At 41.8% G+C, this 131,151-nt stretch overlaps 3 protein-coding genes across 7 annotated transcripts; all 3 read right to left on the bottom strand.

Moving 5' to 3' along the window:
- Nucleotides 1–28,831: 28,831 nt before the first annotated feature.
- Nucleotides 28,832–90,939, bottom strand: septin9b (septin 9b). 5 transcript variants are annotated; one of them, XM_054604596.1, is made up of 11 exons: nucleotides 90,849–90,939; nucleotides 74,558–75,244; nucleotides 46,945–47,130; nucleotides 42,259–42,387; nucleotides 42,030–42,111; nucleotides 41,690–41,827; nucleotides 38,042–38,159; nucleotides 35,206–35,301; nucleotides 34,808–34,904; nucleotides 31,865–31,916; nucleotides 28,832–30,930 (listed from the first exon to the last, which is right to left on the bottom strand). In XM_054604596.1, the coding sequence occupies exons 1-11, from the start codon at nucleotides 90,868–90,870 to the stop codon at nucleotides 30,711–30,713; spliced, it is 1,827 nt and encodes a 608-aa protein (XP_054460571.1). In that variant the 5' UTR covers nucleotides 90,871–90,939; the 3' UTR covers nucleotides 28,832–30,710. The 5 variants fall into 5 exon arrangements, with proteins under 5 accessions (XP_054460571.1, XP_054460570.1, XP_054460574.1 ...); XM_054604595.1 differs by lacking the exon at nucleotides 90,849–90,939 and adding an exon at nucleotides 83,752–83,833; XM_054604599.1 differs by lacking the exons at nucleotides 74,558–75,244; nucleotides 90,849–90,939 and adding an exon at nucleotides 58,641–58,755.
- Nucleotides 90,940–109,919: 18,980 nt separating this feature from the next.
- Nucleotides 109,920–115,095, bottom strand: LOC129096431 (uncharacterized). The gene is made up of 4 exons (XM_054605208.1): nucleotides 115,026–115,095; nucleotides 113,145–113,519; nucleotides 111,753–111,895; nucleotides 109,920–110,226 (listed from the first exon to the last, which is right to left on the bottom strand). The coding sequence occupies exons 1-4, from the start codon at nucleotides 115,054–115,056 to the stop codon at nucleotides 110,089–110,091; spliced, it is 687 nt and encodes a 228-aa protein (XP_054461183.1). The 5' UTR covers nucleotides 115,057–115,095; the 3' UTR covers nucleotides 109,920–110,088.
- A 2,919-nt stretch (nucleotides 115,096–118,014) lies between these two features.
- zgc:174863 (uncharacterized protein LOC100136852 homolog) lies at nucleotides 118,015–129,805 on the bottom strand. Its single transcript, XM_054604469.1, has 8 exons — nucleotides 129,726–129,805; nucleotides 123,918–123,994; nucleotides 123,503–123,835; nucleotides 122,708–123,022; nucleotides 121,909–122,022; nucleotides 120,275–120,313; nucleotides 120,153–120,185; nucleotides 118,015–120,045 (listed from the first exon to the last, which is right to left on the bottom strand). Exons 2-7 carry the CDS (start codon nucleotides 123,982–123,984, stop codon nucleotides 120,154–120,156), a joined length of 900 nt encoding a protein of 299 aa, XP_054460444.1. The 5' UTR covers nucleotides 123,985–123,994; nucleotides 129,726–129,805; the 3' UTR covers nucleotides 118,015–120,045; nucleotide 120,153.
- Between the last annotated feature and the right edge of the window lie 1,346 nt (nucleotides 129,806–131,151).

Here is a 131,151-nt window from a genome sequence, read left to right on the forward strand (position 1 = left end):
TCCTGAACATAAACACGTGTCATTCAGTGGCATTTGCTGAAATGGATGATAGTGTTGTTCTTTATAAAAAAAAAAAACGCCTCTTAATAATGTTTGAGAGTGTGAAATGTAAAAAAAAGAAGCCAAAACAGAAATATAAAGGGATGATGAAATCATCAGAGTGCAGCAGAGAGGGTCAGCATCTGAGAGCCTATAGGAGGACAAGATGAAGGGACGTGGTAGGGCCATTTCTCTCCCAGCCATCCAATATCTTCGGAAGGCCGTCCTCCCCCAACACTCACTTTCACACACCCTGAACCCCCCCTCCATCACGGCTCGCGGTGTGCGTTTTTCACAGCGGCTAGCTAATTCCACTTTTATCCCCGAGTAATATTGGCCTTATCGCTCACACCGCTGCATCCAAGCCCAGACTCAGCGAGCCACAGGGTGGGGGGGGCTGTGGTGGCGGCGGAGGGAGGGAGGGGGTCGGGGGTGAGGCGAGGGGAGGCAGGTGCTGTGGGAATGTCAGCTTGGCGGAACTGATTGCGGCCACGGAGTTGTTACACACACACACACACACACACACACACACACACACACACACACACACACACACACACACACACACACACACACACACACACACACACACACACACACACACACACACACACACACACACACACACACACACACACACACACACGGGAGTGGCAGGGAAAAAACATTTCACATTTCGCCCCCACCACCCCTTCTGCCTCTATGACTTTTTTCACTTTTCCCGTCCACATTTTCTCATTCCACTCTTCAATTACAAGTGAGACCTGGGGCTCCCCTTGTGTCCCCCTACCTCCCCCTCCACCACCCACACCCAGAGGGTCTCTCTGTCTCTCTCACTCTCACTCGGTAAACAAGGTGCAGATGTCATAGAATACAGGAGCCTGGTAATGTGCTCCACTGCTATACGGCACCACACATCACCACGGTCAGCTCTCTTGCTGTCACTTAGCCATGCAATCGTTCGCAAGCACACACAGAAACACAATACTGGGTAAACTTTGCGGTATCGAAAGCTTAATGCCTCTAATAGGTTGATTCTGCACACACAATGGATTCAGATTTCCTGATGTGCAGCGAATCGAGCTTTTTGCACTACACTTGAGCATTCCCATCAAACTCGGGGCATTTCCCCCGATGCCTATCTGTGCCGTGTTAATGAAGATACATGGTTCAGGTGCAGTGATGACATTTTCACAGGCAGCAGGCAGTTCCCATCTGTCCCGAGGCATCGGTTCACACCATGCCTGTCTGCGCTGTGATTTGGCAAGTCCATCGTTTTTTTGGACACCACGAGAAACAGGTAGTGAGGAGTTTAGGGAAATGATCTGTGTGTGCTGTCAGACGGAAAACTCTGCAAATTGTGACAAGATGATTGTGACAAGATGATTTTATGTTATTGTTTTCTGGCAACCGGGGATCCCATGGTTGGGATTAACCTCTTTTAATTAGTTATTGAAAGAGAGTTCTGTTTGCTTCAACTTGGGTCTTATTTTTGAAGTTTTGGCAATCGTTTTAGAAGAACATTGTGCTTACCAAAGTTGAGAAACGTGAATGCGGTAACACACCACTGCATCAGCAAAGTCAGACCTCACTTTAAGCTCTCGGCATGGTCTGTGCGGCTAACTGGGGACCAAAGTCATCCATCAGTGTGCGTGCACTGTCAACAATTGATGTGTTCATACCAAAGACTGTATATAAGAAGTTGACAAAGTCACCGTGACATTAGCAACTGGTCTGTGGATTATGGTTGTGAGGCCTTGAGTTCCGCATTTTGGCCGCAGCCATCTTTTTTTAAGTGACAAGGGAGGGAGGCTAACTACAACTTAATGCTGAATAAGACATTTTCAAGCGACCAAAAATGTTATTATTCAATTTGAACTGAAACTACACTGTGTAAGGGTTAAAGTTGTAAGACAAAAACACGCACAACTCCCAGATCACACAACGCCATGGTAGCGACCTGTCAATCACAACCCTGCTTTATGGTCCATTTTATTCTAAACAAACAAAAATTCTAAACAAAATGAACATTATTCTGTATAGATGAAGACTTAAAACTAGCAATTGAAGTCATAAATGAATGTTTACCTGGTCATTTTCTCAAAGACTTCTATACAATCGGAATGATTTTTGCAACCAAAGGAGTCGCCTCCTGACGGCCATGAGAAAGAAAGCAACTTTAGGACACTTCAACATTGCCTTCACTTTTCAGATTCGGATGTTGTCGCCTGGTTCATACTAGCCAAAGCCGCCCTAAAATTGCCATTGCTCTCCAACACTGTAGAGGGTGCTGAAAACTAATCTACAGGAATACAAAGGACTGTAAGAAGAAAAGAGCAGGCACAGCCGTGACTTCATGTTAAAACTTTGACAATGACTTTATTTCGTCATGGTACAGCATGCGTGTTGTTTTCTACTTATACTTCCTCCTTCCCCTTGCCTTTGTAAATGCGGTAGCTGTCTGATTATCAATGTGTTTTTGAAGGAGATGAGTGAGAAGTGACCGGGTCAGTAGTCTCACGGACCAACGAGCAAGTCATCAACATGGAACAGTGCACAGATGGCACAAACACAGACCATTAGCTTTACAGTAATGGGATGAGAGTGTTGGGAATAACAGATTTTGATTTGTGATTTACCCAGGCTAAACAAAATTCAATCTTACACAATTTTCAAAGAAGCCCACTTTACCTTGTAAAGACGGCACACTTTAAAACCTGTGGATCATTTCAAGGAGTGTTGCTGGGCTGTAAAAAAAAAATTATGATATGATTGAGGACGCTGGCGTGGGTTCCATTCAATGGTCCGGACTTAAAGGTAAAAACAAAAAGAGATCCACAATGTTCGTTGATAGCAATGCACAACAAATGGTGCACGTAAGGTTGAAGTTACACCACGATATTCATGGTTACATTTTTTAGGGCCAACTTCTTAAACCCATTGTTAGGGCAAGAAGTTCACCATTCACTTTGTTTTCCGTTCCATGTCTGGCTTAACTGCGGATTCATTTAAAAACTTTTTTTGAATGCATCACCAGACTTTGTTTTAGCGTTGTAACAACAATCAAAATTTCAATAAGAATTATTTATTGGACTCGGTTCACCCTCTGCTGGTCTGATTCTTTTACTATTTGGTTTATCTTCTACCTTTTCTCCTGTTTCTTCCTTTCTCCACCCATTTACCCCCATCCCTCACTACTCCATCTCTCCCTGCATTTGTGTGTGTGTGTGTCTCTCTCTCTCTCTCTCTCTCTCTCTCTCTCTAGGTGGTTGTAGCTAGAGAGGGTTGGGTTGCTGGCTGGCTGATGGATGAGGCTGAGCACGTTGCCATGGTACTACCTGGCGGGGAATATTCTGCAATGGGAGGCTAAAGCCAGCCGCCTGCCAATGGGAGACCAGAAGGAAAGAGGAGGGTGGTGTTGGCTGTGTGTGTCTGTGTTTGTATGGAGGAGGGTTTGTCTAATTTCACAAATACATACACACACCAGCTCAAACAAAACCTTGCAGGCATGCATGCATCTAAGCAAGCGCACACAAATTCTCTCTCTCTCACACACACACACACACACTTTCCCTTCAGTAGAATTAAATCTCACCGCTTCCAGAGACGGCGCAGTTGAATTATTTATGGCTGCCCGTCTCCGGGCCACGCGGTAATAAAGTTACGGCCGAGACTAATTTGCAGTTTGATGAGGTGGGCTTTTAGCAGTGGATCCTGGGCCAACATTAAGTACATATTGTTTTTACAGATTTGATTACCTTTTTATTGTTATTGTTATTAATGCACTGGGTGTGCGCATGGGGTATGAGGGAGAACACCCCTCCTCCTTCGCTCCAGACGACACAAAAACCTGACCAGAGGAGAGAGACAAAACTGAATAAGCAGTGTGTGGGGAACCATTAGACATATACGGGATGTAATCTCCTCACTTTAAAAATCCAATAAAAGTGGCAGCTCAACACCTTTTATAGCAACCTGGAGGCAATCTGCTTCTAAATACATAAGCCTCAGCCGTGAATCAGCTGCGAATTGGACCTGAGCCATCTGCCCGCACATATACAAACACACATACAGGCACATACATACACAAACACATACACACACCTTCATAAAGGGCCTATAGAAAAAAGTATCAGGGCTGGTAAGCTGATGTCGGCACTCCCAGATAGTACATTAAGGCTAGGAGTGGGGGGCTTTACAGTAATGGGATGAGAGTGTTGGGAATAACAGATTTTGATTTGTGATTTACCCAGGCTAAACAAAATTCAATCTTACACAATTTTCAAAGAAGCCCACTTTACCTTGTAAAGACGGCACACTTTAAAACCTGTGGATCATTTCAAGGAGTGTTGCTGGGCTTTTACAAGCCATTAAAGGCTTAAAGCTCGTAAAAAAAAAGGTTATGGTGATTAAAACACACGGAGAAAGGTGGGGTTACACAACACCTCACGCTGCTAAACAAGAAGGAGACACATGTGGATTGGCCCTCCCCCGGATACACGATAATCCTTTGATTAATGACACCCAGCATATTTAATGCTTAATACGTAGAACGGGAGCTGACAAGCCAAACAATTAGGTCAATTAGCGGATGACAACCATGTTGTGTTGGGTTAATTACTGGAATCTTCTGTGGCGGGACACATCCATTTGAGGGCCAATGGCACGTAACCGAGCGCACATGCAAATTAGCACTCACCTAGCTACAGTACAGGACACAGCCATGCTGGAATATGTGATCTGTGTTATGGATGAGGTATCAGTATGCTCATGTGTATGGGTATGCGATTTGCTTTATTTGCAGAGATAGATGAAGGGACTATTTCGTTTACGGTAATTTATTACTAATTCAGAGGTTTAAAGGTTGGGGTTGAATGTACATTTCTGGCCTGTGCTGTCCACGTGTGAATATATTGCCCCAAAGTAAATATTTATGGAAAGAAAAAAAAAGGAGTCGGAGAGATAATTTATGATTGCATGCATTCTCAGTGGTAGATATATTAGTCTCTGGTGTGTAATGATGGTAGCTCCACCAGGAGGAGAGGAGAGGAGAGGGGTCCCGGCCCTGCTCTCAGTCTGTCAGGGGGGCCGCTGTCATTGGAAGAATATTAATGAATCAATACCAGGACACTTGAGCCGGTCCCAACCACTCCTCTGTCCCATCATGTCATCACACTTTCTCTCTCTCCCTCTCCCCCCTCTCACACACACACACACACACACCTCCCCCGTGTGCTACATCTTAACCAGAAACGCACAGACACACTCCTTTAAAGCTTTGACGCTGACACACGAACACAAACGTGACTCTCTCGTCCCTATACCACGCTGTCCTGTACGTTTTGAGAGGTTGGCGTGGGAGCAAAAAAGGCTGGCGGAGGTCATTTCCATATTCACTTAGCAGAGTTTTGCCTCTCTCTCTCTCTCCTTTCTGCACTGTAGCGCTTTAATCAAAGCGGGCGGCGCTGCCACGGCTCCTAAATGGCCCTGGAGCGCCTTTGAAACACACTGACACCAGTGTCACGCTGAAAAGGACATGCTTTTTATCCCCTTAAATAGCTTGTAAAAGGGCCCCATTGACTACACAAGCAGCTGACACTTCCATGCCTCCTCGCTTTTGCCTCTATTGTACTACCAAGTGAATGTGTCAACGATACCGGACGAGCACAGGCGCCCTGTTCAACAATATCCTGTGAGTTTTTTTCAATGGGCTCGGAGCGTAAGTGCGTGGCAAATATTTATATTGACATCCGTGAGCTGGTCCTTTTATGCCTCGGCTTTGATGCAAAAAATAAATATATAAATGGAAGGAGGAAACCTGATTATAAGGATGTGAAATTCAAGGACATCATTTTCACAGTTTTCTTCCGAGAGTGGGTAGCGTTGACAGTAATGGCACGCACATTCAAACCAGAGCGCACACAGCCATGCACACTCAAACTTAATCACGCACGAACATGCACATGTACACCGAACCCCCCCCCTCGGCACACACATCCTATAAGCACTGCAGTACAGTGTGAAGGCTGTCATCCATCAGGAGGTATTGCCTGTCCTCGTTAGAAAGTCCTAATCCACTTGTTTCTGCAGTGTATTCTCCTGGTAGTTGCCCTGCTCTATACACTCTAATGGGCCCACAGAGCTCACTGCATACTCTCTCTCTCTCTCTCTCTCTCTCTCTCTGTGTGTGTTTGTGTGTGTGTGTGTGACTGAAGAACTGAACATTAAATATAGCCAAACAGTTATATTGTAACTCTACGTGTGTAGCCGATTCAGTGTTTTGAACTGTTAACATGTATACATCATGTAATAGCTTGTACACAAAAAGAATCAATAGACTTTATTGTTTCTTAGCAGCAGGACATTTAATTTATTTATATAGACTTGCGGCAAGAAACAAGAATCAAACTGTGATTTTTGAATGGCGCTGCCAATTAAACATCACAAACAGGAAGCAAAAATAACCTTTGAAAGATTTAATACTTAGAACTTTATTCAATTTTGTCACTTTTCCAGTGTGAACATGCTACAAACTCACAACCTGCTCATGTTTTTTTCGTTTTTAGTATGAAAACACTGTGTGTACATTTTCATTCTCATCCATTGCATAAGCTGTCACATAACATCTTCATACTACATGATGATTTAATCTGTCCCTGTATATGAAAAAAACCCAATTCCAGATTCCCAGATTCAGACATATATATATATACATATATATACACATAGATATATGTCTGAATCTTCCCATGTTCTAGTCATTTTTCATAACAGTGTGCTCTGTCATGTTCTGATGCAATGATAATGCAACTATAATTTGCTCTTGGTGCTATCACTGGTTCTTGTAACCGTCCATGTGATGTGTGTATATAGTGAAAAGTCACATTCGAAGGACAGCTTCACACACTGTAGTATCGACTATTTGGTTTACTGTTGAGAGACCTCAAAGTGCTGCTATATGAAGTGCAGCTGCCTCTTCATCAGATGTGATTGCCGTGTGTGTGTGTGTGTGTGTGTTGAGACATATAATACGGCATGTACAGTGTGCTCTATTACCAGTTTGTAATGCTTTCTTCACGCGGCTGCATGTGTGTGTTGGTGTTTACTCGTGCATGCGCGTGTGAGTGGATGTGTGTGCAATTGAGCTGGTGTAAGCACGGCCCTATCACTCCTCTCTCTCACTCTCTTTCTCTCTGTAGTCTCTCAATTAGGCGGAGAGCGGGCCCGTGGGGAGCCATTGTTTGAGCAGCAGCAGAAGACAAACAAGACTGCCACCTCACGCAGGAGCTCCCTGGGCAACACTTGAGACTGCTGCAGTCACTCACTCACCAGCTCCTGAACACACACACACACACACACACACACACACACACACACACACACACACACACACACACACACACACACACACACACACACACACACACACACACACACACACACACATTACACACACATGCACACACCACACACACACACACATGCACACACACACACGCGTTGATGTACATGCACACAAATATACACAGAGGATTATAGCGCAGCCCTGCTCTTCTTAGTAAATGGACCAAAACCATAGATCTGGGGGGGGGGGAGGGCACACATGTTTACACACAAATGACACCCTGTGGGATAACTTAGCCCCGTTTCTACGACAAAAGGGCCACACAGTGTTAGATGAGAATGTGCACACGGATATTCCCCTTACGCCGGTTTACTCACGCCTCAACAACAGACGCTTTAGTGGGACACCAGGCCGAGAGGAGTAAGTCTACACCTTTGTGTTCATTCACAGGCGGAGAGGATTCATTTTGTTTTCCATCCATCCGTCTCCACTCATCCTATCATCCTTCAATCCAGAGAGAGAAACAGAGAGATTTTCAAGTCATAAAAGTTTTATAGGAGCCGTAAAGGGTAAGCATGTACGGTCGGCCCCTCTGAACTCTCACTCCCTGCTCTTCATAGCGATCTGAGAGGAGAGATCTGATAGCAAAGACCTTTCTTTTCAGCTCGCAGGTTCCTTTTTGTCCATTTTCTGCGTTCAAGTTTTCCCCAGCACTGTTTCAAGGCCTCTGAATTTGTGATGCTCTTCGTATTGATTTCACCTGCCAAGTGAGTGTTTAGTGACTTCAAAGCAGTCTAACGCTGACGTTAACAGCTTAGCTGAGGCGATGAAAGCTAAAAAGATGAAAACAAAACGTTTCACACAGCCTCAGGTCATAGACGGCACAGGTATTACTTCATAAAGTGCAAAGATGTACTCCCAGGCTTTCAGTGTCACATGAAAGCACAGTTATATTTATTGTTATATAGGGATACACAGCAGCATTTCTACTGTGGGTATCGCCATCTGTCTTTTTGCACAAAGTAAGGAAATGACTCCCCGCATACGACATGAGCTCGCAAATGGGAGTTGACAGTTATTCAGCCGAACGGGGTGGCAGCCGACTCCCCCTAACCTATGCGGCAAGCTGTAAAATGGCAAGCGAGCGAACAACAAGAGAAATAAATGACTTTCTGGACAAAAGGCAGCAGCAAAGCAGAAAGCATTTCTCCCGAGGCTAAGAGCGAGAACAAGAGAGAGATGGAGAGACGGGGGAGGAGAGGGATGGAGCGGGGAGGAGGGGATACATCACCTTGTGCAGCGCTCCATATCATTTGCATGGTTTATACTCTCCAAGGCCCCCGCCATGCAAATGACTCATAAAGCAGAAATAGAGAGACTTTGGAGCCGGTGTCAGGAGTGAATTTATATATGATTGCCAGGCGGGCCCGGTGTCCTAAATCATTTTCAATTAGATGACACTTTCAATATCGAGCCGCTGATTTAGAGATATTAAAACTTCTTCCCCCTCAGCCTCCACAGAGTTGAGAGCAAGCAAGCAAGCAAGCAAGCAAGCTTATCTGCCGCCCCACCTCCTCCCCTCTCCTCCCTCTTCTTCTTTTCACCTGCGTTTTCTCATCTTCCTCCTCTTAAAGGTAAATGTCGGAAAGATCTTTCACAGGAGCGAGCCATCTCTTCAAGGGAGGAGACCCCCCCTCCTCCGCATGGAAAATGAGGGCAATTTGCAATTCATTTTAAATTTACCATGTCATTGTCTGGGTGGGCATATGCAGCACTGAAACAAATGGGAAAAATTCGCCATTTGTGAGCGATTGTCTTTTGTCACAATTAGAATAAGTAAAGTTAAGGTAGCATCCATTTACAGAAGGTAGGGGATAATACATTCCAGATTTACGATGACATTCCACCGTATTGCGTTTGCATTATTAAGTACTGAAAAGTTAACCGGCGCACACTTTTCTTATGAAGCAGCTGGAACTTTCAATGCTTCACCCTTGCAAACAACCTTTTTTTATGTGCTCCGTCTCTGCACGCACATCATCAAGACAGGCATCGATCCCGAATCTCTTTAAATAGCCCTCCCTCATTCACATTCCGCTCATGCGGCCCTCTCGACCTTTCTCGAGGCTGCCTTTCAAGCGCTCATTGTGCCCACGCTTAACGACTCCGTTGCATCTGCCCCGCGCTGAATTGTAAACCTCAGTGTGAAGGGCACCTGCATTTAAAACCAAGTGCATCGACGCGCTCCCGCTTCATCCAACCTTTCTTTCGGGGGGCAATAAAGCTTGCGGGAATTGACAAGAGTGGGTTCCATGTCAAAGGAAGCCTTCGCTCGCTGGCATCGCCGCCGTCACCTTATCTCGGCGTCACTGACCCATTCTGAGGCAATAAAATCTATATCTTAATGGACGTACACACACGGAATGTCCCACGGTGATACGACCAAATGGCATCCCCGCCCCTCGTCGTTAGAGTCAACCCTCTCGCATTTTGCCTAACTTATGTCTCCCCTCCCCTCTCCTCTCCCTGCCACTTCCACCTCCACCCTTTCAGGAACAATAAAACCGAAGCTTAGATGGACATCTTCCATTTCTACACTTCCCTCAACATGCTGCCCTCCACCTCATCTTCCTTCTTCTTCCCCTCATCCCATCGCTACCTGCCACTTCTCTATCTCCCTCTTCATCCCGGCACTCTCCCTCCTCCTCCTATCTGTTGTACCCCACATCCTCGATCTCTCGCTCCGTCCTATCAGCCCCCTCCCCTTCCCCTTTCTTTCTCCTGTGCTCCCAGTGTGATTGTGTGTGCGGCAGGTCTTGCTGACAGGCCTGGGCCAGGCCGATAACGCCGGGAGCTGAACAATGGGGGGAATATTGTAAAGCGTAATGGAAAGGAGCTGGAGGTGGAGGGGTTCAGAGACATAAATCAGCGCACCTGGCACTGATGGGGCTTTTCAACAGCAATAAGGGAGGCAATACCTCTCAGAGCCCCATGGCAGCGGATGGGAGAGAGGGGGACCAACATATTCCTGCCCTTGTCTCCGACTGACAGAAGACACATATGAAATGACCTGACAGCCTTACAAAAGACACGTTTTCATGCATGCACAAACACTCATACACACACACAAAAGTCGCTCTTGAAAACATATATCCATGGGCATCCAGTGCAAAATGCTTGTATGTGTAAACATGTCCTGGACAAACAATCTAAAAGCATTTTCTGAAGGGGTATGTCAAGTAGGCACTGTGTCAATCTGTGTGGGGATGGGTGGGGGTGAGGAGGCGGGAGGGGAGAAACTCCCATAAGCCATTGAGAGTGATAACCGGTGGGGATGGATGAGTCACATTTTACCTTTATGGTGTTCTGCTATTCACTGTGTAAAGATAATGGACGGAGCCACTTAGTAATCAGAGGTAGAATTAAAGAGGTTCTCTCATCTCCATTCTGACTACAAAGCCTTTCTTATTCCATCACTTCTTATTCCGCCTTTTTTTCTTTTTAAAGCTGCCATCATTTCTAATTATCTAGAAATAAATGAATTGCTTCTGAATTTGAAAGAAAAGGTGCTGTGTGTGCTGTTTTATCCAGCCCAAATGGGAGCGAGGGCATCTACAGTACGCAGAGCTTCTTGTAGGGTAAAAGGTTTATTTTAGCTGGCTGTCTGCAGAAGGCTGCAACATTTATATACACTGTTGTTTCAACATTTGAAAAGTGGACTTTCACAGTATAATTGTTAAAGGATAAATGTGTTTTTTTTTAAGTTGTAGATTGGACCAATTTGTTGTTTTATAGAACATCTTCTTGCCCCATCTGACTTTTTAGTGATGTTCCCAGGTCTTAGTCTGTCCTGCTTAAAATAACATTATACTCAACAAGTCAATTACTGAGTGAAATAAAGGCTTAAAGAGCTATTGAGAAATGTATTTGATATGCAGATAGCGAAAGGAAAAGGTGAAGGTTTGGATGAAGGAGTGAAGGGCAGCCTAGCTGAAGGTCTTGACGGACGTGATGTGGACTTGGACAGGTGGACAGGTTGTTTTGATGAAACTAGAGGTGAATTGTGTTGTGGCGGGTCACATCAACCAGACACTGGAATAACAGCTGAAAGCAGCAGAGAAAGGATCAGGTTTAATAAAGAAATGATCGTCTCATAGAGCTTGTTTCAAAATTTGATTGGCTTAAGTGAAACGTGTCAACGAACTTCAGTCAGCTAATTCTTTTTGAAAGTGGAGGGTGGAGGATTTAAAAAAATCATTATAAACAGGTTAAGCATGAAGGTAGTCCTAACTAATCTTTGGCTAAGCTTCATAATTACAAAGAATAAATTCCAAGACAGTAAAAAAAGGACCCATGTTGTAATACATCGCAATTATCCTTTAAAATAAGCAGTGTGTAGGATTTAATGGCATCTAGTGGTGGGGTTGCAGATTGTGAACAACTGAATATTCCTCCGCTCACTTCTCCCTTTCCAAGCTGACGGAGAATTGTGCCCTTCAGGTAACATAAAACCCTTAAAGAACCTGGTTAGAAGTCTGTGTTTGGTGCGTCCCTTCTGGGCTACTGTAGAAACATGGCGATGCAACATGGGGAACTGTGTTCATTTTTTGTTTCAGGTGATGATACATTGATAAAAACATAGTTGTGAATATTATGAATGAATATTACATCCCATTTCTGCTGTAGAATCCCCATAAATACTAAACACTTTAATGCTTATCCCTGCAAAATTGTCTGTTCCAACTTTTAAAATCAAGTCTGACAAGTCATGGCTTGTTGTGAAGTACAAAACAGAAATAACACACTGACCCTGGCACTGTAGAAGAGACTGTATGGAGGAAAAGCTAATCTGCAATATAATTGATTCATTATCATTGTCTGTATCTGGGGAAGGGGGAAAGCATGAAACAAACGTTGCTCTGTGTGAGGAAACAAATCAATGAAAACAAACTTTGGTCAGAAGAAGATACACAGCCGACACAAATGTACAGGGCCGGATTCACATAGAGACACACCTCTGATCTTAGAATAAAAAAATGAATGTCATGGGCCCTGTTTGAGCATTCATCACTGTAATTGGCTTCATAACAGCAGCTGCCAGGTCTGAAACTCAGTCCACAGCAGTCAGTTTTGTTTAAAGAGAGGGAGACAGGGAGAAAGAAAGAGAGGGAGAGAGAGATAGAGAAGGGGAGAGTGATTAGACATCCTTCATAGGTCTTAAATCTTCATTAATCATTGCCCGTCTATTCACTCCCCCGACTCTGACACAGATAAGAGCTCAGTAAAATAGAGGAACCGGGAAAGACAGAAAGAGGGAGAAAAAAAAAGAGCAAAGGAAAAGCGGGAGATCACAGATTTGTTAAAAATAATAAGCCGTACAGAGCCGTGTGGAGAGGCCCTGGCGAGATGGGAATTGCTGATTAAATTAAAGGCTCATTAATCAGCCATGACCATGACTCCCCCCGTTTCTCTTGTTCAGCTCACACCACTGACTTCCCCCCCATGTTTTTTTTTTCTCTTTCTCTCGCTTTTTTTTTTTACCTCCCTCTTGCCAATAGAAGAGATCTCCTGCTGGAGGGGTCAGGGTTAAGACTCAGCGGGAGAGGGGGGAGAAGACCTGGCAACCTCGGCCCAGTGATTAGCCTGGAAAAATAGCAACCTGGCCTCCCACCTCCTCGACTGGCTACTGGTGAAGTGGATGCCAGTTTGGCAGCACCATTACTCAATCTCTTTCTCTCTCTTTGTTATCCAAACTCAGCTTTTGTTGGCGGCCCGCCACCTTTTTTCCGCTGTGATTTGGCTGCAGATCTGGCAGCGGCGACGGTGATCTGTTCGATTGACAGAGAGCGGAGCGAGGAGTGAATGAGTGATGGCTGTACTGTAGGCATGAGTAGGCAACACTGTGATGATGAAGTGGTTCGGAGAGCTGAGTGCCTGTGTCATAACAGTGCTGATTATGCTGAGGTCATTACAAAACCTACGCATTACATCACAGCTGCCAGCGAGGGGAATCCCAGCCTCCCTGGTTCACTTTAATGGAGAAAAATGTGTTTTCCCCTCATCACAAAACCAATCAATTAGTCAGCCAGCTAATCAATCAATCAGTTAATCCATCAGTTGTTGTGGTAAGAAAATGATCCCTGCTCCCCCCCATTAATATGGAACATGTATTATGGATGTTGTGCGTCCTATGATGCTCTAAGTGGAGAAAACCATCATGTCCTCATTATGACTCAATCAATTAGTCAGTCAGATAATCAATCACAGAGGGAATCCATCAATCAGTGTGTTTACAGTATGGCATGCATTCTACAGTCACAGACATGGGGATGATTTTATAGTGATTCTATCCACATATTAATAACATTCCTAATTCATTTTAAATAGAAGCAGTAATACCACAATGTAAAATCTCTTACTATAAGTAATTACAAACTACTTAACAACAAATTGATATATTTGTCCATGCTATGTACTTAAAACGCATTTTAATAGCAAAAATATGCTAATAGTATTTTAGTTAACAAAATACATTATGCAGGCATAATGGGCACTATCATTGATGTGTAAGCAGCATTTCAGCAGCTAAACTTATTCATTTTTGGGAGTTTAATTTTACATGAGCATGTTTTTGCTGACTTTGTCTGTGTGCTGTTTGGTGCTGAGCAGGTAGTGTACTGTGGGTTTATCGGGGCTTTAGTAACCCCAAAAAACTGTACCTCAAAAGTCCAGTAACTGCATAACCGTGTTGTCTGCAAAAATATGCATTTTTACGATCAAAGTCCAGCTGTGACATACAAGCTCAGAATACAAGGAGGAACAGTTCAGAAAAGAAAAGTAAGAATAAGTGGAAACACCTTTACAACAGATCTCACCACCAAATATAAATCTACTCTCCATTATTGTCAGGTTGGCTGTCACCGTCCAAAAACCTACACTTTCTGCACCTCGCCCTGTGAGGTCCCCCTCAGGATCACCGGATAAATTGAACAGGAGTCCTTGACATATCTGACAGCATCCTTTTCACTCCTCGGCATGCCCTATATCCCCCTCTCTCAACCCGCCGTCGCCTGCTACCTCCATCCTCCGCAGCGCTGAGGGGGTGAGGGGGAGGGGGGGAGTAATGGGATCCTTGGGCTACCTGACCCCCACATATGAAAAGGGCCGACGCACAAAGCAAGACGGGAGCGGCCACTTAAAAAGGAAATGAAGTGAAGGTGGAGGAATAGAATAGGAGGGAGGGAGAGCGGGAGAAAAGCAGAGGAGGATGATGAGAGAGAAAAAAAAAAAAAACAAGCACCCAGCCATGTGTGAAAGACATAATTGAAAATGTCAAAAGATGTAAGGAATGACAGCAATGAACTGGCTGAGCATGGCAATGTCAGTGAGCTACTACCTCCATCCTGAATACACTCAGCCTCTCCTCCACACAGTGCATTCTCTCTGTGTGGCAGGTTCACGCACACGTAAGCACATACTTAAATAATTTGCGATATTCCCCTTTACTCATTTGATTTCATCCATCTGCTTTTTGTCGCCGTGTGACTTAACCTCTCTCTGGCGGGTTTCCCGGCAGAGCATGTGGGCGTGCAGCGACGCACGTGCAGCTAAAGACTCTTATGTGTGCATGATGTGAGCATATGCATATAGATGGGTTGGAAAAGGGAAATGTGATGCCAGATCAGCACTTGACCCTGATGTCAGCTGTGCCGCTTATCCTCACTTCTGCACTTTATTCTTTTTCTTCAGGAGTTGTCCCCCCACCCCCACCCCTTGTCCTCATCCATTTCATCTATGAAGATGAAGACGATAATTCGTCACCCACTTGGTCGCAGATGATGAGTAGAACGACTTGTAATTCAACAAATCTTCCCGCTATCAGGTATGTTCTATCTTGTAATAGTGCAGGGTAAAATTGGCAGTGAATTTGCACCTTCAAGTATTTGCTGGCTTAATTTTTTTTACGACAGTCACATAAAGAGGTGTGACCATCTGATGGGGAATATGTATTTCCTGAAGTCATCAAGTCCAAACCAGTCCAGGATTATCACTTATCATTAATATCTGCACTGATTCTGTCTTGAACGGGCTAATTTTCCTTGGAAGGAAAAAAAAAACAACATTTTCTCAGCGTCATTAATTAAGGAGAAAGAGGGGGCTGTTTGGTTTTATGGAAATGTGAGGATGTCATTTGCATAGCTGATGACACGGGTGGAAATCACTACGATAAATAGACCGCTTTCTGCACATTCATGAATATTCATCTATTCAGTGCGCCACCAACGCAGCACATCACAAATAGATGTGCGGGGCAGAAAGTGATCTTATCAGAAAATCCACAGGCGACATGCAGCATTCAGCTTCAGTCTCCCACCATGGAGAATCTGCTCAGTGATTTAAAGTTCATTGAGTTCAGAGTGTTGGTGTAAGCTGGTTTACACAGCCATTTGATAAGAGCGCTCCACAATATCATGTAAGTCTTGTGTGAAAGATACTAGGACCCCCTGCTGTAAATGGAAACTCTTACTGCACAACAACATGTACCCCTCCCTGTAAATGAAGAGGCAAATGTCACCACGGCTCTGAGACGGTAATGGACTATATCCTGCAGAGATGTCGAAGGTGAGCAGGGGGAGTGGTGTTTCTCTTTGTTGCCTGTGGGAATCAGTTGTACTTATACTGTAATTCTGCCCTCCCAAAAGAGAGGGAATGAGAAGGAGAAAAGGGGGAGGGGGCCAGCGCGGGAGGGAGGGAGGGAGGGAGTAGAGGGTAGGGATGGAAAAAAATGGCTGCAGGGTCTGGGGAGTTTGTTTAAGACTCAAATTAAACATCAAGAGCAAAGGCGCCAACAAAAATGTAATCTTTAATGACAAGTTATTACCCCCAAGTTAGCAACTCACAAAAGACCCAGAGGCTTGGGAGACCTAATAAGTTTGTGTGTGTGTGTGTGTGTGTTTAGGGGAGATTATGCATTCTGATCAGCTTTATTGCCCGTATGCCTCACCATTAACCTGAAATAAGAAAAATATGTAGTGTAGTGATGAACCTTTTAAGTGATCTCCCATGAGCCTTTTGTGTTTTTATCATCTCTGCCGAAAGGATTATGCGCTCGATCGTGTGTGTGCGTCCTTTAGTGAATGTGCACCTCAATGTCTGTCCATAGCTAAACTACCATAATGCTGAAGCAAACTGGATAATATTTTGGGTGGCTAGTTATGGCGTGCATAGGACCTCTCGTAATTACGGTGATTCACAATTTCTCAAAACACCTTTTATTGCCTTATTTATACTGCCACTGTCACCTCACTAACTACTCTTAACCTGCCAGTTGGGCTAGTGAAAATACAGGTGAGTGCATCTCCGACCCCCAGCTGCTACTCTGCACCCACATTGGGGGGGATACCAGTTTGCTAACTTTTGTTTTGTATGGTGTGTTTGACAGACAGCTAACGTAACTACCAGTCGTTGCTACGCGGGCAGACAGCTTGGTAAGTTTAATTTTGTTTTTGGTAAGATCGTATGACCTGTATTATATGATGACTTTGAACCCGTTGCCTGCATACATCGCCGCTTGATTTTTGAGTTTTATTGAAGTGTGTTATACTGCCAACAGGAGGTCCAGACAGGAGGTTAGCCAATTGCAATTATTGTTCATTCAATCACAAAATACAGCAGTGGTCTTTGCGGACGAACCTGGTCAAGATGTAGTCAAAGTATGATGTTATTTAAACAACATGGAAGAAAAAAACGCAAAAACATTGACTTAATAAATTGTTCTAATATTGTTTTTCTTTGGTCCTCACCCATGTCTAAACTAGAATGTACTGCAGAAAAATGTAGAGTAGTGAATGGTGTGCACATACTGTGTGTTTGTCAAGAATATATGCATGTGTGCTGGCATGCTTGTCTGCACACTCGTGCCCGTTGGCAGAGTTGTGTCAACTTCTGCTGCATCCAAACAACCTGTGAGCGCCTCAACGCACAACACAGTTGGAAATGAGCTGGCCAGCCAGCAAGAAAGAGTGTCGACACAGCAAACAATGCGGCGACCGGGGACAGCCGGTAATGGGATAAGTGGCGGTTTGCAAATGTGTCAACTGGAGTGTGAACGCCATGTTAGGTATGCAAATGAGGAGGAGAACCTATTGGCTCGGCATGCATGGGCCATCTATTCCACAGCAGCCTGCCACAGTGATTCAAGGCTCATCAGAGATGGCCTGTGGTGGCCGCAGCAAGCTTATACTATAAATTAGAGTTTATGGGTTATTGATTCCAACCTAGGGAAATTAATTCTATGCGGCCCTAACCGCAAGCTCAGTGGTAACAAATATGTCCTGCTCTCTGAATGCAAGCTTCGCTGTCGCACACACGCAAATGTTTTCAGAAAAATTTGCAGCATTAATACCAGTAACAAGTAACATGCAAGACGATAATCAGTACTGTCAACTTAATTTAGAATAGACAGATCAATTACATAATATTTGAATGTTTGTCATGGAAGATGCACACTGAACATGCACTATATGTTCATGTACAATATGTGTCTCTGACTACCTATATCAGTGCATCCTCAGTGTGTTTCAGATGTATTCGCACCTCTATTTGAAACTACACCTAGAATGGAGTCCAGACCTGCAGTTGAGATTACATCTGAACATTGGATACATTATTATTTAACATCAACCTATTCATCACAAGCTGAGGACACGTTAGTCCTACCTAACTGTACGCAATGTTCCACCTGTCACTGCAGCCCCTCTGGCGCTGAATTTTACAGATTTGGGCAACGCTCAGTGTAACTTCTATCTCTGGTCTACTCCGACAATGAGACAGGATCATCACTTTATTGTAATTCAAAAGAAATCTGAGATGTGGGCAGCCATTCAGCCCAGCTAATCCCCCCCCCATTTCTGCAGTTGTTGTGTGAAGCTGCTGGTTGGTATCACAGAGCAGATTACTCCCTCCACCACCGCTCCCCCTCCCCATTACCTCTGCCCCTACAGCCAGAGAGTTTGTTTTTCCTCTTTATACATAAACAAATGAGAAAGGGCCGCAGGCGGTAATAAATGTGCAGAGGAGGGGCAGAATCTATGCTGAATGCAGAAGCAGAAACAAAAGAAAAGTGACCCAGAGCGCCAAATATACATGCTGCACGCCCAGAGCTCCTTTGAAGAAAAGTCAGGAGCCCTTAAGGTTCAGAGAGGAGAAAAACCTGATTTCTGTTCCTCTGCATTTTTCTTTGTCCTTCCAGTCCTCCCCCCTCCTCCTCCTCCTCCTCCTCCCTCTTTTTCTAATTTTCCTGAGGACGGAGGTTCCTGCCTGCCTGGCACATGACATTGATTTCCATCAGCGCTTGGAAATAACCTCGGAGCCGTTGCCAGGGCAACCCGCATCTACCTTTTTGCATTTTTTGCATATTGCCACTGAGTTTTTTTTTTTTTTTGTCTTCTTTCTTTCTCCTGTCTATCTTTTTTTCATTTGCGTTTGGCCGCGGCAGAGCGACGGGATGACAAATGCTCTCAGGTAGAGAGGCGATGGCAGGGGATGGAGAGGAGGGGAGCAGGGGGAGGGGGAGTGATGGAAGAGGAGGAGAGAGCAGCGGTCGGGTGGGTGGCGAGCTGAGGGGGAAGAGGGAGGGAGGGGGGGGGGGGACGCACAGAGAGATGGATGGCTGTGCCAGGCAGGAGCGGGCAGGGCCGTGGAAACTCAAGCACGTAGTTTGTGTTGTGTGTGTGTGTGTGTGTGTGTGTGTGTGTGTGTGTGTGTGTGTGTGTGTGTGTGTGTGTGTGTGTGTGTGTGTGTTGTGGGGGAGGGTTATTGATGTCACCCTGTTGGGGGCCAGAGGGTGGTGGTGGTGGTGGTGGGGAGGGGGCAATAAAACACCAGAGCACCGACATCGATGGACTGCTGCCTCCTAATTAACTACATAAGGACAGGCCCAAAGCTTGAAAGAGAGAGAAAGATACATGAAGATAGAACCTCTAAGAGGAGATGGAGTTACATTCAGTGGGTCAGAGGCGCAGCAAGTCACTTCTCTCTGTCCAACACCAACCATCCTCCATTCACACATCTGTCTGTGCTGCTTCAGGCCGATGCCGGCACCGCCATTCACAATGTCAGCCTGTTGGGGGGGGGGCTATTGAGTTCCATCAATGACACCGTGTGTGCATGAGTGTGTATATGTGTATTTGCAGTGTGTGTGTGTGTGTGTGTGTGGTGTGTGTGTGTGTGTGTGTGTCATAACTTGTCTTCTTGCTCTGGTCGCCTACAGCTCAGTGGCTTAGCGAAGGGAGGCGTCCTTGTTATTGTGTGGGTCTCGGCAAATTTGTATGGGCACAGGAACATGGGGCCTGTGAACGGACGCGTGGGGGGTGGCTATCGAATCGCCCCAGTGCGTCATGTGGAATTTTGATGCACACACAGAGAGAGAGAGAGAGAGAGAGAGAGAGACCAGGCTACCCACAGCGTTCCCTCACCAACATTTGCCTCGTGACTTCTCTTCCCCTTCCCTGTATCAACACCCCAGTCAAAGTGCAGCCAGGGAGAAAATTAATTTCTTATTACCTGATTATCTTATTAGGTTTCGCTTGGAGTGTCACTTGAGTATTCCACATCAGCATTTCACGGAGCAGGGCATAGCGTGGAGCACTGCAAAGCAGGGCCACGGGTTGAGCAGGGCAGGCCAGCGGCGTGAGCCTGAATCGGGGGGGGGGGGCTGTAATCGTCTGAGACGTTCCTCCCCATCCCCAGGAATAAAGACTGGCGCTGGCAATATGCTGGCAGAAAAGCAATTTGCTCGAGTGATATTCCCTCACACACACGCAGACAGACACACACACACACGCAGACAGACACACATTCACACACACACACACACACACACACACACACACACACACACACACACACACACACACACACACACACACACACACACACACACACACACACACACACACACACACACACACACACACACACAAAGCAGTGCAATGCCCGGCCATTCCACTCACAACGGGTTCAGGAGCTGCACTCGGGTAAAGCACTCACCAGCACACACACATTTATTTTGTGTCTCGCTCCCACACACACGTACAAGATGGGGATTTTATTTATTTATTTATTTTCAAATAAGCACAGGCTCACTGCATTCATCCAGTCAGCCCTTAGATTTGGCTCTCATTCCCCCCTCTGCTCCAACACACAGAGGATTTAAGACGTGACCGATGTCTGAAAGCACCCTGCAAAACCCCCTCCTCACATCTCTCAAACTGATATGAAATGAAAAAAAACAAAAACACATTCTGAGCACTGCAGCTGCATCAACCAAGGGTATATATAGAGTAAAAAGAGAAAGATAGACATCCCATGTGTAGATCAATCTCATGTTGTATATCCCGGGCTCAGAATGTCCTGATAAGTCTTAGAGGGGGTTACAGTAAACAAAATTGATCATTACAAAATTCATGAGGTCCAGACGTCCTAACTTGGTTATCTTTCCTCCTGGAGGGCAATGTTATTATTTCTCCCCCCTCCTCAATCCCTGCAACACATCTACACACTCACGGGCGAATATTGAGAAAAGGTTACATTTGCATACCTTCCATAAGGAAGAAAATCTGATCATATAAATGTAAATAAGGTGAGCTTAACTTATATTTTCCCTGAGAAAACAGTGAATTGATAACTGGAGTGAGCAGCGGAGGGTGGATGGAGTGGAGAGGGCTCCAAAGGGGCTCGTGGATCAGTATGTGCATTAATGTCAGGGCCTGACAATGGGAAATTAGCTTTTTTTTTATGCACACGCTGGCACAGGCTTGAAATGTTGCTGCTGAAGACAAACAGCAGGAGGCAGTGGTGCAGCGTCAGCAGCACAGACACAAACACATGCTTCTTCTGTTCCCATCTGCTGCCCGCCTTTTTTTTTGTTTTAATGATTTGTTGTTTTTCAGTTTTTTCTTGCATTGTTGCAGACATCGAGTGCAATCGCATTCGTACCCTTCATCATTGCTTGAATAAAACACTTTGATATCTACTGTGTCCCTATAACAGAAGCCACTGAAAAGTCCCACTGTACACCTGTTTGGTTTGTCACCGACTCACAACGCCGTACGTACCTTATACGGTATGTAACCCTGATGCAAAATAGAAAATACAATAATAAATGTGAAGAAAAAGAAATGTTGCAAACACATTGATATCAATTGTAAATGGAAAACAAAATGTGCACAACCTGCAACACCTCACTGGTCAAACATTCCTCTCTACTGTATAAGGTCACAGCAATCCATCTGACCTTTTAGCCTCATAATGCAAAGAAATGTATCTAGTGTGACGTCTTCATTGGCAGCACGTCTCTTTTGAGGGTGAACCTGTAGCTAATTAAAGTTCTTATCAATTCCTTTCATGCAACTAAAAGCCTATTGCAAACTATGAAACAAACTATATTGAAGGGTTGTATTCTATATGAGAAAATAAGCTGTGAATTTTAGAGTTGCACAAAGCGCCAAGAGAAAACTATATAGTGGTCTTCGTTATTGTTTTCCAGTGAGCTCATTATATAAACAGAAAGCTAGCGCTGCACTTTTCGGCTGAGATCAGGTCTAGTGTATGGGTGTATGAATGAACGTCCTTGTCGAGTTCAACGTAAGCGTTTGATTGCCTCGCTTTCGGCTAATACGCTGTATTTGGCTGCGAGGCAGGCAGACTTCCAGCCTGAATGTAATTGTGACAGATAAAAAGTTGTAGAAGATACAAGAAAAGCGTTCTATTAGCCTTTTCCGGGGAGACGCTGCTCTTCCTACGGAGAAAATGAAAGGACAGCCTCACTGGCTGTGTGCGCACTGCAGGATTAAATCTGATTACTTTCCCCAGCTATTGTGACTCGGAATTTGATCATTTTCCTTTCTGTCAAAACAAACACTCAATCATGTTTGTTCCCCATGTTTTGACGTACAACGAATACACCAGATACATGCCACCGAACGGGAAGAGAAACAGAAGAAACAAAACAAAAATCAGGTTAGAGGGTGCAGTTTAATTCTTTCCTCAGAGCCTTACAACTCAGAGAGGGACCAAATGTGATTCACATTATGATGACCTCGAAGGTGGTGGTGGTGTGTGTGTGTGTGTGTGTGTGTGTGTGTGTGTGGGGATGCCAACTCGGTCAATGGTGCATGAAACTGCCTCCTTTTATTGGCATGGCATTCAATCAGTTCCTCTTGGGTATATGTCCTTGGCTTTGCAGCGGGGGCCACCCATTACAGCGCTCCCCTGCACCTGCCCACATCTCGCTACGCAATCCCTTTTAATGCCCCCCCCCCTCACCCACCTCGCTTCCATCCCTGCATAAATACAATCAGCCCTGTCAAGAAAGGCAGAACCACTTGCTCTCTTCCTCTATTGTTTCTGATTGATTATGCAGAGCGACCCTCCCCACGTCTTCCATTTCCACTGGAGTTGGCTCCAAGCCAAGACATCCTCCCCTCCCACCCTTCCTGTTCCCTACTCTCTGACCCGATACATCACCCTCCTCAGCCTCTTGCAGGGCGACTGCCACCCTCAACCAGAAAAAAAGAAAAAGAAAACCTTTTGAAATTCCTACTAAAGTCCTACTAAAAAACAAAACACGTAGAAGTACATGATACGTTTGTACCATTGCTCAGCCGGTGAAAAGCCAGAAGACAAGGTGAATACTTTAAGAGAAGCAACTTATTTCTCTGCAGAGTTGGAAATGTATTGGCGAAGCAATGTTTTTTCCTCACCCGGCCCACATGGGAGCAGCCCATCTGCCAAGGAGTAAAAGATGGCCACATAAGAACCCATTTCTCATTTTATTACAAAAAAAACCCCCAGCTGTTGCTGTGTTTTCCTCAGCAGCCTGGCAGTGGTGGGTCTCAACATAACTGCCTTGGCATGCCGATGCACCTTGATGGCTGATGAGGATGGGGGGGGGGGGGGGTTGCTCCGGTTATCATGCAACGCACATTCGCTCACGCTCTGCATCAGTGTGAGCTTTAACTGATGTGCCAGTGAGTCAGCCCCATTAAACCCCAAAGCAGTCCCCGGGCAGCCCTTTTGTCTTCGCTATTTGTTCCCCTCAGCAGCACTAAACAGCAACATTCACTCCAGCTAAACAACCTCCGCCTCCCCAGAGAGGTGTGCCCTTCTCTTCTCCCACCTCTGCTGGTGACTTTAATGAAATATGCAGCTGTCTTTTAATCAAAACAAGGCTAATTTGCATACGGACAGGAAGGGGCGGTGGACCCTCCACGCCCTGGCAGCACCAGAGCTGGCCGCCATCCAGCCAGACGAGCCGCTCCTGATGTTGGGAGCAGCAGGAAGGAGACGGAAAGGTGGCGGAGGAGGAGGAGGAGGAGGAGGAGGTGGTGGTGTGGATGGGGGCAAGGGGAGGGAACGGTGGAGTAGGAGGGGCGGGAACATGGCTGGAAACAAGCAAAATCCAAATTAAGCACACGAGCAGATGGATGTTGCGCATTAGCATACATCAACAACAAATTGGCGCCTATGCTTGGCGTCCAGGAGAGCGAGTTGGCAGGGCTCAAGGGTAAATCGGGCAGAGGGTTAGAGAATACACGTGGACTGTGTGTGTCTGACTGTACACATGTTTGCATTTGTGTAAATAAGTTGGTGATTTGAAAAAAAAAACTAAAACAAAATGGTGATTATCATCCCAGAGGGAACAGGACGACACGGAACACAATCGTCAGCATGCACAGCTTTAATAAACGCATTGACGAACGGCGGTTAATTACCAAATTACCTTGCCGTTGATCACAGCGGAGGCACTGTGCAGCGAGGCGGGGTGTGTGAGCTGGGTAGCGGGTAGCAGGTCTTTTGTTTCGTGTTGTTCTTGCGGCTGAGGACTGAGGAATCGGCAGACATGACAGAGTTCTCCTGTTCTGTGTGTGTGAAGTAGCTCTGAAGCACACAGAGGCTGCCAAAAAACATGTGTGTGTGTATGTGTGTATGTGTGTGTGTGTGTGTGTGTGTGTGTGTGTGTGTGTGTGTGTGTGTGTGTGTGTGTTTAGGACTGAGAGAAGCAAGACCACTAGCCACTGGTGCCACACCAATACAGACAGGCGTTGGCCTGATCCACAATAGGCTTGCCAGCCAGATGGTGAACTGGCTGACTGGAAGTCTATCTGGTTGGCTTTGCTGGCTGCCTGGACGGCCTGGTGGCTCATTGGCTGTCTGGCTGGAGGAACTCTGCCTGGTAACGACGGAGCCAGTGAACGAACAAGTAAAGCTGTGTTTTTCAATTCTCTCTCTTTCCTTTTTCTTAAAACCTGGCTCTGATCTTTCCTTTTGCATTTGGTTGTTAATTCATGCACAGACGGATAGCATTGTAGCATGTTTTGTATTATATTGGTTTTATTCCTACAAACGCAAGGTGAATCACAGTTTCCCAGCCAGCAGACACTGGTAACGTGCCGCCATGTAGCAATATGGTGCTGGGTGAAGTGCAATGATATACGAGGATGTATGATCCAGCTGAGACACATAAAGTACCTGCTGTTAGATTTGGCATGGATTTCTACATTACTGATGCAGCTGGAGGGAAGAGGCGAGCCACCATTTACTTCCTGAGGATTAATCAGGACAGAGTAACAGCTTTTTTCATTCCATTGAAATAGCTGTAACACCTGTGAATTATTATCAAGATCAACTGGAACACAAACAAACACACACTCATACCTTGCCAATCTCCAACTTCCCCGCCAATGCTGTCGATCCAGCAGACACATCATCAGAGAGCCCGGCCGGGCCCCTGCAGACGGATGGCTCACCGTCTGAGAGAAAGTGATGAAACACATTTTTACCTCGCCGTCACGTTTGAAAGCTCGTCAGATCCACCTCGCTTGAGCTGATACAAGTTAACATCACGATCTGTTGAAGGGCTAATTGATTCAGACCCCCAGTGTTTCGCAGTGTGCTGCTACACGTTGGAAGAAGTTGCATTTCCCAAATTAAGGGGAACACTGTTAAACATGTTTAAAGCCAAGCCAGGGGAGGTTTCTTTCTTCTGTGCTTGTTGAGACTTTTATCTACATATTTGTGAGAAAGAAAAGCTTTGATGAGTCAAAAACTCCACTGATCCTGGACTGCTAAGGAGGAGGGAGGGAGGGAAGGATGGATGGAGGGAGGGAAGGATGGAGGGATGGCTGACTGAAGTGCTGACGCCAGGTTTCAAGGAGAGGGCAGAATCTATTATTGAGCCCTCTGGGGGTGTACTTGCAAATTAAACAAACAATGGTGCTCACTTGATAATACTCCTTCCTGATTATCATGACATTATAAATGTACTTTACCCACACAGAAGCCATTTTGGACATTAAATAGGGAATCTGGAACAGCAAGTAGCGGCAGCACAGCTAGTATGTCGGTAGTGAAGACATTTCATATAAATGAAACCTGAAAGAATTCTGTAAACGTGTTCATTTCATAAATCTGGAGAACGATATGAGTTTGCATAATAGTGTCTGATGGCACCTTTTATACCCACCCTTTAGGTGGCTAGCTAGTAGCTATATAAGGAAGCTAGCCAGCCTGTAGATGGCTAGCTAGTGGCTAAACATTTTTGATTACTAATTTAATGACATTAAATATGGTTTAAAACATCAGTATTTGTAACACATACATATCTCTCACCTCAAATTATCAAAATATTATTCTATGAAGCACAATTTTTTGGTTTGAATTTAACCTAAATTAACAGTTATACTGAGTAATATGTTAAGTGTGTGTGTGTCAACTCAGTTGTCTTCTATCTTGTATCAGTATCTGTAATTCCAACATTATGCACATAAAAAAAAAAGACAAAAACCCAAAGCTTCAACTGTTGCTAATTCACACTCACCTATATCTCACTAAGGCCCCGATTATCTTGTGTCTGAAATGTTTCAACTAACACCAAAATCACTTAGTTATGCAAATAATGAAATAAGTTACTTTTAAAAGACCTAGGAAAACAGGAAAAAGTACCATTAGTGCAGTACTGTTGCTACTTCACCAGTCAACCAGGCGCTCAAATGACAAGAAAAACAAATGTGTTAGAGACTCTTTTTAGATTTTACAGAAAAAGCAGAAGCACAGCCTTTTTAAACACCACATGTGACCGGTTCTTCATCAATTATCCAATGAGGACTGGACACACAGAAGGCCGGCCTCTGAGGGATGCTACACCTCCAACAGAAGATTTTCAAAATAAAAGTTTAATGCTGCAGAATGGATTGTAGTTTTCTGATATTCAAGTCAGGCGATCAAGTACAGACTCAACCAGTAGGTCAGTTAGCATTGTCAAGTTAACTGTAAGGGTAATATATAAAAGGAGAGCAAAGGTATGTTCATTGTATCTGTCGCACCACCAGGAATATTGTTAGTGCCTGTCAAACTTAAGAACACATTTCCTATTAGTCTAACATAATCTTTGCGTTTTTGATCAAATAATTTCTATTTGAGGAGATTACACATGTTGGAAAATATTTTTTTTTCAACAGTTGATTCTGTTTTTCCACAATCTGCCACTTCAAGAGGAAGCTCTGAAAGCTCAGTCTGGATCAGACAGTCTCTCTTTGTGCCATAAGGTAATCCATCTAGTTTCTTGAACAAATCTGTCCTGGTGTCTTGCACTGTACAATGCTGTGTAGACTTTCTCGATTACAATCACAATAAGTTTAAATCTTTGTAGCACATTTTACTGTCTGATAATTTACTACACTATGACATACATTTCAATTGTAGCCTAAAAGTCCTAAAATGAGTTGAAGACATGCTGTATCAGTGAGAAAGTACAGCTGTCAGTTCATATGCAACACCAACCTGGTTTAGTACCTGTGCCAGCCAGTAGACCTGTCATAGCAATGTCACAGTTGTCATTATCACTCCCCTTCATGCTTCGGGGGTGGCTGCCTGGGAAACAGTTTAGATAGAAGTGTCAACTTAAGGTGAGTGCTCAATATATACTGATTCTTCTGGAACTTTCATTGTCTCTCACCTTCACGTTTGTCATTTGTCATCCTGGCGTGGCGACGTCCTCGCCACAGAGGAGTTTCAATCCGATGAGTCCGACACAGGGACGTGAGGAAAAGCCACAGCGGGAGCCCCAACGTGTGAAAAGCTGAAAATGACCTTCGACAAACAACACTGTCAACACATTACGATCAGCATGGTAGCTGAGAAAGAGTGTGACAGGAGGTGTAAATGAGAAGCCCTATTAAGCCAGGGCTGTGTGAGCGAGGTGCGATGCCACTGCAGAGCTGCAAATGCACATTTCCTCTCAGTTTGGGTTGTATTGTGTATGTAGGCTGCATGTTTTTATATATATGAACTGAGCCCAAGTAAAGAGAGCTGCGCTCTTAGTACATGAGCAGGTGTCATCACATTGAAAATAATGTTCCCCAATAAATTCACAGCCGAGAATATTGTTGCCGCAGTTGGCCAAAGTGTCTATAATAAAGGCTTAGAGCCTATACTGCAATATTTTCATACACATATTTCTCAATCAATAAAAAATTAAAGATTGACTGTCTTCATCATGTTTAGTTAAACAACTACCCCCTCTGGCAGTTTATTTTTATGCCTTGTTTATGTTTGAAAGGATGTCCAGTTCATTTTTGTGAACGTCTTATTTCATGAACCCCTGGGAATTTCCTCAAATTTGGCACAAACGTCCACTTGGACTCAAGGATGAACTGATTAGATTTTGATGGTGAACAGGTCAGAGTCACTGTGTCTTCACGTCTGTCCCATTCTAGTGATATCTCTGAAACGCCTCAAGCTAATTTCGTCAAATTTTGCACAAACGGCCACTCAGGATGGCCTGATTAGATTTTGGAGGCCACTGGTTGGCGAAGGCATACAACCGCAAGGCGGTGAATCTAGTTTACATTTCATGAAGAAACATGTCCAACAAGTGCTCTTTATTTTTTCATACAATGACAAATGTTTTTTTTAACAAAAGTGAAAAGTAAGTCATTCATTTGAGAACGGCTAAAAGACATTAAAGGACTTCCTTAAGATGTTCTAAATTTACTGCAGTAAGCAATGTGTTCAGTGGCTTATCCCTTAATTAGAGAGTGATACTTCAATAAACATGCAAAGTGTATAAACCTGTTTCAAGTTATTAAATGTTGCTGAAAAAGATTGGGATCCGTCAATTATGTCTGAGGTGAAGTCTAAAAGATTACATTTGAAAACAGGATACACTACAAATGTTAGAACTAATTAAATAATGTTGTCATTTAAACTTAGTAACTAAACTGAATATTGACTTATTTTTAATGGGTTTGACATTTTTAGAATTGCTCTAATTAATTAAACCTTTGGGAATGGTCAGCATAGAGGAGCATCGGCTGAATTAAGTTTCCACAATCAAGACAATCAACTTTTAACAATAAAAATATCAATCTTTATTCTTTGAGATAGCATATCAAAGATAAAACCTTAATCTATGATACCATAACAAATTACACAAGAACTTTACAACAGTAAACAAAGTGTAACCCAATAACTTTCTCTGGATAAAAGACAATAGTTCTGTTCGTGTTTGAATGTATTCTATCTTCTGCATATTTGTATGAATTATTGTTGTGACTTAAAGCGAGAAAACACACTCTTGGATATTTTTGTTAGAAAATATGATCATGTTTAAAAATTAGATGTAGCCTCTAAAATATCCCTTGAGTTTAATCAATGTGCACATTTCTCCCTAGAAAACTTTATCAACAGGAACTCTTTTATGGGTGGTATTTTGACTTTTTTGGCACAAATCTTCCTCTCAGCGGTAGTAAACATCCCAATAATCTTGTTGTAGATATCACTGTTCTAACGGCAGGATCTGTTTGTAATCGTTAATAATCAATTAACAAATATAGACAACATTTGCACTTTGGTGCTAGTTATAGTGCAGCGGAGCTAATGGGCTACAACATATTGTATGAATGCAGGCCACTAAAAACAAACATCGTCTAAAGCTAAAAGATCAACACTGGTAGAGACCTGCAACAAACCTCTGGAAGCCAAAAGCTGAAATGAAAGTTGAATTAAACTGATTACACTTAACATACACATAAATACCTATTCATAAATCAACTCTATATACTGTATGTGCTTCTCTTTAGAACAGAAAAAAAGTATTTTATTTGGTCAGGAAAAAAATGGACAAAACGTAGGACAACAGTTGCACAGATTCCTCTACAACTCCCATCGTATACAATAACATTAGAACATGAACAACAGCAATAAAAATACAATAGTAAATGTAAAATGCAAGGTATGACTATTACACAACATTGGCATTATATAGAAAGAGACAGGATGGATTGGCAAAAAGGTTTTTTTAAAAACATCATAACACAATGGAAAAATTACAATGGGGACAATTTTCTTCTGAAAGCCGCTCCACACTGCCACTGCTTTAGTTTTTTATTATTATTTTGCAGTGCGAAGGTGTCAAAAATATCTTTACTTTCTCCATGATACTATGAACCTAATCTAAATATCCCTACTTAACCCTAGTTTCTATACAAAACTTTACACCACAACACAAAGCAGACCAGTTAATTCTAGTTTAGAGCTAATGTGTTATAATCTGTTATGCTGTACTTCATTTTGAATTATGCCATTTCTCCTCATCTGGACAACCCTGCATGGCTACACCTGTCAACCAAAGATCCTGCAAAGGTATTTTGTACACGAGATGCCTTTCCGTCTCTCTTATGGGAACTCTTTTTCCATCACACGCTTTGATTCTGATCAAAATTGTTTCACTCTGATTTACTTTCATTTAACTTGCTGCATTTCAGCGACTGCTGTACAAATAAAACCAGCAGCCAAAGCTTCATATTGAAACATGTATAGATTTATTTTTGTTTATCCATTACCTGACAAATTTCATGGTTTATTCTTGTAAACAACTCTGAATGTAGATTGCTATGTGCTGGCATACGGAGGGGGGGGGAAGAGTCTGGATGTGGATTTGCAGGAAAGACGTAATTTTGCTCAAAATTGTAATGACGGAAAATAATAGAGGGAAAATGTAAGGATCTACTCTGAATCATCTGTATTGGAACTTCCTGTGGTTAGGTAGTTAGTCCTTCTAGGTAACAAAAAGATAGGCTTCACAGCATGAGTGCGTGTGTGTGTGTGTGTGTGTGTGTGTGTGTGTGTGTGTGTGTGTGTGTGTGTGTGTGTGTGTGTGTGTGTGTGTGTGTGTGTGTGTGTGTTTGTGTTTGTTCGTATAAACAGAACACATGAGCGACTGTATGTTTCGTGCCTGGCTGTGTCCTGACATCATGTATGGACTCTACATCTCGTGGGACATGGCTTCGTGCTGAGCAGCCACTCCGTTGGCCTGCGTGACGCTGCTGGGCTGCTCCTCGGGCTGACCGTTGGCCTTTGGCTGAGCAGCTGGATGCTCGGACGGGTGAGGGCTGAAGTGACCGTTGGACTCGTTTAACCGGCGGACACGATATGTCTCGTAGTGGATGCTGCCTGTGATGTCCTTGATGTTCTGCATGTGTGTCCTGAAAGACAGTAAAAAACTATAAGTATAGTTTCACAAACAAATGCCTACCAATAAAATACATGCTCTTGTGTTATTTTATATATTTTAGACCAATGGTTCCCAAAGTTGGGGCCATGGCGCAGGCCAATCGTACTGCATGATTCATGTTTATACGGTACATGTTAACAAAATTGCCTACAGCTTTTTTTGTTTAAGGGAAGCTAGCTGCCACACAGGAATGCCTCATCTGCAAGGATAAGTTATCATATGCTGCACAACTGGTACCAAGTATGTTCTGCAATCATGTAAGAGAGCCAAATAAAAAACACAATCGATGCAGGATATTGGAAGTGTGATGAAAAATCCAAAATGTAACAAAAAAGTACCTTTAAATACTTTGGATTTTTCTGAGAAACAGGGAAACATTCTATATCATTTAAAGTAATATTGCTATTCTGAGTAAAGCTAAGAAACCAAACTAGGTGATGTGTTCTGCGTGTCTATCTGTCTATCTCTTCCACTCTGTTTCAGTATTACAGACACAAGTGGGTGACGGTGTCCAATACATTTTGACTCATCACTCAAGTCTTGAGAATAAAGATATAAAATTGAGGTTTTGAAACATTATGTTGGACTTCCATGGTCTATCGATGATACTCTTGTACTAACAAGCTCCAATTCTAGCCTTAAATGGAGAACCCTTTGTAGAAACCCCTGTTGCAACACTGTCTAGGGAAGCACTCAACCCATCTCAAACAATTTCATTAGTATTGATTTCAGCAGGGAAGCGTAGCTTGATAGAGTCTCGGCGCTGTTTCCAATTCATTTCAACAAATAAAGAGAGTTGCTTTCCAATCTAGCAGGAGGCTCGGTCCATAACAAGTCTTTAATATCAGTTCCTACATATCTTTAAATTCAATTCCATCAACTCTGGAGAGATAATGGATGCTCACCTGATGAGGAGGTCTCGCAGGTAAGCAAACTCACAGTGTGCAATATTCTCAACTGCAGGGAGGGAAAAGAGGAAACATTAGTTAATCACATAGCTTGAGAATTACTCACAAAAATACCCCTGACTGTTAAGTTTGTTTATGCAGCAATCACGGTGAATTAGGCTTGACTCTACACATACACACAAGGAAATAGTTTGAAGTAATGCAATACTCCACTTGCCATCCCTCAAAGCACCACAAAACGGCAGTGTTGTTCACAAGTCGACCGAGGGGCGTCCTCTACCATGACATCTCCGGCAATTCTTAAGCCAAGATAACACACTTCGAGTAATTTAATACATCTCGGCTCTCCTCTATATTGGAGAACTTTAAGTGAGACGTTTTAACAAACTCCCCGTGACAAGCTGCCGGTGCCTCTGGTAAGGCTAACACATGTTTGAATTATAGATTATGTCAAGAGTGTAAATGAAAAAAAGAGGAGAGTGCTATTTATGTAAAGCTTTGAAATCCATGGGCAGGAAATTAAATTCTCTTTGAAAGGAGGAGAGTGGAATAACTGCTGGGTCTGCGGGCGCTGATTAGTGGCGTCGAGGGAAGGTGCTACTTAGTTGTAGCGAGCTGCACTGCTGGTATCTCCACTCTCTACTCGTCCCAGGAAGACCCTATATACGGTGTATATACATTTAAAAAGGCCTGACTCTACTCCTTTCATCTCTACTTGTCCCCCCAAACCCTGTAAATTCTCCTCTCTCCTCCTTTTCCTTGTTCCCTCTCTCCCATCGCCTGGCTTTACTAGAATGGAGATTGTTCTTTCAGCCGGACAAGACAGTCGCTGTACTTCACCTTTTCTCGCCCCGCCGTTCCGTGGAGTTAATTTCATAATACCTGCTGAGAGAGTAGTGTAGCCACCACTAAAAGGGCTCATGGTACTACCTCGGAAATGTCATTACTTCAGGGAGTACAAGTGCTTTGTTTTAGCTTGAAGTAAAAGCATGAGGTTCAAGAGGGACCAATGTAATCATTCATTATAAGTAACATAATACATAAAAATAAATATAGAGCTGCAACAGCAAAGTGTTTATAATCTTTTAAATCTTGAATAGATTGCTTCCTGCCCACTCTGGAGGCTTGTGATCGTCTATGTTGTTTTAATGTGGTGAAAGAAGTAGAAAGTACCTAAGAACTTGACTGCATGTACTGTGTTACTTTCCACCACAATTTAAAGGAGACATATTAAACGTATTTTCAGATTCATACTTGTATTTTGAGTTTCTACTAGAACATGTTCACATGCTTAAATATTCAGAGAATACATTATTTTTCTCAAACTGTGTGTCTTAATAAACCTGTATTCACATTCTGTCTGAAACGTTCCGTTTTAGCGCCTGTCTCTTTAAGCCCCCCTCCCGAGAAAAGCCTAGTCTGCTCCGATTGGTCAACGTTTCCGTTCTACCGCTTCTGAGCTGTCGCCGTCTCCACAGCGTCACTGGATGCGTCAACTAAACGGAGTATAGCAACATTTCTCCCGATGACTGTTAAGTTGTGACATCACAACCTTACTGAAGTCGTAATGGCTCCTTTAACGGTACAGTTTCTGAATACGGACTGTATGCATTTCACCGTGGATTGAGCGTTATGATACTTTCACAGTGTTTATATAGCAACTAGATTGCTTTATAATCAAAAAGACATGGAAATCGCAATTTTCTACAATATTTACATGGATATGTGTCTCTGAAGGTCATATTCCCGGTGAACCAGTAGGTGGTTCCCAACAACACTGAATCACAGAAGAAACAGTCAGGCAGCTTTCTGGATTCTACAGTCTGAATAATTTACAGGATATAAAAATGGTTTATTTTTAGTGAGATACTTATGTTTTACAATGCATTCATAGCACGGCCAATAAACTAGAGCTCAGTATGCACTGCAGAAGAGTGGGCTGAAGTGCATCCTGGGAAGGAAACAGTGTTTGTTTAACAGTGATTGTCCTCCAATCATACTTTCACTTCCCGTTCGGACAGATGCTCATTCTCTCTCTCTCTCTCTCTCTCTCTCTCTCTCTCTCTCTCTCTCTCTCTCTCTCTCTCTCTCTCTCTCTCTCTCTCTCTCTCTCTCTCTCTCTCTCTCTCTCTCTCTCTCTCTCTCTCTCTCTCTCTCTCTCTCTCTCTCTCTCTCTCTCTCTCTCTCTCTCTCTCTCTCTCTCTCTCTCCACACGTACACGCGGGTGAGGTGAGGACATTGGCTTGCTAAGAACCTCCTTGGCAGTGTGAGCATGCAGCACAGGCCAACAAAAATCTAAACTGTATCACAGTTGCTGCGTGTGAGAGAGAGTGTGAGGCAGTGCGTCTGCGTTATCCCAGAGGACACAGAAAGTCCGTGTAAATCTCTTCCTCCTGTCTAGTACGTGTCCCTAGTTACAGACTCAGAGAGACGTATGCACACAAACGTCTGGCAGTCAAACAACAGATGGCTGAACCAGCTGGCCGGACTTTAAAAGCTGCAGTTCGTAAATTCTCTGGTGTTGAAAATGCACCAAAAAATGAGAGTCTGTTGTGTTGCGAAGCTGTTGCTGCTGGTACGTTGTGTGAATACCATCAGCTGACCCTGGTAGCATGAATGTGATTATATATCAGAGAGATGAAGCTAGAAAGCCTTTGTGCTGTCAACTGAACAGGTGTGAATCCAGGTGCGAGTTTGGTAAATTAGTTGTTTTTCCCGCGTGCAGATGGACATTATAATATACGATAAAGACAATCCGTAATATATAAATCTAGCATTTTTTTTTAAAAACCTTACAGGGATTTCAGCTTTAACTGATGCTGATCTGTGGCTGGTCAGTCTTCAGACCTTCAGGAGAAATCTCTGGTGAATCATTTTCTATATCCGTTTGACAGGATGAGTAACCGGCTGTGTATCTTAAGTGTGTTTGTGTGTTTTTACCCTCTATGGTGCCCCATTTTGTTTTCCTTCCCAGAATCCTCTTTCCGTTCACCTGGTACTCCTGGTCACTGCCCACAACAGCAAAAGGGATCATCTCCTGTTGAGTGCACACATGCAAACAAACACACACGAACACATGCACAGATGCACACAGTCATTGAAGTGACACCGACAACTTATTTTCAGGTCATGCATCTGGTTGTTCACCGCTGCTGGAACAAGATGCTGTTTTTGACTTGTTTTTCTTTTTTTGTGACAAGCGTGACTTTGAATATTTCCAAAGAAAACTAAGAAAAAGAATGACAAATGACAATCTATATTTAAAGCTGCAAAATACACATTTGTGTTTGCCATGATGTCAGGAGGAGTAACAGGAGGAGGCCCTCTACTGAACTTACCCTGATTTTGTCATTAATCATCCTGTCTTCTGCGTCCTCGTCGAACTCTTTCTGGGGGTAAACGTCGATTCCATTGGCTCGCAGCTCTTCCCTGATCTGCATAAGGACAGGCGAAAACACGAAATCAAATTGGCTGAATAGGCACGGAAACAGCACACAAAGTCATCTTGTGTAGCATATAATTGAGAGATTTTCAAAGAGATTTTTCACATTTGCTGAATCACGGTTTTGGCAATGAGAGCTGAAACAAACACTGAAGAGAGGTCCGACTGGCAAACAAAAAACAATCCATCAGGCCCAAACCATTCATCCATCACCTCACCATGCCGGCCAACATCGAAGTCAATCAGTCACCATAACATTCAAACACCACTTGATGCTTGGACTGAATCCTGTTCACATACAGGTATTTAAGTCTAGTCCGGAGACTTGAATAGGAGCTGCTCTGAACCCACTAGGACTTAAATAAACTCTTGGTTATTTTATACAGTCTGGTGTTGACATGAAATGACATCTAATATCCTTAACGCGGAGGAGTTAACATGGAAAAAAGACATCCAGACAGTGGTACGGCCCACTGAATGGCCTCCTTTTCTTTATATGTCTCTATAATGACTTAAACAGAAAAATAGAAGGACAAGCTTTTTGGGAGGAACGTCCCTTTAATGAATGACTCTTCGCTCCCACAATTACTACTCTGACAATTTCCACTTGGTCCTTGATCAAACACTTCATTGTGTATCCTTGGACGTTTTCTCGTGCGCACATTATAGGACGCAACCCAAGTGAAACTTGGATGAAGCCACATCAACTGTCAGTTAGAGGAATGCAAACAGACACTCACAGCTGGACACACTGAGGCTGAACATTTAATAGAAGAACCCTCTTATTCTGTTTGCAAGTTGCTGCAGGGAAAGTGAAAAAAAACAACAAAAAAACACATTTGGCACGAGAGGCTTTTAGTCAATAATCTCCAGGGTCATACAGAGCATGTGCGGCCAACCAAAACAATCCAGCCACAAGCCCTGTGGCTTCCATTCTCTGACAGGGCCTGGTCCAATCACTGCTTTGTTCTTATTGGATGGTGTCACGGGCATCGTGGTGGGGGGAGACGGTAGCCAAGACACCCATCGTGTTTCTCTAAAATGAATAAAGCTTTTAGGGAAGTATGCTGTCTTGGAAGGAGGGATGGAGATATAAAGGAAATGGTGGAAGAAGGCAGGTGGCTGTCTGCCTCCTGTGGATTGTGAATTATCCAACAGAAACACAGAGTAAGGGATGCAGCAGAGAACGTTTAAGTCTTTAGCCAGGTGGAGCGAGAAGGTGTTGTAGCAGAGAAAACCATGATAAGAAGGTGAGGTTATAGAGGTGGATTATCAGCCTGGGGAGTCTCATTGTGTTATAGTCAGACTACTGTAACATACCAAGTATGTCACAATATCCGATCTTCATTACACTATGATCGTGACCAAAGGATTTCACGATAGAGAAATGATCGTGATATCCCTAGAAAATTTGAACAAATTCATGTTCAACTTTGTAGTTGTGACTTTTTTTTTTTTGCAAATGAATTACACTCATGATAATACTGTAGGTAGATGGAGAGAGAGTCTGTAATCAGCTGTACAAAAGCCTGATTCATGGAACAGTGTGTAGCATCAAGGAGAATCTATCGCAGGAAATGAAATATAATATGTATAATTAAGTTTAATCACAAAAATATAAGCATTGTTGTGTTTTTTTGTGCTTTGTTTTTGTGTTTTGCTGCAGTGTCCACTGTATTTGGCACACTGGAGAAGATCCAGGTTGTTGCAGCAATCTGCGAGCTCACCACTAGATGACGCCAGATCGTACACACTAGACCTTTAAGAGGCATTGGATTATTAACAGGATATTATCATTTGTGTACTATGAACATTAAATCAACATATTTAGATTTTTTTTAAAACATCAGGGTTATTGTCAATAAGTAAAAGCAAAATAATCCCTGAGAGGAACAACAAGTGACTAGACTAAGCCTTCTGCTTAAAACCTTTATAGTTTTCCAACGTTTAGTCTGTATCAATTTACTGACCAGGAAGTTAAAGTAAAGAAAAGCAAACTCAAAAGAGCTTTGACTATCATCGGAGTATCACAAAGAGATGAATTAACTCGGAAAAGTTGTCGAAACAGATGGCTATTCATTGTTAACCAAAATGCTTTTTTTGCTCCTTAGAATCTGCTCATGTTTCAGAGAAGTTATGTGGGTTTTTTTTTTATGTATCACACAGTGGAGACCTCTCTGAACTGTCAGACATACAAGCACCAAGTAATTCACTGGAAATGAAGGGCCTGCCTGCTGGGTTGGCAGCTGGGCAGAGGTTCCCCATCTAAAAAAAGAGCCAGACTTAAGAGTTGAAGAGCGCTGCTCAGTAAATAAATGCTTCAAATAAAGACTTCTTAAATGTTTCCTTCTGGACCGAGCACGAGACTCAAACTGTTACAGTTATAGAGATGATACGACAGCCTGCTCCCCAGGATGGGCACTAGTGGGTTTACACAGATGGCTTTTGTTTGTGGTGCCTGGCAGCTCTTCACATGTTACCGACCTGTGGTTGTGGATGTGCATAAACATGTGTGTTTGTGAAGGGAACCCGCCGACGGTTTAACCTACTCATCACCCATTTATTTCGAACTTAAAAGACCTGCTGCAGGTTATTGCAGGTGTGATGGGGAGGATGAGATTAACCAAAGCCGGATATCAAAACCAGCCTCGTAAAAGCACCTCTCTCATCTAAACACACACACACACACACACACACACACACACACACACACACACACACACTCCTCTCACCGTCTGTTTAAAGTCGTCCCTCTCTTCCAGGGTGAGTGTGTCGGCCTTGGCGATGACGGGGACGATGTTGACCACCTTACTCAGACGCCTCATGAACTCCACATCCAGAGGCCTCAGACTGGAGAGAAGACAGAGATGACAGCACAGCTTCATTTCATGCTCAAACATGTCTGGAACTATGGGTTACACACCACTGCAGATTTGTTTCCCCCTCTGTGACACAGAGAAAATAGCTTCTACTACAAGAAGTTACTGCGTTTGAAATCTTCAGAATGAATGTAATGAAACAAATAAACCACCAGAGGGCAGTCTTGGTCTGTTCCAATACATTCAGTTGATCTGGTTTCCCATGTTGACACCCATCATGCTGCATTAACATGTGCTGCCGTTTATTTCCTTTACTCATTGAAACCATTTTCCTGTTATACTCTCTTGAAGGTGTGATTCAAGTAAAACTTCATTTTTGAAGGTTAATGGATATAACAGTCAGGTCTTGGTTTGCCATTTCCAGATTGTAATCATCTTGCTTTCACGCAAATTTGGACAAAAACTCTCATTCCTTTACTTTAACAGCCTTACTCTTTACTCTAAACTGCTGCTCTGTTCCTGTGTGTTTCCTATTTCTCTCTGCCCTCAGTGTTTTAATTCCCATGTCAACGTTGCCTCCAGTTGCGCCTCCAGACATTCTCCCCTCACGCTGCCTCCTCTGCCCTCCAATTAGCCCAGGCCAAACCAGGCCAGCCTGGTTCAAAGACCCGGGGGCAGCCAGAGGAGAGGCCTGGCTGGTTCTCCACAGTGACTGACAAGCATGCCGCAGTGAACATGGGAGGAAACACAGGGGGGGGAGACAAACAGGGCTGCACAAAAGGTAACGAGAGATGACACAGTGAGTGGTGCGTTCAACCAGACATCGCTATGTTTTTTTAATGCCTTTTTTTCATGCTGAGGGACAACTGGCATGTGCCGTATGCATGCAGAGGGGTAGGATAGCGAGACATCAAAAGGGCGGGAGAAAAAAAAAAAAAAAAAGAGGTTGATGATGTCTTTGTGTGAATGTTTATCGAGTAGAAATGACGTACCCGCATGCTTAAATTGTCTATGTGCAGATGCAAGAATGTACAGATTGGCATGCGAGCCGCGTCACACGCATGACTGAACAAACATGCACATTTGCACGTGTACACATGTATCTTTGCACATGAGCATATGGAGGATGAATACGTATGCATGCATGCATGCGTACATACGTGCACGGACGTCAACCTAAATCCTGCATGCACAAATTCAGGTCACGTTTGTGTGAATTGAGAATAATAAGCCGAGGTCAAATGAGAAGTGGAGCGAACGGCCAACCACAGCGCAGATAGGTTTTTCTTTTCTTCCTTTATCTAAAGGATAAGCAGCAGCTCTGTGTTGATGAGAGTCAAAGTGCAGATCTTCTTTTTTTAATCAGGAGGGAACGCTAAATGAGGTAACAACAAGATTGCCCAGAAGGGGAATACAGCGTGGCTTTCTCTGCCATTATCGGAAATGGCTGCCGGTGCCATGAGTGTGTTCCACTACACCGAGAGCCGTTCATCTGTCAGAAACCACAGAGGCAACTTAAAAGAAAATTGCTGACGGGCAAATTGCTTTAGAGCCTCGATAAATACAAACTGCTGCTTAGGACGCATCGACAATCGACAAAGCCATCTCAAATGATGGGGGCCAATGAGGGCGACTAGGGAAGTTCTGTCATCGTTTGCTTGCCCGTCTTTCTTGGATTGTGGTCACATGGCAGGGGCGTCCAGAGGCTTCTGGCGCTGCGTCTGTGTAATTGCTTACAGGCATAATTTAAAACTTCAACTGGCGTTACTCTGTGAAGTAAAAAAAAAAATAGGGAAAATAAGCAAAAGGGGAATACTAGAGAACTATTTTTTGGGTGGTTTGGAGGTTTTTCAGATTTGTTCCAGCACTTCTTTTCTGCATGAAACAGGCTAAAATCTAGCATAAATAAAAAGGGTTGTTATGTTGTTTATTTAGGGTTCACACTCAGTTTGGGGTGCATGGAAGATGTGAATGCAAGTATGTGCCACATGATGCTTATTCCAAGTCTCATATAACATCTGACTACGTCTTTTAACGTACATTCATCTCTATGCCAGGCCACACCAGTTGCCCCAACAGATGTCTCCTTTGTCCTGCTGCCTACAACTCTCTGGTTGGCTGCAAGGAAGACACCACTTCCTGACAGATGTTTGCATCTTTGTTTTCAGAAATGAGTGTGCGTATTGAACGCGTGAACACGTTTCAGTGTATTGCCGGGGATGTTGACACACTTGTGGGTAGTGAGATTTTGAACATAACCCGTTAAGGAACACCGTGTGAGGATATAGAAGCTGAGAGAAGGAAGCAACACACATGCACAAAGAGACAAAAGATGAGCGCTTTGCATGTTTCGTTCAACCAGCTGAACTGAGCAGCTGTAAGTTGTGACACAAACACACAAGTGTAGTTACAAGCTATAACTCTTAGTACGCCTACTGCCCACTTGACTCCGTGACACGCACTGCTTTACATGAACAAGGTCACACACGCACACACATTCCCTGAAGCTGCAGCTGTGGCAACGCGAGCAGATGATGAGGGGGTCTGTCAAACAGCGGGACACACACATGTCACAGAGGGAACGTTTAAATGGACAACTGTTGAGTTACTGGTGAACAGAAGTATGAAGCCGTCACGGAGATACTCAGATGGTTGAGGAATGTGTTTACTGTTGGTGGGCGATGGTGTTTTGTGTGCTTTTATCTGCATATGTACAATAAAAACGCTCCTTTGAAAGGTCCCTCTATTGACTGTAAATCCCCTGTGTGGGTATTGAGCATTGCTGTGCTCCCTCTCCTTGACCCGCAGTTCACACAAGGACAGACCAATCATCGCTGTCAAATGGAACAAATTACAGAGTGGACTTGGAGAAAAAAAAAGAAAAAAAAAAAGACCCTAATCACAGACAAAGCAGAAGGAGAAATGTGGTTTTGCATCATATCTGCAGCAGTAGAGTGTGTCGACACAAACGCCCCCAACCTGGTTGTTTAAAAAGAGACGTGTGCTGAGACCGGTTTTGTTTCTGCATGAACCTTTCTTATTCCCAAATTGCGGGCCATTGCAGAGTCCACCTTGGATGGATCTTTGAACAATTGTGATGTTAAAAACATTTTCCAGATGAATATTGAAAGCACTGAATCAATGATCAAATCCAGATCTCTGATGCTGCCCCTTTTTTCTCAATGAATTAAGTGATAAAAACACTATTGCCTAAACCACCACAATCTACAGTCTCCTCCTCAGGATAACCCACTTTAACATCCTGATGATTGTTTCCCATGTCTCTCTACCTCTCTCAACTATGAGAACTGTTGAGTCCAATTTCATTGTGAAATCCGACTCTTCAAGTTATATAGTGATATTCAGTGTCTCTGAGGAGTGAATGAGTTCAACATGTGGTCACTAAAGAGAGAGATGATAAAGAAAAGCTGGAGAGAGATGTGGTTAAAGAGCTGCGGACAGACAATGGGGTCAGGGGGAGATTCCCAGAAGGCCTGATTACGCACCGCAGCTGTGGGAGAAATTGCTGGAATGAGGGGGCAAAAAGTTATGTGATCTTACCAGTGGCCTGTGGGAGGTATGAAGTATATGCAGCAGTGAACCCTGGAGTCCGGGATCCTCTTCTTCCTGTTGATGTTGATTTCCTCCTGCAGGTAGGCTTCATACTGGTCATTGATGAACTTCATAATGGGCTGCCAGCTGGAAAAGAAAAATAGAAATGAGAAGCTAGGTTTAGGTCAGCTCACGGTCAAAACCTGCTTACAGTTACTAAAAAAATAAAAAGCTTCAATGTTGGCTTTGATAACCATGTCAGAATAAAGGCGTAACCATACTAGTGCACTGATGGAAATGCCAACATTAACAGCTACTGAGGCTTTTGGATAAAGTAATCTCAGCTCACCAGTTTTCATTGTTGATGTGATCCCCGAAGCCCGGAGTGTCGATTACAGTCAGCTTCATTCTCACTCCTTTCTCCTCAATGTCTAGACAAGAGAAAGACTATTTCATTTGTATTTCTTTTGGACACGCATACACAGAATATGAACCAATAAGTATAAAAATGTATGACACACCTTAACAATACTATAAATATGTTGGCTGTAGGCTACTGGACATGAACACTGGCCTACCGTGGCTGATGGACTTGATCTCGATGGTCTTGGGGATCCTCTCCCCCAGGTTCGGCTGCACCGACTTACGGCTCACCTTGGACTTGAACAGGGTGTTCATCAGAGTGGACTTCCCCAGGCCGCTTTGCCCTGATCAGGAAAACACACACACACTGTTAGAGAAACTGGGAACACATTCCCTAGCGGTTTAAACCCCGGACAGACACAAGGACAAGAGCCTCATTCAACTCTTAACACAAGAGTTTTCCTTTAGGTTTTCCCCCTTACAAAACCCTTTAGATTTAGTATGCATATGACATCATCTCTAATGCACGGATTGTGTGTGTATGTGTGTGTCACTAGACCGTGTGCATCCCAGGACAGCTGCAGGGTCAGACAGGCAAGCTGTGGAGGCCAAGAGGACAGATGTATTGTATAGACACACACATAGACACACACACACACACACACACACACACACACACACACACACACACACACACACACACACACACACACACACACACACACACACACACACACACACACACACACACACACACACACACACACACACACACACACACACACACAAAAATGTCTACCATCATGTGCAAATAGTCAAAGGCCATTTTTAACTATTTTTAGATGCATGACTACACTAAACAAATAAGACAAGTCTTCCAGAAACCCTGACTTTACCATATGACTTCATACATTCATGACATTTGTTGTTTTGTGCTTACTTTTGCTAAACGACCAGATGCAGTGGACAAAATAAATATATACATATTGGGAAAAAATATATCTATTACCCAAGAACCAAGAACAGTAGTGTTTTTGTATGCTTCGGATTAGCCCCTTATATCTATATAAGGAGAAGGTCACCCTCACGGAGTCTTCCATGTCTTACCAACCTATTTCTACAGTAGCCCAGAATGGACAAACCAACGAGTGGCTCTAGAAAAAAACTTTTGCGTTTTTAAGTTACTTGAATGCCCCCTAAGTTCTCCTACACGCTTGTGAAACTGCGCTAACGTTAGCCGCAGAATGCAAAACCATCGAACTACCAGCCGCTGTCTGACTTATGTTGCTCCTAAAGTAGTGTTATTATGGTATGGATGGCCTCTGAGCGAATGATCGGCCTTGCCATGGTTTTTTTTACTCGGCAGCCTCACATAACTGCAGTCTTGGAAAGGGAGAAGCTAGGTGTGGGGTGTTGGTTGCAATCTGCAACCACACAGCTGGACTCCTACATACTGTGTCTTTTAAGAAACGTTATTCTTTGTGACTGAATAATTCCTGCATAAAAAGCGACACACACACACACACTTTGGTTTCCCTCCATTTTTCTCCGACACTCTGTTCACGGTCCCCATGGACATCCATCGTGGCGTGTGGAGCGTTGCCAAGCTGCCAGGGCCCTAGGCGGCCTTTTCCACCAACACTCCCGCATCTTTGTCACACACACACACACACACACACACACACACACACACACACACACACACACACACACACACACACACACACACACACACACACACACACACACACACACACACACACACACACACACACACACACACACACACACACACAGAGAGAGAGAGAGAGAGAGAGAGAGAGAGAGAGACACCCTGCCTGCCCTCTCCGCGTGGTGGAAATTATGAAGGTCAGCTGGCTGAGGGGCAGGGATTAGGCAAATGCATCTCATAGAGGAGACCACATGGACCACGGCTAATGTAAGATTTCACGTCCTCGCTTGACACCAGAAAAACAACTCTGTAGGCCAGCAGAAACTTTTATTAGACTCTGAAAAATGCAATAGTTTTTATGTTTCCATCCTGTTATCCTGGCATTGATCATTCTTAGTTAACTTCTACAATCGCATGCAACGCCAGTGTCTTGGCAAACGTAAACCAATGATCTAATAAACTGAAGGGATTGAGACATTTTTCCAACCACTAAAGGCAGGTCAATACTGGCCTTACAGTGAGAAACAGGACTCCAATGAGGAGTAAGGCAACTATCTGCCAATGCATTACCAAGATAAACTTAATACGTTGCTGTAGTACTAAATATCAAAGCTCCATCCTGCAAACAAAAATCCCTTCACAATTGTTTAAAATGATCATTGTTATTTTCTATTGTAAACTTTAAATGTATTCTACTCCAGGCTGCAGAGTGTGAGAGTATCATTACACAACACAGTATTATATCATCTCACGACAAAAGTTTAATTCATCCTAGAGGTGTCGGAGCACTACAAGTGGATACATGTTGGCATTCTGTAGAAATGTGCAGAAAAACAAAGTGCGTATCTTAGCTAAAATCATTCACTTAGTCATATCGCCCTTTACTCACTAAAACTTTAGAACTTTCACTTCAATTTTCGAAACATCTATCAATATGTCACTTTTGAAGAACAGTATCAGTTCTCCTCGGTGTTGTGCTGACATGCCACCAGCCTTTGTGTACAAAACAACTGCCACGCAGGGCCTGAAATCAGATCGCATTCTATAACTGCCACCATGCCGAATAATTCAAACATAAACACTAGGGCGTATGACTCGTAGCTCATGCGTTCAACATATTCTCGTTGAGTATTCTGTATCTCAGTGTGTGATTACATTCTGACATTCTTTTCTCTGACGGCAACATGCACAAAGGTTCGGTCCCGCCTGCATGCCGTAGAGACTGCATGTACAAAAGAAGTCACCGTCACATCGACCATTGGTTTGTGGACTGCAGATTTGAAGCCTTGAGTTCCTAAATTTGGACGTCGCCATCTTGGTTTTTTGGCTGTAGCTATCTTGGACATTTTTAGGTGACCAAAAATGTTTCAATTAACTTTCATGAACTGACAACACACTGTGAAAGGGTTAAAGATGAAAAAAGACCGGACCACGCAGTGGTAGCGACCTGTCAATCACAAGGTAGCCCCGCCCTAAAGCATACCCTGCTTTATGTTCTATTTTACTCTAAATAGCAACATCATTTAGTAAATGAACATCATGCTGTATTGGAGGAGATGACTTGAACCTAGTGATTGAGACCATAAACTCATGTTTACAATGTTTACTGAGGTAATGAATCAAGAGAGAAGTAGAGTCATTACTCATACACTTCCATACTATCAGACTTCTTTTTGCAACCAGAAGAATGGCCATTAGAAAGAATGCAAGATTAAGGCCCTTCTGCGGTGGCTTCACTATTCAGACCCGGAGGTTGCCGCTGCCTGCTGCATGCACGTACACAGTTGCATTCATGGATAATTGTGTATGCACAGACTCGATGGTGGGATCTACAGTAACTTGTGACGTGGCGCTGCTCTCTGAGCTTCAGCTTGTCAGAGTAATTGCCATCATTGCGCGACTTTCTCAGCCTGACAGCACCCTTTTGTCCGCTCAGGCGAGTTTGTTTGTTACATCATTGACACAAAAATAAAAGAGCTAAATTAGAGAAGGCACCATTACTCTTAACTAAAAAGCTGCAGTAGAACCACACATGTGTTTTTAATTTCTTTCCTCTTTTTTTGACAGCTGAGGAGAAGCATCATGATAAATGCAATGAAGAAAATGAAAAGGTCCCATGTCAGAGAAACTGCAAACTAAGCATTCTGTGTATGACATGTTTATGTGCTTTGTTGTGCATTTTGTGTGGCTGCTGCTCGTGTTGAAAATGTTTGAGACTTTCTAATCTTTTTGCTGAATTCAGTACCGAGTCAATAACTGTTGCAAACATTTGGAAGCAATTACAGCCTCAAGTCTTCTCGGACACATCTGTGTCAGTTTAGACTTTAAATCGAACATGAATCAAGCTCAAGGTCAGGCTGGATGGGAGCAGTTAAGATAATCTTTACATCATACAACAGATATTTTGTTGTAGTCATACATTATGGTGACAAATCTTTTCTCATAAAAATATACTTTATATGCAATGATTTAGCATTATTCGCACATGGTTTCAAATTCAAGTTTACTCATTGCAACTAAAGCTTATATAAGTGTTTTGGTTTGAAGTAAACTGCAAATTAGCAGCATATGAATGTAATTTGAGGGAGACAAGGTTAGGGTTAACAACACAAAATAAAACTACAAAGGTAGGAAAGTCAAGGGGATTGTACACTTTCTGAAGTGACTTGACATTGAGATTTTAGTTTTTTTCAAATTGGAACATATCAAATATCCTGTCCATATGGCTCTTGTTCTGGGTGTTTTTTTTCCTATATCTTCTGCAAGTTGCAGGTTAACGTTGCAACTTTTGGACTGTTTTCGTTTAAGTCGAGATTAAATGAAAAAAATGTTTTTTAACCCTTTTAGATCACATGCATGCAACAATATGTGCAATTTTTTTTTTTAAACAAAGAAAAAAGTATTTATTTTTATATCAACATTCAATCATCTTTTTTTCCGGTAAACAAAATATGATAAGGGCTTGTGTAAGTTAGAACCAATCAATTTCAACCAATAATATCATGACATCCATCAGTCAATCTGCAACTTCTTATCTGCAACTTCTCGCTTCAAGGGAGGAGTGTGTGTGTGTGTGTGTGTGTGTGTGTGTGTGTGTGTGTGTGTGTGTGTGTGTGTGTGTGTGTGTGTGTGTGTGTGTGTGTGTGTGTGCGTGTGTGCTGAAGAAGCTCTAACTTCCGTCTCACTGGGACTCTAAACGTTGAATTAAATGTGTGAACGTCTGACTCACCCACAACCATGATGTTGAGCTCGAAGCCCTGCTTCATGGCCTTCCTCCTCATCTGTTCCAGGATGGCATCGATGCCCACGTAGCTGAAGTCGCTGCCATGGGTCTTCTCCCCTTTACCTTGGGGGATAGGTTGGTGGGGCTTGGCGGACTCCGACATGTTGCTGTGGCTCAGACTGACCTCTGACCCTGAGAGATACAGGTTTAAAATATATAAATGAATGACTTTGATTTATATGGTATCTATACAATGTACATTCATTCATCTTGATTTTAAAGCAGTGAAGGGTTAAAATTAGTAATCCAAAGTGATGAAAAAAGCAACCGCATAACTCGTAATAACTGCAGAGTACACAAAGTTCGGTGTGAGGATTCTGATCTGAGCAGTTCATTTCCTGTGTGAAACAGGATACACCAGGCTTGAAATTCACATGCATGAGGGCCCGCCTTTGTACAAGACTACACTGAAAAATTGTTAATCTGTCATTTACACTGTCTGCCAAAAACCCAACTTGTGCCAGCAGACACATGTGCAGATGTGCATGCACACATTAAAAAACAAGATAAACTTTTCCCATAACGCTCCGACTAAGAATTGTTTTCCCAGTGGTCCAGTGCAAACAGTCAACTGTAAAACTCACCAGTAAATCACATGGGTACAGACACACATCTGCTCCCCAATGTTGCATACATTTTTTCAATTAGCAACTACCTCATGTTAGTAGCACAGCCCTCTTTATTTTTAGGAATACATGATGTAGAAGTTGTGACCAAAGTCAGAAAATCTGTAAACTAGAGGTGGAGCTCTTAAAAGAATTAGGAAGACAAAATGAACAGACCTTGCTGGGAGAAAGCGCTGCCAACTAACAAATCACGGCTTATACCTCACTCTGAGGAGGATCGACTGTTGTGTAGAAGATGTAGTCTGTGTGTGCCAAGGCACCGCTGCAACACAACTCCACTCTGCCAAATGTGCTAGTATGTGCTTGTAGCAGCACACTCTTCTCAATGTAGGAGGAGACAACATTTCCTGTGCTGCATGACAGAAACTTGTGGTATTGTCTGTGTGAGGTTTGCAGTAACAGACACTAGAAACCACAGACACAGACACACACACACACACACGCACACGCACACACACACACCTGAAGCTGACAGACATCCTGACTATGTACGGGTACGTTATACTGTAGCTGTGATGGATTCATGCTCTGTTTTTGGGTCGATTATGTATTCTCATATAACAGTGAGAGTTCAAGACATCTGTAAGCTCTTTGCTGAAGAACATAGAAGCCTTTGTGCTTTTGATTTGTCTGACTTGACACAGAGACAGCCTGCCTGTATTATGTTTTTTGCAACATTGGTGATAAGAATTTGATTGCAGTACAAATGACAGTGGAACATTTTTGCCTTCCTGGTTCCTCAGATAAGATGGAAAGTGTGAGTTGGAGGTAGAGAAGCATGTTATCCTGCTAAGAGTATACATTATACAGCTTTTACTGCTTTTAAAAAAAGGCTCTCCTTGGCTTACTGCGACATTTTCCTGGGAAAGGTGTTGCTAATAATCACTGTGTGTGCGCTTTTAATTTAAGGGCGCAACTTGGACCACCTGTGTCACAGGAAGAAGAAACACACATTCACACCATGAGGGAGGTTGGAAGTTAATAGTATATCTCAAAAGATTGAGTTCAACCACCTCTTAATGATGAAACAATGTGAACGAATCCGAGTTTACACTGTGGTCACAGCCTTTTCTACCTCACATATATCATGCGTTGGAACACAAAGTAACCCTCCTAACACACCTGCACACATTAAAGGTGCTAAATACCAGATTGGGAGCACGCCTCTCAACAGCTCTCAACATGGTGACGGCTGAGCTAACGGTGATAGCTGTTAAATGGGGCTTGGCGATGATTCATTGTGATAATTTATTGTCTTTTAATGGGATCATATCGTGATGAAATCATATATCTAGACACAACTTTGTCTTCTAAAATGACAATAACAAGCACATACTGACAAAATTCTGATAATTTGCACTATGGTTTTAAAGAAATGAGACCAAACTTATTACTTTTCATTTGTCAAGTATTTAGTTCACACACAAGTATACAAGCCCATGAGGTCATTTCATTTAAACTATTTATTCATTGAAATTAACAGAAAACATGCTATATCGCTTATATAATGCTACATTAATGCTTTGAATCCTGTATTTTGCATCTTTAAAAATGCATAGTTATGGTAGCATCGATGAGTCAGCTGAACATCTCTGAACTCAATTTTACAATTTTGGACCATGAGCAGAGTACTACACCTTCAAATGTCACAGATGAACTGTTATGTGATGCCACATGTGGCTTGGCTAAAACTCAACAAATCCATTGCTAAAATCTTGGGGAAATAAGAAAAATACAGCGCCCCCCCAGCACATCATCAGTCAGTAAACGATACAAGATTTTGTTTTTGCAATATAATTTCCACAACCCAAGAGGCAATTCCCCTTTAGGCTGGGACATTTATTTTATCAGCAAAAAATAAACCGTGACATGGTTCAATCCATGCTGTAACGTGAACCTGCTGTTAATGCCTCCATCACAGTGGACTAAAGCAAATCTGCAGTAAGTCGCTGTCTTCCAGAAACCCGACACGGAAACGCAGCTTCTCGGAAAGCGTTACAATAATCCCAAGGTATTTGGATCGATTTATCTTTCGCCTGCGAGATGTTTGCAAATGTTTGCATAGTGTCATTTGGCCAACCCTTCACTGAAATCTTATTACATTGAGCCCCGATTGCATCAGTAGCCGGTTGAATGACAGAATAAAGATTAGCTCTAATGACATACTTCCAGGTCTGCAGCCAAATATGCCTCCTGGGCACCGTGACAATGCCAGGCCTGGGCCATCTGCTGTCTGACGCGGCAGCTCTCTAACAGTAGACAAAACAGTCACACTGTAGCAGAGGCAACCGCACAGGCATAGCAACAAGAACTAGCGACACACAACAGAAAACGGAAGAACAAAACAGCAATGCCAGGAGAGTCAAAGTTGGTGCCCAGCCTAAAAACCACCCTGTTGCGATAACGTTCACTTCTCTTTCTCGTATAGTCCAGCATTTTAATACAGTCTGAGCCTTTTTTTCTACTTTTATCAGCACTGCTTCCCAATGATTTCATTCTCAGGGCTTAGGGTGAGCTGGCCATTGGCAATTGCAATCGTTATTTATGCCCCTTGTGTATCAAAGTGACAGTTCTGCCATTTGCATCCACAACAAAGTGTCTCTTAATGAGTCAAATCTGCATTATGATGTTCCACGAAGACAGCGCAGATGACCTTTGCCACGGCGAACTACATTTCTGTATGAGTAACATCATACAGATGTACAGTATGACTCAGATCAGTGGCCTCGACCGTTGGATCCTAACTGTTCTCAAAACAGATTGAACGGGCGCCTGAAAATAGAACAAGACATGTGAGACTTTACTGGAATTAACTACCTTTGAAGAGCGAGCTAAAGCCTCAACGAGAGAGACTCAGTGAGGCGGTGGGGGTGCACAGTTCATTCAAATAGATGATATGGGAATCGAACCTGTCCAGAGGACCGAACAGGTGCATCAATGAATATCAACTGACCCGTCATTGAGAAAAAACACATTTGACCCAAATGAAAATAACTTTATCAAACTGCAGACAGACGCTATGTATGAAGATTGCTTTTGCCTCGTGACATGCAAAAGCGGTATTTTAGGATTAGAGAGCTTTGTTTAATGAATGGAGACAAGTTGAGGCTTTCCTTTGCATGAATGGATAGATCCCATCAAAGAGACGACTCTAGTCGTTCATCTTCAAATGAGGGCACTTACACTTGAATGAGGGCTATTTCAGGGTTCATCATTGGCATTTGTATATTCATCCTTTTTTTTGAGGATGACACTTTGCTGTTTCATTGTGGTCTAAAGAGAAGACTCCTGGTGGTTGCCATGTTGTTGAAAAGCATTTGTCTTTCACTCAAACGGTAACTAAAATGTGAGTTTCTGCTGGGTGTTTTATCTGCTTTATGGTAGTTTCCTGTTTGTCACTAAGGGCTTCACAGCAGCAAAACCACAGCATTTACATCCGCATCAGTCTGACTCACAGGATGTATACACTGTGCTTATAACCCTGCAATTGCCTATTTGAGAGCAAATAATCCTCCCCTTCCACTTATTTCATATCTATCTTGCAAAGGCAGCGTCGTTGCATCCTAGGCTTAGATGATTGTGATTGGTTTAAAGAAAACAAACAACCAAGAACTTTTGCTTTTCCTAGTCAGGAATTTTGAAGGGTTCTGACGGCCCTTTCTCACAGCTACAGTGTTGAGATAGTTCTGGCCAAGCAAGACAACATCAACATTTAGGATTTGGGGCCATCTAGCTGTGAGGTTTCGGATTGCAACCAACTGAATTTTCTCCGGTGTGCCAAGGAAAACTACGGTGGCTAATGCAGAAACCGTGAAAATGCGAATGTCCCTATCAAAAGCCAGTGAAAGCCAGAAAGCTTGCATTACAAACCTGGGGCATGGAGCTTGATTTAATTAAAATGCAATCAAGCTGCATTGAGGCAATTGTAGGATCCAACACTTTTGGATCAAAGCCCAAACTGGGAACTAAAAGTCAGGATATTCTGCCCTCAGCTGCTTTAACTTCCAACAAAATGTGCTTTAAATTCCTGTGACAATAACACTCGTGTAACAATTGCATAATTTTAGGCAGGACAAAAGTCTCTCAAAGTTAGAGGGTGTTCCCTTGGAAAACATTAGAGCCCAACATTTTTTATTTTTTTTTTAATCCTGAACGCCAGCATAGCTGAGTGGAGACCAGAAAACACAAAACTGCTCTCAGGCAGCATTCTTTTCTGGCCTCAGCCTTCACAGAAAAAGTAATACATCATGTTATTATTTCTAGAAGTATGTAACATGTAAATATTTAGCAGACTGATATCGATAACCACCATCCTGAAGCATCAAACCCACTTAAAACGGACCTGTAATGTAATCCTCCTGGAAAACCAACACAGTGTGTTCCCCTCCGATCAGATACAGTTTTGTATTTTGCTGTAACAGAGAATCCCCTTCCCACTCTCGACTCACGCATACCTCAACACTCCCCTCTCAGGCCTTTCATTAAAATCCCATCAGGCACATCACATCCAATTCTACATTTAATATTCGCCGAGTGAAACTTGAATGCGCTGATGCCTGGAACAAAGCCTTCATTGTCTTCTTGAGTGGCCTCTTAAAAGCCAAATAAATTCACTTTTCTTCATTTCGAGGAGCCACTTCACCACTTTTAAGCCCGACTCTAAATAACATGAGAAAGTGGGTTTTTGTATGTTATTGTTCTGACAATATCAGTATAATAAATACCCTGCAGAAAGGGAAAGAAAGCGGAGGGGTGAAGGAGACAAAAGTTAAAAGATTCATGGCATGCACAACATGTAATTATTGCAAATGAGTCAAACTGTTTAAATGAGTGTGGTTAATGACTGGCGCTCTACATACGGAACTGGCCGACTTTATAGTTGACCATAATTTGGTTTCAGTTCTTGATTCGAACAGTTCCTTTCACAGATTTTGATGATGTTTTGCTCGACCTCTACCATAAACAGTTTATAAATTCTCCCCGCTGTCAAGCAGGATAAGAAATGAGACCTCCAAAATAATCAACTGGTTTCTTGGATTCTCTGTAGCTGGCACATGGAATTGAACTTTGTTGCATCGATGCACTTAAGAATGCCAAATCAGGAATCAAACTGAGGGATTCAGTCTTTCAAATTGTTGAGGAAATCTTTCAAACTTCACATTATGTCCAAAGTCTTAAGGCAAACACTTCAGGCGGAAACATGCACTGATCAATTTGACATTTGGGGCTATTTTGTCTATGTCTTGACATGGAAATAAACATCCCAAAAAACACATTTATGTGATTTAGAGTAGTTTACTACTTTGTCCATGTTGTTCCATAATTTCTCCTAAATTCAGCAAAAGTTATCATTAGATAAGATAATGTCTAAATTGTATACTTAAACATAACATTTCAAAAAAATTGGAACGCTAAAATTGACAAATTTAACATAAGTAATAATCTGGGGAAGTTTCATCTACTAATGGTTTTTGTATCCTATTCACCTGTAGTGTTTATACAATACATATCTTTAAAGGCCCTTTCTCTAAATATTTTTTTCACACACACAGCCAGAAATCCCCATTCCAGTAGCACTGACATAGACCAAACTTCCTGTTTCACTCTTGTGTAAAATTCTGAAGTTTTTGACGGAGAGGCTTGTTCATATATCACTCATAGTCTGATTTATAGAACATCTAATTCCTATTAGATTAGGCTGTTGGAAGTAGTTTCTTAAACAAAGATATTAAACAATTACTCTGTAAAAACTACTATATCAATTAAATGAAACAAGAGTATTGAACCTGGCAAATTAGTACATATTTAATATGTCAATGCCTTATTTGCATATTGATAGATATAATTTAAGGAAAAAATAATTGTCTTAACGCAAGTAATCGACTTGGGTAGTTTCATGGTGATATCTATTCGTTAAATGTGAACCCTATTCACATGTAGTCTCCCCTTAATCACAAAGTAGGCCTGTACTGAAGACAACAGCCAAATGGGTCATGAGTAAGGCTGTTGACTACACATTTAACTTCTACAGAACAATACTACCCTTTGATGAAAAGTTTTGTCAGACAAACCCAGATCCCATCAAAACTTTATATTTCACTTCAAAATGTCTTGTACAAGTGCATTTTCTATCGAGGTACGAGGTACTTGGTCCCCCCCCTTCAGTCTGTCTAAGCATATGTTCAAAAGCTGTCCAGTCACTCCTTTGGGGGTTGTGCTTTGGAGAAAAGATGGTATGATTCCTGTTCTTCTACTCACACACTGTTACTGACAGCTCTTAAACACTGTCAGCTATTTGAAAGCTCTGTTATTTATTTATTTTTTTTAAAAACATGGCTCCCATGAGATGAGAGTGCCCTGGTGCAGTTATGATGCATATTTCCCTTTCCCTGCATATGTGTGTCTCTCTGTGTCACCGGAGTATGACATTTCCACTGGTCCCTTGGAGGAAGAGGTCATTAAGTTTTATTCGTTCTGAAGTCTGGCTGAGCTGGATGGAGGGTTCAGAAAGAAGACTTATGCACTAGAGTTGACTGACAGTCATAAGTGTGTTACAGGAATACAGGATTAACATAAACCCAATTTAATACCATCTATAAAAATCATATGCAGTAGTTTTATGGGTACTGTCAGGCATGAGAACTACACCGTCAAATATTTCAGCGTGAAACACATCACCACCATTTCCAGTCCTACTTTAATTGCTTATTTTCCTGATAAGCGAGTACTGACTAACACGTGGAACTTACCCGCAACTGTGACACTAAGACACACAATCGGTTTTACGGAGCGAATAGATGGCTTAAACCCAAAGTTCATCTCTAGCTGTACTGTGCTGAGACAAAAGTTCAGATGGCATAAGCAATAAGAAAATGTTTTAAAGGAAGATTCAAAAATACAACTTCAGCCATCAAAATACTTTGTTTTGCTTTAAACATTTTTATATAAAGGCTTGAAGACAGCAGTGCAGACTGGCGGTGTTTAGCTAGCCAGTGGGACACACACAGCTTCCATTCACATTACGGCTATCAAACTAAGCACTCTATTGGTATAAGTATCACTTTAAGGGTACTGGAAATGGTACTAGTATTGTCCTTTTTTATTTTTTTTTTCAAACCAACCAGCCCTTGGAAGCACTTGACAAAAAAATGTAAAAGCTTCTTAGTAACCACTTTGAAGCAATCTTTGCAAACACTGCTTCAGGCGGCCTATACTGGGTTTGATGCCTGACAGCAGCATTTGTCAGCTATTGTAGCGTGAGACGTGGCAATTGCCCTTTGGTATACAAGTCTTCGGAGAAACACAAGACATGACTCATCTGCGGCCAGATCAGGTTATCAATCAGGTGAATCAGTCAAAGAGGAGTGAAAATATTCATGTCTGGGACTGCAGTCAAAACAATGACAGCATCTGCCAAACATAGGAAGTCAAAACACAAAAAAGAGATTTACTGTTCTGGCTTAAAATATTCTTTACCCTCTCCAAGAAGTGTTAATATTATTTTGTCTAATGTTGTTATGGGCTGATATTGGGCCAACCACAGCTCAAGTATGTTTTAAAAAACACATTCTCTCTTAAATCTCTACGAAATGATTTGCCAGTTGTTGCCTAGTGTTGTGACTTTAATTTCAAGTGTATGCACATATTTGAAAAAAGGGGCAGAGGCCACTAGCTTAATGCAGCACTGCGTTCTGTTTGAGGGAGATAACACGATGTGTGTTTACAGTTGGTATAGTGACAGAGTGAGGTCAAAAGAAGGGAGCTAGGAGGTTCTCACTGGGCTATCATTCACATCCAAGAGGAAATCTCTCTCACTCAATCCCCCCCATCCATACTTTGAAACCAAAGAAACACTGCGGTTTAACAAAAAACATGGTAACAGCTCCCCGCCGTGTAAGGCGATGAGGTTTGGTGAGGTCGACGACGGCTGCAGCCGACACAAACAGACATCGGCACTTCAGAAAAAGAGGTCTGAAGAATGCTACTGGCCCACATCATCTTTCAGCCTCGGCACTTGTGTTGGCCCACTGAGAATGCGACCCCTGGCCTCAACGCGAAGCGAAGCAGATGGTGCGTGCTCGGTGTTGAAATACGTGGAAACTTCTGGTGGTGTGGATAACGACCTGTCCCAAAGAGCCTCGAACTGAAAGAGTGTGAAGCGAGGGAGAGAAAGAGCTGTTGAGGGAGGGGGGGTCATTGAGGTTCAGGGCATGACCAGAGACAGATGAGATGAGAGATAAATGCTATTCAAAAACAGTGACGTGTTAAAAAAACAACAACAACACTAGTGAGCACGGCTTGGATCAATAGCTGGTAAGCAGAGACTGAGAGAGTGAGAAACCAAAGCCCAACACAGAAGGAGCGGTCATTGAGGTGCTGAGTACAACTGTAAGAGCCTGCTGTTCTGGTCTGCTCTGAAAAGGACTGTAAGCTAACTGACCACCCGGGCAACAGTTATGAGAAACGAGGATGGGGAACTGGGAGAGTCTGGCCGCAGACCAGTCCACAGCTGCTGTAGAGGAACTGGTAAAGGGTATCAAGGACAAACCCTTGGTGCAGCAAATCACACAACCGCCAAGTATGAAGAGGAAAGGGGGGGGGGGCTGGTTCGAATACTTCAACAGCTGACTCTGCCAAATGAGAAGAAAATGAGAAGTGTCGCGCTGCTCAGAGCTGACTTCTGCTCTTGAAGTTGGTTCTTTTTTCTCACAGTCGCACCAGTAAGTTGTCCTTAAATGCACCACTAACTAGGTCTTTTTATTAGTTCACCATTTTCCTTTCTTGTCTATTAATCCAACTGTGAGGAGAAGCAGAGGATGCAAGGATGACAATTGATGAAAGTTATCTTTCTGAGGAATTTGATTGTTAAGAAAATAACTGTTTGTGCAAGCCAGAGATCAAATTCTGTAAATTCACATTATCATCCAAGAATCAAAAGACACCGCGACGGACGACCCATAATGCCTTGCTTGAGGCATAATACTGCCACAACACTGCAGGTTAGGATACCACAGACTGGCATTTACCACCCTCTCCCCCAGCACTGACAGGCCAAAAACAGGATGTGACATGTCAGATTTCCTCCCCTCTGTGACATACATGTAGAACAAAAAAAACATCCTCCCACTGAGGCCAGATAGAGTGTTACACATTGCCAGAGGTGTCCGAACAACTTTTGTATTTTACAAAATGGCTGCTTTCTAGTCATTTTATACTTCAATGTGTTGAAGAGGGAAACCAAAACGGGTAACATTACATGAATACTACATTCTTTACTCGCTGATGGAACAGGAAGAGATGACAAGACCACACGAGATTATAAACATATGGAAACAATCAGCCGGAGGACTATGAAGACATACTGGGATGTGGGGATGGATATTTTCAGACAAACAGTCTGGATGTTTACTGTCAAACATGTTCACACCTCTCCTCCTCTCAACTCTGCTGCCTTCAGGGCAAATTCTTTGGGGGGAAAACATGGGACAAAAGTGTGCTGAACAACAGCAACAGGTTAAATACATACAGGGGTGGATTTCCCTTTGAAGAACCGGGGATTGAAAACTTTGCACCTGCAGCAGTAAAATCCCATTCGTTATTCAAATTTTCATGAAAATGATATTAGAACTGGACTCATAGGATATTTAAGTATTAAATGACCGTGAAAAAAAAAACATCAGTGTGAATTTATTTCACACAGCTGTTCCCAAACAATCCTAATGAAGTGTTTATATTGCGTTGATTGAATTAACTCATAATCAACGAGCTAATCTGATAAGCGACACGCAAACAATGGCTGAGTGGCTTTAACTGGCGCCTATTGTGAAGCATATCGTAATAATGCTTCATGTTAATCAGATATGAGGCAGCGTTAGGGAATTTGCTCGTATTAAATGTATCGAGTGCTAAGCTCCAGCACAGTGACACTGCAGGGTGACTGCTGTAGGGGAAATTAACCAAAATGTATTTATTAATAATGCCCAGCTGGACGCCGCTACAGGGACTTGATGGAAGCACCCAAGTGCGTTTTGGAGATGCAATGAGGCCGGTTGGTGCAAAGCAAGGACGTCTACAACATCTCTGATAATGTTACTTCAGCCAAGACTTCACTTTGTTTTTCTGGTTGCAGCATCCAACAAAGCAACCATTCAGCCACTGTACCGCAAACTGGGTAAAAGAGGACCATGTGATGAAAACATGGAAGATTGAAGCTCACAGACTCACCACAACCTAATTTTCTTCCCAGCAGAAGCAACTGACAAGAGCTAATAGGAAGATGGGAGTTCTTACTCTTCCCCCCCCCGTGGGAGGGCAAGACTCGCACTGAAAACATGACTCAACTCTCCTTGAACTTGGCAACAAACTGCGCACGGAGAGCAGACACAGGGGGATTGTCAAAACTAAATCACGTCAAAACAGCTCGGCTCCATCAGTGCCTGGCTAATCCACTGCACCGGATCAAAGTCAGGCTTGGAAAAACTCTGTCTGATGTGACACTGAAGGAGAAAACAGGACTAGAGAGAGAGAGAGAGAGCCCCGGAGACCTGAGACCTTAAAGAGTGATGTCGGCCTAACCCGATTGGTCAACACGGCGCCCTTTTCTTATGGCAGATTGATTATCCATGCATGATCCGGAGTGGAAGGCACAATGGGTAGGGAGGAAGAAAAGGAGAGGAGGAGGGAGGAGGAGGAGGAGGAGGAGAGTGAAGAGTGGTAGTGCTGACCCCCTCCAAATTCTTCCCAACGGCTGAACAATGGGAAAGGGAAAGAAATGAGAAAGTGCAAGGCCTGCATGCTGAATTTAAGGTTTTCGACAGATCTCCTGCCAAAAACACACTCAACCTCTCAGCCTCAAAACTTCACACAGAGACACCTGGCAAACTAACTTTGACACCAACAGCCTCAGATCACGAATCACCTCTTATTTATCTCCTTCCTGCCCAAATCATTCACAGCTCTGCTTGCAAGACACAGAAAAGCACACGGCAAACACGAAAAAAAGCCTCAGCAACTCACCCAACCCTTTCCTCTCCTTCTCTTCTCTCTCTTCTCTCTCCTGCACTCCCTTACTCTCTCAATCACAGCTCCAGCTGGTGAGGCTGCATTGCTGCTGCTGCTGCTGCTGCTGCTCCCCCCACCCGGCCGCGCCCCCACAGCTCAGTCACATGACCGCCATCCCCAAGAGGCTGGTGAGCCACACCCCTCATTCAGAGAAAGTGAATGGGAAACATTGTGGATACAGCAGGCTATCTTCAGACCACGTGCAATTAAGTAAACCCACTGGAGATACAAGCTGTGTGTGTGTGTGTGTGTGTGTGTGTGTGTGTGTGTGTGTGTGTGTGTGTGTGTGTGTGTGTGTGTGTGTGTGTGTGTGTGTGTGTGTGTGTGTGTGTGTGTGTGTGTGTGTGTGTGTGTGTGTGTGCGCAGTTAAATCAAAATGAAAGACAGCGTGAGAGGGTGTTTGTGTTAAAATACAGGAACATTTATTTTCATTATTTTCTCTCAGTGTGTGTGTGTGTGTGTGTGTGTTTGCACAAGACAAGAGGCAATATCCTTCTCACTTCCCCAGTTCTTTGTATGTGTCCATCTGCCCCCCCCACTGCTTTTTTTCACAAAGGAGAGTATTGGCTCATGTGTCTGTGCGTGTGTGTGCACTGTAATTTATCCTCTCTGACTAAAACACACAGAAGTCTCCAACCCTTAAAACTGTGGTTGACCCATGACTAAAGCCATGAATAAAACAGATCTTCTCCAAGTTTAGGAAAGAAAAAAATATATTTAGAAAGGTATATCTTGACATTTTTGGGAAAATATGTTTATTCATTTTTCTTGCTTGGAGTTGGATCGGAAGATTGACGCCACCCTTGTGTCTTTGCGCAAGACATGAAGCTATTGCCACCAGGCTAATAGCTTAGGTTAGCTTAGCATAAAGACTTCAAGCAGGGGGGAAAAGCTGGCCTTTCTCTCTGCTAAAAAAAGTATCCTTCCAGCACCTGTAAAACTCTCTAATTGATGACAATATGTGGTTTTTTGGGGGGTTATGTGCTGGACTATTTCTGGTCCGGGTGTAGTGACTAGTAACCAGAATTTTACATTTGGAGAGACCCATGCTAGCTATTTCCCCTTGTTTCCAGTCTTTATGCTAAGCTAAGCTACATTTTCTTTTTTTTGGTGACCTGCTACCAATCAGCTTGCAGGAATATCAACTTATCACAACAACTTGAGAGAATCAAGCTGCACTGAGGTCAACACTGGCAGCAAAACAGTTGTTCCAAAACCCAAATGTTCTCAGGAAGTATGTTTCGCTCTGGTGTGCTTCCTGTGTCCCAGTTCAACCACAACAAAGAGATTCATAGTTATCACCGCCAGCCCGCTGACTGCAACACCATAATGCAGTCGGCATGTTAAAGATGTTGTCTAAGAATAGTTTCCTTATTAAAGAAAGATTCCGGTTATAAAATGGATCTGGTCTTGACTGACTGAGAGGAGAGAGTGTTATATTTGTGCCTTTGTTGATTCATCTTTTTTCCTTCAGCATACAGACTGAGGATCCGAGAGAGATTTTCACAACATTCAGCAGAATTATTTCCTTCCTGTCAAAGCTGGAGGTTAATATCACACTTGGCTTTGTTGTGAATGTACAGAAGCAAGAGTGCATCCGTGTATATATCATAGTCGATATCAGGTAATCGGTTTTGCACACTATTGAAACGTATTCAATGTTGTTATCAGTTTTAATTTGCTTGATTTAACATAGAATCATTTTACACAATTGAGTCTTGGTGAAGAATGATTTCCCAACTCCATATTGATAAACTGATCTCATGTCAGTATCTAGCAAATATATTCTGATCTGCGAGACATTCATTTTTCATCCACAGCCTCTTGCCTTCATAAGTTAAACATTTTAAAGGGCCTTGGTTCAGTTTCCATCACTGCTCCGGCTTGTCAATATTTTATCAGATACAGGGTTATCGATGGACTTCCTGCAGAAATACAATAAAGTCTAGCAATGGTCTTTCTCTCTGCAAATTTTCTTTTTTTCTTAAGATCAGGACATTAAATCTGTCCTCTCCAGTGTGGAAACGGTGCAAAAAGAAAAATGTTTTATTGTCCTGCAAGCCTGAAGAGCAGCCTTTAGGGGGTCACATGTAAAACATCTGTAAAAAAAAAAACACATCCCCGCCGTATATCTTATTTCAGCAAAGACAACATTTTCCATACAGCGCTCACCAAACACTAAACAATGTTGTCAGTGACACTCATGACCCACCAGTGACTTAAATTACCATTTCCTCTTGTGGGAACCAAAGATTAAAGGAGAGGTCTGCTGTGTGTTATTTTATTAGTCTTCCTGGGAGACAAAAAGCAGCTTTGGCCAAAAGATTTATGGCAAATGAATTCAATCAGAATCCAATTTTGGTGATTTAAAGGCAGTGGGAAACACAATATGTGTGTTTGTTTGTATGCATTCGTTTTACATAGTCATAGGAGAGCAGTCACTTCTTCACTGACTGATTTCAGAAAACCACTATATTACCATTAAAATGTTCCTCTACATTTTATTTACAAAAGGTTGATTGAGTTACATTTTTTAGCAGTGAAGTCATTAGTTTACTTCGGCTCTGCAAAACCAAAATCAAGAGATTCTTGCTGTGTTTATTCATATTTTTTTTTAAAAATACTCAAATATTGGGAGCATGATATCATGTGTGCTGGAGGGGAAACTGAAGAAGAAAATGTGGCAGTGACTGGCACGCCGTGAGCTCTGTGATTGGCCACGGAGGTCAGGGCTGATTGCTGCAAGGCCACTAAATCAGGGCAGAGCACACATGTGGAGCTGATTAAAAGAGTCGTCTCTGTGACTCAGCTGACCGAGGGTAGCGGTGACGCACCCTCGGTGAGGAAGAAGGAAGGGAGAGGGAAAAGAAAAATAGAAATGAAGGAGGAGGAGGAGGAGGGGTCAGAAGAGTTGGGAGCATGAGAGACAAGGCAAAGAGGAAGAACATCTGGCTTGGCCTGGGTGTCTACAGGGAAGATAGCTGGATCTGTTGGAGACTTCCTGTTGTGTTTTTTTGCCGTGGTTGCTCTGCTCCCCTGTTGTGCAAATGGAGACAGCATGTGTGATGAGTGAGGATGGTTTATCTCAGCACCCTAAAGTGGCCTCCAAGACTAAACCTCCCGACCCCAGAATGAAACCACTGCATATACATTAACATTACAAATGTATGAATCTGTATGTGTATATATTGATGTACTTAACATGTTGACAGTAAAATACTTCACTTATTCCCCTGCAGCTTGCAAATTTCACCTAAAGGTCACAATAACTCAGGCCCCGTTTTTTGCTTTTTTGTCAGCTTTTTACCACAAACTCTGTGCTATTATACATAAACTGATGACCACAAAGAGGGTAAACTGGGCAGATGTTTGGCCTCAAGCATTTGTTTATGGGGAAGTGTTTCTTTTTTGTCTCTTTTAAGCCACCAAAGCTTTCCCAGCTGGACTTCTTAATACCGAGTGTACTGCAGCATAAGGTACTGACAAAAACGGCGAGGAGGAGTAGCCCTTACTGCGTTCAAACTATCATGAAAGCATTGTTTCATTAACATTAAGCCACGGGCGACACTAGGGCGAGAACTTGTGTAAAACAGCGTTCAAGAAGAAATGTTTCAACTAAAAAAGGATGTTTGCAATTAAATAAAAAGAAAGAGGGGGATGTTTCTGTGCATCCATTCTCAACATCCTCATCTGAGGAGGATACATCGTGCCTCGACTTGATTGGCCTTAATGGAAACCAGTTGTGCCTCTTGCCTCTGCAGAGTGATAGTCCAAAACAGTCGAGAACCCCTGAAGACGCAAAAGATCAAATACTCACAAAGGGTTTCCATCTCGTGGTCGTTGTACATCTCACTGCAAGTGGAAGTCATCTCTTCTATCGCCCTTTCTCTGTCTTACTTCCAGTATTTATCAAAAAAAGACTGATAAGACTTCTGAATGTTTCCCAGCCGGTGGCGGCTGCTGTTAAGTTCTTTACTACTCTGTAGATGAGCAAGAGCTAATCGCACAAACTGCACACACACACACACACACACACACACACCAACACGTACTCTCTATTTCTGTTGCTGTTCCAGAGCCAAAGCCTTCCCTGATGAACAATAAACACAGTGACTCCAAGGGGATCGGCCTTCTGGGGATTCCCTGACCCCTCGCTACATCTGCGGGGTTGAGGAGGCCAGTGATGACTCAACTCAACAAAAACGAAGCGACGACAGGAAGGAGCTCTGTGATTAATCTTGATATGTGGCCGATGCACATCTCCCAGAAACATCTATTGCTAGGATGATAATTATCTATAATGGAAACCTTGCTTGTGCAGGGACATGCAGGCAGACTTCTAGAGATCATGAAGCAGCATCTTTTTTGGAGTGAATGTGTTTGACAGGACTGAACAGCAAGGGATTTTAGTTTGCCAGAGCGTAACTCAGAGGAATTCATCTGTGGCAGCCTGCCCTTTCCCCTAAATCTTCAGTTGCAAGTGTTCGTCCTCCATCTGCCTCCTCTTCTACTGAGAAATTTCACGTTTGCAGTCTGCTGCATGGCATCACAAACCACTTCACACCATCGAGGCTGGAGTCCACAATTCACCCAAAGTTCCTCCAAGCTCCACAGCCAATGATGGTGCTCTTCGAAGAAGCTAATTGCCTTTAAAACCTCCTAAAATATCACTGCAGACCTCAGTTATGACATAAGATCCAGTCTCTGTTTTGAGTGTGTTTATGTATTGAAAAGTTAAGACTTGAGTGTCCTTAAATATTCAATAAAAGCTGATTTAAACTCCCAACTGAGGGACCAATCAGTCGGCTAAGCAGCACAAGGTTTACTTGGCTAATCTAAAACATTAATCTGTGGGGTGAGAAAGGTTAGGTTGTTTGAGCGCAAAAGAGGCAATGAGGATTATTACCAGATAAGGTATGTATTACCCCATTTCTGCCTGCATTGAACCAATGCTGCTGCAGGGTTAAACAGTGGAGTACAGCTGTTTTTGGGGGGGGGGGGGGGGTTATCTTTTTACACCGTGCTGCCTATGATCTGAGAGCTTCCCAGCTGAGATAGAGATGAGAGCTTGCACAGTTGAATTTAGACAAAGCCAACAGGCTGGAAACGGAGTACATGACACCGAAACCACACTCCAGCATCATTTCATCACAGCCCAGTGGACCATGTTGTTTTTACACAAACTGTCCTGCTGGAGTACAATTGTAATTTGTATCTTATTTTAATGTAATTTCAAAACATTTTAAAGACTCATGCATAGTCTCAGGATTATTTTTTTCTTTCGTGGGGAAAAACCTCTAACAGTAGATTTCCATATACTTCTTAAAATCGGAATATCTAAGTTAAATGGTAAGTGTTTGCTATGAGAGGTTTTGTAGTGCCCACTACAGCTTTGCAAAAGCAATCTAATATTCTTAGTTCCATTTGATAGAGATAATCTACTCAACACAGTTAAAGCAGACCAGAATCTGTGCACAGTTTACATTTAAATGGGATTTCTGGACTCCAGATTTCAGTCTTAGTTTGTTCACATGTGTTAGGTAGACCTACTGCAAATGGGGGGAAAAGATGTGAGAAGCCTTTCGTGACATCTGACTGATAAATTGCCTCAAGTGATGTCACTTGAGGCAGGGTCTGTTAGGTTTGAAGACTACAAGCTTGAAAGTGAGAAAATCTGGGGATGTGGAGTTATGAAGCCGTGAGTTTATCAGACATTTGTGACCCGCTCCTCATCGCTGCTTGACAGTACATTAGCTGCTACGAATAGATGGTTAATCAGAATTGTACTTGGATTTTGGCCATCGCCATCTTGTTGTTTTTTGCAACCAGAAGTGACACGAGTGTACAGAGCTAACTACAGCAATCAAAAATGTTACAATTCATTATCATGAACTGAAAACACACTGTGAAAGGGTGAAAGTTGTAAGACCAAAGCACAGACAACTCACAGACCAAACAACGCCATGGTAGTTTCCTGTCACAAGGTAGCCACGCCCTACAGAGTACCCTGCTTTATGGTCTATTTTAACCATCATTTACGAAATGAACATCACCCTGTATTGAAGAAGACTTTAAACTAGAGATTGAGACCATAAACTCATGTTTACAATGTTTAACAGTGGTAATAAATCAAGTGAGAAGTAGGGTCATTTTCTCATAGACTTCTATACAATCTGACTTCCTTTTACAACCAGAGGAGTTGCACCCTGATGGACATTAGAAAGAATGCAAGTTTAAGGCACTACAGCATCGGGTTTACTTTTCAGACGGGTGGTTTATGCTACAAAATATATTTGATCTGTTGCACTTGTTTAAGGGACCAAACTTATTTGGAAAAGACACAATGATCAAAACAAGTGTCACGAATCAACAAACGAGCTTTAATTTGAAGTTAGTGGACACACTCAACTGCATAATAATTTGCAGTTGGTGTAACATAAGGGACAAGACTGCACCGTCTTATTTTTCATTTTCCACACATGCTCACTTAAGACGGACTCACACCCTCGCACAAGAATCCCTCTGCCCCCTCATCCACTCTCATCTAATCGTTTCAGCAGATGGTACAGTAGGACTGTGGTACAAATGGCCATCTGTCTGTCCACACACACACACACACACACACACACACACACACACACACACACACACACACACACACACACACACACACACACACACACACACACACACACACCACACACCACAAAAAAAAAACAATTCATGTTATTCCAGTATGTCCTCTATCAGCCAACAAGTGGGACAAACATAAATAGCAGAGAATGAGGAGAAAAACTCACCTCATATGAACCCTTCTTCTTCATTAAAACAACTATAGGCGTGAATATACACAGTTTGCAGGTGATCCCATTTAGAAAAAAAAAATTCACAGTTTTGCATTCCCGGTCTGCTTAATTCATTATGTTTGATTGATGACACTGAAAAAAAACACGCTGTATGGCTCATGCCGGCATGGCCTTATTTTTCCAGTTGAAGGTCCTACACTATTCTGGCTTTGCTTCTTTATATCCATTGCCAAGACATGGGACATGATTTTCCCATCAGTTACTTGGACAAAGGCACTACAGCAAAGTCTTGCATCTGGATAAACAAGAGGGAGGATTCACCCGGAGAACGAAGATAATTGTCAGCCGGGACCAACCGTTATCTCAGTTTGCTTCATCGGGCTCTGATGGCCCATATCCTACTATTTGCCTTTTATCTTATGGTGAATGAAAAGGGCCACAAAGGCGATTGGTGTGAGTGTGTCCAAAGTTAAGCTGTTTTGTGAAATTAATATCAGGAAGTGTGTGTGTATGTGTGTGTTTGAACATGTATGTGCTTTCTCATTTATGTTAGGGTTAAATGCATGAGTGTGTTGGTTTTGGAAATACGCAGCAGAAAGTGAATGAAGAAGGGGCGTTTACTTCGGTTGTGGGATTTGGCAAAATGACGAAAGAGGACAAAGGTCTTTCTGCAGTGGTGGGAAACTTCTTTAACCCTTGACTTCCCCCAGATGCACAATGTAAACTTCAACTTCCGAAAGCCTTATCTGGGGGAGAGGGGAGCTCTGTATGTGTGTGTGTGTGTGTGTGTGTGTGTGTGTGTGTGTGTGTGTGTGTGTGTGTGTGTGTGTGTGTGTGTGTGTGTGTGTGTGTGTGTGTGTGTGTGTGTGTGTGTGTGTGTGTGTTGGAGTCTATTTATCTGGAACTGAAGGGCTGATCCTTTTCCATTTTTAGCAGCTCCTCTTCCTCCTCCAAGGTAATGTCCAGTTCTTTTTAGTGTCCTCACTTCAAAGAGCTGCGAGACAATGTTTTGAATGAGTGTCTAACCTTGTGATGTATTAGAGTATTAAAAACATGAACAGAAAAATGCTGACATATGTGTGTCGGATGAGTTTCTGCAACAGTGCACCAGTGTCGCCTGAGCTTCTGACCCTAAAGTTGTTTTAGGAAACTGCATCAATCCTCTGAGAGAAAGGAAAGAAGAACTAAACTCATTTGGAGTTTCCTTTGTAAATGATACTGGTTGGAAAAAAATAGGAAATACAGCTTTATTTAACCGGCAAACCAGGTTCACTGTCTGAACAGATTATCACCTGTCATACACTGCCTCCTGGTGGCCTGTTTAGGAAGCACAACAACAGTGAAAGTCACATTCAAGATAATGAGAAGTGACACTTCTGTTATCACCTCGGGACATTTCTGAACTGAAACGGCAGATGTAGCAGTGTGGAGGTCATTAGACTTCAAGTGAGCAAAACTGAGTGCTTTTTGGCAGCTGAGTCAAAGACACAGTTAGGGACAATATGTGCCTCAGTGTATCATAATGGGATCATGCTAGGCAAGGATATATAAAAAAACATAGCATCTAGCTTAAAGGGACAGTTCACCCCATAATCAAAAGTGCATATTTTTCGTCTTACATTGCAGCACTATTTATCAACCTAGAATGTTCTGATTTTGGAGAATCTGTACAGCAGTGAGCAGTTTTGTGTAGGAACTATGGTTCAAAGAAATAGTTCCTACATGAAATTGCTCACAACAAGGTCTGTGGTTTATCTTGAGTAACTGGGTCATAATTTCTGAAAAAGGGACATCACTGTTGAGTTTTTCAAATGATTTTTTGGCACTTTGAGCACCAAAAGCCAAGTTCCATATAGTCCCATTATACTGGTGAGAAGGAAGACATCTCTTGGGCCTATATCTCCAAAAAGCAACTCACACTATAACAATCTAGATTGATATAGAGCACTAAAGGTATGGGGGAAAATGTGTATTTTTGATTATATGTTGAACTGTCCCTTTAAAATGTGGTTGTAACTGAAGTAATCGATATTACCTCATCTGCTGTGATCGTCTTCATCAAACATCTAAGCTCTTCAGACATGAATTCATCTTTTCAGCTGAAACTAAAGGTGCTGGTTCTGAGTCTGGAACAGTAATACTTGCAGATGTTAACATTTAAGAGGGATGGCAGGGAGGTGAAGTGGTTCGCAGACTTTTCCTTATCCAAAATGTCATGAGCTCAATTACTGTAACATTCCATTTATCAAATGGTCATTGAGCAAGAAAAGTCTGTCATTATTATTCTGAAAAAAAATCCAAGATTCAAAACATGTCACACAAAGCACGACTGAGCGATACGGTTGAAATGATTATCATCGTATAAATGAGGATATAAAGCAATTCAATGTTTTACTTGCGCAGAATTATCTATTTGGAAAACAGAATTTGTGACCAGTAACATGATCCGACTGTATCAACGGAATATGATTCCACTGAAAGATCACAATATATATATATATATATATATATATATATATATATATATCCTAGGCAATTAAAGAGTGCTCTAAAGTTTGATATTGATTATACTATAATATTATATTGTATTGTAAGTTCCTGAGATCACATTTTAACAGATATGACCACTGCAGCCACATTAGGCAACTTAGCAGCAATGTTATTCTCAGTCAGCAGCAGCAAAAGGAAAAATCTCTCTTTCCTTTTCTTTGCCTCTCTCTCCCCTTTTATTTCTTGGTAATTAGCTGACAGGTCACACTGAGTAATGGTCTGGGATCAGTCCAGAGTAATTACACCAAAGAGGATTGACCTCGGATATGCCTTCGCCTGAGGCTGCCTGAGTGTGAGTGTGAGTGTGAGTGTGCATGTGTGTGTGTGTGTGTGTGTGTGTGTGTGTGCGTGCTTGAGTAGGTGTGTCGATGAGAGACAACAAGAGTAAGACAAAAATATGATATGAAGAAAGTGTGTGTGAGGGGGGGGTGACCTTTCCTGACCTATGGGACAGGCAGAGACAAATCGTCCCCACCTCCCCACTTTCAGAAGGTCAATCTAAAATAAAAGACAAATGGCTTCACTTGCTCTTTCTTCCATAATCACTACACCTCAATTAGGAGAACAAATGTGCTACAAGATAATTTAGTTATTTAGAGAATAGAAAGACAGATTCCTTTGTATATATTTTTGGCTTCATTGAGATCAGGAGTTCTCTTCTCTTGTTCAGGATCACGGGACACAATGTAACATGAATAAATCCCTAAAAACACATTTCCTCTCTATAGCAGAAAGTGCCTCTGCCTTTATTGTAGCCCTGACTTACATTCCATTTTCTTTAGTGCTGTAACAGTAATCCAGCTGAGATGGACATCTTTTTCTTCCCCATATCCCCATAAAACACAGAAGGAGCTGCCAAATGAATGTGAACCCATAGATAACCCACCAGTCCCATCAGACCAGTGATAGCTGCACCATTAACGGTCAAGCTCTCTGTCTAAATCTAGTAACAGGAAAGGAGAAGAAGTCCATCTTTCGTGTTAAAATCACAACAAGTATTTGTCTTTACAAAGTACCCAGTTATTATGTCAATTGCTTATATTAATCGAGGGTTAGTCAGTTGGTTGATGGATAGAACATGAATCACCAAATGAGAATTGAATAATCGTTTCAACTATTCACTCGGTTCCAGCTCTTCAAATGTTTTGTTTTATGCTTTTCTTGCCATATATGCTTGTAAACGGAAAGTTTTTGCGGTTTGCACTAATGGTTGGGTGGATAAAAGCAGACATTTTAGGCAACATTTTTCACAATTTTCCTACGTTTTACAGACTAAATAATTAAATCAAGAGAAAAAGCAGCGGATTAATCAGTAATGAATAAAATTGTGTGTTGCAGCCCTATATTGATCTCTGTCCTACAGCGGCTGAGTTCCTACACATGAAGAACAAAACAAAGGTTAAACAAAGATCCTCAGATGTAGTAGTTGGTCTACCCTTAGTTTTCAGATAGAGTACTTTCTGTGGTATTTGATGGATTGACAAACAGCAGACCCGCCTGTCAAGATAAGGTTCCTCTTCCTTGTTGAATCAGATTCAACTTTAATTGCAAAATAAGTGTGAACCGAAATAGACATTACATTACATTACATTACAGTCATTTAGCATTTTATGGACTTTGACAAGTGTATTCAACATAGTATTCAAGAGAACTACTAGTCAAGAAGTCATAAGTGCATTCCTTTCTTAAACAAGCATCTGCCAGAGCAAAATCAGATTTCAATAATTGCAACAGACTAATCCGAATATAGTAAGTGCTACAAACTACTACGAATAGGATAAGGATAAATAAGACATACGGCTAAAAACAGGGACAACGCAGCTGCTGAACACAGCGGAGCAGACCAGATACTGATCAGAATGAGTCTGGTGTCTGTAGCCTGAAGTGAACCTGAAGGCTGTGCTTTTCTTTCTCGTTTTCCCTTTTTTTCATCTTATATCAATTATCACATCAATTTGAAGCCATAACACAAATATTCTGTATCTGCTTCTTCCAGCCCTTTAAGCTGTTTCACAGTTAAAACTGAACTATTGACTTCATATTATTATACCAAATGGAAAATTCTGGATGTCTTGCACTCATTTTAAACATAGTTCTTCACAATTCAATTCAATTGGCAGTTTAATATATTGAAAACTTTGGCATCTTGACTGAAATTCAAATGCTTTTGGGCAATACTTGTCTGTAGAACATAAGTTTACAATATTGGATCAATCAAACCAGTCATCAGATTAAAGGGGTTATACTGTATACCAGAGGTGGGGCCAAGTCATTTTCAAATCACTCAAGTCCTGAGTCAAGTCCCAAGTCTAAACAGCCAACTGTATTTCATTTTCTTTTTGTGGTTGACCTCCGCATTTTTGTACACAAACGTTATTTTTTTGGGTGTAATTATGTCTAACTGACGCTCACTAACGTAACTTTGAATCCTTGTGGTTCTCTCCTGCAACTTGATTGGATGCTGTCCGGTTGGTTCACACAAAGTGGACCAGGGGACTTGAGGGTCAACTTGCTGAGAATGAATAGCATTAATGTTAGTTGTTTCAGGAAATAAATGAATTTGTCTTTAAATGTGACATTCAGTTTTACACAAGAGAAAGGCAGCAAATTATCACACGAGCGGAGTATGAATAAGCACGTATTTGGCGTGTTTGCGTAAAAACTGACAAACAATGAATCGCTTATGTCAATCGTTTAATCAATTAATCAACTAATTGTTTTAGGTGGTTGGTCTGCGTGTCTGTGTTTGTGCGTGACCACCGAAGACCGAGAGCGAAAAAGCTACAAAACATGGTATATTTGCTCTCCAGTGTGATCGTACAACAATTGCAGTTCGCTCTACAGCATGTGAATGTGTGTCCACAATCCCTTTCATGCTGACCTTTTGCATAAACGTCCCTGTGTAACTCACTCCCTGCGATGCTGTGATCAAAGTACAGAGGGGATATTTGCTAGGAAGCTGACTGCCTTAGATCACATGACTCCTGAGAGAGGAAGCACGCTGAGGTGAGGTCACTCAGCAGGGGAAACAATCACACTGACGGAACACGGAAGGAAGCACAGGATGCTCTGTGTGCTTTTGTGTATGTGTGTGTGCACAAAGATGTGTGATGTCATTTCCTCCTGGAAAAACTGAATGGGCAGGAAAGCAGCGTATCTAATAGACTCCCAAAAACACAGACGACAACCATATGGAAAAATAATAAATTATGCGTACATATTTTCTTAGTCATGTCACTGAAGAAAATCAACTGAAAGCACTCACAATGGAGCAATAGGGCAAATAACGTTTTTTTTTCACCACATACCAACAGAACTGTGTGTTTTCATGCCACTGATATAACTTGGACTGAAGTTTTATATTTTCCATTATACATTTAATACTCGAAATTAATCGTGATTTAAAATCTGTGATTGCAGTGCTATTATAAGTGTTTTCTGTTTGTTTCAGCTGTCTTGATGATTTGTTAGAGCGGAGCAGGGTGGGCCCTCCAGGCAGGTCACCCCTCATTTAAACCCCTATCAGGGCCTCTCTCTGTGGACAAATAAATGGCGACCACCCCCATGAGCTAGAGGAGAGCCGTGTTAAACCTTCAGCACAGAAACAGACTGGTTATTTATAGTCATTTGACATAGAAATATTATGAGTACAGCATGAAATGCTGAAGCACAGACACACAGAGTCAGACACAGTGAATATACTGTGGGAAATCTGACTACAAGCATCAACTAATGACTAAGTGGAGTATTTCATTTTAAAGCCGGGAATATATCACATAAAATGGCTTAAATCAACAAGACAGCACCATCATAATATTACATTGAGAGCTAGTTATATTTATATATATAATTATGTTAAGTACTTGACAAGATGGTAAATAGTGATATGGGGACGCTGATTCATCCAATCAGCTCCCCTGTGCAGCTTTATAATGATTGATGATCATTGTTTGGCCTTCCAACCTGTAGCTTTACTGTTTTGGTTCACTCTCACCAGTCTCATAGCGCCATCTTTGGCTCAAAAGGTAGCTGTTTTCAGTGAAAGATCCAGTGTACTCTACCTGCTCAGCCCCACACAGTAACTAGACACAGTTAGACACTAGCTGGAGAACATAGTGGAGCCTTTAGCAGCTAAGGGGACAAATGTCTCCCTCAGGAGTTGGTTCAGACCAAAAGAAGGAGCTAAAGGAGAGAGAATATTGGACTCAAAAACTCAATATGGACGATAATGTCGCTCTTTAACTGCTGGATGTGTCAGTAAGCAACCGTTTGCTAACCAATTCACCAACAACTTAAAAGACAATGATGATATGTCAATGTCGTGTCAGTTATTGCAGGTTGTAAGTTTCATAAAATGCCTTACGACGTCATCTATATTTTGCTTAAATATTGTTATGCATAACATGAGACAAACTCCCTGGTAAACTTAAAAACTTTTAATACCAGTTCTAAACTCCCCCTTTCTCCGTATACTGGTGTGTTTTTGCACGCAAAACCTTGGGGACAGGTTTGCAGCTGTCAGCTGTCATGCTGTATGAGCGCAGTCCTGAGCATCTAGCCAGTGGAGCACGCTCACATGCACTAAAAGCACACTTTGCCGGCCCGGCTATGTCAACAAAGCAAGGAGAACCTAAAATTACATTCACTGCTCAGGTAAACATTATTCAACTAAATTGCTACATGCTCTGAATACTGTATATTGCACCAGTAAGTATTCTGTTTAAATCTTCTCTATGTTGTAACATGTCACAAGCAGCATCTGAGAAACTACTGTAACCCTGTATAAAAAACTCACCCCCTCTTGTTGCTGATTTTACTGCAACTGTAGCACCACTTACTATTAACTACCATACTGCTGTTCCTGTGTTGCCAAGGTCAGGCTGTCATCACATAACGAAAAACCACATCGGCTCCAATGCCGCATTAAGAACAGACGTGGATAACCGCAAATACAGACATACAGTCTGCTGTTTCTACCGACAGACAGGCCTTCAAGGACACGGCCACTTATGTTACTGACAGACATGCAGACATCGGACTAATCAAAAAGCTGCTCCTGTTACTGACCTCTCTCTTAGTGAGAGATTTGATACTGGGGTTAGTCTGGTAACTCAGTTCGAGTGGAGACGTAGCGGGAAGATATGAAGTCAGAAGAAAAAGAAATAATGAGTCCAAATGAAATGTAATCTGGAAAAAGTGACATTTTTTTTAACCAGTGTGGCTCGAATGTAAAAAAAAACTAGTGAAAAGTCAAGAGTGAAAAGTTTCCGCTTACTTCACAATAATTAAATGTGATTTGGTTTCATTGAGTTTAAGACAGCTTTTCCACTGATGACAGTGTCACAACGAACTGGTAAGTCTGTGCTTAAGCAAACATATAGGCTGTAGAGCTAAATCACAGCAACAAAGCACTGCTATACTAAAATAGTAAGCCTCTGATTCCGCTTATAAACAATAAGCCAACAACCTCATGAGATTCTACATGAGGTCCAGAGGAAATTATGTATGAACGGACCAGATCGCAGCTCGCACAAGCTACTAAATAACAAAACAAACGAGCTACACTGTAGGAATGTAGGCTACAAACTTGAGATAGCCACAGTGTAGTACTGAAAGTGGCTATTGATGATAATGATCTATACGATATAAGGTACTGTTTGTTGCTGTGTTGACGCGAAAAAAACCACTGACAAAAAGAGCTAAACCAATTACAATAGGCAGAGAAGTCAAGGGCACATGGATGCATCATTGACTGGTTTTAGTACATTAATGTAATTGTAATTTGTTGTAAGTTTGTCTTTTGGTCTCCTGAACATGATTTGTATGCATTTTTACATCAACATCAAAGGTTTGGCCTAAAAGACCCAGTTATTCAATTCCCACTTAATCTTTCTTTAAAGAAAGATTAAGTGGGTTTTAAAAATATAATCTCACTATTGCCCTTTGAAGCCAGCTATATACATCAATGATCCATTATTTATTGTATTAGACAGCAAATTACTAGGATTTGTGCCATTGCTAGGTTGCATGCTTTTTTGCCAAGAGATTTCATATATCCCACATATTCTTTTCTGCGTTTACTTGGTATTAAAAGATTAATTATGTGGTCATCAGTTTGTTCTGTTACACCGGTAACTATCGAACCAGTGAAGTTAGTGTAGGCTACTGACACTTCTACACCCCTGCATCAAGGTGTTAAACCATTGAAGGTCAGCATAAACAATGCTTTACGCTTTAAAGAAAGGGGGTTACTTTCAAACAGCAGCAACTGGAATTTGATGAATAAACACAAAGATTAAGAAATGGATAGTAACCATTACCAACTTCACTGAACAGAGAAATTGCACCAAATATCAATGGGAGTTTTTGACCTCTTATCTTGTGCATGAGGATACATGTGCGGTACTTGTTTCACATTATTTCACTGATCAAGAAAACCCTTTTAAAATGTTGAGGGCAGTATTTCAGTGTGAGGATATGAGTAGTGGTTGGTATATTATGACGAAACAGACTTACTGTCAGGGTTGGGGGATTTCCGTCCATGACTGGGCGAGGAGCAGCGGAAGGTGGTAACGATGGTGTTGTGGTGAGGATTAGGGTGGTGTGGGTGGTGCACTGGTGGGTGGTGGCCATTGTTTTCTGGGGGAGCTCTGGTGATGCTGATTTCGGGTTTACGGACATCTCCTGGACTTGGAGGCTCAAACTTGCGAGCGTGGTTCTGCTCAAGGGGCCGGCTGGTGCCGTTGTTGTTGTAGTTGCCCTCGTTGCGGCGTATCACTGGGGAATCGGTAGGAGTCTTGGCAAAAGTGACCTCCCTCTTGTGGCTCATCTCGGGGGTCCTGGAGTGGCCCAGGACTTCGGGGCGCTTCAGGGCGCTGTTGGCCGCAAAGCGCATGGAAGCAGGGCTGCCCACGTTATCCACCTGCTTGCTGGAGGAAGTGGAGATGTCGATGGAGAGTTCGGAGCGGCGCGACACAGGCTCAGGGGTCTTGGAGCCTCCTCCGCCCATGATGGAGCGGGGTTGGGTATAGTTGAGGTTGTTGTTGTTGGTGGTGGTGGCCGGGGTGGCAGTGCCCAGGTCACGGTAGTAGATGCTGGTGGGAGACATGGCGTTGCGGTGAGGGGAGTTGGTTGTCCGACGGGAGCCGGGGGACAAGTGAGATGAGGTGTCAACATCCTCCACCTCAAAGGACCTCTTCAGAGCTGCATGTGAGGGACAAACACAACACAGTCATGGGGTCATTTGACTGCTGAAAACCACTTTGTTGATTCTCTGAGGCAAAATTAATCAGCCACTATTTTGAAAATCGATTTATCATGAGAGTCATTTAAAAAAACATCCCAAACATTCTCTGGTTCCAGCTTCTCCAGTATCAGGATTCTCTACTTTTCTTTCTTTTATATAATTGCGCATTAAATGTCTTTGTTTTTTTTGCATTAGACTAATACATCACAAAAAAATAATGGCCAATGAAACTAACTGTTTATTGTTGCTCTGACTTAATAAAATAGAGCACTATAACTGTGTATAACCAGCGGTAAAAGTACCAACAACAAGTACTCAATTACAAGTAAATTACCTTTATGCAACATCCTACAAAAGTAAAAGTAAAATGTATTCAATAAGAAGAAAATCCCCCTTTAACTGATATATTATTATGAATTGCATTATTAGGTTGTTAAGGGGATCTTGGGTGGAACTGTGGAACATGTCAAAAACCAACAATTAAAAAAAGTAATTATTAAAAAATAAAAAGCCACCATAACTTGCTAGTCAGCGTTAACATGTTGAGAGACTTATTCTGCCCCCACATGCGTTCCATCCACAAAAATACGTCACCATGTTACTAACGGGAAAAAGGGGAATATAGAAAATGGGAACAATATCATTAAACATTTATGGAGGAGTAAACAAAGTAATGTTATTTTCTAAAACTCATTATGAACAGTATCAAAGTACTGTAGTAAAGCTCCTGAGGTTTGAGAGTGGGGTTATGAGGCAATTTACTTTGGCAACACAAAGGAAACAGCATGCACCAGCCATTAAGCCATACTTATCTAATTGCATTACCTCCCTTTCACCAGCAGCGTGTTTTCTCACTGGACTGTAGAACCCTACATGTTTAAGTCAATTCATGTGTTGTTTTGTCATGACACGTGTGTGTGTGTGTGTGTGTGTGTGTGTGTGTGTGTGTGTGTGTGTGTGTGTGTGTGTGTGTGTGTGTGTGTGTGTGTGTGTGTGTGTATGGTGCACTACAATCAAAGTTCTAGGGTTTTACACAGAACCATTTGAAGCGTTCACAATATGTTACAATGCACGCAATCAGCAAAGCATTGTTCCATGCCAAGTGTCCCAAGTCTCCCTGTTTGTGAGCAACGCGAGCACAGAGATAGAGGCACATCCTTCCCCTCGGTTAGTTGTGACGTGAGAAAAATAACTGCACTGTCCAAGCTGAAGATACTGCGGGATGGGATCCCCCCCTGGGAAGAGTGCACTGGCTCAAAGTCAACTTGATTTTTGACTCCCATCACGGAGTTGTCGTGCCAAGCCGATGGCCAGGAGCTGCTATCATAATGACACACTAGTTAGACCGGTCCACTCACGCACACCCTTAAGAGCATCTCCTGTTTCCTGCAATCTGGAACGCAGTGCTGATCATTTGATCTGCTTGCGGCCTGCGGTGCGTCCGCGTGTGCACGGGTCTTTATGTGACTATATGCAGTTTGGTTTAAAGTGCTCGTTAAAAAAAAATAAAACGAGCAAGTGTGTGTCACGGGAATGTATATGTGTTTATTTTTAAGCGACTACACCCACAGGGAGGGGACCGGGGGCCACAGCCCCACTACACTCTGTGTAAAACTCTGTCAGGGGGATGCCGAGCTGGACACAATCACATCAAAGCTGTCTCCACACACACACACACACACACACACACACACACACACACACACACACACACACACACACACACACACACACACACACACACACACACACACACACACACACACAGCTAATATAATTTACTGCTATAAGCTGCTTCAATCCAACATGGTGGACATTTAATACAATTTACCCCCAAACCAAAAATCAGGCTAGAGCCAAAGCATTATTCTGTGTTAGTCGGACACACCAAGGACATTCTTGTTCACCAGGGGAACGTCTGCACTTCTTGGAGTGTTATAAATCGCCTTAACCCTCCACTACTCCCCCTTTTACCTTAAAGTGCGGTTACATTTCATCTTTTGGCACTCTTTCAGACTGTTGCTAAGGCTGTAAGGCTAGCTTTACATTTAGAAATACTTACAACATGTGTTGAACACATGAGATAAGCACAAAAAAAAGTGTCAGAAACCCAATTGAACATCATTTTCTCACACTCCCACGCTTATTTCCAGCGCTAAAGTTATGATGTGAACAGAACAAGTTCATTATCCAGTAAGGCACCAGCTTTAAAATCCATCCTTTGATAGAGAAGCACATAAAAAGAATTATACACAATAAACTTGCAATTTGTAAGCTGGCGTCCAAACCCACACTGCCACTGGACTGTGTCCTTCTTACCGCCTCTTTCCTCAGTCTTGTGTTTTATGATTGCTGAGAGGGAGTCCAAGGCCGTGGCCACTTTCAACTCCGGCCAAAGAATAAGTCGGGTCGGCCAAAATTGGTCTGCAGATTTCATAAGGGAGCTGAAGGGCTGCGAATGCACCCTTTAAGACTTTATTGTGTAACGAGTGAGGCCCCTCGTTCTAGCCTCCTCTGAGAGCCGAAACAAGCGTGCGCACACTAACGTCTCCTGACACTTGCTGTAGACTTTTGTTAAGTTGTGGAAGAGCTGTGAGAACTAGAGCTGAACGTGGCGGGGATATCAGGATCCGTGTTCACGTGTTTTTGCCCAAATAAGACAGCTGAACCAAGACGCTGTTTTGCCAGTGACCTGTTAAGTGATCTTAGATTAGTATTTCTGTTCTGGGCTGCTTTGTGATTATATGGCCGCAGGCGCGGGACCACAGCAGAGGACTTGAGTGCTTTCCTCTCATGCCGTTTGTTTGTATTTAGCGACGGTGCAGCCAAGTGTACATGATTTAAGAGCAGAGATGAATTTGAATCTCTCTGTGCTTTAATGTTGTCTGGGAATATAGAGAAAGGGCATCTCTCACTCAGATGATCGCTCAACTCCCATGTTTTTAAAGATCACGCTTCTTCCCGTCTCCTGGGTATTTCTTCTTCATGTCTTTTACTTCCATCGAGGATCTTCTCTGCATGAATATCATAACTACATAGGATCACGGAGCATTAGGAAGAAGGAGTGTGGGACTGACAGATGGATGAAGGAGTATCGTTCCCAGTGAAACAGCATTCCCAGACTATGAGCTGAGAGGTTGAGTCCACCTCGGAGGAACCTCATTTACAGGAGTCTCTTCTCCCCACATCCCACTGCTACCTATCACCGCCCAGTGTCCGGTATCTCACACCGTCCCATGTGGGGAAAGATAATGCAGCACAGCACAATATAGCAAAAGGGTTATTGGCGCAACAAAAACAAAGATGGATGCAGCTGTATCCTCGCTTTGGTTCACGGTCCTTCGTCCTAATGCGGCCCAGGTGTTAGGCTAGGCTCCCTCTTTATCATCAGTGTCATCACTTTTCTCTCAAGGTCGTCCCAACCGATGAACGCAAAACATTCAGTATCATCTCAGCCCAGATGCACTAAGAGGAGATAGTCGAGGGGAGGAAAATAAACAGAGATGCAGGAGGGAGAAGAGGAAAAAAAGACTGGAGATAGAGAGGCAAAGAGGTTGCACGATGAGAAAATGGGGAAGTTTGAGGTATGCTAACGTTCCACTGCAATTACAACTTCAAGTAATGTGATAGTGTTCTCTAACTGATGTTCTTAGGGAAGTGAAGTTTGTTACTTTGTTATTTTTGACCAAATACCTTACTATACACATCTCATGTACTATGAAAATATTTATTTTCTTCTTCAGAATATACATACACAAAGTGTGGACATGACCAGACGGACATATGCACTGTTATTTCATTCAAACATCTAAGACAGTCTGACAGCTCTAAAGAAGGCCAGTGCAAAGTTATATTACACCATAATATTACAAAATCAGAAATCCAACTGTCTTTTAGATCTAAAATAAAAGCCCGGAACAATTTATACTAACATAAGCTACATTTAGATGCATTAAATCCCCTTACCATCATATTCGCATTGTGTTGATTATGAGTGATTACTGTTGATTGATTAATCAATTCTGACGTGAAGCTTCCAATAATGAATCTCTACGCTTCCTGCAGATGTATCACAATAAAAGCCTTCCAAGTTAGGTGCCCCTGAAATGCTGGAAGCCTTTTAATGTGAAACAGATGTACGAGGTGTCGACTTTACATTAACAGCAGTCAGTCAGGTCAGAAAACATGATTGCTTATCACTAGAGCATTACAAACCAGGGAACAAATGAACATATTTCTCAAATAAAAGTCGGATTGTCTTTCCTGTCTACTTTGCCCCTGTAAACACAAATTAATAAATTGACAACCTCATTAATTTGTTAGAAGGGGAACTCTGCACATACATTACAGTAACAACAACAAACCCACTGCACCAGTAATTTAATCAATAAAATATGTACTGTACTGGACACAGCCTTGAACTCCTATTCGGTCTGGTAATTCTAGCCCCATGCAATAAGTCAACCCATAAACTCTGTCAAACATGGGGTTACATAAAACCAGTTCATGCACAGTGGAGTTAATCAGATATCAGTAGCCGCAGAATACAAGTCTATGTGGTCAAACCAGGAAAAACATCCTATTTGACAAGACAAGGCCAAACAACGAGCGATAGAATTTCGCTGCACTGTATTTTTGCTTGGTCAGAAGAAACCTGAATGCTACACTGTCAATCACACACTTCCCTTTGCTGCCCACTCATGGTGGTGGGTTTACTGATGCTGCCCGGCAGCCGTACAGCTCACTGCTTCAGATTTACTATGTGGTTCCCTGCTGGCGTGGCCGACACCCTGTGTCCAGCACAAAGGAATTCTGGGGGTTGTTTGAGGTGTTTGGTGAAAAGGGCAGATTTGTGATAGAATAGGTGAAGTTGGTGCTGGTCAAAATCTTCCATTTTCTTCAGTTATGTTAAAGAACCAGGAGGATCTGAATCGTAATCAGAAGCAAGCGGTAATTTCTCTCCTGATTGAGGATTTCTGGGCACACACGCACACACACACACACACACACACACACACACACACACACACACACACACACACACACACACACACACACACACACACACACACACACACACACACACACACAGTCATCCATGCAGCTGTAGAGTAGCTGTCCTGGTGCTTAGCTTCAGGCTCTTTAGGCCTCAACCTTTGACTGGTAAAGCTTTTTTCTGTTCCTTTGATCAAGCACCGGTTAACCATCCACTTCATGAACTGATTGATTTACAACAAGGAAGGTATAAAGGGAATAAGGTATAAAGACAGTGGCTTAACACAGGTCTTGGGCTTTGTTCATCTCAGGATGCAGCAAGGGTGCCCTTGCAAAATAGATAGCAGAGGGGAAAGAGGATGCCAGCTGAAATGGCAGGCTTGTACCCTCAGTCTACATCTCATGAGTCAGTCAGTGAGTCTGTTTGTGTGTGACAAACTCTGTAAAAATCCAACTTTTACAGAACTGGCCTGACACAGTCATACTAGCGATGCCCTACATGCTTTTTCTGGTTTAATATACTTCTTAGAACAAACAGGACCACTGAGACCTGTTTGGAAATTGTTGTATTTACGAACATAAGCCCTGTGAGCCTACTTAATAACACGCTGGCCTTTCTGCCAAGTTTACAAATCGTACCACACACATGCATTCTGCTCCATTTCAATGTTTGTTTCCTGCCTGTCTCTAAGTGCCACTTAGCCGCAACAACATGGCACCTTCAGGCAGATAATCAGTGAAAAATACCTTGGATTGGACTCAAAGCCCAGTTTAGGTTGGCAACCATACCAGGAGCCCATGTAAGACTCTACAAAGTCTCTGTGAATATACAAATAAGGGCTTATTCTGGGATAATTCTCTGGTGACTCATTCGTTGAGATTCGGCAGACAGAGACATTTTCTACCTTTTAGAAAATCATAATATTTTTTCAGTGTGTAGTTGTTATGATGGTTTCTATCATCCCTTTTCCATAATAGTCCCGCACGTGAATCCATCCAAAAGGCATTATTACATCTTGAGCGTGCTTACAAATTACATTGCCTTTCCCTCTCTGTGCCTATTTTGTCCTCAGTGTGTGATCCGGTGCAATGTACTGGAAACATAATGATCTGGGATCAAATGGGGATTTACCCCGCTAAGTGTTTGCCGAGTGCCTCTGTCTATAGCTGTTTCTGCTACGAACGGAAACACTAGAATGGTTCGTAATGACCAGTATAATCTACTGGTGGGGTAGATTATGGTGGCCACTATTAGGTACTGGATACAGCAGGTGCTTTCTGTGTGTAGATCGTAGGTACGTACTGAATGCTATCTTTGACATTACATTATGGAGAACAAACAGGAAGGAACCTGATATTGACCTTACTCTCACTAACATTTGGCCTTATTGCCTTTCTATGTCACTCTGAATAAACTAATTAACATGAACTCCTGTTATATACCATTTGCACAACATATGGCAATGCCTGGCCACCACTGACTGAGTACTATGCACTCTTAGTTTTAATAAGGGTTCCAAAGGAGTTCTTTATTTTGTGAGACTAAGGGTTCCATTAAGAACCCATTTCATCCAATGAGCCATTTTAGGAAGAAAGAGTTCTAGTCGAAAGCATGGGTGAAAAAAAAAGATCCTCCCAGCCACATCCCCAAAACTGTGATTGTGAACCATGATTGTTTTGGGTTGCACATCAGCCCCGGCCCTTTAAGGCAACTGGACTTGGTTCCCATTGCCCCAGTCTGACCTGTCAAAACAAACTATGGCTAGGGTAGAGCAAGATATAATGTATAGATATAAAATGGAAATGTACTTTTTTAAAAACTTGTAGACCCCCTGGTGGGTTTTAGATTAAATCCTTGGGATATAAAAGTCTTTTTTAGGAGAACCCCCTGGGTGTATAACCAGTAATGTCGGGTTCTAGGTTGAATCCTCTGAAAGGGTTCCAGGTGGAACTTTTAAAAGAAAGGTTCCACCAGGAACCACAAAGGACAAGCTTATATTTAGCACCTTTATAACTACGAGTGTACGTTACAATTGCTGCATATTATCCAATATAATAGTCAATTAAAAAATGAAGTTAATGCCATGTTTTCTGCTCACAAAATACACCAGTAAATGCCTGGGTGTGCTTGAGATGAAGTACTTTGTATGGTGTGTTGTATGACTTTGACCGAAGGCCAAAGTGTTTAAAGTCTTTCTAGACTCCCACAATCAAAAGCAGGGCTTAAAGCCAACCGCTATAGAGAGAGGCGAGGCACGACATGAGATCACATGAGGATAACGGTAACGAAGACGCTAACATAGACATATCCACAGCCACAGTTTAAATGAATATGGGAATAGTCAGGCAAGTTCACCAGTTCATAATAAAGTACATAACATAATGAAGAACAGGTGAGGATTTTCTAATGATGTAAACAGGGTAAGACCAGATGATCTCATTAACAAGAATGAAACAGAGATCTCTGTTGTTTTATCATTTGCTCTTTACCTGATTGAGGCAATACTTCATCTATTTAAACTGTCACATAAAAACCTAAATCCAAACATCTTTGTCTGGTTATCATAATCAGATGAAAGAATAGAGTCACAAACGAAACAAGCATTACACACCTCCATTTTCAAATTATTAGGTTTTTATCAATTCAATTTTGTAGCCTTTAAAAACCGAGGCAGATTTATTTCAGCTTATCCAAACTTTGCATTTCAGTAAGACGTGAGACAGAGATGAATTCACTGAAAAAAGCAAGCAATAAACTGATCATTAAATGAATTAACCAGGTTATTGGACAGATGTTGTGCTACCTGAGATGATCAAACACTGCTAGAGTATGGCTTAAAGAGTACTTCCAGTAATCGGGATACCAATGAGGACTTTATACTATTTCTGATTCCATGACATCACACAGTGAGCACCAGGCTGAAGACCAGCTGGGGGGGACGCGGTTTGACCGGAGGAGGAACAGGAAAGAAGAAGGAGAGGAAGAGGAAGAGGAGGACAAAGGGAATTAATGCCAGTTCCACACCGGTTTAGCCAACAAAAGAGAGACACAGTTGTGAATGTTGTACGAGGAGGTTAGACAGATGTTAGCTCTTAGGGCTGAGGTTTCCACTGTCTCCCTCTTAGTGCTTTCTGCTGAGGGCTTTCCGTTGCTGGAACAGTGTGGTGTCAGCGCTGTGTTTGTTTCTATTATTGACGTTACTTGGGTATAATCAATAACAGACTATAGGCTGCAGGGACTTGGCTAGCGAATGCTCACCACCCTGTTTTTAACTGTAACAAGCAGACATGCGCAGTACTACACAGGCATACAAACAAACACACACACACACACACACACACACACACACACACACACACACAGAAAGTGGAAAGATATTATTCAATATTAATACCATTCACAAACAGACTTCATACAGATGAACACAAACGTCAAAAGTGAAAGAAAAGCTGAAAACAAATTACACACCTTCAAAATCTGAAATAATCCCCTCCAAGTGTGGATTGACTCCAGAATCTGACATTTTTCCAGGCATGAAATTTCACAAAAACCTTCAATGTCAAGTGGCTCCCTGTTAATGCTGAATAAATTCCAAAATAAAGTGAATGAGAAACCAAGTCCGAGCCCACAACTCTCTTAAAAGGAGCAACTTATTTTTCTCTGACTCCCCTAACTAACTTCTACTATATCGCTGCATTCAGACTTCAGAGAGTGCAAAAAAGGCATGCCTCCTCCCTTCTCATCCCCTCCCTGCAGCTAGAAGGTCACTCCCCCTTCTCCCTCGTGGCCTGTGTGTATGTGAGTGTGACAAAAAACTCACCCCTGCACGCTCATACATGCACGCGCAGGCATTCTGTCAGGGAAGGACAGAGGATGTCGCATGTGCACAGATTGTAAAGCCCTCTGAGGCAAATTTGTAATTTGTGATTCTGGGCTATACAAAATAAACTGAATTGAATTGAATTGAATTCACGCAGACAAACAGACCCTGTCATTCCCCTTTTTCGACCTAAGTGGCTCTCGGGTCTGATTTCAGGTGGTGAAAGTGGACAATATGTCACACAGTCACACTAACTTGAGTTAACCTGGAGTCAGACAGGATCCTCTGTCACAGCTATAGCTCTTCAAACGGCCCTCTCATGGTAGGCCCCTCTCACTCTGTCACAGCTGCAGAGGGACTGCAGTTTAAGTGAGAGTTTGAGGCTTCAGCTTTTTGAGTAAACAACCTCTACAAACTGGCTGACATGTTAATTTAAGTGTCACTTCTGTGGGAGCTGCTTTTACTGTGACAGATAAAAAAAAAAAAGTTGACTTTAGGGATGTATACGACGGCGCCTCTGGGCAAACAGAAGGGTTGATTCGTGCACCAACCTGCCCTCTGTGAAGCCGCATTATCAGGAGGAACGAGGGAATTTGAGCTCGGTGGACACAGCTGACCAGCTAGTCTAGTACCGTCTGGGTACTGATGACAGGCCACCGTTTGAAGTGGCGGGTAAGGTTACATTTCTTGTCCTTGGAGCGGCTTTGGTCAATTTAGAGACCGTTCTTTCTGGGTGTGACGGAGAAACGCTGTTGATAAAAGTGATGAAATGTCAAAGTCGGCCTTTGCTTTTATTTGACCGCGTCCACTGTCTCCCTGTGGGACGTGCTACAGTATTTCTTCTCCTTGGATCTCCCACAGGAACAAGTAGTGATGCTATCGCTGTAATAACTGATTGGTCATGAGTGAGTGGCTTTTCACAGCTTCCTGTTTGGAGCCAGACGTGACTGCGGATGAGATTTGTGTTGAATTGTTCCTTGATTCTAGGTCTGTTTTCCCATTCACACACTAATGATGAAGGTCATGAGAGTGAATAGAAACTGGTCCACAATCAGCCCCTGAAAGGAAAATTAAAACTAAGGCAAGGGCCACAGGAAGCTCACGTGAAGTGTTTCACCCTTGGTTAATGCAATAAGGTTCAGCACCAGTGCCTGGTGCTTTTACTGCCATATGAGAATTCGGGAAATATCCCACTTGAATAAAAAACTCCATTCTAAGGGGCACTAAAGCGATGCCAAGCCCACCCAGGGGCCCCTAACCCTAACACCCAAGAGGTCACTGCTAACACAGAATAACACTGTGGGTTTATGGTTGATCTGGTTATTTCATACAACAACAGATGCACAGGCGTCGTAGGATAAAAGACAGAGTGTGGAACACAGTGGTTTTCTTTCTATCCTAAATATATCAATCACAGAACTTTACTGGGTGGACTATTTGTCCCCTGAGACGCTTGTTGTCCTGTGTCGTGCAATCAAGCTCTGACTGCATGTTGTACTAGTGCATACAATATGCATCACACACCCTGACAGATGTGTGTGGACATTAATACTTAATGAGTTTGTGCGTGCATGCGTGTTTATGGTGCACCTCGACAAGCATGTGAGTAAGTGTACTTTTATATACTGTATCAGCCCGTTCTCATTTCTCAGGGCCTTGTCACGGCCCCTAGGCATTTGATACAGGCGCACACAGCACCCCCTTGTTTACGTTTTTACTTAGTTCACGTAGCTATTTTAAGCCGAACCATAAGCTAAACTATATATATATATATATATATATATATATAAATATATATGTTTGTACTATGTACTGTGCTATACGTAACAAAGTGTGTGGCCTCTCTGCGCCGTGCAGGCCCAAGTTGCAGGCTGCACTGTAAACCATACGCCACAAGCCTCTGTAGTACTCAATTAGACCAAAACACACGGTGTGTGAAACACACACCTCACCCACCTCCCTGTGTATTTATCTAAACATGGATTTACACTCTGGGCTAGCTGCAAGGCAAAGCTGAGCGACAGAATGAGGAAAGGCTCCAAAACAACATCTGGAGAAGCGTGTGTGTGTGTGTTTGTGTGTTTGCACTGTGAGTAACATTACTTGAATATGCGCCAAAGCATGCATGTGCACATGTGGTTAGTTGACTGCGACTGCGGACGCGGGGTGCATTTTTGCGTCTCTGTGCCCCTTAAATAGCAGCGTAAACACAGAGGCCTCTGCACATAGTGGGATAAATCTGCTTAACCAAAATCATTGAGCCCCATATCTCTGTGTTGCTGACGGAGTCATGCTTGTTTTGTTCTTTGTTAATAGCAACAATTATGGGTGTGAAAGTGTGTGATCTACTTACGAATACACAAACTGTTGGTTCCCAAGTAATTTCATGTTTTCATCAACATGGTCGTCGGATTCATGATGAGATCTCTGTGGGATTTGTTGTTCAACTGGAGCTTGTTGAATTCCTTTTTTTCCCCATATTTCCAGAATACATTGGATGAAAAGCTTCAACTAGTTTAATGTTTCACTGCTATAGCTATTTATTAGACGTACATATCCCTTTGTTTTAGTATAATAATGTGAAGTTAACACAGGAGACATGACTATTTACCTCTGATTCCAGTCTTTGTTGCTTGGTCAGTTATTGAAAAACAGGAATTCAGCACAACCACAAACTTTATTGGCAGGAAGTTGCAGCAAAACAACATCTCTATTTGAGTCTTTCTTGTTTGCATAGAAATGCACTCATGTGTGTGGTTTAAGCATTTATTTAAGCGAGACCTTTTAGAGATGATCAGTTTGACCTACATATCTAGGAAGGAGTAAAAAAGAAAATTACACCTCTGAATGTTAGAGGGCTAAACTAATTTATTGTAGCAGAACCCAAATAACATGCTGTCACTGCAAAAAATATTGAGCAATTAAATAGGGCAGTGAAACTGCTGCTAACATGCAAAGAAAGCGTAAACGGATAATAGAAGCAATACATAGTTTAAGAGACAGAACAGTGAGACTGAGGGAGATAGAGGGGTAGTTTATTGACAGTAAGCCTTACTTAAAGTCAATTCAATCTATGCAACTATTCACATTGATGTTTGTATTAATACGACAGTTCTTTGGAATAACTATTATCCTCTACTCTGTCATAGTAAGCTTTTTAAATTGGTGTAATAGCTGTGTGGACAACTTATGCTGGCAGTGATGTCGCTGCTGTGGTTTAATACTGTGATATTATGGTGCAAGCAAACACCCAACATGAATCTGTACACACCCAGATATAAAGTTCCTGACTCAAACTATGTAGAGTTCTTCGGCTTGTCCTCAGAGAAGAACCCTTTATGGTTCCTGGTAGAGCCTTTTACAAAAGGTTGCACTTGGAACCCTTTTGGAGGGTTCTATCTAGTAACCAGCATATACCTAGAACCTTTCCACCTTTTTTAGGATGCTAACAAGAACCCAGCCAGGGGGTTCTATCTACATACTTTATAAATTCCAGGGGTTAGAGGTTTAGAACCGAGCTTTTGTGGTGCAGAACAACCCACATCAACCATGGTTCTCCATCACAGTTGTTGGGGGTGTGTGTGCTTTCAATGATCCTCGATAAACTCTTTCTTCCAAAAAGAGTTTTTCATGTAACCTTTAGTCTCACAAAGAACCCTTGAAAACCTTCTTCAAAAAAACAGTTCTTCAGAAGCAGTTTTGGGTAGAACTTCAGCCCTTCAGGAAGAACCCGTTTGGAACCCTTATTTCTAAGACTGATGCAAATTTCAAATCTACAGAGGTGATGCCACTGTGAAGAATTAGAGCTTGCACATGTGGTTTCCTGTCTGTTTGAGTGTGAGAGGTGATACATTTATAGACGAAGCTCTTCACACATATCAAAGTTATCTATTAGATAGGTCAAAATAAATGTAATTAATATATTCCTAGTGTCATTTGCAGCCATTTGTGAGCAAATGCATTTGTGGAATGAATCCTTTGCATTAAAAGTATCGCGTGAAAATAATTACTTTTCTGCTGCCCAGATAATTGTATTACACTGTCAAGAGAATGCATCTTTTGCATAAGATTCTGTAAGTATGTTCCAATAATGCATTTATCAAACATTTAAATGGTGATAATGCCATAATAATGGACATAAATATGTCTTGATGCATGAAAAGTAACACAAGTTCCCAGCACTTTGACACTAACTGATCTCTTTGCACCTTGCAGACCACAAATAGAGCTTCATGTCCCCCCCCATGTTTCCATCATGTTGACAAATTTTCACCTGTCACAAATCCTCCCTTGTGTGGACTGAATGTGCGGTCAGAGCCCTGAACTCCCCGTTGCTGGCTGTTTTCACGGTCGCCCTTACTTATCATTATGAAATAATCTGAGGAACAATATGAGGTGAGATGCTGGGAGGAGGACTACGGGGCGTTCACTCATAGAGGATATCCTGTACACTTATTTTATGGAACATGGTGAGCTGGGTGATTTCCTTGAGTCCCTTTAACCCCTGAGTTTGTGTAAGTGGGTGGGGATCTGAGCATGTGTGTTTTAGGGTGAGGGCATGCAGGGCCCTGGGAGGATACATCAGCACTTCTAAAACCTTGGATTAACGTGCGAAAAAGAGTGAAAACACAAAGAGAGAGAGCGCACATACAATTTTAGTACTTGAAATTAAAGGCCAATTTTAAAGGATCATTGAACACCACGTGCTACAGCTTGTTTACTTACATGAACACTGGACATGGAGACCAAGAGGAACCGCAATAAGTCAAATGTCGGCCTTTAATAGAACAAGTGCTACATAATGTGTCACGATGTTATGCGTATTAGGCAATAATGATGGGTATGTATGGCTCCTGGCCTCGACCCCTTCATGTTAACAAATAAGAAACAGATTTTAATCTACTTATTTCCCTCAGGGAGTGCACAGATGTGTCCTCAACTCATACTACTGAATCTCGGCGTTCATCGTTGTCGGTTTGATGTGAAATAGGCCACGCGAAAACTGCAATTTATGTCACACAAGACAGTGATTTTCTTCCCGTTTAATTGGCAGAGCATAAAGCGACATGACACAACTTTATCGTTTCTCCCAAATTCCACACCGAACCCTTTGTTTCCCTTTCCCTTTGTTATATTTCCCCAGCAACGCGTCAAAATGTGGTGACCATACGGGATGGTCATGGCAGACGACATGTCACATTGAACGTATTATTTAAGGCCCGAGCGTGCAAGTATGAGGCACTCCGGGTCAACTGGGACCCAGGATCTAGAGGTTGAGAATGCCACCTGTGCACCACACTTTTCGAACTAAAGTCTGAATAGATCAGAGGTGGGAGGAGGGGGGGGTCAAGGCAACAGGGTCCAAACAGAACCACACAACACAGTTTGTAAACCAGGAAGTAGCTCAGCCCTTGCAGGACTTCCTTAACTGAGAGGAGTTAGGGAGGGAGAGGGGGATTGATGCCTGACAAAATGCTCCACCACCTCACCTCTCTTCCATCACGTCTTGACTGAATTCCTCCACCTCCCATAAAAAAAAAAAAAATCCCTCTGTCTGCAAAATATGAATCATCCAGATGGAACATTTACCAGAACGTCAAGGGGGGAAAACGGTGGCTACACCAAAGAAGAACAAAAATGACAACACTGCCACCAAGTGGTAATAAAAACGGGTGCACGGTGTGTCTGCATGCATCACACGGCTCGCTGAACTCAGCCACCTTATTATCGGTCGCATTAAAGGCTAATTTGTTAAGTGTCGCTCAGCTTGATGTCCAGTCTTAATCACGGTAAAATGCCAGATTACTTTTATCCTCTCGGCGCAGACTGAACACATATGGGCCCGAGCAGAAGTTCAACTAAATCTCCAGTAGCGCTCAACAATGAAAATCAATAAAAAGCAACTGATTAAAGGAAACAGGAAGGATCTCTTTTGAGAAGTATATGCCAGAAGCCACTGAGGAGGACAGAGATATCACGCTGCAGATGCAGGACAGTACACAGACTCTGATGCATGCTGAGCATTCCTCAAAAGAGTCTGCTGTCTGTCAGAAACCAATCCATATTAGCTGACATATGAGCTCTGCTTCCACTCCCCGCGACCTGAAATACACCATCTGTGTCAGTCAGAATTAATCCGACTCCTCAGCTTTAAAGGCATCATCATGTGATGATGGCTTGAAGATTTAACTCCCTCGGTCTACAGTTTGATCCTAGTTGCATATGTGGGTCAGCTGTTTATTCGGGATCCGAACCCGAGGCTGCCAATTACGACGCGGCGGCCACTTTTTGAGCTGGGAGATTACGTTTCCTGATTCTGGGAAGTCGTCTTTGACAGCCCGTCATATGAGGTTTACTCACTGTTTGCTGAATGAGAGCAAACATGTGCGGAGAGCTTAGTTTGTACCTCAGACAACATATTAGAAATAAATCAGAGGGGTAAAGTTGATATGGAGACACACACACACACACACACACACACACACACACACACACACACACACACACACACACACACACACACACACACACACACACACACACACACACACACACACACACACACACACACACAGACTGACAGACAAACGTCTCCCACCCAAACTAAAGAAATCACAACCAGGGTGGCTTCTAGCTGACTGCTGCCACAAAAAGCTGCTTCCTCTGCTGTCTAACAAAAAAAGAGAAATAGACAGTCCCTTTACAAAAAAAGTATTGAAATAAGTCTTAAAAAGCCACAACTTACCAGCTATTCTGTCTCGCTCCATAACTCAACGGCTACCTCAAATAGCCACATGCAACCTCTCCTTTTCTCTCTCTCTCTCTCCCCTGCTTCCTTCCCCTCAGCCTTTTTTTTTTTTTTTTTTTTTGCTTCATGAAGACTTCCCCTTTCTCCTGACTTAGTCACCCTGTCCCCCTCTTTAAAACCCTCCCTCCTCCCCCCCGTCTCCCTTGCTCTTATACTTCCTCCAAGTTTTAATGTCTTCAGTATGTCAGGATAACAAGTGAACGGAGCAGACGTCCGCGGCCATGTGCGAGTCATATGGAGGTGCTTTCTTTGCTGTCTCTCTCTCTCATAGCTCTTTTTCTCTCCCACACACACACACACACACACACACACACACACACACACACACACACACACACACACACACACACACACACACACACACACACACACACACACGATGCAGGCTTTTTATCCCAGAAACACTCAAGCTGACACTTTTTACCCTTTTTTCTCCCTTCGCTTTCTCCAATGTTTTTTCTATTATTCCCTTCATACTAAAGCCGTACTCCCTCACACACAAATATTTGAGTCCTATTGTGTCTTTGAAATGGATCCTTAGCCCTATGACCAAAAGGTCCTAATCTGAAAATAAACTCAGTCCACTTGGAACAGAGAAAAGCTCCGACAGTCCATCGAGACCTCCTGCACTACACCAGCAACACGCTCCTACCATGTGATCATCACCATTCTAAATCAGGATGGAGAATCTCACATCAATTATCGTCCAAACAACTGATGAGTGAAATGAAATATTGATAATAATAATTGTAACTTTATTGACCTCCCGTACATCAGCTGATTGTCTCTCAGCTCTGCAGGAAGATGACTGGACATCTGATGTTCGTCATGTTGCTCACAGTCTGAGTGTATCATTATTTCAGAGAATCAATGTCCGCGGGAAAAATCCCCTGTGTTACCAGAGCAACACACAAAAACAATTCACATCATCCTTAGACTTTGACCCCAAACTTGCAGTCTAACAAGATCAGGGGTCACCTAGCGCATCACGTTCTGTAACTTGTCAAATTACAAATAATTTGGAAGTTTCTGAGACGGCGTGTGAGTTTCCGTCACTGAAAGTTGGATTTATTCAACAAAACTTACTTAGGTTTAGGTAAAGACCGTGGTTGACATTAACTTGACTGATAAACAAGTCATGTGACTAGCGCCTGACGTGAAAAAATCTAAACGTTTACTTTTAGTTTCACTCGGGACAGAAATAGCGCCCTCCTAGACAAGAATCTTGTGTCTGTTTGACCCATCCACCTCCACTATCTCACTCTGTACACTACGTCAGTTACTCTGACCGTCTTGTTAGCTGAAAGCCCGGTCGACGAGGACGACGATGGAACCCTGACCAAGGGTCGCCGGTATTTGGACGAGTTGCGAGCGAGGCCGGGTTGCTTAGCGAACCCAAGAAAACACAAAACACACAAAATCTGACACACACACACTCATCTTTTGTTTTTGTGTCAGGGAGCCAAACAGCTCACTTCCTCTTCCTCTTTCTTACAAGGAACATCCCTCCTCAGACCATGTCTTCCAAATGCGCACACAGCTGCACTAGCTTTAGCAGCAAAGACAGATGGAGGACAGACACACACACACATGTAGTTGGACCCCGTAGGAACATCTCTATTGGGTGAGGCCAGCGTTTGGATAAAACAACACTATGAGCTGGTGTTTCTCCAGGCATGCGGTGATGATAAACGCCTCTCTCTATCTCACCTGCTCTGTTATGAAGTTAGTCCTGAGCGGCCAGAACTTAGTTTCCGTTTTTATGTTTTACATTTCAGAGCGTCTAAGAGGAAGACCTTTAACACAATTTTACATTTTAAAATATACATTTATAATACAAACGCAAATGATACATGGGTGGAGCATTCTGAGAGATACAAGCCACTTCACACACACACACACACACACACACACACACACACACACACACACACACACACACACACACACACACACACACACACACACACACACACACACACACACACACACACACACACACACACACACACAGCTCCCACTCCCCCTGCAGCACTGAGGCCTTTTCTGACATCCGTAATGGAGAAGTGAGGAGAAGCAGAGCAGAGGAGGCAGATTAGGGATATTCAAGTGTAGCTGCACTGGGAGTAGATTTAGGATGACTAGCTATTAAGATCAGAATAAAACAGGATTTATATAAGCCTTGGCAGTGTGAGTTTATCCATCTCTTTAAATATTTAAGTTGGAATGTAGAGTTCTTGGTGTAAATGGCTATTTTAGTGTGCAAGTCCAGATGGAATTGGATAGATGGTATGTAATAACAAACATATGTGTATGTAGCCATAGAACAGTCAAATTCAGATTTTTTTATTTTCAAGTGCTAAGAAAGATAACAAAACTGCTGAGGTGATAAATGATTAAACCAGAGAAATTCTAAATGAGCATTTAGATGCTGAATCCATATGTGAAGCTGGATGCTGGTGCTGTGACAAAAGTGTGGTTTTAAAAATAGAGACGTGTCTCTTTTGGTCTCTGGCTTTTTCTGTTGTCTGGCGATCATTTTCCAGACTTAAAACGCTGCCGTTAATCACAGGCTCAGGGTCAAAAAACACACAAGTAGTGCTTATGCATTTGTTGACTCACTCTGTACATGTTTGTCTGATCGGACATACACGTAAACACATGTATGTGGCACTGTTGCATGATTTATGTAAAGTTGTTAGTGAAAAGGTTATTTTCTCTTTTGTGGATTTGTGGATGGAGCCAAATGACAGTGCTGGCCTGGCTTCTCCGCACACACTCAAACCTGAACCCTGGTCCACCCTGCAGTGTGCTCCTCTGGCCTAAGAATAAAGACAGGTTGCCTGGGCACACACACACACACACACACACACACACACACACACACACACACACACACACACACACACACACACACACACACACACACATACACTTGTATTCATATAAACACTTAACATAAATTTGAATGGTGTTGAAGACTTACACTCTGAGAAATAAGGGTTCCAAACAGGTTCTTCCTGAAGGGCTGAGGTTCTAGATTGAACCATTTGCTTACCAGATCAAGAGCAGCGTGTTGCAGTCTATAAATTGTTGTATAGCCTGAGCTACAGAAGGCTATTTTGTTGAGCATACTTTTAGCGAAATGCTCTGAGTGAATTTGAGTTCCATCTGGTAAACAGTTATTCAGTGTTTATGTCTAGGGCTTTTATTGTGTAAGGCAAGTGCGGAAGGAGTGGTTTTGGTCTGCACTGCCTTTTGTCTGCCTTTTTCTGACATTTACAATATGGGAGCTTAGAAAAACTGCTTTTTTGCCGCATAATATTCACCTTCTGTTCGAAAGTACTCAAAAAAAAAACAACAGTTCCAAAAAATATATTGACTCGACTAAATCGCAGGGAGAAAAAAGAAAACTTCCAAATGTGTAAAGGCATTTAGAGGGTGGAAAGGTTCTGGATGAAACCTGCAGAGATTGTTCTGGGTGGAATCTTACACTGATGGTTGTACAAGGAACCAACAAGGGTTCTCCTATGATGACAAGCCAAAGGAACCTAAATGGTTCCAGTTAGCAAATTTATTTCTAAGAGTGTGCAATAAAATAAATTATTTTCCTAATAATCTAACATAACCTACTTTGGGGAGGTAGATCCATGTGTCTTTAGCAGATTATTCACTCCGGTGCTTTAAATTATTAAGTATTACATTACATTACATTACATTACAGTCATTTAGCAGACGCTTTTATCCAAAGCGACTTACAGGAAGTATGAAGTATGAATAAAATCTTTTGAAACTATTTTGGTTTTGCAACCACATATTAATCCAATGAGTAATCCTGACTTCCTCCTGTGTCCTGATGCAAGAGGACTCTGTTCACTTCTGTTTTACAGTAAATTAAGTTGTTTGAGCTTGTAAAGGACATAATTCAAACAAACTGATACAGGAGAGAACAGACTGAGAGGGCCTCCCTCACTCATACCTTTCATCACCTGCCCTCTCCATCATCTCAACCTGCTGGCAAGATACAGCCAGAACCCTCCACACACACACACACACACACACACACACACACACACACACACACACACACACACACACACACACACACACACACACACACACACACACACTGAAAACAAACGCATATGTACACTTGAACATCCACTTAAAACCCGACACACACAAATTCAAAGGGTTATCTGAGCAGATTCCTCTCGCATGACAGTACACCCTGTAAACACATAAAGAAACATGCACACACACACACGCACACACTTACCCAGCCATTTTTTTCCTTCGACTCACATATAGCAAACGTGTAACCTATATTTGCAACCGACAACGCAGATGGTCATGAGGCACAGACGGACACGTGTGCTTGTTCACTCATGCGAGAAAAACTCAAACACACATTTACACACACTTACACACAAACTCCCACCCTTCAAAAAAAAAAAAAAAAAGTGTATCACATATTGACTACGGGTGGATGGTGAGCCTTGGGGTGCACATTAATGTAAGCCGTCACTTCAGAGCACGACCTATGGCCGAACGCGTGACTCAAACATGCTAAATTTAGTTATATAACGGTCAAGCAAAAAAAATAAAAAAAATAATCACCAGCATGCCAGCCAACACTTAAGGGATGCCTGCGGGGCAGCAATGCAGCGATGCACAATGAAGGAGAAAGAACAGTGGGATGGCGATAAAAGATGAAAGGAGAGGAGGAGGAGGAGGAGAGAGCAGGGGAAGTAGTGTAAGAGGTTAATGGAGGGGAAGAAGAAAGGAGATAAGGTGAGGAAGGAGATGAGGAAGAGGAGCCGCTTGTGTCATCGGGCGTGAAAAAAACGCATGCGAGGGGGATCTACACACACTGAACTGGAAAGGGCGCCATTGGTGTTGGGGGAAATGCCTTCGGTGTTTGATTTGCAGTTCGCAAAATAAATCTATCACATCACCACTAGATCAATGTGACGCACATTATCAAGTAATATTGTGCTCCAATAGGCCTACAAGGCATGCTTAACTACACACACACACTGCACACACTGTCTTTATCCCCTCAAGTCCCCCAAAATAACTCCTTTCTCCAAAACATAACAGCTTCAATGAGATGGTAGAGAATGAAAAAGAGAGCGGTTGGAGCTGCTAGCTACAGTCTGATGACCTCATCCCCAATGCGATGCCTCGTCTCCATCCTGCCCTCAAACATGCACAGAGAGAGAGAGAGAGAGAAAGAGAGAGAGAGAGAGAGACAGGGAGAGAGAGGCGCTGTCCTCCTCATTTGTTCCCCCTGCTGCTGCTGCTGCTGCTGCTCCAGCCTACACATCCAACCTGGGGCATGTACAGGGACGACAAAACTCTTCACATCACTCATCCGCACAAGCCAAATTTAAAAGCGGACCTCATGCTCTCATGCAAACGTGAGGGATGCATTTTTTTTGTAAACACAGGGAGCTCCCATCGCTTGTTCCAGAAGGTTTTCACTTTCCGCTTAGTGAAGAGCTTTTCTACCGAATTGGGGAAATACCAAATAATTGACAACCTGTTTTATAAACATCACAGAGAGCCGTCATCATCTGAATGATCACGAGGAACCACAATGATGAAGATGATGAAGTGTTGTTGTTTTTTTTTGTTTTTTTTGTTTTTTTTTACAAAAACATCCATGAGGTTTTAGAAAAGCAGTTATTTTAAAAGCAATGATCTACCCAGAATAAGTCCAGCAGTTATTTGGACATTTTAAGATACTGAGTAGACATCATTACAGCTATGTTGGAATAAGAAGATCTGACTGTATCTCTATTTTCCAACTTAACCAGCCTGGCCTGATGGCAGCCACATGGGCCTACAAACAGTTCTCACTAAATGGAAGTGTAGGGTAGAGAAACAGACAGGAGAGCCCTTCTTCTGTTGTTCTTGAAAATAAACTTACTGATTTGATGTGACTTTCTGTTTTACATAGCATCAAACATATTCAGTGCATCTCAGGTAAAAAATGAAAACCATGTCCCTGGGTCTGCTTCCCAGAAGTGTGGTATTTCCCAGAACTGACCTGCTGGGTTAAGTGAAGAAAGTGAGCCTGGATTCAATAAAAGGTATGAGTGATCGTCTGAGAATGGTAAACATATCATTTATATGCAATTTGTAAATCTTTGTCTGGAAACCCAGTTTTGAGATTCCCATGCACCTGTAAAGTTTTGTGACTGCATCTTGGCCAGCGACGCTACAGTGGTGACAACCCCTGTCCACAGACAGACAGACAGAGAGACATATAAAACACCTGGCAAAGTCAAACCCGCTTCCGTGGTAGTTGTTTCTACAATCGGTGCCTCCATGACCCCATTTTGCCATGATGACACACACACAGACTCACAATACCATCCGCATGCTTTCGAGGCTAGTAAAGACTAAGTGGGCATTCCTACAGTCCTATCTCTACCAGTAAGTCATTACTCATCATAATATGCGGTCGATTTTCAGTCTGATAATAATTACAATGTTTATAATCAGTTTTAAATTAGATTTAAATGGAATTTCATGTCTCCAAGTGGGTCCTGATGATGCAGAATGACAATCACTAAAACGATCCACTCAATGAGTTACCTCTCAGTCTGTATAGCTTAAAAGTCAGAAAAAAAGTCAGTGCGAGCATAAACTGGACCAGGACTAATATGCAACAATGCATCAGGTTTTTTTTTCCTTGGTCCGGACCAAATTAACCACACCACAGGTTTGAAAGCACCTTAAGAGTCGGCAATGTGCTCAAAATGACAATGCTATCATGCTGATGTTTAGCAGGTATAATGTTAACCCAAGCGAGAGCCTCCAGGTTTAAAAGTGAAAACCAATGCAGAAGGGCCTTAACCTTGCATTCTCTCTAATAGTCATCAGGGGGAAGTCACAAAAGAAGCCTAATTTTAAAGAAGTCTCAGTAAACATTGTAAAGATGAGTTTATAGTCTTGATTGCTAGTTTCAAATCTTCTCCAATACAGCATGATGTTCATTTAGTAAAGGACGGTCCCACTTAGAGTTAAATAGACCATAAAACAGGGTATTCTTTAGGACGTGGCTATCTTGTGATGACTGATTGACAGTGGGTTTTAAGTTCATGACAATGAATCAATTTAAACCTTTTGGGTCGCATACGAATGTCTTATTCAGCGCTTTGGTTGTGCATCGCTCCATCCTCTCATGTCACCTCTAGTTGCAGAAGAACAACGTGGTGACTGCCAAAATGCCAAACTCAAGGCTTCAAAACAGCAGTCCACAAACCCACCCAAACACCGTGACGTCACGGTGGCTGCGTCCAGTTCTTATATACAGTCTATGTGGTTACCATGTTCACCATCTCAGGCTTATGATATTAGCATGCTAAGATTTGCTTATTAGCATTAAACACAATCAGCTGAAGCTGATCTGATTGTCATTAGTGAGACTTGCTGGTGTAGACCAAAAGTCAGGGGACCATGCCACTAGCATGGCTAAAAACACAACTAAATAAAAAATGGAGCTGACCCAAATGTCCTCGAGCAGCATGAATAATCGTCTGAAAAAGCGAAAAAAATAAACTCAACACAGAAACACTGACCTCTATAATTACTAACAGCTTATAAAGATGTTTCACAGCTCATGAAATCGGTAGTCAAAACAAAGTGCTAAATTCAAGGCCAAAGTCATTACTGATGTTGAGTCAGCAACTGGAAGTCAACAATGGGATGCACTCAGCCAATCCTCTTCGAGAACCAGAATTTAAAAAAAAAATACATGACCCTGCTACTCATGACCAACACATTACACACACAGACACACACATGCATGGAGAAACACACTAAAAGTTCACAGAATTACCCCATGCCTTTAACCTATAAACTCCTCTCTCCCAGGTCTCTGACAGTCCTAATCCCACTCTCAGGTCATTTGGACTGTCAGAGGCTGGAAAAAGTGCTAGTAGTGCAGCCTGTCTGTCCCAGCATGGCTGTGGTAACACTGCTAGCTATTTCCTCCTCACCATAAGGTAATCATTAGATGTGAGATGGAGCTGGCTGCAGGATACATAAAAATGGGATACCCTCAAATTTCCAGATCCCTTGCAGGAAAGAGAGAGTCTGTTGTAGCAATCTATAAGTACGTATGTGGACATTTTAGATAGATTAGAAGCCACTGTGGAAGTGTTGGCATCTTTTATCTATTCTGTGGGATTTTGCATAAAAATTCCCTTCTGAGAGGGGCATAGAAGCACGAATAAAACATTTTGCCTTCACAAATCCATTTGAAACTAGTTAAGCTGGAACAATAACAGCCTGTCAGCTGTGCTTAGCGTTTGCTACAGAGTGTAATATACCTCATTGTGCTTTGTGCTGTTACAATCCACACTGCCTAACTGTGCATGGGGTAATTGAGTAAACGTAAGATTAAACGGAGCACGGACGAGAGGAGCAAAGCAATGCGATTTGGCTGATTATCATAAAGGCAGAGCCACATTAGCCCGAGGCCCCGCTGCCTTCACCTCCATCTCTGCAAATTAGCCTGAACCGATGGGAGGGATGGTGCTGGAGAAAGAGAGAAAAGAGGAGAGAGTTCCTGTGGTTCGCTGTGGCTTTGGACCCCTGTAATCAGCGTACCATGCTCATGATGTCTAAATCCACAACTTGGACCCAGACAGTCTACACATACTCTACATATACGCACAAGACACACATGCAGATGCGAATATGCGCGGCTAGCTGCTTACACACGAGCTCTGCGGTGATCAAACGTGCTGCATCTATGCAGTGTTACACTGATCCATGACGCAATTATCGAGTATAATTCATTACTGATCTCCTTATTAGATGACTGAGATTAAAGGGGAACACACACCTAAATTAAGAAGTCCTATATGTTATTGCCATGACCTGGGAATGTTTGTGAAGATGAGCTACTCTCTCTCTCTCTCTCTCTCTCGAAGCCAGAAAAAACAGTGAAGTAATGCCATAGACAATTAATGGGAGACTGAGTGTTGGTTCTCTTTTTAAAAACAAAAGAGCTTTATTCTATTTTAGTGTTCTTCGTAGTTAAGATAAGATAAGATAAGATAATCCTTTATTAGTCCCGCAGCGGGGAAAACAAAGAGATTTGTAGCAGGGCCCGACTAACACTGGATTCTTTTCCGCCAATACCAATCAAGATTTGAAAAAGAGTTGAAAAATCAGATAAGGATACATTGGCCAGTTTACAGTTACTGACATGAATACATAACATAAACACTTTCGATAAAGCCATATATGCGGTTGTGAAGTTTCTGTGATAAAGCTTATATCAGCCAATAATATAGACGAGTTAGATTTATTAATTACATAATTTCAATCATTTGAAATGTCAAAAGCTTCAGGTTTCTCAGATGTGAAGATTTATTGCTTTTGATATTATTTTCAGTTGAATATCTTTAAGGCTTTGGATTGTTGGTCAGACAAAAAAAGATATTGTATGACATCACATTGAAATTTAGGACACTGTGGTGGCCATTTATCACTGTTTACTGATGTTTAACTGACCAAATGATTAACCAAGACAATAGGCAGCAGATTTATTTTCTCTTGTTTCTGTATCAAGAAATGAATGATGCAAAAAAGGTGTCATTGAAATTTTAGACAAAAACTGGCGATATACCAGATATATACATTGAAAATGTCTCTTGATGGCCAAAAGAAGACATTTGTAACTGTAAGCATTTTCTATGACCAGCTATTTGTTGTCATTTTTAATACAAACAGGTCAAATGAAATACTAACAATACAAGAAGTAAACAAGAAATAAGAAAGTCATACATTTCTGTAATCATACATTTAAATGGATAAATACATTATATCAATAATTTCAATAATCATTGAAACACAAATGCTACTGTTATGATCAGCCCATGCTTTACTAATGGCATCTGCTTGTAACATCAGGTGTTTCCTCCTAATGAACATGCAGCGAAATCATTCACGGCTGGTCGGCTGCTCATCACGATGAGCAGCAGTGACATGGCCCGTTTTCATCCTTATGTTACTCACAGGGGGCTTTGTTAGGCTGAAGACGTCATCATCGGCCATCTCTATTTATAGCCAAACTCTGACACAGTGGCAGATGATGTCATACTTACGCATTTGTGTGTGCACGTGCAGCGCGATGGGTCCGCGGGACTATTCAGCGTGGAGAGAGGTCTCCTTCATGGTACGCGTGCATCGGTGAAGCGTGGGTCAGCTTTCCAGAGCCCAGAGCTAAGTTTAATCAGATAAGAATTACAGCTGCGAGGAAGGAGATAAACTGGGAGATAAAACCACAAGAGACGGATGTGTCACTTCCTGTCATGGGAGAGAAAGGATAAGGCTAATAGTTGAGGGAAAGTTTATCTAAGGAGAAAGAAGTTCAGTCCTTTCAATGAGAGAAACTTCTGCAGAGTAACCGGTATCTAAGGCAGCCCTCGGAGGCTCAGACGGTGAACTTTTGTACTTGGCAATCTCGAGAGAAGTCTGATAAAGGTGGTCTAATGCTCACGGAGGCTTTCAAGCAGGGTTTTTTAATGTGATAAGGATTATATGAACCGGAGAGCTCTGCAGCTTGACTATTAGGTAGTGAATTAAATGAGACGCTCACCGATGAATAGCAATTGCGATAAAGGCAGCTTTATTATCACAGGGGATAGTGGTGAATGTGGTGGCAGTCCGGGCCAATATATGACTCAGACTGAGGGGAATCTAGCTCGGCTGTCACTGAAGAGCCATTGTTGGAGGGAAAGAAAGAGCTGCATTGACTCCCCTCATCTGCTCGTTCTCTGTGGGACCTACTGGTGTGGTTCAGTGGGAGGATGGATGACACGATGACCCAGCGGTACTGTAGCTCGTTGGACTGAATGACGCCGCTGATCTGTGACCAGTTGAAGCTCAGTCACGTGTTGTTGTAGCTTTTACAGTGATGGGCAGTGGACATAGATGAGTATTTATACTCTTATGACCTGCTTGAATTAAGCAATGAATCCATTACACATGTAGTCTGTAGATAGAAACTGATTGACAATGTGCTTTTCAACATACAGAAGATGATCACATTGCTAATAAAATAATTAATTGTAGCTCTACATGGGTTTAACTGCTTTAAAAAATAGTGATGACTTGGAAAACTCTTGATTGTTTGAGATATTAACTTAAAAACTATGTTGGGGTTATATGGTTGCAGTGTATAAATACAAACAATTATCTTATACTGATCATTTTTGATCATGGAATGGCAAATGTATCAGTTCACATTCAAAATATTCTGATATTTATTTGAATGAACTTATGCTGTTACGTATTGAATCAGAAAGAATTCTTCACCTTTATGAAACTAAACCTTCAAAAACTTGTTTCATCAAACCTGCATGAACTGATGTTTTTGGCCACTTTGGAGATGTGGAGCACAATATTGACATAAAATGACATCCAGCAGTGATGAAGCAACATCATCACTTACTTGGAGTGTTGTTTCTGTGAACTTGAAGAAATATTTTTAGCTCTGTGTTTGGTCTCTGGAAATATGTTTCTCTTTCGCTGTTAAATTCTCCACCAGCTTATCTCTAACTGTCTGCTGCTTGTTGCTAGGCAGATAGGGTATGGTGCATTTTTCTAGAGCTCTTTCTCAGAAAACAGCTGCCTGCTGCTGCTGAAAACGACACCATGAGTGCAGTAAAAATGAACCAAAGCAGTAAAGTTAACAACTGCTAAACAATGAGCTGAAACTCTCTATAAAGCTTCGTGAAGCCAATGCGAGCTGCATGGATAATTCTCTGAAAGTGCCAGTGACACCTTTACAATTGTCAAACTGTTTTCATAATGTCAATTCATAAGTTTTTTTTACGATAATACAGAAAATATCATGATAAAGTTTTAATCACATAATGCTTGAATCATTCATTTGTATAACATAATTTTGTTAAAAAAATCATCATAATACATTTCCACTGAAATTTAAAAATGGATGAGGATCCTTTCTGTTGGGACCATAGACTGTATATATGAAGTGGACGTAGACACCTGAGGTCAGCCTTTTTGGCAGTTCGCAATCTTTTTTTGCAACCGGAAGTGACACCAGAGATAGCGACCGGTAGCAACACCCTTAAGCATACCCTTCTTTATGGTCTATTTTACTCTATATTAACCATAATTTACTGAATGAACATCATGCTGTGTTTAAGAAGACTTAAAACAAGTGATTGAGACCATAAACTCAATTTTGCAATGTTTACTGAGGTAATAAATCAAGTGAGAAGTAGGGTCATTTTCTCATAGACTTCTATACAATCAGGCTTCTTTTTGCAACCAAAGGAGTCGCCCCCTGATGGCCGGTAGAAAGAATGCAAGTTTAAGGCACCACAGCATTGGCTTCACTTTTCAGTTACTGACTTGTGTTGTAAAAGTAACATATTTCGATGAGAAGTACATTCCCAGTTTAATGTTTAACAAAATTCAGTCAAGTCAAATATTGTAGTATGTGGGCCAAAGTCTGCACATGTCACCCACTTACAGCGAATCTAATCCGACAGGCTAAATCCTGGCCATCGCCCCCCTATAGTGCACTTCACAGATCTGAAACGTTGAGTCATTGTAATAATTAGCCATTTCCTTGTAAAACTGTCAGAGATGAGAATGTTTCCCAAAGACATTGTGGTAGTCAGTCCATGCTCTATATGAAGTCTAAAGTTCTTACATGACCACCCTAAAAATACCACATCTGTCAGCTCAATCCGTGGAGTCTACATCAAGAACGCCTCCCTGAGTTTTTTTTATCAAATGGTCTATCAAAGACGGAAAAAAGTCCAACAAAGCCACTTAACCAGCCTCCAGCAAGTGTTCACCATAAAAGAGTCTATTCAAACTGAGGACGAGCCTGTTTTGAAAAATGACCCAGCCATGAGAATACATAGCACAGCTGACTGGGATCTCTCATGCGTGGGAAGACAGAAAGAAAAAAAGGAACACTGCATTTACTTCACTGGGACTCCCTGTTCATTCAGGGTCACATTACTTGAAACTACAGAACAACGTGGGTACATCCAGGTCATTAAGCTCAACAAGCTCCAGGTCTCACAGGACATTCCTAAACAGGGGCAAACATATTTTTGGTCGGTTATCCGAGGGACGACACAATGCTCCCACTCGGAGAGTGAAATTAATCCTGAGCGACTGGAGAGAACATGGAGCTAAGGCACTCTTCCCAAAAAGCATGTGGGGTAAAAACAGAGCTTTGGAGTTGTATTCGCATGTAGTTTTTGGGACACATTGAGTATTGTGCTGCTTTTATGGTATATCCTTAAAGAACAATCCAGATAGTAGGACATTAAACAACATAAGCTGATAGGGATTTATAATGAAAGGCTCTTGCCCTTTATGACCAGTTAAGCAGATGATAGTTGCTTTCAATTACACATCTGCACAACTTCAAACATCTGCTTTCTCCAGCATTATCACACTCTGAGACAACATTTTCAAACTAAAACCTTTGCTTGGCATAAGTTGACAGATATTTATAAAAGACTGGCTATTTAAAGCATCTTCGTACGAAAAAAAAACAAAAACATTTTGGTAGCGCTAATTGGGTTCTTTCTCAGTTCAGCCAGGAAATGGTCCAGCCTGACGGATAATTTGACACCTTAAGGTCAAGATGGCATGTGGAGATGCTGCCGGAGCTACTATGAGCTTAGAGCTGAGTGTGGCTGCCCGGTCTCATGGTTTGTCTTTGCCTTGAGAGAGATCAGACTGCCAGCCAATAATGATCAAAGTACATAAGTACCTCCGGGTTAAAATACTTGACTGAATATGCCTTATTCAGTCAACAGTGACAGATAACTTGCTCCTCCAAGCCTCCTGTAAGGATTATTATTATCTCCGTTAGGGGGATCATGCGATAAATTGTGTGCACCTTTGTGTCTGTCCACGGCTAATCTTGCATTCTGCTGCAGCAAACCCCTTATATATTTTGGGTGCCTGGTTATCGATGCATGCTCAAGGACCTCTCTTTGTTGCAATGACTTGCATTTTATCAAAACACTCTTTATTACCTGTTTTATACTGCCTTTGAATGCCTGCTGACTGCTCACTACTCTTAACCGTCCCAACCGGTAGGGGCCGCTAGTGATAACACAGCAGAATGCATCGCAGACCCTAAGCCACTACTCACGCTCACAGACAAAGTGAGGGAAAACAGTTTGCGGTGGCTAACGGTTAACAAAACAACTACCAGTAAACACTGCTGTACACCTAAAAGCTCTGCTGCTGCTACGGGGGCTGACAGCTTGGTGAGTTGAATTCAGTTTTTGCTAAGATTTTATGGCGCGTCTTATACAACGACTTTGAGGCAATTGCCTGCATACATCGCTGCTTGTTTTTGAGTTTGAAGGAAACTTGTTTTATGACGCCTTACAGCGAGTCTACAGGTGAGCCAGTTTTGGGTTGTATTCATTCAAGCACACAATACATTAGTGGTTGTTGCAGACACACCTGCACTCAACTGAGTTAATCTTTCTTGTTACATCTGGACATTCTTTGTTCCCTTCGGAAAAGTGTGAAAATGCTACGACACAGCATCTAAAAACTGTTATCATCACTTACCTAAAAGGCACAAGGCCACTGTTGTTGCCCACTGAGAGCCTCCTCAGCAGTCTGACCACCTACTAAGCTACCAATCTACCACTTTAAAAAGACAACAGCAAATAGATCGAGGGTGTTTGCATAGCAGTGCTGCGTCAATGCAGGTGCAGCGGTGAGGATCTCCAGAGATAGAAACTGACAGTTAGTGATAAGATCACTACAACAGGCCAGTCGCTAACCTCTAAGTATGACCTTTCCCGTCTTTCTATTCCCTGAAAGGTCAAGCACTGATTCCTTACGGCTCCAGACTGCTGTCTGTGATAGCTGCTTTGAGCATTGTTGGTACTGTGAGAAGTTTTTTTTTTTTTTTAAACAGAGAATCAAATGGACGTTGTGTAATATGATAGAGATGTAGGTAGAGAATATTTGGTTTTGCGAACGACTTAAGTCACAAGAATGAGGACTTGGCAGTTAAACTCATTTTACTTTTTGACTTAAATGTGAAAAAAATACAAGACTCAAGTTTGACCTGGTAAAACTCATTAACATATCAATCAACATTTGCCTATCAAGTTTTGACTTGGGCATTTCTATAACGATGACGCTAATACGTTTTTTCCCCCAGCTGCAGTATCAAAAATAAGTGCATGTTCATACCAACCCTCCATAGCATCAGCATTTCTGTGTCTGTTTAATCTCTAGCACTTTTATTTTTCTCCCCAGAGCCCATCCAGTGTTCCCAAATGTCGAGACAGGGGGCGGGGGAGGACGCACAGATGGGGCCTGAGCAAAGCCAGAGATGTGTTATATGAAAAACACACACACACACACACACACACACACACACACACACACACACACACACACACACAAACACTATATGGTGTGTCACTCATGTACAATGCAGAAGCACAAGTGAGCAGGCAAAAGCATGTAAGCCGACCATCGTGAGCGAGCAAACGGCCAAAATGTTTGTTACAGCACTGTGCGCTATGAGTCCATGCAGAGAGCACAGCCTGGGGGGGGGCAGTGCATCCACACAGAAGGTCAGGCTGAGAAGGACAGATGATGATGATGCACATCAGACTTTAATACCCAGGGGACCCCGAGGTGCTCCCCTGGGTGCTGCACACTCAGCCGAAAAACAAACTGGCCCAAAACAACAGAGTGGGCCACGACTAAGTGACCGAGTTTGGCAAGTTGGAAAGTGATATTTATTTAAAAAAAAAAAATAAAAAAATAACAGATAAAGAGAACAAAAGTTTAAAGAGAACATTAAGCAGTGCTGTGTTTTTTTTTTTTTTTGTTTTTTTACACAGAAAGAGTTCTTTTCATGGATAACAGATCGAGACAATTGAGTAAATTGACATTATTATTCATTTAAAAATGTATTCTTAAGCCCGTAACATTTATATGCACGATTTTGACTTGGTGTTATTCTTCTGCAGAGTTAAGATCATGCAATATCTGACTAAATGAGTTTAAATAACTAAGTGTATTCTAGCATGTTTGTAAATAAAACATCTGTACCTGAATTTGCAGTCTTCTTCATGCTCTGGGTTTTTTTTTTTTTTTGCTTTGCTGGTCCAGTTCTCTTAATCGTCGGTCAACGTAGCGCTTTGGTCCTTAGAGAAAACCTGCAACTGTCCTACTGACTGGCGCGGTTGCGTCTTCCCAGTGAGCCGCAGTGGAGTGATGGTTCCCCCCCCCGCGCTCCCAGTGCTCCCAGTGCGTGATGACACTGTGTGTCTGCGGGTAGAGCAGATGCAGAAATGCCGTGCGGTCCGCTCAGCTCGGTGATGTGCACTTAAGCTGAGAGTCCCGAGACCGCACGACCATGGTCAAATATATGTGAGGGGGCTTAGAGGGGGGGGAGTCCCACTGACGCGCTTTTACGCACGGATACCTATTGGAGATACCGCTGACTCTATCCAGTGTTGGGCTCCTGAGTCAAAAAACAATTACGGCTGTGGTGTAGTGGAGAGCAAGGTAGTTCTCCAATCAGAGGGTCGGTGGTTCGATACCCGGCTTCGGCAGTCGATGTGTCCTTGGGCAAGACACTTAACCCCAAGTTGGTGTGGACTGGATGATGAATGTTAGTTAGAGTCTGATGGTGGCACCTTGCATGGTAGCCTGTCATCAGTGTGTGAATGGGTGAATGATATGTAATATACTACTGATTGTAAGTCGCTTTGGATAAAAGCGTCTGCTAAATGACTGCAATGTAATGTAAAAAAACAAGTTTTATTCAGCCACTGCCTTGAAATAAAAAAAAAAATGAATTACGGACAACAACTCATAGATAAAATGGGATTATTCAGTATATGTCCAATATGAGTTTGTGATATAAAAAAATAAAAAAAAGAAGTGTGCTAGCGACGTTGATTGAAAATGTATGACCTGATCTTTTTAAAGACCTTCACTTAGTATGGTGTTTAAAACTTCATCATGACTTTGGCACACATCCCTAAGCAGACCCATGTTAAGCTCAGAGCCAGAGACAGACATGCTGGGGCTCTCTGTGGTTGACAGATGCACTCCGTTGCTTATTGGAACCGTGCACACCTGTGACTGAATGCAACGACCATCAGATCATCAGTGACACGTTGTCTGCTGCAGTGAAATGTCTGTCCAATGCTGCTCTCTTCTGGTTAAAAGTGAGACTGCCAATACTTTTATATGTTTCATTCAGAGGCAAGAAAGGGGAAAAAACATACACATGAAAGATTAGGCTAAGATTCAGACCATCTGTTATAGCAGGAAAAGCAGGTGTGGAACAAATAACACTAATGATAAATCCTTTCAGGTTCAATTCGTATACATTAGAATTACATTTTATAAAGCAAACATTTTCATAATATAACAAAAATAATGACTGATAGGGTTCTAAATGTAAGTAGCCTTATTGTTGCTAGTGAAACGGCTCAAAAGGAAATTTAGTAAAGGATTCAAATTAGGTTGAAACAATCTTTACCTGGTCAAATAATATTAGACTGTAACAAGTGAGCAGTCACATCGAGCATGCACTATTAATGCACTGAGTAAATGGTTTTAAAAGATCAAAAAGAATACAATTCTTACAGTGGATAAGCTATATTTTAGATAATTCAACTCCTCATAGTCTTGTAGACCCTTTCGTCCATGCAGAGTAAGTTTGACTATTGCTGCCACCTCTTGGAATGAAGCACGAGCTCTTTATAATAAGAAAATTATTGATTTAAAAACTACATCCGATGCCAGAAGCATCATATCTAAGATTTTCATCGGTAAAAATCAGATTTCAATCAGTCAAATCTTTAGACAAGTATAAAGTGTAAAATTGACCATGTCAAAAAGCAACCTCAAGTTGGAAAAGTGTGTATCATTTAGAGGGATCTATTGGCAGAAAAGGAATATTAATAACTATGTTTTCTTTAGTGCATAATCACCCCAAAAAAAGAATCGTGGGGTTTTTGGTTTCCTAATGAGCCGTCTATATCTGCATATGCAGTGGGTCCTCTTCATGGAGCAGGCCGCCGTTTTTCTACGGTAACCCAGAACAGACAAACCAAACTCTGGCTCTAGATAGGGACATTCATATTTTCACACAAGCCACTATAGTTTTCATACACAATTGGAACACAGTAGAAGTTTCACTTTGTTGCAATCTGCAAATGTACCGCTAGATGTCGCCAGATCCTACACACTGCCCCTTTAAAAAGAGTTTCTCCGTCATTTGCAACTCTAAGCTATCAAGCTGCTGTGTTATATTATTGTGGTATGTGTCGGATCTTGAGTCTGTGATGCCTGTGGTTTTGTTTGACATGCACTTCCTGCCCTCTACTGAAACACGCGTGTGTCTTTCTTAGAAATTAGATGAAGTAAGATAACAAGAGCAGTAAAGTTTGACAAAAAGATAAGTGGATGTGGAGTTTATATGTCACAATTATCAAGATCTTTATCTGTGTTGCTTTTATTGATTTTTGGGGAATTTTGCATGCAAATTTACATTACATTACATTACAGTCATTTAGCAGTAAGTGTATTCAACATAGGTATGTGGTTTGTGACCACATGTGCTTTCGCACAGCTTTCCCACACAACCTTCAATAATAGCTGCTGCCCACATTTGCTTTTCAAAATCTACATTTGCTTGGTATTAGTAATCATACTTCCTTTTTCATCTCTTAACTCTTTATCATTTACTGTTCAGTTAGAACAGAAAATCTTTATTTTGCATCTCTAAGCTGTTCACTGCTAGCTCAGATTTGTTTGTTTCCTTAATTATATTTGTAATTATTTCAGACTGTATAATAAGTGGAGACAAATACAGTCATTTCGAGTAGTACCTGAAGTATTGTAAGTATATTTAAGTTTAGAAACCATTTTTTATGAACCATGAAGAACCTTATTAAAGCATTTATTAAGGATGCTATTAAAGAAAAAAAACACCATAACATACAAATATTAAAGTTTGAATATTGATCCATTGCTTAGTTGTGAAATGCTTTTCACATTTTGTCTCATGTGGGTTGGTGCAATCAGTCAAAGTAAACCAGCCTTCAAGAAGAAGATGGCCACCAAGCCAAGGGAAGCAATGCTAAGTCTAATCCTGCGGGCCGGGCGGCGGCTGCTCTTGCAGAGGGAGGAGGCCGTTCTTGGTCATAACTTCATACACATTGTCATTGAAGACCTGCTGCAGGACATCCGCTGTTCTTATTCTGCTGCAAGTCCATCGTTTCACCTGTTGTTGGTCAAATGTCACAGCAGAGATTGTCTGATAGGTTGAAGGTATGTACAGATATCATTGTCATTATGTCAAAGACTCTCTTAAGATCACATTTAGAGAAATCAAAGACCAAATGTTTTGGGGACAAATGTGTTACTGTTACTGTTGACTAGTTTTTTTAATTATTATTCAGTATTCAGTATAAAGACGAGAATAATAAGGGCATAAAGGGGAAAGCATTATGTCGGATTTGTCTGGGGAATTTTTTTTTAATTCTGACAGAAATAATAAAATGGACCAGAGCCATGATTCATTTTGAAAATATAGTTTACAAGTCTCCTGAATTAATTAATTAATTGATCCATGTTTAATTTTTAAAGGGGCAGGTCACCCCAAATCAAAAACCCATATTTTATATTTTACTTGTCGTGCTATTTATCAGTCTAGATTGTTTTGGTGTGAGTTCTTAATTCTGGATATTCGGTGGTAGAGATGATCTGCTTCTCTCCAATATTATGGGACTATGTGGCACACGGCATTTGAAATAATACATCTAAAAAACACATCTAAAAAAAATCTAAAAAAACACATCTGAAAAAACACATTTGAAAAAATACATTTAAAAAGCTCAACAGCAATGTTTCTTTCCAGAAATCATTAATGGGTCGCTCGAGATAAGAGGTACTAGTTACTACACAACAAGGTCTGAGTAAACAGGTCCTGGCAGTGACGACACAGCCTATCTCCCGGTTCATCAAAAAATGAGGAAAGAGGTAGATCTTTGGTGCTGCAGCAGAGCAGACAGCTAGCAACCTGAGATATCAACCAGCTGTCACTCAAAGGGGCCACGCCCTCAATTATGCCCAACCTTAAGCCTCAATCTAAAAGTTATATAAAGATTCAACCCCATACAGTGTTGATGAACGGTGATATTAGCTACAGTGGCCAGGCTGCAAACATGTTTATTTCTGCTTTAAAGTTAGGTCTTTTAACATGGAGGGGGAGGTCCTTGCTAATTGCCTGACTTTTAGAACCAGCATTAGTCGGCCACTTGGATAAGTGAAGGTGCCACATCCGCATTAGCTTCTTTTTGCAGCAGCAGAGGTTGCCACTTGGTTGAGTGTTTAGCATTACCAAGTGAAAAATAGTTGGATGTCTTGAGTTATTCAAGGAATAACTCAAGACGATCAGAATCAGAATCAGAAGCTGTTTATTGCCAAGTACGTTACACAAGGAATTGGGCTAGGTGATTAATTGGTGCGTACAGTAAATAAACACAATCAATCATTGTCTTGATTTATTCAATAATAATAATAATCAATAATTTATTCCTCACCAAGAGTAAAGATAATTTCCTTGAGACAGCGTTGGAAGAAATGTGAACAGAGGTGCAGTAAGTTTAAAGATGCTGCATCCATATCCTGCAGACAGAGCATTCTACGTCATCAGCTCTTGGACTGCAGTAATCAAAGAGTGAAACCTCGCATTTACAGCAGTTTACAGCAGTGACAGACTGATAAATGTGTGAGACGTGAACTCACCCTTGGGACGATCAGCAGGATGAAGATGATGGTTGCCAGGGTGCTGAGGGTGCAGGCAGCGATGATGATCAACACCATAGGGGGAATATGCTCGTCGGCGAGGCCGTAAGGCGCTCCTGTTGATGCTGAACATGGTTCCACTCCTGTGTGAAAAAGATGAATAGGCCAATAAAATGTCTTCCCTGCAAATAGCATTCCATCAAGTGACAGCAAATTCCCCATAGAAAAGTAGATGGATATTCTCTTTGCATAGATAGACAAGCACATGGGAAACGGCTCAGGATAATAAAAGACATGGTTTTGTATAGGTCTTGAGTATTCAGAAGAATTCAGTATTCTGATCCTTTACTTATTGATAACTTAAGATAAGATAAAATAAGATAATCCTTTATTAGTCCCACAGCTGTAAAATGTACAGGATTTACAGCAGCATAGGGTATAGTGCAAACAAGAGACATAGTAAACAAACAAGATCAAAAAACGTATTATAAATAAGCAAATAAGCAATAAAAACAGTAAAGAATCCACAATAACTGAAATATTATATATACAGACAGAATAACTATTATAACTATTATTGCACAGTGTATTTGTATTGCACAGGTTTTAAGTGTCATTTGTCATCTGGTCTACTGGGAGCAGAGCTGTGAAATTTGTGAAATAGTCACAAAATGCAAATGATTGGTTCGTGTACAGGGACACAAATTGTCTGTTTTAGTCGTGAAGCTAGGGACGAATGGAATGCTGATGGAAGGACAAACAGGAGTCTTATTGTTGGAGGACACAAAATAAATGTATTGATGTGACTAAGCAACAGTCAGAGCAAGTGACAGCAAGTGAAGTAATCTATAATGTCCCAAAAAGGTTTATTTTCTTCCTTAACCTCAATAAGTGTTTTTTTGCCTAAACATAACTTTTTTTTAATGTAATGTTGTTTTATATTTTTATTTAGTCTGTAAGTATATTTATTTGATTGGAGTTTTGCAACAATAAGAGGTTCAATATGGTTTTAGACACAGAGTTTGTGGCAACGGGAAAGGTAATCAATTAAATACCTTTCTACATATTGGCTTTTTATAAGCTTCAAGGAAAAGGAGAAACAACCTTTAAAGCAAAGGAACAAGATTTGCAACTACTAATATTTTCACACATACAGGAGTGAGGTCAACAAAACCAAAATGCAATACCAATTTTATATGTTGCTGAATAACTTCATAAACATATCATATTTTATAAATATATGTTTTGTATGTTTTACATATGTTTGTCATAAGCAACTGGTTACTATAGCCATCAAACTTAGTGGAGTAAAGTAAATTTCTCTGCTAAGTATTTCCTTTTAAATGTGCCAGTATAAAATAGAATTAAATAACTGAAAAAAAAGGTACTTACTGGATGCTTGCACTGTACTGTTCTGTACTATTGTACATCCTACAAATAGTGTGTAGACACTGCATGTCACTTCACCATCTGGATACTTGAGGAAGACACAGCTGTAAACACCGGCGTCATCCACAGTCAGCCCGCTGATGGTGACCGTGTGGTCCTTCAGGGTTCCCTCTGTCCGAACCCTTCCTTTGAAACTTAATCCCGGGGTGATTTTGTCGGTTCCTCCTGGATTGGAGTGGTAGTAAAGCACCTGTCTCCGCTCTTTGTGGTCCTGATACAGATACATCGCATCATACCCTTTGATGCTACTGGAACATCCCGCGAAGGAACATCTCAAGATGACGTTCTGGCCAGACTCTCGCCAAACTGCATTGTACGCTGTCATGAAAAGGGGGACAAACTGTCTGATTAGAGGGTTTCAAAAACATCCATAAACATTTCAGGAAGCAGTAACTGAAACTACTTTGTACAGCTCTAAAAAACATTTCCTCTCAGCTGGTCTGGTAAACTTTATTGCGTTCAGACTTGTTCTTTAAAAGTTTTAAGAGAAATAAATGGTCGTGTACCTGCATTGACACAAAGACAGAGCAACAGGGCCAACCAACGGATGAGCTTCATCTTGCAGGACTGAATGCCCGCCGCTTTTGTCTCTCACATATAGACAGTGCGGGGGACAGTGCTTCCTTTACAGTTTGATGTGGTCTGATGCTGTCCTACTGTCTTACTGTGACAATTGAACGAAGCAGAGCCGTAGTAACACATGCGTTAGTCAACACTTAGACAAAGTCAAAATGTCTGCTATGGAAAAGGCCTTTTAATCAGCTGTATTTTCATTGTGGTAGACAAATAAGATAAGATAAGATAACATAATCCTTTATAAATCCCGCAGCGCGGTAATTTACAGGATGTACAGCAGCATAGGGTATGGTGCAAACAAGAGACATAGTAAAAAAAATAAAAAGATCAAAACAAGTATTATAAATAATCAAATAAGCAATAAAAAACTGTAATAAAAAACAGTAAAGAATCCACAATAACTGAAATATTATATTTACAGACAGAATAACTATTATAACTATTATTGCACAGTGTATTTATATTGCACAGGTTTTTATTGTCATGTTTTTATTGTCATGTGTCATGTGGTCTACTGGGAGCAGAGCTGGTTGTGCAGTCTGACAGCAGCAGGAAGGAAGGACCTGCGGTACCTCTCCTTCACACACCGGGGGTGAAGCAGCCGGTGGCTGAAGGAGCTGCACAGAGCTGCCAGGGTGTCCTGCATGGGGTGGGAGGTGTTGTTCATCAGGGATGATAGCTTAGCCATCATCCTCCTGTCTCCCACCACCTCCACCGTATCCAGTGGACACCCCAGCACACTGCTGGCCTTCCTGACAAGCTTGTTCAGTCTCTTCTTGTCTGCTGCTGAGATGCTGCTGCTCCAGCAGACCACTGCATAAAAGATGGCTGATGCCACCACAGAGTCAAAGAAGGTCCTCAGGAGTGCTCCCTGCTCTCCAAAGGACCTCAGTCTCCTCAGCAGATAGAGTCTGCTCTGACCTTTTTTATACAGTGAATTTGTATGATTAGTCCAGTCCAGTTTATTGTTCAAGTGAACACCCAGGTACTTATAAGATTTTACAATCTCAATGTCCTTTCCCTGGATGTTCACTGGTCCCGGAGGACAGTGTTTACCCCGGCGGAAGTCCACCACCAGCTCTTTGGTTTTACCAGAGTTGATCTGGAGGCGGTTCCGCCGGCACCATCCTATGAAGTCCTGGTTCAGTTCTCTGTATTCCCTGTCATCACCGGCGGAGATGAGGCCGACGATTGCAGAGTCATCAGAGAACTTTATAAATATAGAGGTCACCTGCATCTGATAGTTACCCATACCAATGCACTTGTCATTTTCTGTCATTTCAGATCCATTTCCTCCCCACCAGTGGTCCTCACAGCGTTCCTGCCTTTCCCAGTCAGCTAATCGTCCCACTGTCCATAGACCTTTGTCACCAGCAGGCCTTTTGGCTTGTCATAGCAGGGAAAGCACAGGTGTAATTGATTACATTGAAAACAACAAACATTTTGGAAACACAACATTTTATGTAAAACTGAAAGGGGAAAAAGAACTAGGTGTGCATTTACAATGAATGGCTGTATTTTTGGAGAACACAACAGTCTTCAACGTCCTCGCATATTTAGGAGAAAACATTGTTGGAGAAATGTAATAAGATTCTTTATTAACCCCAAACTACAAGCACTATTGTTCAACCATTTTGGAAGAAAACGTGGGCTAGTAAATGTACAATAATCCCATGTATTTTGGTTGTGTCCTGAAATTGCACAGTTCTGGGGAAATGTTCGTATTGTTATAGACAAAACTCTGAGCTATGATATACCTAAGTCATGTATGTTACTCCATTTTGGTATTATGACAGGAGTCATTAGGAGAAGGCTTTTACGAAGAGATGGTACAAGACCGAACCACAACCACAAGATAGATATGATAATTGTGTACATATATGATATGGAACTCATAGGAGCTCAAGTCACATGTCAACAAATGTTTTGTTACCTTTTTGTATGTATGTGTTCTGTCTATGAAAAAGCAATAAAAATAAAATGTTAAAAAATACTGCCTTCCATTTAGGTGAGCTATAGTGCCAGGGTTCTGGTATTGTTCATGCAGGCTCACTGTCATGACTTACTGGGATAGTTGATGCTACATAGACACTATTAATCAGCAAACTGCTAAATATTTTGGGGGCCCGGTTGTGACTGCATGCTCAAAGACCTCTCTCTGTTGGGGTGAAACCACCTTTTATTGCCTGTTTTGTTCTGCTACTGACTGCTAGTGATAACATGGTATGCATCTGTTTAGTTTGAATAAGGAATGAGGTGAGAGCACCCCCTGGTGGAGGGTTTGGGGGCTTGACTGTGGACAACAGGTACAAAGCAGACATGTGCTTGTGGCCACAGTGGGAGTATTTACATTATTCCAGGGCGCTAAACACAATAACTATATAAAAAAAACATAACATAAAGGTGGGGGACAAAAAACAGGAACACCTTACAGTATACTACGACACATCACAATACTAACAGAATTTAAACATCTCTTCTCAGATCTGTAGACTAACTGAACCCCCTTATATTCAAAAATAGACCTGACAACTAATCTATTGCTCAACCTGTCATGAACGCCCTTTGCTCTGCTCTGAACTCAAATGGTCAGCAGTGGCCTTTGGCAAACATCTTTTCAAGTTTCTGAAAGTCTATGGTCATAAAAAAAAAAGACACCAAACGCCTGACCCCATTCTGAGTCTTCATAGATGGTCAGAAGGGATCTTGGCTGGATGCAGCCTGCAGATTTATTAAACCAGTGTAGGAATCACATGCTATGTAGGTGGGCCTGGATGTACTCACACTAAGTGGTAAATCTGCACATCCACATTCAAACCCCAGGCCAAAACAATGAAGGCCGTGGGCCTGTAGACAAACAGAAGTAAACTCTCTGTCGGTCCTGATGCCATCTGCATGCGTCAACGCCTTAAAGACATCTAGATTCTGCTGATCACACTGCAGTCAGATTCACAATGAGGACCTCTTACTGTGTGCAGCCCTGCAATCTGTCTGAACGTGAATTCCTGTGTACAAGGGAGCTTATTTATTCATTTATAAAAGCCACCCAAAAAGACTTCCTTTTCATCTGACTGCGCAGATCTGAGGCTCATCAAACTAGCTGTGCAGTCAGTCACAACTGTTACAACTAAACTTGGAATATCTGTTATATTATATATATATATATATATATATATATATATATATATATATATAATATTAGCCAACACTCGCTGATATAACTGGGGTGAACAAAATAAACACCTGTCAGTATAAACTAATGCAATACAACAGCAGCCTTCAAAATGAATGTGAAACAGTTTCAACAAGGACTGAACATTATTAAGGTAGGGTTTAATGCAAGAATTTTGTATTAGGCTGCATTAGTTTAAGTTGCTCCTAATATACTAGCAGCTGAGCATTTCTACATGCACTTACTCATTTTTTAGTTGAAATTCAGCTTTATGTTCAGTTTGGAGGCCGTAGAGTGATAAAGCAAATATTCTGTAAACGTTCATGTGATCAGGGAAACCTTCCAGAGCACAACAAAGTTTATGTTGGACACATTTCGCCTGTTCTCAGTTTACGTACATCCACATGGGGCAATAATGATCTGAAACCTATTTATTCAGCAAATGAGGAAGAGCAGTCCCATATGTCAAGACTGAACAATCATACCCATCAATATCAATCAAAGGAAACTTTTTATTATTTGTGATTTTTTCACTTTCAAGTATTTTACTGTACATAAACTATGTCAAATAAAACTCCACTTACTTGCTGCTTTGTGGAACGCTCAACCAAACCCACAAGGTCTACAGGTGGGGTTGGTTCAGTACGAATTAGTTTTAATGCCGTTCATGAGGTGAGAGAGAACAATGACGCTGGAATAAAATACACTGAATGTGTGCAATCATTTCTTCACTTCCTTTAGTGGACGTCTGCAAAGAGGCCGGTTTCCAAGAAATAGAAAGAGAAGAGAAAGAGAAACAAGTATTAAGAACACTACACTCTGATATCAAAGCAGAATAAAAACTTAAGATAGCCAGTACATGTGGAGATGTCAATGTGTTGACGATTTCCCTCAGAAATGATCTGATAATAAATGTGTTAATAGGAAACTGAGGGAGGGGAACAAGGTGTGGTCAGGAGTGATGTTGGTTTGTATCATGTCTAGACACTACAAGAACCGAAATGTCTAAAATATATTCTACATGAGTGCACAGCAAAAAAAAAATAATAATAATCATTCACACGGTTCTCTTTTTCAATTCAAAATCAGTTTTTATTACGTGGAAATAAATCACAGATCAGTTCTGACACTGTTAATCAGAAAAACACATCAGTGAAAGTCAGTAAAGAAACACAGAATTACAATTTCACAGATTTATAAAAAAAAGTTCATACAAGAAAACAAAACAGTGCTCTTCTTCCTTTAAGGACATTTCTGGAATAAACTTTCAAATGAAAAGCTTTTAATGGCGTTGTTTTTCTCTATCCAAAAAGTCAATGATTAACTCTGACTACACTTACGTAAGCTGATAAGGTGCTTCTGTTGTCACATTTTAGATTTGCCTTTTCTGGTGTCAGGACCACTGCTCCATTATGAAGCAGGACCAAGATCAGAAATCTCTATACCTGATGATATGAGCGCCTATTTCTATGAGGGCTGGTGTCAGATGAAAATAAGAATGAAACATGAAACCTGCCTGAAGGCGAGGAGGGACTTGGCAATGACATTGCTTACTGCTGCCAAAAGCTACATCAACTTTATAATCGAGGACAGCTGGAGGAACATAAACCTGTTTTATTGGCTTTCTTTAACCACACACTATTTTCCAATAGCAAGTAAGTGAAGATCATGTGACGTGCAGAAGTGCGACATGCATTTGTCTAGTGAACTTCCTCAGTGGTTAGAATAAGGATATGAAATCTGCTGGCAGTGAGGGGTAAAACTGCACTAAAGGCCAGTCTATAAGCAGGAAATGACCAAATTGTTGTCGAACAATGAGAAACTTCTAAACCAGGACCCTTAAAAAAGGAAAAAAAGCTGCTGATACTCTACAAGAACCCTTTTCATACAAAGAACCCATTTTTAAAAGAGAGTTCTTCAAGGATTGTCAAATCCATAGGTGTTAGAAAGGAACGCCCAAAACCCAGCCCACACACCCTCAACAACTAGGATTGTTGTGGTAGGGTTCTAGATAATATCCTTGGAATATAAAAGGGTTCTCTGTAGAACCCCGGGGGATAGTTCGAGGTGAAACCCTTTGAATATCAAAGGGTTCTCGGTAGAACCCCTTGGGCAGGTTCTTGTTAGTACCCTTAGAAAGTGGTAAGGTTCTGAACAGAAGCTCCTGAGAGGGTTCTGGGTGGTACATAAACGTACAACCCTTTATGCTGGGTTTTAGGTAGAACCCTCTAAAAGGGTTCCAGGTGGACCCTTTATAAACGTTTCTAGCAGAAAACCAAAAGTGTTCTGTTATGAGGGCAAGCTGAAGATCCCATATGGTTCTAATTAGCAGTTTTGTTTCTAACAGTGTATACTTTGAGTCCATGCTACTGTTGTTAGGTAGGTAGAGCTTTTGAATAGCGCATAGCTGATTCGCTTCATGTGTTTTTTTGACAGAATGAAAAATATAGTTTAACTAAAGTCAGGAATGTGAAAAATGTAGAAAAAAAAAATCTGTACAACATCGGTTACATTTCCCCTGAATACACACACACACACACACACACACACACACACACACACACACACACACACACACACACACACACACACACACACAACCCCCTGACCAATCTCAATCGTCTGATTCAAGGTTTTCCTCATAACATTGACATGATGTGACAAGAAGAAGTTGCAAACTGCCGAATGGCTACAGTTAATGTGTGGGCAGAAAGCAGATCCACTGACGACCTAAATTTCCCCATAAAATTGGTTTTCAATGATGTTACTCATTGCTTCCGATGTGGTTGTCAGAGTTTTGAGATCACAGATTGGGGGGGGGCTGGACACGAACCCCTGCCTTCTACATCCGTCCGTCGCTGATTCCAAATCAGTCGAGATCCTTCAAGACCCTTGATTTAGGACTGTTTTCTAAGTAAGTTTAGGTGAGTGAAAGCACTTACAGCTCCTCTGATGAATCACAGTAATACAAGTTATCCCTGGTTATATACCCAGCTGTACAAAGTACAATGATAGAGTGGAGATTAGAAAACAAGGAAGTGTTGATTTCAGAGGTGGCTAGTAAGTTAGCATATATGATGTGGCACGCAGTGAGTCCTGCAGAGAGACAGAGAGAGAGAGAGAGATATTGTCTTAAAGAGTGCAAATAGACACATACAGAAATGGAGGAGAAACTAACTGTTAGCTTGGAGCATTATAATTACCTCAGGCAAAGTTGTCTGTGCAATTCGGATCACCTGCAAAAAGAATGAATTATAGTTATAGAGTGCATTTGAAGTTGTATTAGTTAGAGGCAGTGAGTCAAAATACTGTAATTCAGACGTACCTTCCTTGTCATCTGATGTGTCGACCGGGCAATGGTCACCTGAAAGAAATCAAAAGATTTTTAATGTGGTTTACAATGGGAGGGCGTCAAACCAGCACCATATGAAGCAATTGTGTGAAATGCGAGAAGAGGCGGATCCCGGACACTGAGTTTCCAAAACCTGAGTCAGATTATAAAAAGTGATTAGTGACCAAGCCCAGTCTCCCACAAGCCACGTTAAAATGCTATGATTTATATTCTGTGTAGTTGATATCACTGTGCTTCCTCAGACATCTTTAGCGTCAGAGGAAACCCAGTAATTAGTTTAGGTATGTTGAAACCTAGTTAGTGCAGGGACAGTTAAGTTCCTTGGTCAGTGATTAACATGTGCTCCGACTGAGTTCAAATTTAAAAACAGTGGGAGTACATGACTCGACAGGCTTGGAATGTATTCAGAAATCTGTGGGGAGTGACTGTGGTTTAATTTTGTTTCTGAGGCCACTGACTTAACTATTTATCAGTAAAACACAAACACGATATCCAGCAAAGTAAAACAACGGTTCATTTTAGCCAATTAAACCACTCATTAATCCGCCAGAAGGTCTGTAGCAGATACGTAGTGTTTCAGGCAGCTAAAACTATCCGATAGATAGAAAAATCAGATAGAACCTTTATTTACACCCTAAAAAGAGACAAAGTTGGAACAAAAAGAGCAGCAATAGTATGTCCAAAGGCGGACGTACCCATAAGGGGTGTTGTGGAGTGTCTTCGTGCCTCTGTGGAGAAAGATAATGAGGAATGACAATCAGATACCTACTACCTACTACCTGCTTATGAAACATGTCTTTGTGTGGCATTTTTTGTTTTGGCCTCATGAGAGGATTGCAGCAGCTACCCTGCTGGATTTAAACTAAACAAAGTGAGAGCGTGTACTTCCCCATCCTGAATAACATGGCTACCTGCCAAGTGTGCTACAGGTTTTTCCAGCTCCTACCATTGTCAGTGTCAAGTTCCATCTATTGTACGGTTACATTTTATCTAGTACAATGTTGGTTTCTGGCGAGACACCTTAATAAATACCTGTTGTTTAAAATAAATATTTGAGAGGGAATCATGACCTGCTAAATTTCCTAACACTAGCCCTAAGAAGCTTATAATTCGTCATTAAAACTACCAATGGCAAGATTTTTTTTAATAAACAAAAATACAATCTTTCAATCATTTGAATTGTGTGTTTTTATGCAAATATCAACTATAGATGATTATAACAAATTAAAAGTATAACACACACAATCTTTGTTGGTTTACACTGACCAAAAGTTTGAAATTAATTTTGTTGAATGAATGACTGGAGCCTTGTATACCAGCTGCACAGCAATAGTGTAAATGTCTGTATTGTACATCAGTAATGCTGCAAGTCACTACGCACTAATGTTCATCAAAGTTAAAAGGAAGTATTAACAGGAAGGATAATGGCTTTATCTTTGCGTAGCCTGAAACGGTGAATGTTTCTAAGAGGAAGAAAGAAATACTACTTTTAAACCATGAACGTTTGTTAATCTCCCTTTTACCTTTTTTAGTTGTGTTAATACTCAATAATGTATTTATTGTTTCAGTTTGACCCAAGCCAAACGAGGGCCTGTGTAGGTACTCACGTTGAGATCTCCGTCTGTAAATCAGCAGCGCAAACAGCAACCCAACGATCAGCGATCCGATGACCACCACGGGAGCCACTATTTTGGAGGTTGGATCCTTATCCTTTCCCAGTCCTGAATGAATCAAATTGAACAATAAAGATTGTTTTTAACGCTCTCAAACTTCAGGTCGAGACCAAAAAGAGAAAAGATACGGTAAGTGCACTTGATTCAAATGAGGTATGCATGCACTGATGAGAAGTTCCTCCCTGTGATACTTTAGCAATCTACATCAGCTTTCACTTTTACTCCCAGAAGGGGTTAAACAAAGATGGCTGTTGATGAGTTTTCCCATCAAAGAGAAAACAAGAAGCTTAACCCAGTCTTATCAGGGCTGCATAGTTTTCTTCCTTTGTGCGCAGCGTTGTTTTGAAGTTTTAAGAAAGAAACCAGAGCCAAGTTCATACTTTCAAAGATCGCTGTACTTTCTGTCCTACAAAACTTGCTGTCTTATATTCGGGAGTGTTGAAGTCTTGTTGTGGTGTTCACATGGTAAATGATATAATACCATGCGCCAGAAAGGATCTTCAACTCAGCGATCTGCAGAACTTTCCTTGCAGTCTAAGACTACAGTTTTTTTACTCTTTGGTTTCTGCCGGAAAAATTAAACCACAACCAAAACCGTTGGCTCAAAGTCCTCTAAGTTGCACAATCCTAAACAAAGATGAGTTCATGTAACTCAAATTTCAGGTAAAGCATGCCCTCACATGCGACAGTGGCTGAAATCGCTGTTTGACATTTCATTGTGTGAAGCAAATACCTTCATTTCTTGGGTTCGTCATGTCCTGTACTTCGACTGTGGTCTCTTCCTCTTTGCCTCCGGTGGCATTGAACACTACGCAGGTGTATTTGGAGACAGAGGACCCTTGCTTCACAACCAGCTTGCTCGAGAGCTGAAACAGATCGCCCTTGGTCGACGTCATCATTTGCGAGTCCTTTGTCAGCTCCGTGTTGTGCTCGTCGAACCAGCGAAGGTCAGCTTTTGGGTAGCCACCATCGGTAAAACACGTCAGGTTACCTTCTGAATTCATAGTTATCGTCTCAGGGATAGTTATAGTTGGTTTGTTGTATTTGGCTACAAAGAGTAAAAAGGAAAAAAACACAATCATTAAGCTGAACATTGCACCGTGACGTCAACCAAATGAACACCAATAAAGTTGACAATTATATTTGAAAAGTACTATATAGTACAATATGTGGTAAGAAAGACAAATACAAAGCTGGCTTCTGCACCAGAAATTTCTGCATGAGATTATTTGAAACACTGAAACTGAAAGTAAGTAAAGACAGAAAGTGAAAAACCAGTGTGATAGGTCAGGAAAGTCCCCTGGATCGCTCAATATTGTTCATGGCAACAATTAAATCTTTCAATTTTCATTTTCTGTTTGAAACTAGAATGTTTAAATGTTTACAGAATCAACTTTACTCACAGTTTATCTTTGAAATGAGCTTGGATTAGTTTTGAAGATGCACATTACACTCTAAATGGTCAACTCTCTGTGCCGAACAGTTGTCTAAATGTTTCCGTGGTGGACGGGGTGCTGGAGGCTCTCACCTGAGACTTTAAGGCTGGTGGAGGTTTCGCCACTACCGCGGTCTGTCATCACCGTGCATGTATAACTCCCCTCGTGCTCCACTGTGGTGTTGGCAATGAGCAGGGATACATTCATGTTTCTGAAATTCCAGGACGGCTCTGCAAACAAATAGCCAGGTTCCTGCACTGAAGTCTCCCCTTTGTTGAAAATCAGTAAGGGATGCGAGCCGTTCTTCCAGAGGACCACCCTGATTTCTGTGTCGTCGTATGTGGTTTTGATGACACATTCCAGCAGCGTCTGACCGCCATACTGCCCCAGGTTTTCAGCCTTGCATTTCACACTCAAAAAGTCTCCTTTTATGGAAGAAAATATGATAGGATAAGAAGTGAGTTTAGTCTTTCAGACTTCAAATTCTCAGACTGAGGCGGAACTTACCTGCATTTGCATTTCCTATGCTGATGGAGATGACAGAGAAAATAAGGAGAACACTAATTGAGGCCATGTTGATTTACCTGAAATGACAGAACAAGCAGTTTTTTATGTGTTGATCAGAACAAATGCAACAAACACATGCACACGTCTTGTCTATTTCTTACCCTCACTAACCTTCGCGCTTATACAGAATTTTGAACTTGTAACTCTGCACGTCTTGGTGCCATCAACAATTTAATGTGCAATCTGGTGTTTTGTTGGCTGTATTTTTGTTGACTTTCTTCTTTTTCTTTATTTTCTTGTATAAACTGGCAACTTCCAATAAAGAAAACTCTTATTTCTGGCCACATCACCATAAACTCTCACCACCAAAGATGTATGATTCCAATATTAATCACATCATGATAATAGCAATTTAAAAAGTGTGGTGCTCAAGGTTCTACTTACCATCATATTTGTACTGCAAAGACAAAACTAAAAGTGTGTAGTGCAAGCATGTTTTGCGATAGTCTCGTACTGGTTGCACAAGATCAATTACGTTACTAGTGGAACAAGTATGCACTGTGGTGGTTTTATGATGAAAGTCACTCTGCAGATGGAACCCAAACTGACTAACAACTAACTCATATGACTGTGTGGCCTTAAGCTGCATTTTTCTTCAGTTGGATCTTTTTTCTGTGTGAAAAGGAACCGGAACCCAACGGTAGAAAGCTCCAAGTTTACAAACTCATCAACTGATTCGGACCAGAGCAAACAATCTACTGAGACAAAGAGCAGACCTCCTTGTCACTTTTGAGTAAAGACAGCAAAATGCCTAAAAGTTGCTGTGTGGTATGATCATAGACTATGTACAAGAGGTGGACGTAGTCATCGGGACATCACCCATTGGTTTGTGGACTGCCGTTTAAAAAGGCCTCGAGTTTGGCAATTTGTCATCATCTTGGATTACGGATGTCGCCATCTTGGCTTTTTGCAACCTCTGAACGGAAGTGACCATATTTGACCAGTCTGACCAGTCAGACAGGAAATATGAATCAAACATCTTTGTTGGTTTACTGGCAATCAAACATGGCAGCCAGAAACAATCATTTATTATTCATACGGTGGAAAGCAACAATGATACCAGCTTGTGCCGACTTCCCTCGTGGTCTCTTGACTGGTTTCCTTATACCCTCCAGCAACTGGAAAGCTTCTCCTAATTTGATCTCTAGATCTCTGATTTCATCATTGTTCCTTTTTGTAACTTGACTTTACCATGCCCACCGGGTGAAGACCTTGCATGAATAGGTCATTTAGTACGAGAGAGGTTGCGTTACCCACACATGGCAGACACAAAGCACAGAAACACAGTTAAACCAGTGCTGTGATGCTGCTTGGAATATAAGTGGTAAAAAGTATAAGTTTGTATCTGTAGCTGAGTTATGTACAAATAACATTTAGTTTTATTAACTTACGTCTTTGGGTTTTTGATGACCTCACATTTCCATGTATGTATAAGGGGAAGTAGATACAGCGCTGGAGGCGGGATTTAGTGCAAAGTAGTCCAGTGGCTCATGAAGCCAAAATAGCTCAACTGCCAAGTACAAAAAGACATGGATCTTCTGTACTGCTTCCACTTCCACACTAGCGATTATTTTAACCCCGCCTCCCAGCGGCTCCTCTGTCTTATTCACATGAACGGACAAAGGAAAATAACTCTGGATAAAGCTATAAGAGCATTTTATAACTTTTGGGACCAAGTGATTGAAAGTGTTCGTACTTATATGTCGATTTACCTTAAAAAAGAAATCAACAAACGCTTCTTTTCTCAATGTAAGTTAATGGGGAAACTTATGTCTGGGCACAATGGCAAATTTTCAATTTCGTCCATTTTATTTTTTTGTATTAAATTACGTAGAGATTATTCTCTGCTGAATCAGAAAGCACTGTGAGAACCAGCAAGACACTAAGATTAGAACAAGCACTGTGTTCTATTGGTGAAAAAACTATTGACCTTTGCACAACCTTTTTAGCATGCTGCATTATGAAAGACTGCAAGAGAAGTCTCATGCCATGCCATGAAAATAGGACATACAGCCAATATAATCCATAACACCTGTTTTCCCAAACGGACCAAAGCTAGACCGTTTGGAATGTCGGTTTCAAAGCTGCAGAAAGAAAGTTTTGAATGTTTTTTGACTGCAGCTGCTGAGCGAGGGAAGCAATGTCCAGAGAATACATTAATCTGCATGAAAGTTTGTTAATTCATGTTCATGAAACAGATAAACAAGCATTCCATTATGATGGATGGAAACATTTGTTCCTCAAGGGGGTTTAAAAAAAACAAATGTTCCACAAACACACGAAAAATGATAAGTAAAATAAAAGTAAATGAGATCCTAAGTTAAAACATCTGATCACACATTAATAATAATAATAATAATGGATTTTATTTATATAGCACACTTTAAAATACAAAGAAATCTCAAGGTGCTGCACAGGGTAGAACAATCACAATAATCAAATATAATAATAAAACACTAAAAACAAACAAAAAATAAAATAAAAATTTAAATTAATTAATTAATTTAATCATAATGAAATCTAAGAATATCTATTAAAACCGAACAACCACCCAAACACAAGCAATCCAAATTATCAAGACCCTAGGGGAAGGCAGAGAGGAACAGGTGAGTTTTAAGACTTGATTTAAATCTCGCCTGATCCCTTTCTCAAATCTGTTTCAACTTTCTTGAGTATGTGTGTGCGTTCACAGACGGTGAGGGTCATACTGAAAGAGAAAGTTGATAGATATTTTTATCATACCGCTTGAATGATCGCCAGAGATTAGACAATGTTGTCTTGACTTTGAAAGGACCGGGAAACAAATTGTTGCAATGGCCCCGATGCTCTTGACCCCCTATGTTTTTCTTTCCATTCAGAAAATTTGTTGCACATTCCTACTTCCACACCCGTTTTTAAACAATTTAGCTTACTTTACTTCAGTTAATTTTGACCCCACTCACGTGTGTGATCCTAACATTTCAACTGGAGTTCAATGAGCCACTGGGAGCACAATACGAGTATATTTCACACACAAGTGCTCAATTCCCAATTGGACAATTGAGACGCTGCAGCTGTGTGGTGGCGGATGTCTGTCCGAAACTATTCCGACGCACTGGAGAAACATCTGCATACAGCACATCCTGCTTAAACGCTAAGAGAGACTGCGCATCTATCAAACCCTGGAGTTACCCTGTATACACCCTGTCATGCGGGACAGGTCACATTGTGACAGTTTAACTGAGATGTGGTTTTGTCAGGGGTGCCAGCCAGGTTTCTCTCCTGGCATTTAAGATGCGTCAGTCACAGTTGCTTTTTATGTTAATAATCTTATCCTTTTCTCTTTTTATATAACAAACAACCGTCACAAAGGCTGTACATCCAGTTTATATGTACACCCCACACATTTAATGACTTTAACCGAACAAGAACACAAACACACCAGTGCAGAGGTTGTTTTCTTTTTAATAATGCTCTCCTCCTCCGCTGCGATCCATTGCAACTATATACATTCTGGGGGTCAGATGTTCATCTGTGCGAACACATCCGTCTGACTATGCAGACAAGGATTGGCAAAGATTATGGAGAATTTCGAGAATGTCACTTTGCCGTGTGGAGAAAGACGCACAGATAAAATGCATGGTTTGTGCAAGGCTATCTTTTTTATCAGCTTGTTTCTTTTTTTATTCTTCCAGCGCCTTAGTTAAGATTAAGCCTCATTGAGCAGTGGTCATCCTGCATTATAAAGTTGAAAAGTACTCTTTTGCAGCATTTACTTAAACATGTAATTAAAGGCATTTAAACAAAGTTTTTCGTTGGACTTTGTGTTATTCTAAATTTTGTGTTAACACTAAGATTTTAATTATATCGCTTCCAAATACCGGTTATCGGCCTCTGAGAGTTGAGACTGTGGCTCGATCCATGCAGATATTTGACAGTTTAAAAATCCACTAACTATATATTAGCGATATTGCAGTTGTTGTTTTAACGTGTATAATAAACAATTATAATAAGATTATTTTGAGGTAAGAGACAGGGGTATGACAAACCGGCTATATGACATACGTCAACTTTATTCAAAATCTCTTAAATTCACTATTTTAAAGAATCTTGACCAAGACATGTAGGCTCTTGAGTAAACCTGTCAATTCAATATTGTCCCTGTTTCTAAAATACCTTTAACATATCTTTATTTTTTTGTTTGCAATTTCTTGTTGCTTATCAGCCAAAAAATATGACAACACCAGTCCAACTGTGATAAAATGATAAGAGCTGATATATATCGGCCCGGCTGACATGACACTAGCTAACAACCCAATCCACTTTTAGGACCCTTCAATCTAAATATAAAAGAGGTGGTGGAGTGTCCTTTAAGAAGCATGGCCTTCATTAAGTCCTTCACACCAACTGACACTGAACATGCATAAACACAGTGAAGGACAACAGAGTGCATGTTAGCACAAACATTTGGCATTTTTGCAATGGCTCTTTAATTAAGCTGCCTTCAATGCCAGACACATTGCAATTACAGTGAAAGTTAAACCCGGATTAACAACCCATTATTGTTCGGTGATTAGGCTCCCACAAGAGGTGGAATGTTTATTAACAGAAGACAGAGTTGGGCTGAAAATATGCTGAAAATAAATTCATTGTGTGATTATCTACATTTTATTAACAGCAATCTGGTGTTGTTTCGTTGTCATCATGGTGCAAGTCTGCTGCAATAACTAAACTTTTACTTAATCATTAATTATGGAACAACAAAGGGGAAATCCACCCACACGACTTCTAACACACAGACTGCCTATTTAAAAAAATAAAATAATGGATTACACATTGTTTGACTCTTGTTGTTGGCAACAGATCAACCGAGCATGTTTGTCGTTGTGTGCTTATCTGGTGCAAACCATATGGTAAATGTTTGGTAAACGACACCCTGGTCTTATCATCATCATCATCATCATCATCATTATGATGGTGTCTGTGATCTCTGCTACCTGACACTGTGGTGGCTCGGTAGCTGCATACATCTCAACCAAAGGTTTCTGTTCCTGAATAGGAATAGGAAGCAATGTCAACACTCTATTGCAGTGGTTCTCAACCTTTTTTCAGTGATGTACCTCCTGTGAAATACTTTTTTAGCCAAGTACCCCCTAACCAGCACAAAGCATTTTTGGTTGAAATAAAGATGTAACACTAAGCGCTCTGCCATCAGTGTCTGATTTATTAAACTGTCAACACTGACGATTGCATTGTTGCATTAAATTCAGTTCATGAACTTACACTTATATATATTTTTTTTATTTATTTATTAAATAACAATTTTTAAAGGATTTTTGAATGGATGCTAATTTTAAATATATATATTTTTTAAAATCTCACGTACCCCCTGGAGTGCCTTCACGTACCCCCATTTGAGAAGCACTGCTCTACTGAACCACACTCCCAGAGCTTTATTTGAAGAGCATTTGAACAGCCACAAGCCCATTTCCTCGTAGAGTGACTTTAAAACAAAGAAACAATTCGTCCAGGATTTGACTAAACATTTGCCTTCTACTACTGTAGCTTCAGTAACCTGAAACAGACCCGACAGGCTCGAACAACGCGAGTCATGGGTCAGCTTGAGCCAAAGTATGTATGCTGACGTCTGCACCCCTCTACCTTGACTAATGTAACACACACACGCACACATTCGGGTATAACATGTCAGACTGCCAGCATGGACCACGTAACGCTGATAATACAACAGTAATGTCGTGTTAAACTCACCCTACACGCTCCTCGAAAAGGCGACTTCTCTGTCGTGATGCAGCAGCGGTTTAATTCGTGGCCGGAGAGCAGTGTTCATTTGCTTATTTCTTACTTTCACTTTCAGGATGAGTCAAGAGAGATGATTGGCTGTGGGAGCAGAGGTCACGCCCCCGTGCATCCCCGGCATTGAGCCAGTCGATGCCGGGATTATTGTTTATTACCTTTTCTGTATTTTTTTTTCTTCACACAAATGCATGAAAGATACAGTACCAGTCAAAAGTTTGGACACACCTTCTCATTCAATGGTTTTTGTGCTTATTACCATTACATTACATTACATTACATTACATTACATTACAGTCATTTAGCAGACGCTTTTATCCAAAGCGACTTACAGGAAGTGTATATTCAACATAGGTATTCAAGAGAACCAACCCAACATTTTATTTTATTATTTATCCAGCACATTGCACTGCACCTTTACTGCTTCTTTTGCACTTCTGGTTAGTTATTTTATTGTTTTGCAAATTGATACCAAAAGTATCTGACTGTACTTTATTTTTATATTTCATTTCTCCACACAACTACATTTATGTGATAGCTATCAGGACGCAAAAACTATGATGTGCTTATTACTAACCCAACATTTTTATATATTTTTAAATTATTTATCTGTTATTTATACCTTTATTTATCTAGCACATTGCACTGCACCTTTCCTGCTTCTTTTGCACTTCTGGTTTTAGATGCTAAACTGCATTCCGTTGTCCTAGTACTTGTACTCTGTGCAATGACAAAGTTGAATCTAATCTAATCTAATCTAATCTAACATCAATAAAGAAGTTAAAATGAGCTCCAACTGGACCAGCTGCAACAACAATATGCTGCCTACAGTATCAGTCAAAAGTTTGGACACACCTTCTCATTCAATGGTTTTTCTTTATTTTTTTTCTACATTGTAGATTAATATTGAAGACATCCAAACTATGAAGGAACACATATGGAATTATGTGGTAAACAAACAAATGCTCAACAAACCAGAATATGTTTTATATTTTAGATTCTTCAAAGTAGTTGAATGAGAAGATGTGTCCAAACTTTTGACTGGTACTGTAGGTTCACATTTTTTTTCAAGTCTGTTGATAAAATAATAGTCAGATGCCCATATCAGAATAAAAAAAAAATTCTGTTCATACTGGCAATAAAAAAAGATTACCTTCCAAATGAACTTTCAATGTAAATTATGGGAGACAAAAATCCCATTTTGGGAAAAAAGTGCATTCAAATGATTCCACTTGACAACCCTGAAATGTTAAATTCTCAAATCAAATTGAAAACTCGAAATGAATAGGAAAAAAAAGGGAAAAGTTGAAATTGAAAAACTCAAAAGCTTAAATTGAAATTAAAGAGTTATGTTAATCAGTTTTCAGTTTAAGCGTTTTTA

Source organism: Anoplopoma fimbria, chromosome 9 (genome assembly GCF_027596085.1).
Source record: "Anoplopoma fimbria isolate UVic2021 breed Golden Eagle Sablefish chromosome 9, Afim_UVic_2022, whole genome shotgun sequence".
Classification (NCBI taxonomy): domain Eukaryota; kingdom Metazoa; phylum Chordata; class Actinopteri; order Perciformes; family Anoplopomatidae; genus Anoplopoma; species Anoplopoma fimbria.

Bases quoted from the DNA above. Each gene is read 5' to 3' on its own strand.
- LOC129096431 (XM_054605208.1), bottom strand. From the start codon at position 115,056: ATGACAGAAAATGACAAGTGCATTGGTATGG. The intron at 113,520-115,025 runs GTAACTATCAGA...TTTTCATGACAG, and splicing joins TGACAAGTGCATTGGTATGG to CGTACAATGCAGTTTGGCGA. The intron at 110,227-111,752 runs GTGAGTTCACGT...GACCAACAACAG, and splicing joins TCCTGCTGATCGTCCCAAGG to GTGAAACGATGGACTTGCAG.
- zgc:174863 (XM_054604469.1), bottom strand. From the start codon at position 123,984: ATGGCCTCAATTAGTGTTCTCCTTATTTTCTCTGTCATCTCCATCAGC. The intron at 123,836-123,917 runs GTAAGTTCCGCC...CTTCCATAAAAG, and splicing joins CATAGGAAATGCAAATGCAG to GAGACTTTTTGAGTGTGAAA. The intron at 123,023-123,502 runs GTGAGAGCCTCC...TACTCTTTGTAG, and splicing joins CACCAGCCTTAAAGTCTCAG to CCAAATACAACAAACCAACT.
- septin9b (XM_054604595.1), bottom strand. From the start codon at position 83,818: ATGCCTGGAAAAATGTCAGATTCTGGAGTCAATCCACACTTGGAGGGG. The intron at 35,302-38,041 runs GTGAGAGGAGTG...GTCCTTATGCAG, and splicing joins GGGACGACTTTAAACAGACG to ATCAGGGAAGAGCTGCGAGC. The intron at 34,905-35,205 runs GTAAGTTCAGTA...TGCACTCAACAG, and splicing joins TGATTAATGACAAAATCAGG to GAGATGATCCCTTTTGCTGT.